Source organism: Dromaius novaehollandiae, chromosome 4 (assembly GCF_036370855.1).
Source record: "Dromaius novaehollandiae isolate bDroNov1 chromosome 4, bDroNov1.hap1, whole genome shotgun sequence".
In the NCBI taxonomy this organism is placed as follows: Eukaryota; Metazoa; Chordata; class Aves; order Casuariiformes; family Dromaiidae; genus Dromaius; species Dromaius novaehollandiae.
The window spans coordinates 6638952-6768234 of record NC_088101.1 but is presented as its reverse complement, the minus strand read 5'-3'; the positions used below and the strand labels follow the sequence as shown (position 1 = coordinate 6768234).

General features: G+C 63.9%; 11 protein-coding genes and 5 long non-coding RNA genes across 16 annotated transcripts in view; 15 read left to right on the top strand and 1 right to left on the bottom strand.

Moving 5' to 3' along the window:
• Positions 1-6007, bottom strand: part of LOC135328248 (maestro heat-like repeat-containing protein family member 2B) — a 6920-nt gene extending 913 nt beyond the window's left edge. The window contains 15 exon segments of the mRNA XM_064511038.1: positions 152-271; positions 431-538; positions 814-866; positions 1460-1601; positions 1892-1932; positions 2072-2231; positions 2421-2528; positions 3133-3229; positions 3500-3581; positions 4033-4146; positions 4239-4308; positions 4585-4677; positions 5012-5155; positions 5354-5505; positions 5959-6007. Coding sequence (XP_064367108.1) covers positions 152-271; positions 431-538; positions 814-866; positions 1460-1601; positions 1892-1932; positions 2072-2231; positions 2421-2528; positions 3133-3229; positions 3500-3581; positions 4033-4146; positions 4239-4308; positions 4585-4677; positions 5012-5155; positions 5354-5505; positions 5959-6007 — 1533 coding nt within the window.
• A 48543-nt stretch (positions 6008-54550) lies between these two features.
• LOC135328361 (uncharacterized) lies at positions 54551-55524 on the top strand. The gene is made up of 3 exons (XR_010389194.1): positions 54551-54629; positions 54991-55113; positions 55365-55524. It is a non-coding gene; the product is annotated as an uncharacterized LOC135328361 (long non-coding RNA).
• A 3191-nt stretch (positions 55525-58715) lies between these two features.
• On the top strand, positions 58716-59347 carry LOC135328360 (uncharacterized). Its single transcript, XR_010389193.1, has 3 exons — positions 58716-58772; positions 59007-59126; positions 59324-59347. It is a non-coding gene; the product is annotated as an uncharacterized LOC135328360 (long non-coding RNA).
• Positions 59348-59354: 7 nt separating this feature from the next.
• Positions 59355-65376, top strand: LOC135328242 (maestro heat-like repeat-containing protein family member 2B). The gene is made up of 16 exons (XM_064510996.1): positions 59355-59431; positions 59736-59895; positions 60229-60269; positions 60548-60692; positions 60911-60963; positions 61417-61524; positions 61853-61972; positions 62160-62255; positions 62420-62569; positions 63425-63495; positions 63680-63815; positions 63945-64040; positions 64520-64624; positions 64811-64934; positions 65170-65302; positions 65370-65376. Exons 2-16 carry the CDS (start codon positions 59787-59789, stop codon positions 65374-65376), a joined length of 1494 nt encoding a protein of 497 aa, XP_064367066.1. The 5' UTR covers positions 59355-59431; positions 59736-59786.
• Positions 65377-65436: 60 nt separating this feature from the next.
• Positions 65437-67184, top strand: LOC135328359 (maestro heat-like repeat-containing protein family member 7). The gene is made up of 5 exons (XM_064511760.1): positions 65437-65588; positions 65706-65860; positions 66110-66272; positions 66568-66734; positions 67033-67184. Exons 1-5 carry the CDS (start codon positions 65475-65477, stop codon positions 67172-67174), a joined length of 741 nt encoding a protein of 246 aa, XP_064367830.1. The 5' UTR covers positions 65437-65474; the 3' UTR covers positions 67175-67184.
• A 6620-nt stretch (positions 67185-73804) lies between these two features.
• On the top strand, positions 73805-74778 carry LOC135328097 (uncharacterized). The gene is made up of 3 exons (XR_010388820.1): positions 73805-73883; positions 74245-74367; positions 74619-74778. It is a non-coding gene; the product is annotated as an uncharacterized LOC135328097 (long non-coding RNA).
• Positions 74779-76599: 1821 nt separating this feature from the next.
• LOC135328096 (uncharacterized) lies at positions 76600-77754 on the top strand. The gene is made up of 4 exons (XR_010388819.1): positions 76600-76637; positions 77169-77261; positions 77465-77534; positions 77647-77754. It is a non-coding gene; the product is annotated as an uncharacterized LOC135328096 (long non-coding RNA).
• Positions 77755-79074: 1320 nt separating this feature from the next.
• LOC135328098 (uncharacterized) lies at positions 79075-79819 on the top strand. Its single transcript, XR_010388821.1, has 3 exons — positions 79075-79132; positions 79466-79506; positions 79785-79819. It is a non-coding gene; the product is annotated as an uncharacterized LOC135328098 (long non-coding RNA).
• Positions 79820-82184: 2365 nt separating this feature from the next.
• LOC135328238 (maestro heat-like repeat-containing protein family member 2A) lies at positions 82185-84612 on the top strand. Its single transcript, XM_064510983.1, has 8 exons — positions 82185-82301; positions 82661-82731; positions 82916-83051; positions 83181-83276; positions 83756-83860; positions 84047-84170; positions 84406-84538; positions 84606-84612. Exons 2-8 carry the CDS (start codon positions 82718-82720, stop codon positions 84610-84612), a joined length of 615 nt encoding a protein of 204 aa, XP_064367053.1. The 5' UTR covers positions 82185-82301; positions 82661-82717.
• Positions 84613-84672: 60 nt separating this feature from the next.
• LOC135328094 (maestro heat-like repeat-containing protein family member 7) lies at positions 84673-86418 on the top strand. The gene is made up of 5 exons (XM_064510301.1): positions 84673-84824; positions 84942-85096; positions 85346-85508; positions 85804-85970; positions 86267-86418. Exons 1-5 carry the CDS (start codon positions 84711-84713, stop codon positions 86406-86408), a joined length of 741 nt encoding a protein of 246 aa, XP_064366371.1. The 5' UTR covers positions 84673-84710; the 3' UTR covers positions 86409-86418.
• On the top strand, positions 86418-87828 carry LOC135328233 (protein maestro-like). The gene is made up of 6 exons (XM_064510973.1): positions 86418-86508; positions 86595-86689; positions 86788-86934; positions 87223-87405; positions 87552-87704; positions 87757-87828. The coding sequence occupies exons 1-6, from the start codon at positions 86418-86420 to the stop codon at positions 87826-87828; spliced, it is 741 nt and encodes a 246-aa protein (XP_064367043.1).
• Positions 87829-93011: 5183 nt separating this feature from the next.
• On the top strand, positions 93012-95906 carry LOC135328232 (maestro heat-like repeat-containing protein family member 2A). Its single transcript, XM_064510965.1, has 5 exons — positions 93012-93455; positions 93817-93939; positions 94191-94356; positions 94744-94842; positions 95572-95906. The coding sequence occupies exons 1-5, from the start codon at positions 93012-93014 to the stop codon at positions 95904-95906; spliced, it is 1167 nt and encodes a 388-aa protein (XP_064367035.1).
• Positions 95907-96036: 130 nt separating this feature from the next.
• On the top strand, positions 96037-100808 carry LOC135328230 (maestro heat-like repeat-containing protein family member 2B; the record flags this gene model as incomplete). Its single annotated transcript, XM_064510963.1, has 13 exons — positions 96037-96228; positions 96759-96851; positions 97055-97124; positions 97237-97350; positions 97526-97599; positions 97834-97953; positions 98151-98258; positions 98563-98722; positions 99062-99102; positions 99381-99525; positions 99744-99796; positions 100250-100357; positions 100686-100808. Coding segments are annotated over exons 1-13 (1329 nt in total), but the record flags the coding sequence as incomplete, so codon positions are not given.
• A 552-nt stretch (positions 100809-101360) lies between these two features.
• Positions 101361-104194, top strand: LOC135328227 (maestro heat-like repeat-containing protein family member 2A). The gene is made up of 8 exons (XM_064510944.1): positions 101361-101402; positions 102249-102319; positions 102504-102639; positions 102769-102864; positions 103344-103448; positions 103635-103758; positions 103994-104126; positions 104188-104194. Exons 1-8 carry the CDS (start codon positions 101361-101363, stop codon positions 104192-104194), a joined length of 714 nt encoding a protein of 237 aa, XP_064367014.1.
• A 60-nt stretch (positions 104195-104254) lies between these two features.
• On the top strand, positions 104255-106002 carry LOC135328095 (maestro heat-like repeat-containing protein family member 7). The gene is made up of 5 exons (XM_064510302.1): positions 104255-104406; positions 104524-104678; positions 104928-105090; positions 105386-105552; positions 105851-106002. The coding sequence occupies exons 1-5, from the start codon at positions 104293-104295 to the stop codon at positions 105990-105992; spliced, it is 741 nt and encodes a 246-aa protein (XP_064366372.1). The 5' UTR covers positions 104255-104292; the 3' UTR covers positions 105993-106002.
• A 6267-nt stretch (positions 106003-112269) lies between these two features.
• LOC135328225 (maestro heat-like repeat-containing protein family member 2B) lies at positions 112270-123603 on the top strand. Its single transcript, XM_064510937.1, has 28 exons — positions 112270-112339; positions 112574-112713; positions 113075-113197; positions 113449-113614; positions 114003-114101; positions 114831-114982; positions 115322-115465; positions 115998-116090; positions 116294-116363; positions 116476-116589; positions 116765-116838; positions 117073-117192; positions 117390-117497; positions 117802-117975; positions 118614-118758; positions 118977-119029; positions 119483-119590; positions 119919-120038; positions 120226-120321; positions 120487-120636; positions 121011-121133; positions 121493-121563; positions 121748-121883; positions 122013-122108; positions 122588-122692; positions 122879-123002; positions 123238-123347; positions 123580-123603. Exons 1-28 carry the CDS (start codon positions 112270-112272, stop codon positions 123601-123603), a joined length of 3108 nt encoding a protein of 1035 aa, XP_064367007.1.
• Positions 123604-129283: the final 5680 nt, after the last annotated feature.

Below are 129283 nucleotides of genomic sequence, written 5' to 3'. Positions count from 1 at the left end.
AAGCTCCGAGCGACACTCGCGATATCGTCCGACAGAAACAGCAGCGACAAGGAAATGAGAAGAGCCTGGAGCGCTCTGCTCGGAGAGATCACCGCTCCCCTGGAAATACCGAGGGGCTCCGGGGAAAGCAAGGGGAGAAGAGGAAACTCACCTCTCTCTCAGACGCTTCCAAGTAATTTGTCCTTGAGAGATGCTTCTTCATTTCCCCGCGGACATAGGGGACATGCTGACACGCTGCCAGGGACACCCCGACAGCTTTATACAGGAAGGCCTGAAAGACAAGCGGCCACCCCAGACGTGGTCACGCACAGCCTGGCGGCACAGAGCCGGGCCGCGACGCACCAGCCCACACCAGGCACGACTGAGCTGGCCGCGGCGCCTGGCCGTCCAGCTCGGCTCCTGCAGAAACGAGGCCTCGGCAGGGACCCACCTGCTTCCGGGACAGCCAGGGGTAGCTGCCCGTCTGCTGGCTGAGCTCCACGCTCAGGCCCATGGTCCAGGCCTGGCTCTCGATCGTCTCCAGCGATGTCCTCAGGAACTAGGAGAAACACAAGTTGAAGCAAAGCCCCCGCAGAGCGGGTCACAACGTGCAACGATGGGACATGGCACAACACGACACGACCCTCTGTGATCCACAGCTCTTTGCAAAACAAAATCCTCAGGGCCTTTGCAGGGGGTCTTTCCTGTGTTTCCTGTTTTCTGAACAAAACTGGCATTTCCCTGCTCAGGGCTCCCCTGCTCCTGGTTACCTTTCCACCCACACCTTCCCCCACTTTCCCACCGGTAGCTGCTGCCCTCGCAGCAGTGCTGTACCTTAAGCAGGAGCTGCTCCCACTCGGCAGAGTCCAGGCAGCTCTCGCTTTGCCCTACAAATCCGGAGCAAGAAAACCCTCCGTGTTACTTGGTGCCACAGAAGAGCCCGGGGGCTCCTTGGCACTCAAACACCCTCCGGCTCCCACACCAGAAGGGGCCCAAGCCGCGAGGCTCAAGCCCTCATGCCAAACTCTTGGCCAGGCCCAGGACACCTGACAGACCCTGGGGACGGGGGACAGGGGCACAGACTCAGCTCAGCCACACACCCGCCGCTCCCAGTCCCCATTGCTCGACTGCAGCTCCAGAGCAAGCCAGGCCCTCACACGAGGGCTCGGACCACGCACACACATTTGCACCAGGACACGTTTCACCCACCCCCAGGAGCACCAAGTCCAGCCCTCCCAAACACCCACCCAGCGAGGACGCCGGGGTGCTGCAACACCTGCTCGTGGCAGTGATGGGCAAGAAAGGCCCCATCCCCCAGATAAACTGCTCCTGGGCGTCAGCGCTGCTCCCTGGAAGGGCAACGGCTGCAGAGCCAGCGCTGAGAAACCCAGGGCCAATTCCCCTCCCTCACGCCTGGACACTGCCTTTTCCTGCCTCCCCTTCGGCCTCTCCAGCCTCCTCTTCCCCAACGGCACGTTACCTTCCAGGCACTGCAGCAGGAAGGGGATCTTCACAGCTCACACCATCCCCACGGCGCTGTGGATCTCTGTGGACAGGGCCTGCAGCAGCTGCAGGGCAGCGACGCCGCAGCCGCTGCCGGCGTGAGGAGACGCCGCAACCACCTGGGAGAGGGCAGGCGAGACCTGGGCTCGGGGCGGCCGGAGGAGCCGCAGCTTCTCCCCGCAGGGAGGGCGGCTGCCTGGCCCCGGCCCAGCTGGGAGCTTCTCCCTGGCGCCGCCGGCTTCTCCCCCGCGCAGCAGCAGGGTCCCGCGAGGCCAGGGAGGCTCCGACTCACTCTCGCACGCCTCTTCCTCCCTGTGGGCTGCTGGCCCCGGCCTGCGACACAGCTCTGCCCCGACCTCTCCCGTCACCTCCAGCCCCCAAAAGCGCTTTCCCCGGGGCCCCTACTCACCAGCAGGCGAGCCAGCAGGGCCTGCGGCCTCGGCAGCTTGGCTGTGAGGAGACAGAAAGGCCGGTGAGAGCGGCGCGACCCGCCATATCCTGCCCCTGCCCAGGCTGGGCAGCCCCCACGTGGCCCACGGGCCGCCGGCACAGCCTGACACGGCTCACGGCGAGAGTTTCGGCTTCCTACCTCGCTCCCGGGAGGCCACGACATCGGGCTCCTCCTCTCCGTCCTCGCCCCCTGCTCTCCCCCGGCTCTCGGCCAGCTCTCGCAGGCACCGGCAGAGCGGCACCAACGTGCCGGTGTACTGGGCTGGCACCACGTACTGCAGGAGCCGCGGCCACAGGAGCTGCAGGGAAGAACGAGGCCATTCAGCACGTTGCGGCTCCCACCTCCGTGCCAGCTCGAGCTCGTTTCAGCTCTGAGATGGAAACGACGCTCTGCATTTCCACTCACCTTGTGCGCCTAAGGGGCTGCTCGGGGAGCACTTTGGGGAGAGTGGGGCAGGGAGGCAGCAGCAGGGCGCAGGACGACTTACTTTGGTCATCCCCCGGACGGAGACATCCAGAGAGCGCAGGATGTCCAAGCACAGGGCTTGAAGATCTGCTGCTTCCTGCGCTTCTGCTTGAGACAGCTTTCTCTGCGCCTGCAAGACACAGTTGGGACAACACCAGCATCAGCCCCTGTCCCTGAGATGGGAGGTGAAGCATGAACCACCCAGCGCTATTGTGATGCTCCCCTGGGAGCCCCCATCTCCAGAGGCAGGAGAGAGCAGAAAGTCCCACAGGAGAGGCCAGATCCCAGGGGAAGGAAGCACTAAACAGGCTGCGACCAGGGAGACTCGCTGCTCCTTGGGGCGGTCGCCAGCATCGTTAGTCGGGGTGTCAGGATTACGAGCTCCTCCAGGGCCCAAGTGATGCCGCAGTGGCACCAAGCCGATGCAAGGAGGTTGCCCTGCGGCAGGGCTGTACTCAGTGACAGCGCTGAAATGGCAGCACGCACGGCCCAGCGGAGTCACGGCCCAGGCAGCACCGCAGTCGGATTTGTTGTGTGCTGGTGGGAGGCCAAAGCACTCCCCCAGCCTCCTCCGAGATCTCCCCGGGAACGGCGGTGGGGACGCCGCTCAGCCCTCTGCACCGGGGACTGCAGCCCTGCTGGGGGGGGGGGCTCCCCATTGCCAGGGCGCCCGCAGGGGCTCCCAGGACACCCCAGGCACACAGCAAAGCCGAAGCGTCACGCTCTGCCCTCACCAGTCTGCCGGAGGCCTGGCTGAACGTGGCGAAGACGTGGGCCACCAGATCCCAGGCCGAGCAGCTCCTTGGTGAAGCGCAGAACTGCCCTCGCCACCTGCCATGGAGCACATTGCAGTTACCCTCCTCTGCTCAAAAGCCCAGGGGCAGACACCTTCACACCCATCCAGCCCCTGTGCCCCGCGGGGAGACCATGGGGGTGCAGGAGGCCCCGCTGCTCCCACAGCCACTGCCACGCAGCAACATTTCCACGGGGAAACGCTCCTCTAGGCTCGACCCCCAGCAGCAGCCCTGCCAGGGGCTGGCCAGGCTCTGCCCCCAGCAAAAGCTTTCTCTGCTGCCCACCGCGGTGCCGCCCCGCGCCAACCAGCTCACCTTCCTGCTGGAGTCTCCCAGCGCACAGCGCACCGCCTGCACGAGCAGGGGCAGGCTCTGGCCTCTCTCTGCTGCTGGAAAAGACGGGGAGAGGCGGGCGCTCAGGCAGAGCCCTCATTTCAGCAGGGAGCTGCCAAAGCTCCCAGCTCGCTCACACACGAGCGGCACAGAAAACCCAGGACAAGACTGTGACGGCCGAGGAAGCAGCAGAGTCCCCCAGTGACTCTGTTTACAGACACAACTGGGTGACGGGACCGACTGTTTTAACAACACAGAGTGCTGCAGAAATGCGATGGGTACAAGTAGCTCATGTCCCGGCCCCATCACCGAGCGTCGAGTGCTGTCACCGGTGCGTCGCCATTTACAGCTGCCTCATCTCATCCCTGTCCCTGCAGCTGCGTGGCAGCTCGGCTGGGGAACACGCACTTTGCAGCTCGTTTCGGGCGTTTGTGCATCACTTGCAGTCATGTCTGCCCCCAGCCCGGCAGCCCAAACCCCTGGCTGGCCTCGCTGCGCCCCGCTGACCTGTGGGGCGCACCAGGGCTCTGAGCAGATCCAAGGACACCACGTGAGTGGCCTCGCTCCCACTCCCCAGCTGTGAGCGCAGAAAGGCCACCGTGTCCTCAGGGCAAACTCGGGCTGTGAGGGAAAAGTCGTGCTCTGCGTTAGCCAGAGAGTAGGGAGAGAGCAGCGAGGGCACAGCGGTGTCCCGCGGAGTCTCCTCCCCTCACCCAGCAGCAGGACGCAGGAGGACAGCTCCGACCAGTGCTCCCCGCTGTGCTGCTTGCTCCCATCACTGAGCTGTGGGAACAAGGGGCGCTTTAGAGAGAAGAGCATCAGCTCCGAGGGGACTGGAAAGAAACTGCTGCCTCCGCTCTTGTCTCCCCGGGGGCTTTGGCTACAGCAGCCTCTAGACCCCAGCATAGGAGGCAACTCCCAAATATCTGCATAGACCTGGCCTTAAGGTAGGTCCCGCCGCAAGGACACTCTGCCCGGCCGCCCAGCAGGACCTTCCTGTCCCCGTGGGTCAGGTCTGCTGCACCCAGCGCAAGCGGTACGGGGTCAGGCTGCCCTTACCTGGTGGTGCACAGCGGTGCCAATGGCCTGGACCTCGTCCTGGGGGATGGGGATCTGCACTTCCCCCAAAATCTCCAGAAAATAACTCAGAGCCTGCAAGGGAACGGGGGTGGGAAGAAGAGTGGGGCTGTCACCTAAAGCAACGTCTTAAGAAAGGAAACCCAGCGTTTCTGTGATGAAATTCCAGCCCCCTGGAAAAAAACCCTCCCTTCCCAAGGAGGTCAGCCCCGGGGATGCTCAGCTCCCTCTCGGCCCCACCTGGGCTGCTCTGGCGCTGCCCGAGAAGCCCAGCAGGCCTCAAGCCTCCCCTGCTCTCCCCCTTTCTTCTCAAGGGCTCCCAGCTCCTTCAGACACCCCACAGACCCCCAACACCTCGCGGCACACGCACAGACCCCACAGCCTTACCGTGCCCCACATAACGCCTCACCTTGGTCACCCGGAAAGTGTCCTGGACCTGCTGGTACTGCCCCAGGAGCCAGGGGAGCTGCTCCCACATGCACTCGTGGTGCTCTTCCTCGCGCACAAGGAGGCCCATCATGGCAGCCATCGCCCCCAGGACAGCCTGCTTGGCCTGCAGGGAGGGCAGCAAGATGCTCTTCAGCGGGGCCCAACGTCCTTCCACCCCGACACGGTCTGCCCTCCCCACGGAGAGGCAGTGCCCTGCTCCCCTGGAGGAGAAGGCCTTGCTCCAGAGGAGAGGGCACGTCCCCACCCCGGCCCCGCCCAAAGGCCCCCGGAGTCGCGGGGCCGGCACGGCAGCCGCTCTCACCTCCTCCTCCTCGCAGCCCAGCCAGCTCCCCACCACATGGTGGAAGAGCGGGGAAACGCTGCTGCAGAACTGGGCCTGCCCCATGCGCGGGAAGCTGCATTGCTCCCAGGCGCCCAGGTAGGTGTTCACGGCCTTCGACCACTGCTCCAGGACTGCGGCGAGAGAAGGGCAGAAGGATCAGGGCAGAGCCTGTGGCGGGGACGAGACCTTGCTCTGCTGCCCCAGCCTGCCCTCAGCCGCAGCCCCCCGCTCGCCGCGGCTCCATCCGAGACCGGGTCCGGCCCCAGGCACAAGCCGCGCGGTGCTCGGAGATGCCCTGATGGAAACGCTGCGCTGTTGCTCTCCTCCTCCCCATCACACCTCCTCCTCCTCCTCCTCCCAGCCGTGTTCCCTTCCTGCGCTTCCCCCTGCGTCCCTGCCCCAGCCGTCCCAAACACTCGCCCTCTCCCCCAAAACCCCCCAAAACCAGCCCGCCCTGCACGCAGCAGGCGGGAGGGAGCCGGGGCAGAGCTCAGAGCCCGGCAGGTCGCACCGGGAGCAAAGCGCAGCAGCAGAGGCGCCGAGGCTGCCCCGGCCCTGCCCCTGCCCGCGGGGCCGACACTCACCGCTGCAGACGGCGCGCAGGGTCCGGCTGCTCCCCACCTGGCTCAGCATCATACGCAGGGCGAAGAGCGTCATGCCCACGAAGGGGACGCACCGCAGGGCTGCAGAGAGGGCAGGGCAGAGGCGCAGAGAGCGGCCGTCATCACTGGGAGCCGGGACAGCGCGCGGGGGAGCCCCGGGGCAGCACGGCGGGGGGAGCCCCCAGGCTGCTGGGCCCCTGGCGATGCGCCGGGGGGCCAGGGGGGCACCAGAGCTGCCCCAGGGGCTGGGGCAGGCCCCGGCATGGGGACGGCTTGGCGGGACTCGATGGGGTGCTGGTGCCTGCCCCAAGTGGGGTGCGGGGCAGCCCTTCAGGGGGCCTGGGAGGGCGGCGGGGGCAGAGCCAGCCCCGGCAGCCAGCGAGCGGCACCGAAACCTTGCAGCCTCCGGTTCAGCATGGAACATTTTGGGGAGATCGGGGAAGATCCCTTCTCCCGGGTACCGCAGACCACAGCCCCGAGCCAGAGGCTGACGGGCCCTACCGTAGCTGCTGGCCAGCTTGCCCAAGGTGACGAACACGAGGTCCTCGGAGATCTCTCCCAGGGCCCTCAGGTGGCACTGCAGCTCGTACATGACGCTATCAAAGTGGGAGTGGGCCAGAGCCACCAGGACGTCACTGGCGGCCATCCGCACCTCCTCCGTCACACCCTGGCGAGAGCGGGAGAAAGGCTGAAGGCGCCGGCAGCAATCGCCTGCCTCCAGCTCTCGGTTCCTGCCTTGGCCACCTCCCCGCACAGCTCCAGGTATCACCCCCCAAATCCACTGCAGCGATGAGTCCCCAAGGCCTCTGCCTCCAGGAAACACTTGCTGGTGCAGAAATCGTGGCCCTGCACGTCCCAGCTCCGCCACCAGCCCTGGGCGCAGGCGCCGCTGGCACAGGCAGCTGCTCTGCTCTGCGCTCCCTCTGCAGCAGGGCTGGATACGGCCTTTGCTATCGCGGAGCCGCATCCGCGGGGAAGGAGCTGTCACAGGGGGTCTGGGAGCCTCTGACAGGGCTTAGTGCTAGACACAGGTCCTCAGAGCCCTCCTACATTTTACCAAACCGGGCTCTAGCCAGGCGCCTCTGGCTGCCTTCAGAGAGGAGCAGCTCACCTGCGCCTCTCTCATGTCCCTCGAGGCCGCTGCGATCACTCTGGCCAGGACAGCGCTCTGCACGCGGCCGTCATCGCCCTGCAGGACTCTCTCCAGCTCTCGGTAGATCTCCGCTCTGTCGCCCTGGGGACGCAGCCCAGAAAGGAACAGGTTGGCCTTGCTTTTCCTTATTGCCAGGGAGTCCCAGAGCTGCAGACATGGGCCCTGTAGTGCCTGCAAAATGGTGTCTCCGCATCACCTCCCTTCTCAGTATCTAGGCAGAGAAACCAGTCGGGGCAGCAACTTCCCTGGAAAGTGTTTCTGAGATGCAGGATAAACCCCGCGTGGCACAAGGCATCACCCAGGCAATGGGGAATGTACCTGGCAGGGAGAAGGGGATGCCCTTAGCTGAGGCACAGGAAAATTGTAAAAGACTGATGGTACAGTTGGCTTGTCAAAAAGGCACACAGTTACATTATGGCAGGAAGAGTGGCCCTTCGCAACAGATGGTAATCCAGCACAACAGTGGCCAGCAGAAGGGACTTCTGATGAGGAAACAGTAGCTTTCCTGCAACATCATCTAGAAGAGAGGTTTCCAGCTCAAACAGATTACTGGTCCATTTGGGATAACTGGGCATGGGCACAGGAGCATTCAAGCCAGAAAGCAGGGAGGAAGGGAACCCCACCAAAGGTGACACTCTCACTAGCAGATCCTAGTACCCCAGACCATGCTCCAAGAGTTTGCAGCCAACAAAGTAGCCAACCCTTATTTGCTTTTACAGGGAAAGGGCAACAATTAACATGGACACACCTCCCACCAAGTTTCACAGGGTCTCCCACCCCTTTTTTCCACAAATACTGGAGAAGGATGTAAAGGATATCAAATTACTGGGGGTAATCCACATTAGCTCTAGTGTAGTATGTAGATGACTTGCTGATAGCAAGTAGAGATGAAGATACCTGTCTAATAGACTCTGTACATCTCTGCACTGCTTTGGCAGAAAACTGTCACCAGGCATCTCCATCTAGTCTCCAGCTGTGTCAAAAGGAAGTAGAATACCTGGGGCTCATTCTGAAATAAGGGCAACAACTACTAGACCCAGAAAGAGGAGATGCTGTAATAAATCTCCCACCTCCAGGAACAAAGAAACAGTTGCAAGGATTCCTTGCAGCTGGGGGATTTTGCACACCATGGATTCCTGGGTTGGGAGAATTAACAAAACCCCTGGCAGAGGCAACCCAGAATGAAGAAGCAGAACCCATTGCACAGGGCCCCAAAAGAGAGCAAGCTTTCAGCACTATGAAAGGAGCTTTGGCATCTGCACCTGCTGTCCAGCTCCCAGATTAGACAAAGCCCTTCGATTTGTACATATATGGACCTAAGGGGATTGCCAGCAGAGTAATAATGCAAGAATTAGGACCCCACCAGAGACCAGTAGCATGTTATTCTGCTCAACTAGATTAGGCTGCAGCAGGGGCACCAGCCTGCACCAAATCTGTGGCAGCAGCACTAGTGGAGAGCAGCCACCCTCCCATTCTGGGACACCCTGTAACTGTTTGTCCCACACAAAGGGGAGATACTGCTAAAACAACATGCAACCCAAGCACTGTTGCCACAACAGGCACACAGATATGAATTGATCCTCCTCATGGCAGATCATGTAGTCTTGAAAAGAGGCAATGCCTTGAATGCAGCAGCCCTAATACCTCTGCCTGATGATGGAGAGAAACATGTCCAACATGAGCAGGTAATGCACACTTCGAGTAAGCCAATAACCCCTTTAACTGATGTTCCTTTGCAAAACTCAGATCTAGTTCTATTTGTAGATGGGCTCATCCTACTAGCTGCACAGACAGCGACAAACTGGGTATGCTGTAGTCAGCCAGGAACAAGTGATAGAGGCTGAACCGCTTCTCACACAAATGAGTGTGCAAGGAGCAGAACTAGTAGCCTTGACACAGGCAGCGCACCTGGGAAAAGGAAAGCAAGTCATCATCTACACCAGCTCTCAATATGCCTTTGGGGTATGTCATGCAACTGGGATGTTTTGGAAAGAACGAGGACTTTTCACATAGTCAGGAAAGAAAGTGGCTAATGGAGAAGAAACCACGCGATTTGCTAGAGTCAGTCCAGCTGCCTGAAGAAATTGCTGTGATGCACTGCCCAGTCCGTACTAAGGACACTACAGAAATTAGGAAAGGAAATGCTTTAGCCAACACCACTGCAAAGGCTGCAGCCCAACAACCTTTGAGAGACTGTGTGGTTGCAGCTCCAATCAGGAACCAGAGTGAATGGCTGAATTTAATACACCCCAAAACCATGCACGAAAAGGACTGCTCAGGAGCAGAGAAGAAACAATGGGAAAAAACAAAATGACAATAGAATATGGACACTTGGGGGAAAACATTCTACCCACCCCAACAAAGTAATTACTGTAGCTAGGTGGTTTAATGATAAAGCTCATGGGGGAGCCCAGGCAGTAGCTAACCAGACACAGAAAGCATGGGCCAAACCAGGAATTTATGCAGCTGCAGAAAGAATAACTGATAGCTGCCCAACCTGCCAAAAGGTCTCCAGCAGCAAACCAACCTCAGAGTTAGGGGGACAACCGTGGGCCTCCTTCCCTTTTCAAAGGCTACAACTAGACCTCGCGGATATGCCATCCACCAATGGGTACAAACACTTGTCAGTGATAGGAGATCAGTCATCAGACTGGGGAGAGGACTTCCCAACAAGAAAGGCTGAGGCAGGAGGGGTGGTAAAAACCTAACTAAAAGAAATCCTACCCAGATATGGGGTTCCAGAAGCAATGGAGTCACACAGGGCTACCCATTTCACAGCAAACATAATCAAGCAACTATACACATCCCTAGGGAGAGAGAGAAACCTGCATATCCCTTATCACCCACAGTTTGCAGGACAAGTAGAAAGAATGAACAGAACATTAAAAGAAAAAATAGCAAGAATATGCACACACACACACACACACACACACACACACACAGAGCTCTAAAATGGCCAGAGGCATTGAACTTAGCTCTATGGGATGTTTGAAATGCCCCATGACAACCCAGAGGGGCAACACCAGCAGAAATTCCCTTTGGGAGACATTGAGCCATACCAGGGCCTTACACCCCTGCTAAGACCAGCCTGTTAGAGATGAACAAGTGACACAACATGTACTAGCTTTACAGGAGCAGCTTAAGGCTTCACAAAATCAGGCTCCCTGGTTTCAGCCAGTACCATCTGACATTCAGGCACATGACAGACAGCCTGGGGATGAAGCTTTAGGTAAAGTATTTCTACAAAAATCCAAGTCAGAACCTAAGTGGGACAGGCCACATACTGCCATGCTGTGTTCTTACTTGGCTGTTCAAGTTGAACTGTACTTGCATACACTGGAAAGAGACGGGCATGTATGAGAACCCTTGGCAGTCTTATATTCATAGACACCACTGCTGCAAATACAAGTAGTGACTCAAATATTTGTGTTCATAACTGGACCAAAATTATGGGATGCAACTTCAATCATTCAGCTCCTGTTAGATCTTAACAGTTGTTACCATCTAATTATACATTGACTCAGAATTTACTACCTACCCCCACTGGAATACATCTTACACTGGTGAAAAAGCTACTACAACATGATGACCTGCATCAACTGCTAGAAGGCATCCAAAACAATGGACAAGAACTCTCACCACTCATGATACAGAAGAGATACCATGTCTTAGAAAGGATAAGGAAGGATGGAGACCATCATGGGTGGGAAACACTCCTAGGATGGTCACCAAGCACAACAGGGATTTATAATCACCTGCTGCACCCAGTAGTAAAGTTCAGCTGTGTCATGCCTATCACTTACAACCATATTATACATGAAATTATGGAAAGTGACAGTCTGCCTCAGAAGACTGAGGACTGTTTCAAGTGTTAGCAGGGATGCTTAATAAAAACAAAGGGAGGACTGCTAAAGAACATTGAACTGAAACTGTCTAGAGGTAGCTGCCCAGCACAACTTCTATAAACACTTGGCATGAGTAGTTCAATTTGCTGAAGCCTTAGGCCACACTCAGAGAACAGGAGGGACTTGCATCCAGCTCAGGAAAAGAGGCCCCAGGGCCAGCTCCAGCTGGAAAGACAAGGACATCACAAGCAGTCTGTATCCCTGTGTCTCACACTCCAGAAGGGAGGATGTCACAACTCTGTTTCTCAAGGTCCTGATGGCCAGCACAGGCCTTATTTCAAAGCCTCCTCTCCCTGCTGGGGCAGGGAGAGTTGTGGTCTGCAACCACCTCCTCCTCCTCAGGACCTTGAGAGACAGAGGGACCCAACAAGGAACAAAGGCACATCCCTCAGCAGAAACCACACCAGTAAAGATGAGGAAAGAAACAGCCTGCCCAGGGACAACAATGAGACCCAATAAGGAACAGGAGACCCCAGAGCTGAATATCACTGTTGGTCCCAACTACCACATGAGGGGTGGAGACCTTGGATTCAAAGGCTACAATTGCCCAGGGATTCCTTTCCTTAGGGTCCCCTTCCAGAGGCACCCAGCTCCAGCTGCAATTACTGCACACATGCCATTAAAATTCATTTCATTCACTTGGATTTGGCTCCACACTTCCCAGCAGGAACCTAGGGTCAGACCCTGCTGTGGTGGGCAGCAAACCTAACCTTCCCTAACACTGTTGGAGCAATACCAACTGCTGGTCTGAGCCTCTTTGGGAAGCCCCATGCTCAAGGGTTAGTGTCATGCCTGACAATTTCTCTGCTTATTACCCGAGGGCTTTACCTTGTACATGATTTTAAGACACAGTTCAGCAGTACTAAAGGATTTAAATAGGGCCTTGCCTGCCAATACTCCCCCCTCCCAAGAGGGCTACTCATTCTCAGCAGCTCTGGAAATAATTCATCCCTTCTCAAACCACCCAAACTGCCCTTGCTCTCCTTTTGAGCCTCTGTTCCAGCTGTCACCAGAAGGGCAACACTCTTAACTCCCTGCTCCTCCCACAAGTCCCTCCTGGCCCCACTACATTCAGGAGAGATTTGGACTGTGCTCACAAGAGCTCACAAAGCAGTCATGTTGAAACACACTGTCCTAAGCTCAGGAGTCTCCTGGGGGGCTGGTAAGGGCTAGTTTTACACACCACTCAGTTTCTGCACACACCCTATAGTAGAAGGCAGTTGGGGAATCTCCTTGACAGATAAAATAGTTTTAGGCAGTCTCTGAAGCAGTCCTATTTGACTTCTATCATGTCTAAAAAGTCAAAGCAACACGAGGCAGACAACATACCAGGTACATTTTTCAGCTTTTGATGGCAGCCTTCGGATCCCAGTTATGTCTGCCTTGGGAGCAGACCCCATCTTGCCATGTTCATGAGACACAGCACTCTTCTAAGACCTGCAGGGGAAAAGCAGAGTCAACCCAATTGTACCCCGTGATTAGCTACAGGACTTGGCATGCCACATACTGAAACACAGGGGCAATCACTACACTGTTGTACCTCCAAGCAAAGCTTGCTCAGAGGGGCTTATTTAAGCCCATTGGGGTGATCAACACCCATGTCAATGGACTAGGCAGAGACTGGAAACTCAAAGCATGCAGCAACTCACCTCACTGGATGGCTCCTCTGACAAGCCACTAACATCTCAGGCCCATCAAGCTTCACAACCTCTCATGAGAAAGACTAAAAAGGGCTCTCCAAAGAGCACGGGGCCCAGGAAAAAGCCCCCAACAAGCAATGCCTGTGCCATGACAGCATGTCTGGCAGGAAGACAGGGGACTGCTGCCTGCTGAAAGGAGCCCCCAGGCACTGTCACCTGCTGCTCCCCCTCAGCACATCACACATCCAAATGCAAAAGCTGCACGAGCCCCTTCCAGAGCCAGCTGCTTTCCCAACTGTCCTACCAGGGCTTGTTGCCCCATTCAGCTACTGGGCACAGGGCCCTGCCCAGACCCTCGGGTCAGCAGGCACAAGCAGCCCTGCTGCAGCTGCCGGGAGGCAGGAGCTCACAGCCTCCCCAGCTCAGGCCTCTCACCAGCCTTGTCCCCAGCTGTCCCTCCTGCCCTGCCCCCGGGCTCAGGCACTGACCTCAGCAGAGCTCTGCAAAGGGGCTGGTGTCCCCACCTCCTCCTCCCCAGCCACCCACTGCCTCCAGCACAGCAGGGCTCCCACGGCCCGGGGCAGTCACCCCCTGCAAGAGGCACCCAGCCCCCCCGCAGCCTGGGGGAAGCCCCCCCCACTCCCTGAGGCAGCTCCTGTCACTCCCCCCTCCCCCACAACAGCCCTCACACCAGCTCACACCAGCCCCACCCCTCCACCAATCAGCTGCAGCCCCGCCCCACAGGCAGCCCCAGAAGCTTCCAGAAGCTCCTGGAAGGAGAAAGGCAGCCTGAGGCAAAGGGCCCCTAGGGCAAAAGAGGGAGTAACACCAAGAGGTGCCCAGGGAGGGGACAGTGCTGAGAAGCTCCAAGCACCCACTTAGAGACACTGGAAAACAGCTTCTGGGAAGGAGCCCCCTGTCTCAAGAAGCACTGTCCCCAAAACAGGGAAGAAAAAGCATCAAAACCAGCTGTCAAAAACCAGGAAGGGGAGAAAATCCACACCCTGGCAGAGCACAAACAGCAGTCCCTCCTCCATTATCATGGGAAGGGGTGTTGGGGGGGAGGTCACACTCATTTCCTTCCCTCCTTCAGTTAGGGAAATTCAGGCAGTTTTAATTGGTTAATCAGCACCAGATCAGACCTGCTGCTTTGGGGCAGTCAAGAAGCACCAGGTCCCACTGGGACAACTCTGAGGGCTCATGCCAAGGGCTCCCCTCCTTGCCTTCCTGCCCACCCCAGCCCCTCCATGGCAGGAGAATTGGAGGCAGCATCTGCTTGTGCTACAGCTGTGAGGAGCTCCCAGGAGCAGACCCAGGGCACCCTGACTCCCAAGGCCTTCCTCACCACCTGCCTTGACTTGGAGCCAAGACCTGGGTTCCCATCACATTGGGTTTCCACTCCAGGGCCTGAATCAATTCAGTTTGCTGACCAAAAAACCCAGGAAACACCTTGTGCATGGGAGAAGAGCTCTTCACTGCCTGAGGCTTTTCCTGCTTTGTTGTTAGTTGACACTTGTTGGCTGAGAAGCATTTGCTTAGACTTGCTCTCTTTTAAATCAACATAAGGCTAAAAGAGATAGCACATCCTAATGCAACTACCCCCAACTACTGCTCATTCGGGAAGAGCCTGGATGGTCTCTTCCAGGCCACTGTTTACTCCTCTCCTTCAGTGCCTGCATTCCAGTTGGGACAACAACTGGAACTTCAAAGGATTGTTTTCTCTTACAGAGCAAGAAGGCCATGTGCCAGTTCCAGCTCCCACTTGCTGCTCTGACACAGTCCCTGCTCCATTTCCCCTCTCACTCCGAGGGACTCAGAAGCAATTCCCAACAAGGACACAACTGTGTTGTGGGCACCAGCAGCACGGGGCATTAAATGAAGCCTTGCTTTAAGAGAGTTTAACACACACCAAGCATCTCTTCCCAAATAATCCTGAAGGGAGTCAGAAGCCACAGCACTAGAAGGCTCTGACATGCATTCCCATGCCTCACACTCTGAAAGGGAGGATGTCAGGACTTTGAAATAAGGCCTGTGCTGGCCATCAGGACCTTGAGAAACAAAGCCTCCTGTCCCTGCTGGGGCAGGGGTAGTTCCTGTGGTCTGGAATTACCACCTCTTCCTCCTCGGGACCTTGGGAGACAAGGGCAGGACCCAACAAGGAACAAAGGCACGTCCCTCAGCACAAGTCACAGCAGCAAAGAGAAGGGAAGAGACAGCCTGCCTAGGGACACCAATGGGACCCAAGGAGGAACAGGAAGACCCCACACCTGAGTATTGCTGGTGGTCCCAACTACCACACAAGGGGTGGAGAACTTAGACTGAAGAGTTACAATTGCCCAGGGATTTCTTTGTTCAGGGTCCCTCTTCAGCAGCACCCAGCTCCAGCTGGTGCTGGAGTTTTAGGTAGTTTGCTGAGGAAACACCAAAAGATTCTGCAAGAGAGGAAAATGACTGGGGAATGTTTTCTGCTTCTTGCGTTGTAGGGACTAAAAAAAGCCCCTAAGCAGTGCTAGCAAGGGCCAGGCCCAAAGCATGCAAGAGATGTTTCTTCACATAATGCATAAATAGGCGCTGGAATTTCTGGCTGGATGTGAACAGTTCACATGGGCTCCAAAAAAGCCTGGACAAACTCTCAGGAAAGAAAAATCTGTGAGGGATGTGAAATGCAGAGGCACCACCTCTGGTGCTGGGAATGCTTGAGCCACAGATAGCAAGATACATGACACCTGCAGGAGAAGGATTCCTGTATGCTCGCGCTGCACATCTAGGCAGGTACAGCTTCTTGGAAGTGTTGGGAAGGTTCTCAACATCAAACGCTAGCAGGTATTCAAAGAAGGCTTTCACTACCATCGTATCAAAGGCCTTTGGGGGCAGGTGACATGTATATATGTGGGTATGATATACCCACCTAACAAAATTGTCATGGTTAAGCTTTGCTTCCATGTGAGGTGTTCCAAGGGACTGTCACTTTTCACATGGAAGAGCTTTCTTGCTATGGCACTAGGGCCCTTGGTGCAGCAGGAGGCCTTAATTGCCCTGACCAGGCTCAGCTGTGGCTTCCCTGACCAGAATCAGCTGGGGCTTCCACCCACCTGTCCTCTACCCATTGGCCAGAGGGCTGCATTTAAGCTTGGTGAGGGGGTGCTTGTTCCTGCTGGGTGCCCTGGGAGAGTGAGTGAGTGAGTGTGTGTGAGTGAGTGAGTGAGTGAGTGAGTGAGTGTGTGTGTGTGTGTGTGTGTGTTTGTTTTTGTTTTTGTTTTGCAGGGTGAGTGTGTTTTGGGGGCTGGGTCTCTAGGGTGGTGCTTGTGCATGGTCTGTTTAGTTGTTTGTCTCTGTTTTATGCTGTGTGGAGCTCTGTGTGAGGTGACTCTTAAAGTTGCTGTGGTGCCCTGGCATTGTAGGGCTGTAGGTGTGCAAAGGCTGACTGTGTGTCTGTGTGTGTTTGGATCACCCAGGCTTGTAAGCTTGTGTTTGTTCCTGGAGTCCTGCTGTGTTTCCTGTTCCTTAGGAGGTAAGTATGTAACTAGGGTTGAGTGCTCCTTGCTAGGAGTTACTCTGTGATTTGAGGGGCTAATACTTCTGATCTCCTGAGGAGTCCCTGTTGAAAAGCTGTGCCCTTCAGCTTCTGGTAGGATGCTTCTTGGGCTGCTCTCTTTAAATGGGAAGAGTGCCCCACCAGGAGAAGCTTGAAAACTCCCAGTCTCATTTCTTGGAAAGCAAAAAGTGTGAAATCAAAGGAGCTGGTCAGATGTAGAATCCCTGCAGCTGAAAGGGCTTGAATTCCTCTTTCATGCAGCTTGTTTATTGCCTCTCCTTATCTTGCAGGAAAGGCTATTTTATGCTGGGGGGAGGGGGGAAGAAGGTGGGGAGGCTGTGAAAGATGCTTAGATGACCAGCTCAGGAGGGAGTTCTTCAAAAGCATTGTTTTCTGACCACAAAACCCAGTTCCTATGACAGAGTTGGGTCAGAGTCATTCCTTGACTATGCCTGTGCCTTCTGAGATGGAGGTGAGAGTGTTTTTCCAAATGTCCCAGTACTTAAGGCAGGTCTTCTCAAGAAATCTTCATGCTTCAAGCTTAAATTAAGCAGTGTTGTTGTAATCAAGCCTAGCAGAGAAGAATGAGAGACAAAACACAAAGTGTTCAAAGACCTCCCAAGTTTGGTCAGATAGCTTCACAGCCATGTTTGGCAGATGCTTGGCAGTGCTATGTTTTGAGGAGAAATGAGTGTCTCCTCTCTTTCCAGCTCCCTTTGTTGTCTGAAAAGCGGATTTGTTGCCCGGTGTGCAATAAGCCAATAATTACACACTCAGGAGAGACATTTGTTTATTTCAGAGTTGCGCGAGCCTGGGTGCTCAGTGGTTTCCCACAAATCAAGCACACCCCCCCAACTTTTCAAGTAGCATTTATACACACAAATTGCCAGATTTGCGACTTTCCCTTTTACAGTGATTGGTTAGTGATTTCTTCATTCCCTGGGTCCCACCCCTGCTTCTCAAGGTCCTGATCAGTTAACACTGCCCCAGCTAGGTCAATAGGTGTTATCTCCCAAGGTCCTGAGGAAGAGGACATAATCCAGACCCCTTAATCAGCACTGTTTTCAACAGTGAGAGGAGGCTTTGCTTCCCAAGGTCCTGGCACCCAAACAGGCCTTATTTCTCAGCCTTGACATCCTCCCTTTCGGAGAGTGGGGCACAGGAATGCAGGCTGCTTGTAACTCCCTCATCTTTCCAGCCTGCACCAGCTCTGAGGCCCTTTCTTACCGAACTAGGAGCGCGGCCTAAGGCTTCAGCAAATTTAGCTACTCATGCTAAGCAACTTCTAGCTAAGATAGAAGTTATCCAAATGTACCTACTTCAGACATTCTTTCTGAGCTTCTCAGGGTTGTCTTGTAACACCTTTGGATGCTCTTGTTTCTCTCTGGAGCTCTCCAAAGGCATGTGGAGTGCTGCAGCTGAGAAGAGAGAAGCAGCTGCAGGAGAGCTCTGCTGCAGTCTCTGGGCTTCAAAAGCCTGAGCTGCTGCTGCCCTAGCTAAAGACATGGCTTATGCCCCCAGGACACAGAAGGGGGCCAGCTACCACATCAAGGGTAAAATGATAGGACACCCTGTGCTGCCCAGTGTGCAGAGTCTTGCTTCTCTGGAAGTAGCTGAAAGTGCAAAGCATGGCTCTTGGCAGGCTTGCCTTTTGGAGGGGTCAGCACTGTTCAACTCCAGGCTCATTGAGTTCCTGTCTTGCTGAACTACAAGATGCTTGACTAGTTGATAGTCAGGATTTCCTTGTGGATTCTGTCTGATGACACAGAGGGTTTTCTTGTGGTGAGCTCAAAGCTTGTGTTGGGATTAGTGTAGTCACATGGAAATGCTTTACAAGCAGTAACTAGCAGTGGGCATGCCACCCACTCAGTGTCCCAGCTGTGAAGGGGTCTGGGGAGGGGGGTGGTGAGGTGGTTACCCTCACCTGGCATGTCCCAGTGAGGTGCACCTGTAAGAGCTGGGGGATACAGTGAGGTGTGCTGGGGAGGAGTTCTAGCAGTGACTGGGAGGTCTTAGTGTTGTGTGACAGGGTCTTCAGACACTGCTTCTCTTCAGATGCTTGCCCTGAAGAGACCAATATAAAAAACCACAAATGGCTTTGAAAGTGTCTCAGGGGGGTGAAGGTTTTTCTTTTTAAGAAAAAGCTAGACTCCACTGTGGGAGGGTTTGACCTATAAAGTGGCTGCACTCTCAGGCTAATCTCTGGGTGTGAAAGTTAAATGTGCCAAGGGTGTTAAGCTGCTAAATAGTTCAGTGTATCCAGTGTTAAGCTGAAATAGCTGAAACCCAACTGTTGCAGGTTGTAGAGGCTTGATAGTCTGGAGCTTGGTTAGAGGGAAGTGTACTTGAGGGTTAATGGTGTGGAATATATGGTTTCCTGTCTCACTGCTGTCCTCACAAAGGGAGGCCTGCTTTAATTTTGCAGCAGGGCAGCACTGGAGCTGTGAGCTGGTGGGTGGATGTGTGCAGGCTGTGTCCTTGCTGATGAGGGAATCCTGGCCTCTGTCCTCCCCTTCCATTTAATGTGACATGTGGATGTATGGAGTTACGCAGCCACAAAGGGGGTGGGGAGGGGGACAGAAACCAGTTACCTGTGTGGACAAGCAAGGGAGCACTGGGGTTGCTGTAGCAGGGAAGCTAAGGGCTGCAGCTCAGAGCAGGGCTAGTGTTATGTACAGGCCTAGTGAAGTTAACCATCCACGAGTCCTGCTTGGCGTAGGGACAGACCTAACATAAGCATGAGACCTAATGCTCCCAGCTACTCTGTCTTGTCTCCAGCTCTGGCCTTGCTCTGGAGGACAGAATTGAGTTCTTGCTTTTACTGCTCCCTGGCTTCCTAAGCTGAGGCAGAGGGACTGCTCCCATTCTGGTCCTCTTTCTGGTGTTGAAATGCTCCCTTCCTAGAGGGCCCTGGCTTGGGAAAGGACTGTTAGCTTGTCTTTTTCTGTTGAGGATTATCCTGTCTCTTTCTGTAGTACCTTTAGGTGTGTAACTGCTTTAAAAACAACTTGAAGCCGTGGTGACTTCATGCTGTTGTCCAGGGGAAGAAGCATCTGTTGGAATTAGACTATGGTGAGAAGGGAAAGTGGTGTCAGTGGGGGTGTCCTAGATCTGAATGCTGTCCTGTGTGTCATAGTAACTCTGTAGTAGAGGCACTCTTGGTGGGATTGGGTTATTGCTATTCCATACTCAAAAACTTAGCTGAAAATCAGGGGTGCTGTTTGGGCCTTGTTGAATTGGTGAGAGACTTGCCCTGGCTTGAGGCCAAGCACTCAACTGGAAGTGCCCAGGTAGAAGAAAAGGTGGGGGGAGAGGGGGAGGGAATGAGGGAGTGAGAGGGCCTGCCCGCCCTTCCTTCCTTCCGCCCGCCCTGGCGGTGGCCCGCCTGCCCTTCCTTCCTTCCACCCGCCCGCCCTGGTGGTGGCCCGCCCATCCTTCCACCTGCCCTGGTGGTGGCCTGCCTGCCCTTCCTTCGGCCTGCCCGCCCGCCCTGGCCGTGGCCCGCCCTTCCTTCTGCCCGCCCGCCCTGGCCGTGGCCCGCCCTTCCTTCCTTCTGCCCGCCTGCCCGCCCGCGCCGTGGCCCTTCCTTCCGCCCGCCCGCCCTGGCCGTGGCCCTTCCTTCCTTCCGTCCGCCCGCCCTGGCCGTGGCCCTTCCTTCCTTCCGCCCGCCCGCCCTGGCCGTGACCCTTCCTTCCGCCCGCCCGCCCGCCCTGGCCGTGGCCCTTCCTTCCGCCCGCCTGCCCGCCCTGGCCGTGGCCCTTCCTTCCTTCCTTCCGCCCACCCACCCGCCCGCCCTGGCCGTGGCCCTTCCTTCCTTCCGCCCGCCCGCCCTGGCCCTTCCTTCCTTCCGCCCGCCCTGGCCGTGGACCTTCCTTCCTTCCTTCCGCCCGCCCTGGCTGTAGCCCGCCTGCCCTTCCTTCCTTCCTTCCTTCTGCCCGCCCACCCTGGCCGTGGCCCTTCCTTCGGCCCGCCAGCTGGCCATGGCCATGGCTCTTTTTTCCACCGCTTCACCGTGGCCGTGGCCCTTCCAGGGCGGATGAGGCGGCAGGGTGGAAGGGGCAGAGGGGGGGAAGAGGCGGAAGGCTGGAGGGGCGGAAGGGCGGAAAGGGTGGAATGGGTGGGGGGGCAGGAGGGCGGAGGGGCGGAGCGTGGAAGGGCAGAAGGGAAGAAGGGTGGAGGGCGGAACGTTGGAGGGTGAAAGGGCGGAGGTGCGGGGGGCAGAGGTGCGGGGGGCAGAGGGCCGAGGGCGGAAGGGCGGAGGGCGCAGGGTGGAGTGGCACAGGGGCGGAGTGCGGAGGGGTGGTGTGGCAGAGTGCCGGAGGGCGGAGTGGCGGAGGGGCGCAGGGGCGGAGTGGCGGAGGGCGGAGGGGCAGGGGGGCGGAGGGGCAGGGGGCCCGGGGGGCGGAGGGGCAGGGGGCCCGGGGGGCGGAGGGGCTGATGGGGCCGTGGGGCGGAAGGGGCTTAGGGGCCGGAGGGGTGCAGGGGCCAAAGGCCCAATACAGCCCCCTGAACCTGCTCTCCAGCACCCAAACCCAGGACCTAGCCCCCTTTCTGAGCTCTGAGACCAGTCCCAGAAGCCTGGGCTTGAGCCCCAGACTTGCAGGATGAGCCTCCATTTTGGAGCCCCCAAACGAGCCCCTGGGGCCTGTCTGGGAGCACCAGAAATGCAGGACTTAGCCTCCATCCCCAAGCATGATGGGGGGAATATGCACACACACACACAGAGCTCTAAAATGGCCAGAGGCATTGAACTTAGCTCTATGGGATGTTTGAAATGCCCCATGACAACCCAGAGGGGCAACACCAGCAGAAATTCCCTTTGGGAGACATTGAGCCATACCAGGGCCTTACACCCCTGCTAAGACCAGCCTGTTAGAGATGAACAAGTGACACAACATGTACTAGCTTTACAGGAGCAGCTTAAGGCTTCACAAAATCAGGCTCCCTGGTTTCAGCCAGTACCATCTGACATTCAGGCACATGACAGACACCCTGGGGATGAAGCTTTAGGTAAAACATTTCTACAAAAATCCAAGTCAGAACCTAAGTGGGACAGGCCACATACTGCCATGCTGTGTTCTTACTTGGCTGTTCAAGTTGAACTGTACTTGCATACACTGGAAAGATACGGGCATGTATGAGAACCCTTGGCAGTCTTATATTCATAGACACCACTGCTGCAAACACAAGTAGTGACTCAAATATTTGTGTTCATAACTGGACCAAAATTATGGGATGCAACTTCAATCATTCAGCTCCTGTTAGATCTTAACAGTTGTTACCATCTAATTATACATTGACTCAGAATTTACTACCTACCCCCACTGGAATACATCTTACACTGGTGAAAAAGCTACTACAACATGATGACCTGCATCAACTGCTAGAAGGCATCCAAAACAATGGACAAGAACTCCCACCACTCATGATACAGAAGAGATACCATGTCTTAGAAAGGATAAGGAAGGATGGAGACCATCATGGGTGGGAAACACTCCTAGGATGGTCACCAAGCACAACAGGGATTTATAATCACCTGCTGCACCCAGTAGTAGTTAAGTTCAGCTGTGTCATGCCTATCACTTACAACCATATTATACATGAAATTATGGAAAGTGACAGTCTGCCTCAGAAGACTGAGGACTGTTTCAAGTGTTAGCAGGGATGCTTAATAAAAACAAAGGGAGGACTGCTAAAGAACATTGAACTGAAACTGTCTAGAGGTAGCTGCCCAGCACAACTTCTATAAACACTTGGCATGAGTAGTTCAATTTGCTGAAGCCTTAGGCCACACTCAGAGAACAGGAGGGACTTGCATCCAGCTCAGGAAAAGAGGCCCCAGGGCCAGCTCCAGCTGGAAGGACAAGGACATCACAAGCAGTCTGTATCCCTGTGTCTCACACTCCAGAAGGGAGGATGTCACAACTCTGAAATAAGGCCTGTGCTGGCCATCAGGACCTCGAGAAACAAAGCCTCCTCTCCCTGCTGGGGCAGGGAGAGTTGTGGTCTGCAACCACCTCCTCCTCCTCAGGACCTTGAGAGACAGAGGGACCCAACAAGGAACAAAGGCACATCCCTCAGCAGAAACCACACCAGTAAAGATGAGGAAAGAAACAGCCTGCCCAGGGACAACAATGAGACCCAATAAGGAACAGGAGACCCCAGAGCTGAATATCACTGTTGGTCCCAACTACCACATGAGGGGTGGAGTCCTTGGATTCAAAGGCTACAGTTGCCCAGGGATTCCTTTCCTTAGGGTCCCCTTCCAGAGGCACCCAGCTCCAGCTGCAATCACTGCACACATGCCATTAAAATTCATTTCATTCACTTGGATTTGGCTCCACACTTCCCAGCAGGAACCTAGGGTCAGACCCTGCTGTGGTGGGCAGCAAACCTAACCTTCCCTAACACTGTTGGAGCAATACCAACTGCTGGTCTGAGCCTCTTTGGGAAGCCCCATGCTCAAGGGTTAGTGTCATGCCTGACAATTTCTCTGCTTATTACCCGAGGGCTTTACCTTGTACACGATTTTAAGACACAGTTCAGCAGTACTAAAGGATTTAAATAGGGCCTTGCCTGCCAATACTCCCCCCTCCCAAGAGGGCTACTCATTCTCAGCAGCTCTGGAAATAATTCATCCCCTCTCAAACCACCCAAACTGCCCTTGCTCTCCTTTTGAGCCTCTGTTCCAGCTGTCACCAGAAGGGCAACACTCTTAACCCCCTGCTCCTCCCACAAGTCCCTCCTGGCCCCACTACATTCAGGAGAGATTTGGACTGTGCTCACAAGAGCTCACAAAGCAGTCATGTTGAAACACACTGTCCTAAGCTCAGGAGTCTCCTGGGGGGCTGGTAAGGGCTAGTTTTACACACCACTCAGTTTCTGCACACACCCTATAGTAGAAGGCAGTTGGGGAATCTCCTTGACAGATAAAATAGTTTTAGGCAGTCTCTGAAGCAGTCCTATTTGACTTCTATCATGTCTAAAAAGTCAAAGCAACACGAGGCAGACAACATACCAGGTACATTTTTCAGCTTTTGATGGCAGCCTTCGGATGCCAGTTATGTCTGCCTTGGGAGCAGACCCCATCTTGCCATGTTCATGAGACACAGCACTCTTCTAAGACCTGCAGGGGAAAAGCAGAGTCAACCCAATTGTACCCCGTGATTAGCTACAGGACTTGGCATGCCACATACTGAAACACAGGGGCAATCACTACACTGTTGTACCTCCAAGCAAAGCTTATTCAAGCCCATTGGGGTGATCAACACCCATGTCAATGGACTAGGCAGAGACTGGAAACTCAAAGCATGCAGCAACTCACCTCACTGGATGGCTCCTCTGACAAGCCACTAACATCTCAGGCCCATCAAGCTTCACAACCTCTCATGAGAAAGACTAAAAAGGGCTCTCCAAAGAGCACAGGGCCTAGGAAAAAAAGCCCCCAACAAGCAATGCCTGTGCCATGACAGCATGTCTGGCAGGAAGACAGGGGACTGCTGCCTGCTGAAAGGAGCCCCCAGGCACTGTCACCTGCTGCTCCCCCTCAGCACATCACACATCCAAATGCAAAAGCTGCATGAGCCCCTTCCAGAGCCAGCTGCTTTCCCAACTGTCCTACCAGGGCTTGTTGCCCCATTCAGCTACTGGGCACAGGGCCCTGCCCAGACCCTCGGGTCAGCAGGCACAAGCAGCCCTGCTGCAGCTGCCGGGAGGCAGGAGCTCACAGCCTCCCCAGCTCAGGCCTCTCACCAGCCTTGTCCCCAGCTGTCCCTCCTGCCCTGCCCCCGGGCTCAGGCACTGACCTCAGCAGAGCTCTGCAAAGGGGTTGGTGTCCCCACCTCCTCCTCCCCAGCCACCCACTGCCTCCAGCACAGCAGGGCTCCCACGGCCCGGGGCAGCCACCCCCTGCAAGAGGCACCCAGCCCCCCCACAGCCTGGGGGAAGCCCCCCCCACTCCCTGAGGCAGCTCCTGTCACTCCCCCCTCCCCCACAACAGCCCCCCCACCAGCTCACACCAGCCCCACCCCTCCACCAATCAGCTGCAGCCCCGCCCCACAGGCAGCCCCAGAAGCTTCCAGAAGCTCCTGGAAGGACAAAGGCAGCCTTGAGGCAAAGGGCCCCTAGGGCAAAAGAGGGAGTAACACCAACAGGTGCCCAGGGAGGGGACAGTGCTGAGAAGCTCCAAGCACCCACTTAGAGACACTGGAAAGCAGCAACCTCACCAGCAGCTTCTGGGAAGGAGCCACCTGCCTCAAGAAGCACTGTCCCCAAAACAGGGAAGAAAAAGCATCAAAACCAGCTGTCAAAAACCAGGAAGGGGAGAAAATCCACACCCTGGCAGAGCACAAACAGCAGTCCCTCCTCCATTATCATGGGAAGGGGTGTTGGGGGGGAGGTCACACTCATTTCCTTCCCTCCTTCAGTTAGGGAAATTCAGGCAGTTTTAATTAGTTAATCAGCACCAGATCAGACCTGCTGCTTTGGGGCAGTCAAGAAGCACCAGGTCCCACTGGGACAACTCTGAGGGCTCATGCCAAGGGCTCCCCTCCTTGCCTTCCTGCCCACCCCAGCCCCTCCATGGCAGGAGAATTGGAGGCAGCATCTGCTTGTGCTACAGCTGTGAGGAGCTCCCAGGAGCAGACCCAGGGCACCCTGACTCCCAAGGCCTTCCTCACCACCTGCCTTGACTTGGAGCCAAGACCTGGGTTCCCACCACATTGGGTTTCCACTCCAGGGCCTGAATCAATTCAGTTTGCTGACCAAAAAACCCAGGAAACACCTTGTGCATGGGAGAAGAGCTCTTCACTGCCTGAGGCTTTTCCTGCTTTGTTGTTAGTTGACACTTGTTGGCTGACAAGCATTTGCTTAGACTTGCTCTCTTAATTTTAACATAAAGTTAAGAGAGATGGCACATCCTAATGCAACTACCCCCAACTACTGCTCATTCAGGAAGAGCCTGGATGGTCTCTTCCAGGCCACTGTTTACTCCTCTCCTTCAGTGCCTGCATTCCAGTTGGGACAACAACTGGAACTTCAAAGGACTGTTTTCTCTTACAGAGCAAGAAGGCCATGTGCCAGTTCCAGCTCCCACTTGCTGCTCTGACACAGTCCCTGCCCCATTTCCCCTCCCACTCCAAGGGACTCAGAAGCAATTCCCAACAAGGACACAACAGTGTTGTGGGCACCAGCAGCACTGGGCATCAAATGAAGTCTTAAAGAGTTTAAAATAAACCAAGCATCTCTTCCCAAATAACCCTATTCAATAAGTGATCAGCTCTGCCAGGGACACCTCAGACAACAAGCAGCTCCATTTGTTCTCTCTGGGGAAACCCTACACTGCAGTTTCAAAACAGCACTTCACTCTACACACCCATAAAGCTAGTCTAAGCAGCAAACACATGCAACACCTTCTTAGTTTTACTTGGACACTTGCTCTTTTTCCACAGAAACAACAAATAAAGACTTCTTTTCTTCTCAGGGCTCTTCTTGAGACATGCAAGAAAAACCCTGAAGGGAGTCAGAAGCCACAGACCTGGAAGGCTCTGACATGCCCTGTTTGCAACAGGCCCAGATTCCCTGCTTGGAAGCATCACTCTTTAGCTCTTAAGAGCATGCATCAAGGGAAAGTGACAAACTGTTGCACAAACAGAAAAAGCAGAGCATGGAAAGACTGTTTGCTTTGTCCTCAGTGGTCAAGTGGCACAACCCACTCTCTGACACCTCAACACCTGGAGTATTTCCTGTTAAAGAGCACTGGACTGGGGCTGTCCAGGGGTAGCTGCTTAGAACAACTGCTAAGAGACTTGCTTAGCAGGAGCAGCTAGATTTGCTGAAGCCTTAAGCCACACTCAGGTGACTCATCATGTTAGCTGAAAGAGGGCCCCAGAGCTGGTTCAGGCTGGAAAGAGGAGGAAGTCACAAGCAGTCTGCATTCCTGTGCCTCACACTCTGAAAGGGAGGATGTCAGGACTTTGAAATAAGGCCTGTGCCCCTGGGCATCAGGACCTTGAGAAACAAAGCCTCCTCTCCCTGCTGGGGCAGGGTCCATTGGGGTGGCCTGGAATTACCACCTCCTCCTCCTCAGGACCTTGGGAGACAAGGGCAGGACCCAGCAAGGAACAAAGGCACATCCCTCAGCACAAGTCACAGCAGTAGAGAAGAGGAAAGAGACAGCCTGCCTAGGGACAGCAATAGGACCCAAGGAGGAACAGGAAGACCCCACACCTGAGTATTGCTGGTAGTCCCAACTACCACACAAGGGGTGGAGAACTTAGACTGAAGAGTTACAATTGCCCAGGGATTTCTTTGTTCAGGGTCCCTCTTCAGCAGCACCCAGCTCCAGCTGGAAATGCTGCACATGTGATATTAAACATGCTCATTTTCACTCTGACTTGGCTTTGAACTTCTCAGCAGAACCCTAGGGTCAGACCCTGCTACAGTGGCTAAGCACACACAGTTTTTACATAACATTTATTTCAGTTCAACCAAGGCTTTCATGCTGTTTTAGGCACACAAGTGAACAGTAGCTTACCAACCATTCCTGGAAGGTGGTATATCAGCACCCAAGCTCTTAGCTAGGGCATTTCCCCAAGGCCTCCAAACTCCTGCAGGGAAATGAAGTAACACAGTAATGGGTAAGTCAAGTTTAAGAACAGGAACACTCCTGACCTCCCTTAGGATACTCCCAAGAAGTCAAGAGAAGAAGCCCTCACAACTCAGTTAGCAGCTCCATCTTCCACCACACCTGACCAAAGACCTGCATGACTGAGCTACAAAATAGATCAGATGCTGCAGGAAAAAGTAGCAAATACCTCAAGATATCTTTCATGCTACGAAAATACTGTAACACACACAGCCACCCAAGCTCTGAAAAACATAGGGTAGCACATCCAAACTGAAAGTCTAGATGAAGAGACAAACAAACATTGGTGGGAGAAAATGGAGGAAGAAGCAAAACTTAAACAGAAGTATAAGAGACAACCAAAAACAGGAAAGACACCACAAGGCAGCTCCAAGAACCACCCAGAAACCAGAAAAAAAAACACAGCTTTAAGACTCACCTAAAAAACAACACCAAAAACAAAACACACAACTCACAACACAAACAACACCTCACAAACAACACCCAGGAGACACACAACCCCAACACCAGCCAAACAAAGCCCCCACCCCCAAGGCTCAGCTTAAATACAGCCCTCAGGCCAAGGGGCAGAGGGGGCGTGGCTGGAGCTTCCAGGTGAGGCTGGTCAAGGCAATTTGGACCTGTGTGTGTGGTCAGGGTCTTGACAGCACAGGCAAGAATGGCAAGGTGAAGCCTTTAAAGGTCAACAAAACAAGTAGAGAGGTTTAGAGTTTGCTGAGGAAACACCAGGAGATTCTGCAAGAGAAGAAAATAGCTGGAGAATGTTTGTTTTCTGCTTCTTGTGTTGTAGGAACTAAAAAAAGCCCCTAAGCAGTGCTAGCAAGGGCCAGGCCCAAAGCATGCAAGAGATGTTTCTTCACATGATGCATAAATAGGCGCTGGAATTTCTGGCTGGATGTGAACAGTTCACATGGGCTTCAAAAACACCTGGACAAACTCTCAGGAAAGAAAAATCTGTGAGGGATGTGAAATGCAGAAGCACCACCTCTGGTGCTGGGAATGCTTGAGCCACAGATAGCAAGATACGTGACACTGCAGGAGAAGGATTACTGTATGCTCGCACTGCACATCTAGGCAGGTACAGCTTCTTGGAAGTGCTGGGAAGGTTCTCGACATCAAACGCTAGCAGGTATTCAAAGAAGCCTTTCACAACCATCGTATCAAAGGCCTTTGGGGGCAGGTGACACCAGCTCCTTAGAAGATCTACCCACCCAACAAAATTGTCATGGTTAAGCTTTGCTTCCATGTGAGGTGTTCCAAGGGACTGTCACTTTTCACATGGAAGAGCTTTCTTGCTATGGCACTAGGGCCCTTGGTGCAGCAGGAGGCCTTAATTGCCCTGACCAGGCTCAGCTGTGGCTGCCCTGACCAGGCTCAGCTGGGGCTTCCACCCACCCGTCCTCTACCCATTGGCCAGAGGGCTGCATTTAAGCTTGGTGAGGGGGTGCTTGTTCCTGTTGGGTGTCCTGGAGGGAGTGTGGGGTGTTTTGTTTGTGCTGTGTCTGTGTTGTGTAGGATGGGTGTTTTTGGGGGCTGGGGTCTCTAGGGTGGTGCTTGTGCTTTGTCTGTTTAATGCTGTGTGAAGTTCTGTGTGAGGTGACTAATAAGTTTGTTGTGGTGCCTTGTTATTGCAGGTCTATAGGTGTGTAAAGGCTGACTCTGTTTCTGTGTGAGTTTGGGTCATCCAGAGTTCTGATCTCCTCTTCATTTCTGGAGTCCTGCTGTGTTTCCTGTTCCCTGGGAGGTAAGTATGTAACTAGGGTTGAGTGCTCCTTGTTAGGAGTTGTTTTGTTATCTGAGGGGCCAATATTCCTGATCTCCTGAGGAGTCCTTGTTGAAAAGCTGTGCCCTTTGAGTTCTGGTAGCCTCATTCTCAGGCTGCTCTCTTTAAATGGGAAGAGTGTCCCACCAGGAAAAGCTTGAAAACTCCTAGTCTCACTTCTTGGAAAGCAAAGAGTGCTAAGCCAAAACAGCTGGTCAGATGTAGAATCTTTGCAGCTTGGAGGGCTTGAATTCATCTTTCATGCAGTTTGTTTATTGCATCTCCTTATCTTGCAGGAAAGGCTAGTATATGGGGGAGACTGGGGGCAAGAAGGCTGTGACAGATGCTTAAATCATCAGGTCAGAAGGGAGTTCTTCAAAAGCATTGTTTTCTGACCACAAAACCCAGTTCCTATGACAGAATTGGGTCAGAGTCATTCCTTGACTATGCCTGTGCCTTCTGAGATGGAGGTGAGATAGTTTTCTCCAAATGTCCCAGTACTTAAGGCAGGTTTTCTTAAATCTTCATGCTTCAAGCTTAAATTAAGCAGTGTTGTTATTAGTGAGCCTAGTAGAGAAGAATGAGAGACAAAACACAGTGTTTAAAGATCTCCCAAGTTTGGTCAGTAGCTTCACAGCCATGTTTGGCAGATGCTTGGCAGTACTATGTTTTGAGGAGAAATGTGTCTCTTCTTTTTCCAGCTCCCTTTGGATGCTCTTGTTTCTCTCTGGAGCTCTCCAAAGGCATGTGCAGTGCTGCAGCTGAGAAGAGAGAAGCAGCTGTGGGACAGCTCTGCTGCAGTCTCTGGGCTTCAAAAGCCTGAGCTGCTGCTGCCCTAGCTAAAGACATGGCTTATGCCCCCAGGACACAGAAGGGGGCCAGCTACCACATCAAGGGTAAAATGATAGGACACCCTGTGCTGCCCAGTGTGCAGAGTCTTGCTTCTCTGGAAGTAGCTGAAAGTGCAAAGCATGGCTCTTGGCAGGCTTGCCTTTTGGAGGGGTCAGCACTGTTCAACTCCAGGCTCATTGTGAGTTCCTGTCTTGCTGAACTACAAGATGCTTGACTAGTTGATAGTCAGGATTTCCTTGTGGATTCTGTCTGATGACACAGAGGGTTTTCTTGTGGTGAGCTCAAAGCTTGTGTTGGGATTAGTGTAGTCACATGGAAATGCTTTACAAGCAGTAACTAGCAGTGGGCATGCCACCCACTCAGTGTCCCAGCTGTGAGGGGGTCTGGGGGGGGGGGTGTGTGAGGTGGTTACCCTCACCTGGCATGTCCCAGTGAGGTGCACCTGTAAGAGCTGGGGGATACAGTGAGGTGTGCTGGGGAGGAGTTCTAGCAGTGACTGGGAGGTCTTAGTGTTGTGTGACAGGGTCTTCAGACACTGCTTCTCTTCAGATGCTTGCCCTGAAGAGACCAATATAAAAAACCACAAATGGCTTTGAAAGTGTCTCAGGGGGGTGAAGGTTTTTCTTTTTAAGAAAAAGCTAGACTCCACTGTGGGAGGGTTTGACCTATAAAGTGGCTGCACTCTCAGGCTAATCCCTGGGTGTGAATGCAAGTTAAATGTGCCAAGGGTGTTAAGCTGCTAAATAGTTCAGTGTATCCAGTGTTAAGCTGAAATAGCTGAAACCCAACTGTTGCAGGTTGTAGAGGCTTGGTAGTCTGGAGCTTGGTTAGAGGGAAGTGTACTTGAGGGTTAATGGTGTGGAATATATGGTTTCCTGTCTCACTGCTGTCCTCACAAAGGGAGGCCTGCTTTAATTTTGCAGCAGGGCAGCACTGGAGCTGTGAGCTGGTGGGTGGATGTGTGCAGGCTGTGTCCTTGCTGATGAGGGAATCCTGGCCTCTGTCCTCCCCTTCCATTTAATGTGACATGTGGATGTATGGAGTTACGCAGCCACAAAGGGGGTGGGGAGGGGGACAGAAACCAGTTACCTGTGTGGACAAGCAAGGGAGCACTGGGGTTGCTGTAGCAGGGAAGCTAAGGGCTGCAGCTCAGAGCAGGGCTAGTGTTATGTACAGGCCTAGTGAAGTTAACCATCCACGAGTCCTGCTTGGCGTAGGGACAGACCTAACATAAGCATGAGACCTAATGCTCCCAGCTACTCTGTCTTGTCTCCAGCTCTGGCCTTGCTCTGGAGGACAGAATTGAGTTCTTGCTTTTACTGCTCCCTGGCTTCCTAAGCTGAGGCAGAGGGACTGCTCCCATTCTGGTCCTCTTTCTGGTGTTGAAATGCTCCCTTCCTAGAGGGCCCTGGCTTGGGAAAGGACTGTTAGCTTGTCTTTTTCTGTTGAGGATTATCCTGTCTCTTTCTGTAGTACCTTTAGGTGTGTAACTGCTTTAAAAACAACTTGAAGCCGTGGTGACTTCATGCTGTTGTCCAGGGGAAGAAGCATCTGTTGGAATTAGACTATGGTGAGAAGGGAAAGTGGTGTCAGTGGGGGTGTCCTAGATCTGAATGCTGTCCTGTGTGTCATAGTAACTCTGTAGTAGAGGCACTCTTGGTGGGATTGGGTTATTGCTATTCCATACTCAAAAACTTAGCTGAAAATCAGGGGTGCTGTTTGGGCCTTGTTGAATTGGTGAAAGACTTGCCCTGGCTTGAGGCCAAGCACTCAACTGGAAGTGCCCAGGTAGAAGAAAAGGTGGGGGGAGAGGGGGAGGGAATGAGTGTATTGCCTGATGCTTTTTCAAGGAGAAGTGGGGAGAGAGAGTGCCTGGAGTCAGAGCTGGCTCCATGGGCCTGAGGCCCCAAGTCACAACATGGGTGAGGGTCACCTCATCAAGAGAGGGTGTTTCTTTGCAGGCTTCCCACTAGCAGGAGCAGCAGAGAGGGCTGGTTAGCCTGCTAAGGGCTCTGACAGCTGCCAGAGCATCAGCCTGGCAAGTCTGTGCCTAGCTGGGGGGACAGGGAGCAGTCCTTGACAAGGAGATGGGGCCCTTGACAAGGGGAGCATCTCTGCAGGCTCTGCACTGGCTGAATGAGAGTGCAGTTGTTGCAGAACCTGCTGTTCCCTGTGTCTTGTCCTCAGGCTGTCAGCTTGTGTCACCTTCCTGTCAGAATGTGGTGTGCCTCGACTTCCCAAGGGCTGAAGCAAGGCTGTGTTGGTGGCAGCAGCAGGGCATCAGTTCTCTGGATAAATAGCATCAAGGCAAGCTGGTTAAAGAAACCTTCTTCCCAGCAAGTGAAGAAACATGAAACACTAAGGAGAACAAGACAAGCTGCATTACAGTGCCATTAAAAGGAATGGTGACTGCTAACCCGGGGGCAGCCTTGGTTTGATAAGGGCTTGTGTCATGCTTGTGAAATAGTTTTATGAGGCTGTGAAATGTATACCTCTTCTATGTATCAGCATAACTTCCAACAAGCTGCAGTGGAGTGGGGGGGAGGGTGATGACAATTATACCAGGACAGTAGGTACTAGAGACAAAAGGGAAAAAACTGGAGGAAGATAAAATGCTGGCTGGACAGTACTTCCTGCTCTAGTTGCTAGCACAGCTGCAGTCTCTGTGCCTTATATTGAAGGCAGTATGTCAGCATGTGCTGTCAGTGTTGGAGGAGGCATGTGTGAGAGGTGAATACTCCTCCAGCACAAATTGAGTGTAGTAAATCACATAAAATTCTGTGTGTGTCATGACAGGTTCTTTGCTGTGACCCTGCCTGGATTGTGTAACTTCCGGCCCTGGCTGTGGCCCTTCCTTCATTCCGCCTGCCTGCCCTGGCTGTGGCCCTTCCTTCTGCCTGCCTGCCCTGGCAGTGGCGGTGGCCCGCCTGCCCTTCCTTCCTTCTGCCCGCCCGCACTGGCCGTGGCCCTTCCTTCCTTCCTTCCACCCGCCCGCCCTGGTCGTGGCCCTTCCTTCCGCCCACCCGCCCTGGCCGTGCCCCTCCCTTCCTTCCGTCCGCCCGCCCGCCGCCCGCCCTGGCCGTGGCCCTTCCTTCCTACCTTCCTTCCGCCTGCCCGCCCTGGCCGTGGCCCTTCCTTCCTTTCTTCCACCCGCTGGTCCTGGCCGTGGCCCTTCCGCCCGCCCGCCCTGGCCGTGGCCCTTCCTTCCATCCTTCCGCCCGCCCGCTGGCCCTGGCCGTGGCCCTTCCTTCTGCCCGCCGGCCCTGGCCGTGGCCATGGCCCTTTTTTCCGCCGCTCCACCCTGGCCGTGGCCCTTCTGGGGCGGAAGGAGAGGCAGGGAGGAAGGGGCGGAAGAGGCGGAAGGCTGGAGGGGCGGAAGGGCGGAAACGGTGGAACGGGCGGAGAGGCAGGAGGGCGGAGGGGCAGAGCGTGGAAGGGCAGAAGGGAAGAAGGGTGGAGGGCGGAAGGTTGGAGGGCGGATGGTTGGAGAGCGGAGGGCGGAAGGGCGGAGGAGTGGAAGGGCATAGGGATGGAGAGGCGGGAGGGCGGAGGGGCCGAAGGGCGGAGGGGTGCAAGGGGCGGAAAGGGCAGAAGGGCCAAATGGCGGAGGAGAGGAAGGGGCGGAGGAGCGGAGGGATGAGGGGCGGAAGGGCGGGGGGGGAAGTGGCGGAGGGGTGGAGGGCGGGAGGGGCGGAGGGCGGAAGGGTGGAAGGGCGAAGAGGCAGAGGGGCGGAGGGCAGAGTGCGGAGGGGCGGAGGGCGGAAGTGCGGAGGGGCGGAAGGCGGAGGGGCGGAGGGGCGGAGTGCGGAAGGGCGGAGGGGCGGAAGGCGAAGGGGCGGAAGGGCGGAGGGTGGAAGGGCGGAAGGGCGGTGGGCAGAGGGGCGGAAGGGCGGAGGGAGGAGGGGCGGAAGTGCGGAGGGCGGAGGGGCGGAAGGCGGAGGGGCGGAAAGCGGAGGGGCGGAAGGGCGGAGGGTGGAGGGGCGGAAGGGCGGGAGGGTGGAAGGGCGGAGGGCGGAAGGGCGGAGGGCGGAGGGGCGGAGTGCGAATGGGCGGGAGGGCGGAGAGCGGAGGGGCGGAGGGCGGAAGGCGGAGGGGCGGAGGGCGGCCGGGCGGAAGGGCAGAAAGGCAGGGGGAGGGGGGTGGATGGCGGAGGGCGGGAGGGCGGAGTGCGGAAGTGCGGAGGGCCTGAGGGCGGAGGGGCGGAAGGCGGAGGGGCGGAGGGGCGGAAGGCGGAAGGGCGGAGGGTGGAGGGCAGAGGGCGGAAGGGTGGAGGGCGGAGGGGCGGAGGGCGGAGGGGCGGAGGGCGGAACGGCAGAGGGGCGGAAGGGCGGAGGGCCTGAGGGCGAATGGCGGAGGGGCGGAAGGGCGGAGGGCGGAGGGGCGGAGGGTGGAAGGGCGGAGGGGGGGAGGGTGGAAGGGCGGAGGGCGGAGGGGCGGAGGGGGGGAGGGCGGAAGGGCGGAGGGCGGAGAGGCGGAGGGCCGGAGGGCGGAGGGGTGGTGGGCGGAGGGGCGGGAGGGCGGAGGGGCGGAGGGCCGGAGGGCGGAGGGGTGGTGGGCGGAGGGGCGGGAGGGCGGAGGGCGGAGGGGCGGAGGGCCGGAGGGCGGAGGGCTGGAGGGCGGAGGGCAGAAAGGCAGGGGGAGAGGGGCGGATAGCGGGAGGGCGGAGGGGCGGAGGGCGGAAGGCGGAGGGGCGGAGGGCGGGAGGGCGGAAGGCGGAAGGGTGGATGGGCAGAGGGGCGGTCGGGCGGAGGGCGGAAGGGCGGAGGGCGGAGGAGCGGTCAGGCGGAGGGCGGTCGGGCGGGGGGCGGAAGGGCGGAGGGACGGAGGGCGGAGAGGCGGAAGGGCGGCGGGCGGAAGGCGGAAGGGTGGAGGGCGGAGGGGCGGAGGGCGGAAGGGCGGAGGGCGGAGGAGTGGTCAGGCGGAGGGCGGAAGGGCGGAGGGGCGGAGGGCGGAAGGGCGGAGGGGCGGAAGGCGGAGGGGCGGAAGGGCGGAAAGCGGAGGGGCGGAGTGCGGAAGTGCGGAGGGCGGAGGGGCGGAAGGGCGGAAAGCGGAGGGGCGGAAGGGCGGAAAGCGGAGGGGCGGAGTGCAGAAGTGCGGAGGGCGGAAGGCGGAGGGGCGGGGGGCGGAGGGCGGAAGGGCGGAGGGCGGAGGGGCGGATGGCGGAGGGGCAGAAGGGCGGAGGGCGGAGGGGCGGAGTGCGGAAGTGCGGAGGGCGGAGGGCGGAGGGGCGGAGGGACGGAGGGCGGGAGGGCGGAAGGGCGGAGGGGCGGATGGCGGAGGGGCGGAAGGGCGGAGGGCGGAAGGGCGGAGGGCGGAAGGGCGGTGGGCGGAAGGGTGGAGGACAGAGTGCGGAGGGCGGAGGGGCGGGAGGGCGGAGTGCGGAAGTGCGGAGGGCGGAGGGCGGAGGGGTGGAAGGCGGAGGGGCGGAAAGCGGAGGGGCGGAGGGCGGAGGGGCGGAGAGGCGGAGGGGGGAGGGCGGAGGGGCGTGGGGCGGAGGGCGGAGGACGGGAGGGCGGAAGGCGGAAGGGCGGAGGGCGGAGGGGCGGAGGGGCGGAGGACGGAGGGGCGGAGGGGCTAAGGGCGGAGGGGCGGAGGGCGGAAGGGCGGAAGGGCGGAGGGTGGAGGGCGGAAGGGCGAAGGGCGGAGGGCGGAGGGGCGGAGTGCGGAGGGGCAGAAGGGCGGTGGGGGGAGGGGCGGAGGGCGGAGGGGGGTGGGGCAGGGCGGAGGGCGGAGGGGCAGAGGGGCGGAAGGGCGGAGGGGCGGAGGGCGGCGGGGCGGAAGGGTGGAGGGCGGCGGGGCGGTCGGGCGGATGGCAGAAGGGCGGAGGGCGGAGGGGCGGGGGCGGAAGGGCGGAGGGGCCGAAGGCGGAAGGCGGAGGGGCAGAGGGCGGATAGCAGAGGGGCGGAGGGCGGGAAGGCGGAGGACGGAGGGGCGGGAGGGCGGAGGGCGGAAGGCGGAAGGGCGGAGGGGCGGAAGGGCGGTGGACGGAGGGCGGAGGGGCGGAGGGGCGGAGGGGCGGAGGGCGGAGGGGCGTGGGGCAGAGGGGCGGAGGGCGGAAGGGCGGAGGGGCGGAGGGCGGAAGGGCGGAGGGCGGAGGGGCGGAGGGCGGAAGGGCGGAGGGGCGGAAGGGCGGAGGCCGGAGGGGCGGAGGGCGGGAGGGCGGAGGGGCGGAGGGCAGAGTGCGGAGGGCGGAAGGGCGGGGGGCGGAGGGGCGGAAGGGCGGATGGCGGAGGGACGGAGGGCGGAAGGGTGGGAGGGCGGAGTGCGGAAGTGCGGAGGGCGGAGGAGCGGAGGGCGGAGGGGCGGAAAGCGGAGGGGCGCAGGGCGGAGGGGCGGAAGGCGGAGGGGCGGAAGGGCGGAGGGGCGGAAGGGCGGAGGGCGGAGGGACGGAGGGCGGAAGGGCGGAGGGCAGAGGGACGGAGGGCGGAAGGGCGGAGGGTGGAGGGGCGGTCGGGTGGAGGGGCGGAGGGTGGAGGGGCGGAGGGGCGGGGGGCGGAGGGGCGGAAGGCGGAGGGCCAGAGGGCGGGAGGGCGGAGGGGGGGAGGACGGGAGGGCATAGAGGCGGATAGCAGAGGGGCGGAGGGCGGGAAGGCGGAGGGGCGGAGGGCGGAAGGCGGAGGGGCGGAAGGCGGAAGGGCGGAGGGGCGGAGGGCGGAAGGGCGGAGGGCCGAAGGGCGGAGGGCGGAGAGGCGGAGGGCGGCGGGGCGGCGGGGCGGAGGGCGAGGGGCGGAGGGCGCGGAAGGGGCCGAAGTGGCGGAAGGGCGGAAGGGGCTTAGGTGCCGGAGGGGTGCAGGGGCCGAAGGCCCAATATAGCTCCCTCAACCTGTTTTTCAGCACCCAAACCCAGGACTAAGCCCCCTTTCTGAGCTCTGAGACTAGTCCCAGCAGCCTGGGCTTCAGCCCCAGACTCGCAGGATGAGCCTCCATTTTGGAGCCCCCAAACGAGCCCCCAGTGCTTGTCTGGGAGCACCAGAAATGCAGGACTTAGCCTCCATCCCCAAGCACTGCGTTTCTGGTGCTCCCAGACAGGCTCCAGGTGCTCATTTGGGGGCTCTGAAGTGGAGACTGAGCCCCCCAAACTGCCCCTTCACCCTCCCCTCCCAGCCCTGCACCACCCCCAATTCCAGCCCCACAGCAGTGCCCTGAGCCCCTTTCGCAGCCCCCAGGCACCAGCCCTCCCCTCCCGGCACCAGGGGGTGTTTGCCAGGCCCCCGGGCCAGGGGGACCCTCCGCTCCCTGCAGGCAGGGCCCAGCCCCGCGGCACTGGGCAGCCCAGGCCGGGCGGGCGCTGGGCTCCGGCCCCTCGGCCTTTACTGCACCACGCCGGCCCCCACCAGCCCCGCAGCCCAAACCTGGCCGAGCGCGGCTGGTCTGCGCCCCCACAGGGCCCGGGCCGCGCCGGCAGCGGCACCAACAGGTAGGCACCAGGCCGGGCCTGCAGCTGCCTCCTGCCCCGCGCCCACCCCAGAGCCGCGTCGCCTGGGTGGGCAGAGCCCCCCGCCCGCCAAACACACGCCCCAGACCCGGCCCGGGCAGACCCCCCGGCCTGGGCAGCCCCGGCCGGGCCGCCCGGCCCCAGGCTCCAGGCTGCGGCAAGCGGGAGCCCCGCACCAGGGAGGGGGCGGCCCGGGGGTCCCGGACACCCAGCGCCACCACCACCCACCACCACTGCCCGCTCGCGGGTCTGGGGGCCAGAGCAGCTGCGCAGGTTCCAGGAAGGGGCCACCTGGGACTGCCCTGCCCATGTCCCCGCCCACAGCTCCACCCCACACTGGATCTGGCCCTGCCCACTGCTCTGGCCCCGCCCCTCCCTTGGCTCCACCCCACCTCCCTCCACCCTGCCCCTGGCACTGGCCCCACCCACCTCACAGTTCTGCTCCGCCCCTGGCCTGGCCCTGCCCCACCTCACCTACAGCCTTGCCCCGCCCCTGGTTCCGGCCCCGCCCTGGCCTTCAGCCACGCCCCACCCCAGCTCTGGCCACGCCCCCTTCAGCCCCAGGACAGCAGCCCTGCCCAGAGCCCCGGGGACCCGGTGGCCAAGGGGGGCGGTGGGGGGCAAAGCGACTCCCAGGCCCCGGCGCAGAAACACCCCCGCTGCTGCGGCAGGTTCCCGGCGAGGTTTATTTCAGCGCCGCCGTGGGGTGGTGCGGCGGTGCTGCGAGGAGGAAGAGGTGAGTGTTGATGCTCTCGCAGCTGTGGGCAGCAGTGGGGTTGTCCGCAGCACTGTGCGAGGGGCCAAAGGGAGCAGGCTGGTCGCGAAAGCGCCCCGAGCCGGGAGTCCGGGGACTGGGGGCTGCCTTCTGGGAAGCGGCCGAATGCCAGGGCCTTTCGACGGGGGAGGCTGGGGGTGCCGGGAGGAAACGCTCTCTGTGCTGGCCAGCGAGCCCTTCTCACCAGGGGCGACAGGGAAGGGGAAGCCCCCGTGCGGGAAGGGCAGGCTGGTGTCTGGGGGAGGCGAGCGCTGGAGAGACCCTCAGCCCTTGACACGGCGTGTCACCGTCCCTCGGCAGGTCAAGCAGGCTGTGCTCAGGGCGATGGGTGCCATGATGGGTGTCCTCCTGCACGTGGAGGAGCACCGTGAGCACGCCTGGGAGCATCTCCTCTGGCTGCTGCACCAGTATCGGGAAGTCTGGGACCCCTCTGGGGTGACCGTGGTGAGGCATTGTGCGGGACATGGCGCGGCCAGGGGCCATGGGGGTGCCGCGAGGTGTCGGGGAGCTGTGGGGTGCTGGAAGGAGCCAGGTCCCTTGGAGCAGGAACGAGGAAATGGGGGCCCGGGGCTTTCTGGGCTCATGCTGGAAGAAACCAGCATGGCGGGAGGGCCAGGAGGGAGTGGTGAGTGGCTGGGGCGAGTGGCTTGGGAGGGGAGGCTGCGCCGCCTCCCGGGGCTGGGAGTGTGTGAGGAGCTCTGCCCTCACGCCCAGGGCCGCGTCCAGCCCCTGTGACGGGGAGAGGTGCAAGGGGGGGCAGTGTGCCAGGAAAGGCCATCCCGGCAGGGCTGCGTGGAGGAGAGACCTCGTGGTGCTGCTCTGTGGGAAGGATGAGCCAGAAGCCCCGTGCGGGGCTGGGGTTTCCCTGCAAGTGGATTCCAGCCGCGGCATCTCCCAGCGATGCTGCTTTCTCGCTTTCTGGGTGGCTCGCAGTGACAGCCGCCCTCTCCCTCCCTCCCACACTCCCTTGCAGAGTCTCGGCTATTTCCTGGGGGCTGTGGCAGACATTCAGACCCGCGTGCCCCGGGCCAGGCATCTGGCCATCGCCACTGCTGTGCACCAGCAGGTAAGGCCTGGTGCCGCGTCGCTGGCCTGGGGCTCCTGGGCAGCCTTGGCTGCTGCACAGCTCTGCGTGTGCCTGGGGCTCGGGGCTCTGGTTGTGGCTCTGTGCCCAGAGCCACCCGCGAGACGAGCGCTGACAGTGCGGTTGCTTTTCTGTCCCTCTCCCCGCCGATCCGGCTTTCTCTGAAACATGCCTTGTTCCCACAGCTCTGCGATGAGATGGAGCCGCCCAGCCCAGAGCACAGAGCAGAGCTGTGCCGCTGCATGGTGCTGCAGGGTAAGCAGAGGCGAGCTGGTGCCGCACTGCCGTGTCCCAGCAGCTCTCTTGCGAACCTGCCCGAGTGGGAAGACACTGCTCACTGATGCCAAGCGTGATTTCTTCCCCACAGCCCGAATTTGCCCGGAGGAGACCATCGAGTTCCTCTACTACAAGCTGAGGAACGGGAACAAGGCCGATCGCGTGGCAGCCGTGGCAGTGCTGCAAGCTCTGGTCCGCTCTGACGGTCAGTAAGGCAGGCTGGAAAAATGGCGTCCCCCTGGGATGCTGCTGCTGCTTCTGACGCGCAGTCTGGCCCTGCTTTTCTGTCCCGCTTGTGTATGGAAAGCCGGGGAGCTGTGACGAATCCCTGCAGGAACGGGGGCTCGGCCTCAGCACCCACCTCTCCTTGTCTCCTGCAGCCCCAGACACGAGGGAGAAGCTGCCCCTGTTTGCGAAGCTGGTGCAGTCCATGTGCCATGACCCCGCGGCCCAGGTGAGCTGGTTTGGGCAGGGCTGGTGCTGCCACCGGGGCACAGCAGCCCTTTTCCCGGGCAGAGCCTGGCGAGGCCATAGCCACAGGCCAAGGCAGGGCCCGGGGCTGGAGGCCGGTGGCGGCCAGGGAGTGAGGGCTGCTGCTGCGCGGCCCAGCCAGAAGGGCTGCAGCACGGCGAAGGCAGCTCCGCTGGGCTTTGGGCCGGGTCATGACTGCAGCCTCCCGTGACTGCAGGTGAGGAGGGCAGTGCTGCATTTCATTGGGGAGCTGCTGCGCTCCAGTGCCCTGGGCTGCTCGGCGTGGGACGTGGTGGGGCACCTCTTCAGCGAGTTCAGCCGGGCCTCGGGCAGACTGGTAAGGGCAGAGTGCGGCACCGGGGCTGCCTCCCATGCCCTGGCCGTGCCGTGTTGCCATGGGTGTCCCTGGCAGCGGGGAGCCCGGCACAGCAGGGCCGCCGGCCACAGTGCCCCGGAGGGAGCGGCCTCCCTGTCGCATGCATCGTGAGGTCTGGGATGGGGCAGTGACGGGTGTTTCCCGCGTCTGTCTTGCAGGCAACAGGAAACCTTAGCATGGTGGAAGCGCGGGAAGAAAGGGCTGTTCAGAGCCTGTGCGCCCACGTGCTGGGCACGCTGGATGTCTCTGCCGGAGCGGTGGCCAAAGTGAGTCATCCTCCACCTGTGCGCTGGGACCCCCCACCTTAGCCACCAGCGCAGCTGAGAAGAGCTGGGGCGAGCTCTGCGGGGCCGGACTTGCTGGTGCTGGGAGGGGGAAAGGGGTGCGAAGCACGGCGGGCGAGAGGGAGAGAAGGTGGAGGAGGAAGGCAGGGCGAGACCGGAGCTGCTGAGTTAGGGAAGGAGCGAGGCCGAGGGGCTGGGCCGGTGCCGGAGATGCGGCAGTGATGGGGGAACTGGACCGGAGGGGTGGAAACGCCAGTATGCCAAATGGCCTGGTTCTTGCCTGCAGCTCCTGTGGCCGAAGCTGCTGTGGTACGTGGTGCCAGCCAAGTACACGGGCATGTTGGTCCCGCTCTGCCGCTGCCTGCGCAGCCTGGCCGAGAGACGGGACAGGGCAGAGCAGGAGCAAGAGGAGGCGGCGCCTGAGGCCCTGGAGTCTGAGGAGCCATGTGGGGAGCAGAAAGTCACGGCGCGCTGTGCCAGGCTGGGTGGGCGCAGGGCAGTGCGTGTGCCTGCGTCCCCTGCCAGCCCCGCGCAGGGGCAGGGGCAGGGGGCAGGGGCAGGGGCAGAGCCACCTGGCGCTGCTGCGCCCAGCTCTTGCCGGGGCCCAGGGGCTGGTTCCTGCCGTGCTGGGGCTGCCTTCAGCGGCGGCTGTTCAGCGCAGGAGCCTGGCAGGGACTGTGCGGAGGCGGCGCGGCCGGGGTCCCCTTCAGCCCCGCGTGAGGGCGTGGGACATGGGGCGGGCAGGGCCCGGTGGGGCTGGGCGTCTCACGCAGCCTTTCTTTCTGCCCACAGCCGCTCTGCCAGCTCCCCAGGCCCTGCTGGCTCGCCTGCTGGTGAGTAGCGGGGCCCCGGGGAAAGAACTTTTGTGGCTGGGGCAAGGGCAGAGGGCAGGAGAGATGGTGCTGAGGCCAGTGCCGGGTGCCCCGGGAGGAGGCAGGAGCATGTCACAGGGTGCCTGTCAGGGGCTCCTGCTCCTCCTGTGGCACGGCAGTCCCTGGGCAAAGCCACTGGCTGCCTGCTGCAAGCCGGGGCAGTGCTGACCTGCCTGCCTGCAGGGTAGCCACAGCTCCTGGGGCAGGAGCGAGCCCATCTCTCTCCTGCCCTGGCCTAGGTGGTGGCGGCAGTGGCTCCACACGCGGGCGGTGGCCGTGGAGCTGCGGCCCTGCAGCTGCTGCAGGCGCTCCCCGGCACGATCCACGGAGCCGTGGGGGCGAAGTGGGCCGCAGACATCCCCCTGCTGCTGCAGCACCTGGCAGGTAAAGTGCTGGCGGGAGGGAGAGGCTGGGGGTGGAGGGGGCAGCAAAATGCCCTCAGCTCCCCAGCCTGGCAGCAGGGAACAGTGCCGGGTTTGCGGGCGCTTGTCAGCCTGGTGGCCTGAGGCTTTGGGGCATCAGACTGCAAAGGAGACACCCGGGCTCTGCCGTGGTGCTCGCTGGGATAACAGCGAGGGCTTTGCTTCCTCGGGCTTTGCAGGAACAACAGCGAGCTCCCTGGACGTGGCCGAGTGGGAGAGCCTTCTGCTGAAGGTACAGCGTCCCTGTGGGGGCCCTTGCTGGATAGGGCAAACGGGGGGCAGGAAAAGTGGTGGGAGCAACCTGGGGGCTCCCTGTTTGGGCACCGAGCGGTGCGGGCACGTCCCGAGCCCCCGGCGCCTGCTCCAGCCGTGGGTGCTGCCCGCTCAGAGGAGCTGCTCTGGGCACATGGGGCACAGCTGAGCACAAATGCAGCCGAAGGCTGGGGCAGAGGCCTCCAGCGTGGCCCCATGCCGTGGCACCGCCTGCTTCTGGCATGTACTGAGCCCAGGGGCCTCGAGTGGCGCATTAGGGGAAGAGCGAGAGGCAGGTTGCAAGAGGGGCGGATGAGGAGACAGGCTGTCGCGAGGGGGAGCTCTGCCCGGCAGTCTCCAGGGCCACTTGGATGAGCAAAAGGCCCCGGCCAAGGGCAGGGGGGCATTTGCTTCATCTCCCACTCTGCCCTAGTTCCTGCAAACCTCTCTGGAGCTCATTGCGAGCGAGGCCTGGACCGTGGGCCTGAGCCAGGAGCTGAGCCGGCAGCTGGGCAGCTCTCCCCGCCTGTCCTGGGAGAAGGTTTGTTCCCTGCGTGGCGTGGCTGTGGCTCGTGCGCCCCGAGGGCTGCGGCGGCAGAGCCCGGGGACACTCAGGCCGGGGCGAGGGCTGGCGGTGGTGCTCTGCCGCGTGGGCTGGTTTCCCTGCTGCCTGCTCTCTTTCCCCACGAAGGGGCTCGCACTCCCCTCTGTGCTGAGCTGGCGGCGGGGCCAGGCTGGCCGCCGGCTGCTGTGGGGCCGGTGCCGCAGGCGCCTCGGCAGATCCTGGCACAGTGTGGCCAGTGTGGCCTGGCCCTCTCTGGCCAGGCCGGGCTGTCACCACAGGCGGGGCTCGGCCTCTTCTCTTGCAGCGGTTCCTGTACAAGGCTCTCGGCACGGCCCTGGCAGCTTGTGGGTGTCTCCACCACGTGCAGGAGCAGACCTTGGAGCACCTGAAAGCAGCCAACTTCCTGGAGCTGTGGCAGGCGCAGGTGAGGTTTCCTCGTGTCGCCCTGCTTTCCCGCGTGTCCCCTGCATGTCCCTGGGACAGAGGGGCTCTGCGTGCCCTGCTGCAGCCCTTGCTGCTGTTCTGTTTGCGGCCGTTTCCCTGGGGAAAGCGGAGTCAGCCAGGGCTGGGCGTTGGGGCTGGAGCGACTCCCCGTTTCTGCTGTGCTGCAGGGCATGGTTTCAGTTGTGTCCCGCTGTGCCGAGAGCCACTTCCAGCTGGCCTTGTCCTTGGTGAAGGAGTTCACGGGGACTTTGAAACGCAAGAAGGTAAAGGGCCCGCGGTGTTGTTGCGGGGAGCTGCCGGGAGGTGTGTGGGGAGCTGAGCCGCTGGTCGGGTGCAGGGCAGTTCCCGCCTCAGGAGCGCACGGGGTCCCGGGCACAGCAGGGCCACGGGCTGACGTCTCGGTGCTTCTCCGTCGACCCCCTGGCAGAGCAAGGCAAGAAGGACCCGCGCTACTCGCGCTGCGCTGCTGGTGATGTACGGCCGGATGGCGCTGCGCGCCCCCAGGGAGCAGCTGCTTGCCCGTGTCGAGAGAGACGTGGTGGCGAATGTCCTGCAGCTCTACCGAGAGGGCTGCCAGGTGGGTGCTCGGGGTGCGAGGCAGAGCCGGCCGGGTGCCGCCAGCTCCGGCCTCTCCTGGGCCTTGCCACGCGCACCTCTCCCGTCACAGCCAGCACCAGTGCTGCTCGCCCTGCTGCCGTGGGCCAGGGTCTGCGGGGTCTTTCCAGCTGGCAGCTGGGCAGCTGCTCCCCTCCCCGTGGGAGGCTCCTTCCCAGGAGGGGAGAGAGGTTTCCTTGGTGGGGCGCAGGTGCTGAGCTGGGTTCCGCGGGGCTCCCGGAGGGCACAGTGTTGTCCCTGTGCTGTGCTTGGAGGCGGATCCCCCCCAGCCCAGCTGCTCTTTCAGCCCTGGGGCCTTGGAAAAGCTCCAAGTGTGTTTTTCTACCCTGGGATCAGGATGCGCAGCTGAAGCTCTCCCTGGTGCAGAGCGTCACTGAGATCAGCCTTGCCATCCAGGCTGCAGGCGCCGGCCCCAGGTTTGAGCTCTGCTGCAAGCGGGAGCTGCTGCAGACCCTGCTGGTGAGTGCCCAGAGCCGGGGACGTTGCGCAGGGGAGCTTTGGGCTCTGCCGTGGGGCAGGTTTGTGCAGAGCCCGATGGTCTCCTGGGGCAGTGCGCGAGCTGCCGAGTGCCCTGAGCCGCATCCCCAGCCGGCGGGGCGCGTGGGTGCTGCTGCTCAGGGCCGTGGCAGGGGAATGTGGTGTGTCCGGGCGCCAGGGAGCTGCCACGTCATCCTGCGGGGCCTTGGTGGGAGCCATGGGGGTGGTGGAGCCGGTGCCTGCGGGGTCTGGCAGCAGAGCCCCTGGCCGGGGTGGGTGGGAAGGCTCTGCGGCACCCCTGCCCGCTGCCCACCTTGCGTGTGCCTGCCTGTGACTTGCAGGAGGTGATTCAGGAAGAGCCCCAGGAGTCCCCGGTGCACCCCCGGGCCCTCGTGGCCATGCAGCAGTTGAGGTAGGGTCTGTCCCTGGGGCTGTGGGAGTCACTGCATGTCCCAGCGCAGCTGGCTGGTCTGGCTGGGGCTGCGGGTGCTGGATTTGGGGCTGTCGATGGGGCCAAGGGCAGTTGTCCTCTGACTCGGCCTGGAGAGTGCTAGTAAGCGGCCTCTCTGTCTTCTGTGCCTTTTTTCTGCTGGCAGCAAGCTGAAGCCCCGTCTGAGCAGGGAGGAAAACCGCCACCTCCTGGCTCAGTGCTGCCAGGGCATCGTGTGCCTTCGTCGCCCGGAGCAGATGGACAGGAGAGGGCAGACGGCGGTGGCTGCTTCATGCCCACCGGTAGGCACTGGCCCTTCTCAGCTGCCCCTCGGTGGGGGCCCAGGTCCAGGCACCCCATGCTCCGGCAGCCGCTGGCTGCGCTGGCGTCTCCGCAGGGTGCCCGGCCTCAGTCCCCCTTTCTGGTGTCAGGGTGTGCAGGCGCCGTCCCTGCGAGCGCTGGGCCAGCTCATGGGAGCCCTTCTCTGGGCAGAGCTGGCCCCCATCCGCTTCGAGGACATGGTGCAGGTGAGTGTCCTCGGCGTGGCAGGGAAAGTGTTGCCGCTGCCGGAGCGGGGCAGAGCCGTGGGGATCGTGCCCGTGGGGCTGGTCCGAGGAGGGGAGCTTCCCTGTAACTAGGTGCAACGCCCACATTGGCGGAGAGTGGAATGGTCCTAGTTCCAGGCCCCCTTGCCCAAAGTTTGGATCCAGGCTTTTGCCATCGGCCGCAGCTTCCTTGCAGGCAGCTTGCAGTGTCCTGCAGAGCCCCTAGATGAGCCGGAGCTTCTCCCCAGCCGCAGCTGTGAGCGAGGGGTGCTGCACAACTCAATGCTGCCCACGGCAGGAGCCCGGAGTGGGGAGGTCCCCACGGGGAAGGGCTCCTCGCCACGGGCCGGGTCGCCCGGAGAGACCGGGGCCGCGGAGGTAGCAGGGTCGGGAAGGGAGGGGGCCAGCGAGGGGTGTCGAGCAGAAGGATGCCCGTGGTGAGACAGGTCTGCCTGTGCCAGGTCCTGCGGCGCTGGCTCACCTCGGCCCACACACGCGAGCGGGAGAGGGCCCTGCAGGTGTGCGTGCAGGTGCTGGGCTCTTATGAAGAGAGATGCGAGCACAGGGTGAGTGGGGACCCCATGCACAGGGAGCTCTGTGTGGGCGGGTGCTGGGTTTTGGGCCTCCTGGGGCTGCAGGGCAGCCCCTCGTTTGCCCCCAGGTCAGCTGCGGCTTGGGGGCAGTGAGGCCGGGAGAGGGAGAGCGGCCACGGGGCTACCGGTGACCTTTTTGCCTGCCTCTTGCTCCCACAGCGAGGCCGTGCCTGCGAGTGGTTCGGCTCCCTGGCAGGACTGCTGGGGCCTCTGACATGCGACACGTCGGCCGCGTCCCGCTGGTGGGCAGTGACCTGCCTCGGCCACCTGCTCCGAACAGGAGGTGAGGAGAGCGGGCAGAGCTGTCCCCGCTGCTGAGGGCAGGACGGTGTCCCCAGTGCCAGGGACCGTCCCTGTCTGCGGCCGGACCCTCGCCTGGCTGTCAAACCCACTGCGCTACGTTGGGGGGCCCTGGCTTGACGTGGCCTTCGCCACCCTCCCTTGGGTCCTCCCTTATCCACCCGCGTGGCCGGAGGTTGGCTCCCCGCGAACATGACTCCTCTTTCTCCTGGCTGCAGCCGAGAACACAGACGTGGCGCCCTGGACCAACGAGATCGGGCGCCTGCGTGAGAGGCTCAGTGCCGTCACCTCTGAGTCTCTGCTGGCCACCTCCACCAACATCGCGAAGGTAACTGGCCCCTGGAGTGCAGAGTGGGGGCCACAATATGTGTGTGTGTGCGTGTGTGTGTGTGTGTGTGTGGGTGCTGCTGTCAGGACGTGAGTTTTGCATCTGAGCAGCCTGTGAGGTGGTCGCTTGTGTTTCTGATTTCTCCCCAGCTCGTTTGCAAATATTTCCCCCGAGGCCAGGCCTCAGGCTTCATGAGCAGCATTGTGGAGAGCCTGCTGTGCACCAGGCCCGTGTGCGTGTGGGCCGCTGAGCGGTGGACGCTCACCTTCCTGGGGGATTGCGGAGAGCAAATATTCCAGGAGGAGGTGAGAGAGGCGTTTTTTGCATTCACCTTTGGCTGCTCTCTGTTGTTGGCTGTTGGCCCCGAAGACAGACGGGGAAAGGACGTGCCGAGCCATTCTTTGTCACCTTCCTCCTTTCAGGTGCCCAAACTCGTGCACCTCCTTTACACCTGCCTGCGGAGCACCCGGCAGAGCGCTCGCAGGTGCTTTGTGCTGCGGGCCGTGTTCCTCCTGGCCCACTCTCACCCACAGCCAGTGCTCGACAGCCTCCTCCAGGCGTGCCTGCCCACAGACAGGTCTGTGCACTCGCCCTTCCCTCTGCCGCCAGACCCAGCCGTGGGGTGTGCCTGCGTGGGGGGTCCCGGTCGGAAGCAGGTGGTTTTTCCCCGGGAAAGGCGAGCGCTGCAGGATCACGGGCTCGTTTCCCTGTCCGGACCTGGGCATCGCCATCCCCGATGCAGACGAGGGGAGCGTTTGGCCTCTCGTGAGGGTGCCGCAGGTACCCGGGGATGCGGGCTTACGGGCAAGCATCTGTTCCCTTGCAGCGACACGGTGGAGGTGTGGAGGAGCCTGGGGAGAAGCGTCCTGGGGTGCCAAATCCTGGTGTGCTTAACTGAAAAGTTAAGGGCAGCGGGAAAGAGCAGCCACAGGAGCGAGTGCTGCACTCGGGAGCTGGGCAGCAGCCAGGCTGCCCTGGAGCCTCGCACGGTACGGTCAGCGGCCCAGGCATTAGTGCCACTCCACGTCTGCTTTCCAGCTCGTGCTTCTGCACAAGGGAGTTTTGTGCCCTTTGCGAGTGCCCGTGGAGCCTCGCGGGGTGCTGTGCTGGGGTGGCAACAGCGTTAGCAGTGTGGGGAGCCGGGACAGTTTGCTGCTGCTGGGCCGCAAGGCTGTCGCTGCAGTGAGAATTGGAGACAGTGAAAGCTCCCTGGCTGGCAGGGGCCGTGGCTGGTGGGAAAAGCCCTTGTTTTACCAGGTGGCTCTTGGTTGGATTTCTCTGCAGATCACCCACGCCCTCTGCGAGGTGGTGTCAGTGCTGCAGAGGAAGACACTGGTCCAGCGCCTGCTTCCCTACCTGCTTCCCGGCCTTCTGAGGCAGGTCAGCGAGACGCTGGGGGAGGAGCTGGCACCGTCCGTTGGGGACCTGGAGAGCGCTGACATGCCGGGCAGGTGAGGAGCGGCAGTGGCAGGAGTAGGGGCAGGGGCAGGGCTGGCCTGTGCCCCAGGTCTTTGGTCGTGCGGTCCATGGCCTTGCAGGAGCACCCAATTGTCCCGCTGGCACTGGGCTGCCTCCGTGAGGTGGTGGGACTGGTCGCTGCAGGGCAGCGCGCCTGGGGATTTGGCCGCAGCACGGTCGTTCCTGCCCATAAACTCTGTGTTGCGGCCGGGGGCCGTTGCGGGGCTCTGCTGAAGAGAAATCTTCCCCCAAACTGCTGTGCCTGGAGCTTTCTTTGGGTTTTTTCACCAGCCTTTTTGTGGCGGCATTGGAGCTGGTGCTGGCGAGGTGCCTGGACAATCGGTGGCTGCGGCTGCTCCGGGAGCAGGGAGCGTGGGCGTCCCTGGCAGAGCCCCGGGCTCACAGCACCGGCGTGTGTCTCCTGGCGAGGTGAGAGCCCGGGATGCGCCCGGGGAAAGGGCTGCTGGGAGCTTCCTGCGCACTTGGGAGCTCTGCTGAGGTGCAGAGCGGTGTCTGCGTGGGAGCGGGAGAAGGTGGGAGTCGCAGCCTGCGGCCGTCCCGCGTGACTGCGTGTCACGAGCCTGCTTGTGCTCTGTGCGCAGCGTGCTGCTCCGTGCAGAGCTCGTCCCACAGCGCCTGCTGCAGAGCCTCTTCCCCTGGCTGGATTCGCCCTCTGCCAACCTGCGGCTCACGGCCACAGCTTTCTTTGCCGAGGTGAGGCAGCAGCAGAGCAGGGGGGGCTCGGAGGGGTTCCTGCGTCTCGCCCGGCGCAAATCGCGGCCGATGCTAGCGGCCACGTGACTTGATTGCAGCTGATGAAGGACAAGCTAGTGGAGGAGAGGAAGCTGCTGAAGCCGCTCCTAGAGGCCTTGGGGGAGAGAGCGCGCGACCCCGTCAGCACCGTGCGGCAGATGGCCGTGAGAGGTCTGGGCAACGCGGCCAGCGGAGCACCCGCGAAGGTGAGGCGGCCTTTCCTGGGCTCTGAGCGCAGCCCGGAGTGGAGAGCTGCCCGGGGGGCTTGAGGAGCCCAGAGAGAGGAGCAGAGGCAGGCGCGGGGCCGTGCTGAGGCCGCGCTCCTCGCTCTGGCATCATCAGGGTGGCAAAGGGGACACGGGGTGCCGGCTGGGGCTCCTGTGGCTGGGGTCTGCTCCGGGCTTGCTCCGGCAAGTGCCGTCCTTGGCGCCGCGGCGGAGAGCAGCGGTGAGAGGTGGGAGCAGTGAGCAGTTCATGCGCCTGTCGCTCTGCAGCTGCGGAGGCACGGGGCGGCCGTGGTGTCGGTGCTGCTCAGAGGCCTGGAGGACGCGGCCAGCACAGAGGTGGCTGCCGAGAGCCTGCTGGTGCTGGCGAAGGTGCTGGGGCTGCTGGAGGCGAGGGCCGTGGGCTCTGCCTTTGAAGAGATCTCCAGGGCCAGCCGGGCGTTCTGGGGGGCGGTGAGTGGAGTCGCTCGTTCTCCTGTTGGCAGGTGGGAGTCGTCGCGGGGCTGCCGTCCCCCGCGGGCAGCACCCCGCTGGGGCCAAGTGGCTCGTGCGCGGCGCCCTCGCTCGCAGCCTCTGCCCAACGGCCTTTCTCATTGCAGGAGGAAGAGGTGCTGCGCCGCTCGGCCTTCGTCCTCTATGGCGCCCTGGCCTCCTCCGCCTCTCGGAGGAGGTCATTTTTCAGCAGAGAGGTGGAGGCGGCATTTCCCAGCCTGGTGCTGCACCTCGGGGACCCGGCCCCGGCCGTCTGCAACGTAAGAGCCCTTGGGCTGCTCTGGCCGGCGCGTGTTGCCGACGTGTCCGCAGGCCTTGGCTGGTGCTGCTGCGGCGGCGAGGTTCCTCGCTCAGCTCCGGGGCTGGCGCACAGCATCCCCATGAGCAGGCCCGGTGCTCTTTTCCAGGCGTGCAAGGTCTCCCTGCACCTGTGTGCCCCGTTTCTGGGGTTGAAGAGGGTGCGGCAGCGCATCGCCGCAAGCATCGGGCTGAGCGCGGCCGAGCTGCAGGATGAGATCTGCAGGCACCTGGTGAGCGAGCGCTGCGCTGGGGTCGTGTCCCTGCGCCGGCCACCCGCCCTGTGGCTCCCGCGCCGGGGGGCCACGTGGGCCTGGGCTGTGGGTGGAGGGAGGATGGAGGGGGGACGGAGGGGCGCTTGGAGCCAGCGACGAGCTCCTGCGCCCCTGTGTTGCCCCAGGCCCAAGACTGCCCCGCGCTGCTGGAGAGGCTCTGGAGCACAGCCCGCAGCTGCTGCATGGGGAGCTGCGTGGCGCCGCAGGCGGCAGCCGTCCACGTCCTGGGTGAGAGGCAGCGCTGGGTTCTGGCACTGCTCGCGGCCGCGTCCCCGGGTCGGGTCGGGGTCAGGGGTCGAGGTTGAGGTCGAGGTGGGGTTGGGGCCATGGCGATGGCCGTGGCCATGTCCTGACAGTGGCATCCTCATGCCAGGCCTCCTCCTGGACACAGTGCCGACCGCGTGGCTGCAGCAGCAGGACCTGGTGTTCCCGTCGGGAGGTAGGTGCTGGTGGCTGCACTGCTGCCCCACGGGCCAAGGCGGCGTCCGGAGGCCCCGCGGATGCCAACAGCTGGGGCGTGCACGGGGCTCGCACGGCCCTGGGGTGCTGCCGGGGAAGCCGCCCTGGCCGGGAGCCACGGGGTGCCGGTGGTATCGCGGCCAGGCGCCCACGGTGCCTCTCCGCGGCGTCGGTGTCGTTGCAGCTTGGTGGAGGTGGCGGTCCATCGAGGCCCCCCGCACGTGGCAGGCAGCAGCCGCAGTGCCCCACGCCGGGGGCCCCCAGCTGCTCGGGGCAGGAGATCAATAAAGCTGCGTCCTCGCAGGGAAAGTGCCAGCCGTATGGGGCTCTGTGGGGGGTCTTGCGCCGGCCCCGGCCCTGCCACCCCCCAGATGTGGCCTTGGTGCAGTGTGGCGCTGCCTGGGGACACAGGGGAGTGGAGAGAGCGGGGTGAGGGGGGCCTGGGGGTGACGGGGGCAGTGGGAGCAGCCTGGGGCACTGGGAGCTCTGGGGTGAGTAGGGCCTATGGGGTGCGACTGGGGATGAGAGGGGCCCCAGGGGGAGTAGAGGGACCGAGGGGCAAGTGGGGACAGTAGGGGGCACTGGGGACACTGGGAGGTGCCTGGGGGCATATGGGACACTGGGGGGCCTGGGGATACTGGGAGGTGCTTGGGGCGATGGGGGCAGGGGGAGCAGCCGGGGGCCCTGGGGGCACTGGGAGGTGCTTGGGGATACTGCGGACACTGGGGGATACCAGGAGGTGCCTGGGGAAATGAGGGGGCACCCAGAGTTGCCCGGGGAGACCAGGGGGAACTGGAGTGAGAGGGCTGATGGGGTGGGACTAGGACTAGGGCTGGGAGGGGCCCCAGGGGGAGCAGAGGGACCGAGGGGCAAGTGGGGGTGCGGGGAGCACTGGGGCTACTGGGGGGCACTGGGAGGTGCCTGGGGACTCCGGGGTCACTGGGGACACTGGGAGGCACTGAGAGGGGCCCCGAGGGGGCAGCGGGCAGGGCTGCTCCCCAGGGGCATGGCAGGACCGCGGGTGCGGGGGGGGGCGCAGCGCTGGGGCCGGGCACGGGCAGCCCGGTCCCGCGGCGGGGGAGCGGGACTCACCGGTCGCCCCGCACTGCCGGCACGTCCCACCGGTCGCCCCGCACTGCCGGCAAGTCCCCTGCAGCGCGCGCGGCCTGGCCGAGGACGGCGGGCTCGTGACACAGGCCGCGGCGGGGCCGTTGCCAGGGCCGGGGCCGCTCTGAGGCCCGGAATGCGGGGGCGGGGCCGGGCCGGGGCCGCTCTCGGGGGTGGGGGCGGAGCCGGGAGCTCGGGGGCGGGGCGGTGCCAGGGCGCATGCGCGGGCCGCCGCGTGCGAGAAGCTCAGTTTGGTCTGTCGCGGCTGCCGTCGTTCTGGCGCCTCCGTCCCACTTCCGTCGCCCCGCGTGGCGCTGGGGGCGGGGAGGGCGGCAGCCCCAGCTGAGGAGTGGGGGGGGCTCGGCCGCGGGGGAGGGGACGTGGGGGAGAGCCAGGGCTGGGGCTGCGAGCGGGCCGGGGCTGCCGGGCAAAAAGAGGCCACATCCTGCGGGTTTGGGGGCTGGAGGCTGTGTGTTCGAGCCAAGACCAGGTGCCCAAGCCCTGCGTCTCTGAGCTCAGAAGCAGGGCTGAAGCCCTGTGGTTTTGCATCAGCAGCAGAGGCTTAGCGCGCCATTTTTGCGGTTGGAAGCAGAGGCTAAAGCCTGCGTTTTGGGGGGCCAGAAACAGGGGCTTTCTGTTAGCTGCTTTTGGTGCGGCAGCGCTGCCAGGGGATGGAGCCCGCGGGCCAAGGCGGCTCTGGCTGACAGGAATTGAAAGGGAAGAAGCAGTTTGTCCAGTGCCCCCCCCCCAAAATCAAAAAGAGCACTCAGGGGATTTTTTAGGAATGGCTGGGTGGTGTTGCCTCTGCATACCTCGTTTTGGATTAACGGCAAAGCCTTTCTGTGAAGCTGTTAAGGGGCCGGGAGACTTGCTGGAGTGGACTCCCGAGCGCCAAAAAGGATTTGATGAACTCAAGATTGCTCTCCTGAGTGCTCCCGCATTAGGACTTCCAAACCTAACAAAGCCATTTGAGCTTTAGGTACCTGAGAGAGGGCACCAGGCTATGGGACTACTCGAAGCAGTTAATAAACCCAAAGAAACAGCAGTAGTGCATTGCAAAGTGCACCAATCTGGACAGACTGACATAGTTCAAGGGAACAAAAGGGCCGATGAGGCTGCAAAAAGGGTAGCATTGTCCGTGTCGGTAGCAGCATCAGTTCCAGAGAGAACGTTAAAAATGGAAATTCCCGTATACACTGAAAAAGAAAATAAATTAGCAGAAATCTTGAAGTGCAGAAAGACTTCTGAAGGATGGTGGGTAACATCTACTGGACAATGTGTGGGAACTTTGCCGGTAATGAAGAAGCTGATGAAGCAAATACACGCTAGTAGCCGCATGGGAGCCGAGGCGTTGGCTGAAACAGCTACAAGGTTTGCTGTGGGAATTAGTATGTTCCTAATTGCAAAGGGTGTTACACTAAAACGTGAACTCTGTCTTAGAAATAATCCCGAGAGTCAGAAGAAGCCCCTCCCTGCCAGGGGAAGTAAAAAGGGCCTTCCCGCCCGGGGATTACTGGCAAATTGATTTTTCTGAATTACCAAGCTGTAGTGGACATAAATATTTGTTGGTAATTGCTGAGACCTTTTCAGGATGGCCTGAGGCTTTGCCGTGCCGTAGCAATAAAGCAAGGGAGGTAGTGAAAATGTTATTAAAAGAAATCATACCAAGATTTGGGGTACGAGAAGGATTTTCTTTGGATAGGGGACCTCATTTTATAGCAGAAATAGCACAGGAAATCTCAAAAATACTGCAAATTAAATGGGATTTACATCCCCCCTGGAGGCCACAATCCAGGGGAAAAGTGGAAAGAACAAATCAAACAATGAAGAGACAGATAGGGAAACTGTGTCAGGAGACTCAGATGAAATGGACTGATGTTTTCCCTCGGGCATTATTAAGACTCAGAATAACCCCAAGGGGTAGGGAGAAAGTTAGTCCCTTTGAGATTCTGTATGCTGAACCTTAGCCTGTAAATTTAACTGGAAATGCAATTCCAATGCACGTTAAGGGGGATCAAATTTTAAGGGATTCTCTCTTGTCTCTGGCAAAGGTTCTTCCTTCTCTCCGCAGGTACATCCAGTTAAGATCTCCCGTGCTTTTAGATTCACCTGTACATTCATTGCAGCCGGGAGATCGAGTGTGTCTTCGAACCTGGAAGGATGAGCCGTTGAGAGAAAAACGGAGAGGACCGTATCTTGTACTGCTGACAACAAATACTGCTGTGAAGCTGCAGGGAATTGATTCCTGGACCCACTACACCTAAGTGAAAGCAGTACCTCGAGAGACGTGGAAAGCTGAACAAGTTCAACCTTTAAAGTTAAAAATATATAAAGATATCTGAGTTGTATTAGAAGTGAATCAGTTCTAAATTTAGATTGTGTAATTAATAATTTCTTAAAGTATGGACTCTTGCAAGAACTGTGGGGCAAAGACCAGCTTTGCTTTGCCTTTGTGCAGCGCTGAGCCCAGGGAGCCCGGGTCTATCAGAAGGCTCGTCGAGGCTGCAGGGACGCAGCTCCTAAATCCGGAGGGAAGGGCGATAACGTTGCCTTCCACCTGGCACCAGCTTTTATTCCACGACCTTGTAATGAATTAGTGCTGCTACATCTAAACAAAACGCTTGTGTTGTGGGCTGGCCGGGGGACTGGAGAGCAGCTTTGCAGCCTGTGTGACCTGGCAGCTTGTGGCCCGATGCCGTCAGGCCCCGGGTGCCAGCGAGGCTTTCTAGGCGACCGAATGACCAGGTGCTTGTGTGAGCAATGGCGCAAACTGGCTCCCAGGGCCTCTCTGCCGGAGCACTTGCCCCTGTGTGACGGCAGGAGACAGTCGCCGCTGGAAAGGGCTGGGGGCCGAGGAGCGACCGCGAGCGCTGGAGCCTGGGACAGTGCCACGTTTGGGGTGTGTGTATGGGGGGTGTGTCCCCGGTGCCTGCCCCCCCCAGCCTCACGTTGCCAGCAGCCCTCTGTGAGGCGTTGGGGCCCCCGCGTGTCACAGTGGCCCTTGTGGGTCTCCCCCCTCCCCGAGGCCGGCGCTGGCCCAGTGGCTCGCGGCTCCCGTGGGAGGAGGTGCTGGTGGAGCAGCACATCTGTATAGGGAGTCCTGCCGCGATGGGGGTGCTGCGAGCGCTCCGAGGTGGGGACCGGCACCGCGCTCAGCACCACGCCTGCCAGCACGCTGGTGGGGGGGACAGGGACCTGCTGGTGCCCATGTTCTTGGCACAGGGAGAGCCAGGGTCACGCGCTTGGGGCCAGCCCCAAGCTGCCCCGGGCTGCTCTTCCCCAGGCTGCACAGAGCCGGCTCCACCGGCCTCTCCTGCGGGCCCATGCTCCGGCTGGGGAGACGTTTGCCCGACTCGGGGCCCGTCCCTGCGGCTGCTGGAGCGATGCAAACCCTCGGTTGCTTTCCTTCCAGGTTTCTTCACTTGTGTAGGTGCCCAGTCGGGACCCGCGCGTGGTGAGGACGGCGGCAAGGCGGCCGGGTCTGTCCCTGTGGCCATCGCTACCTTTGCCACCGTGGTGACTTCTCTGTTGAACCGGCTGCAAGACGCCGAGGTGAGGCGGGGGCGTCCTGCGGGGCTGCGTGGGGTTTGAGGGCTCCCCGCAGCACCCTGGCTTCCCCGAGTGCCGCAGGCTGATCTCGCCCAGCGGCACCTCTGCCCTCCTGCTGCGCCTCATCCCAAAACGCTGATCCTGCCGGTGGTGCTGGGCGGAGGCTCCCGCGTGCCCTCCTTTCCCACAGGAGGTGGCGGTGTCCCCGGGGTTGGGGGCGGGGTCAGGAAATCCCAGTGCTGGGTTTCTCGCCTGCTCCCGACGGCTGTGCTGAGCGGCACCGGCAGCTCGTCCGCGGCGTCAGCGTGGCGGAGCTGCTGCGGGGCGGCATGTCCCATCGCTGCCGTGTGCGGTGTGTCCCCAGGGCAGCAGAGCGGAGACCTACCGCGAGCTGGAGAGCGTCTTGTGGGGCGACGAGAGCCATCTGCAGAGCTCTGAGGTGGACAGAGTGATAGCAGTGGCGTTGGAGGACCTGCGAGCGGCCCAGGTGAGCTTGTTCTCTCTGAGGGTGACACCGGACGCCGGCGCCCGGCCTGGCCGTCCTATGGAGAGCCTTTGGGACTTGTCCTGGCGGGGGGTTGGGGCGGTGGCCCGGGGCTGTGCAGAGAGGTGGCCGCAGGGCTGTTTGTGAGCGAGGGACGGTCGGAGTCAAGTTACGGGTTGTGTGTCCTGCCTGGAGGCCGAGCCGTGGGAGACGGCCGGTCGTGCTCCTGCCACACGCGAGCTGCTGTCTTCCAGGGTGGGACGGCCTCCGTGAGGACGGCGGCTAGTGATGTCCTGGTGGCGCTGGCCCGCTCCCACTTGTGCGACGTGGTGTCGGCGCTGCAGGGCCACCTGAAGGCCCTGGAGGAGACGTCGGAGGAGTTTGTCCTCATCACCCTGCGCAACCTCGCCACACGCTACGGTACGGCCCCCCAGCCTGCTGCTGTGGGTTGCAGCGGGTGCCGGGCGGGAGACGGGACTCCTGCCCCTGCCCAGAACGGTCTGGGCTGGGCTGGAGGGAACCCGCCAGAGACCAAACACGCCAGGCTCTGCCCTGCATTGCCCTCGCTGTGCCCAGGGCTTTCCCACGCACCTCGGGGAAGGCGGCCGGCACACGGGCACCCTGGCAGCAGCCTCCTCGTGCCGGGGCCTCTCCCAGTGCTGCGGCAGCTCTCCCGTCCCCCTGCCCCTGGCACAGCCCCGCGGCCCCGTAGCCTTGGCCCTGGCGCGGCAGCGCTGCCGGGGGATGGAGCCCGCGGGCCAAGGCGGCTCTGGCTGACAGGGTCGCCCACCCCTGCCCTCTCTGCAGCCCTGCAGTGCGTGCCCTTTGCGGCAACGACACTGTCAGCCCTGCGCGGCGTGCTGAGCGAGGTGGGGAGCGGCCGGATGCTGTGTGCCGTCTGCGGCGGTGAGTTTTGGGTCCATGGTTGGGCCACAGGAAGGGGAAGGAGAAGGGGAAGGGGGAGGGGGAGGGGGAGGGATCGGGGTGGCCCTGGGTGCCTCGCCGGGGTCTCGGGGCCGGCATGGCAGGGCTGAGCCTGCGGCGAGCTCCAGCCTCAGCAGCCGCCAAGTGCCCTCAACGTGCGGGAGCAGCGGGTGCCGCCGGGGGTGGGGTCCGTGGGCTGGCCGGGATGGTGCTGGGTGCAGGTGCCCTGAGGAGCTCTTGGGTCCCTGCCTGGTCTCTGCTCCCGCACTTGCCTCCCAGTTTTAGCTACCTTTGGCTGATCTCTGCCCAGTTTTGTCCCCCCCCTTCTCCTCCCTTTCCCTGAGGGCAGCCTGGCTTTGTGTTGGTGGGCTTGAAGGGAGAGCATGGGAAAGAACAGCCAAAACCTCCAAGCGTGTGCTGAGGGGCAGACGTTTGGGAAGGGGGAGGCCGGGGCTGCAGCGGGCAGTGGTGGAAGGGAGCGAGGCTGTGCGGAGGAGAAGGTGTGGTGCTGGGGCGGAAGAGGGGAGAAACAAGGCAGCGTTGCCATCCAGGTGTCTCAGACCATGGCACAACGCGTCCCTGAAGGCAGATCTCCTTGCAACCTGTGCCCTGGCGAGCCTGGCCTGGGCTTAAAGCAGGCCCGCAGGCCAGTGCAAGGTCTTCACCAGTCAGAGACTTTGGTGCGATCCTGTTTCCCTTCTTGTGCTGCAGTTCTGGAGCAGTGGTGCAGCGGCATAAGCATGTACTTCCGCGAGGGGGAGAAAGGTGCCTTCCCTCGCCTGGGGCCTGCCCAGCTCTGTGCCCACGTTTACCCGCTCTTCTGCTACGTGAGCAGAAAGCGGCGGTGCTGCGAGGAGGAAGAGGCGAGTGTTGATGCTCTCACAGCCGTGGGCAGCAGTGGGGATGTCCGCGGGGGCTGGTGGGGTTGTCCGCAGCACTGTGCGAGGGGCCAAAGGGAGCAGGCTGGTCGCGAAAGCGCCCCGAGCCGGGAGTCCGGGGACTGGGGGCTGCCTTCTGGGAAGCGGCCGAATGCCAGGGCCTTTCGACGGGGGAGGCTGGGGGTGCCGGGAGGAAATGCTCTCTGTGCTGGCCAGCGAGCCCTTCTCACCAGGGGCGACAGGGAAGGGGAAGCCCCCGTGCGGGAAGGGCAGGCTGGTGTCTGGGGGAGGCGAGCGCTGGAGAGACCCTCAGCCCTTGATACGGCGTGTCACCGTCCCTCGGCAGGTCAAGCAGGCTGTGCTCAGGGCGATGGGTGCCATGATGGGTGTCCTCCTGCACGTGGAGGAGCACCGTGAGCACGCCTGGGAGCATCTCCTCTGGCTGCTGCACCAGTATCGGGAAGTCTGGGACCCCTCTGGGGTGACCGTGGTGAGGCATTGTGCGGGACATGGCGCGGCCAGGGGCCATGGGGGTGCCGCGAGGTGTCGGGGAGCTGTGGGGTGCTGGAAGGAGCCAGGTCCCTTGGAGCAGGAACGAGGAAATGGGGGCCTGGGGCTTTCTGGGCTCATGCTGGAAGAAACCAGCATGGCGGGAGGGCCAGGAGGGAGTGGTGAGTGGCTGGGGCGAGTGGCTTGGGAGGGGAGGCTGCGCCGCCTCCCGGGGCTGGGAGTGTGTGAGGAGCTCTGCCCTCACGCCCAGGGCCGCGTCCAGCCCCTGTGACGGGGAGAGGTGCAAGGGGGGGCAGTGTGCCAGGAAAGGCCATCCCGGCAGGGCTGCGTGGAGGAGAGACCTCGCGGTGCTGCTCTGTGGGAAGGATGAGCCAGAAGCCCCGCGCGGGGCTGGGGTTTCCCTGCAAGTGGGTTCCAGCCGCGGCATCTCCCAGCGATGCTGCTTTCTCGCTTTCTGGGTGGCTCGCAGTGACAGCCGCCCTCTCCCTCCCTCCCACACTCCCTTGCAGAGTCTCGGCTATTTCCTGGGGGCTGTGGCAGACATTCAGACCCGCGTGCCCCGGGCCAGGCATCTGGCCATCGCCACTGCTGTGCACCAGCAGGTAAGGCCTGGTGCCGCGTCGCTGGCCTGGGGCTCCTGGGCAGCCTTGGCTGCTGCACAGCTCTGCATGTGCCTGGGGCTCGGGGCTCTGGTTGTGGCTCTGTGCCCAGAGCCACCCGCGAGACGAGCGCTGACAGTGCGGTTGCTTTTCTGTCCCTCTCCCCGCCGATCCGGCTTTCTCTGAAACGTGCCTTGTTCCCACAGCTCTGCGATGAGATGGAGCCGCCCAGCCCAGAGCACAGAGCAGAGCTGTGCCGCTGCATGGTGCTGCAGGGTAAGCAGAGGCGAGCTGGTGCCGCACTGCCGTGTCCCAGCAGCTCTCTTGCGAACCTGCCCGAGTGGGAAGACACTGCTCACTGATGCCAAGCGTGATTTCTTCCCCACAGCCCGAATTTGCCCGGAGGAGACCATCGAGTTCCTCTACTACAAGCTGAGGAACGGGAACAAGGCCGATCGCGTGGCAGCCGTGGCAGTGCTGCAAGCTCTGGTCCGCTCTGACGGTCAGTAAGGCAGGCTGGAGAAATGGCGTCCCCCTGGGATGCTGCTGCTGCTTCTGACGCGCAGTCTGGCCCTGCTTTTCTGTCCCGCTTGTGTATGGAAAGCCGGGGAGCTGTGACGAATCCCTGCAGGAACGGGGGCTCGGCCTCAGCACCCACCTCTCCTTGTCTCCTGCAGCCCCAGACACGAGGGAGAAGCTGCCCCTGTTTGCGAAGCTGGTGCAGTCCGTGTGCCATGACCCCGCGGCCCAGGTGAGCTGGTTTGGGCAGGGCTGGTGCTGCCACCGGGGCACAGCAGCCCTTTTCCCGGGCAGAGCCTGGCGAGGCCATAGCCACAGGCCAAGGCAGGGCCCGGGGCTGGAGGCCGGTGGCGGCCAGGGAGTGAGGGCTGCTGCTGCGCGGCCCAGCCAGAAGGGCTGCAGCACGGCGAAGGCAGCTCCGCTGGGCTTTGGGCCGGGTCGTGACTGCAGCCTCCCGTGACTGCAGGTGAGGAGGGCAGTGCTGCATTTCATTGGGGAGCTGCTGCGCTCCAGTGCCCCAGGCTGCTCGGCGTGGGACGTGGTGGGGCACCTCTTCAGCGAGTTCAGCCGGGCCTCGGGCAGACTGGTAAGGGCAGAGTGCGGCACCGGGGCTGCCTCCCATGCCCTGGCTGTGCCGTGTTGCCGTGGGTGTCCCTGGCAGCGGGGAGCCCGGCACAGCAGGGCCGCCGGCCACAGTGCCCCAGAGGGAGCGGCCTCCCTGTCGCATGCACCGCGAGGTCTGGGATGGGGCAGTGACGGGTGTTTCCCGCGTCTGTCTTGCAGGCAATGGGAAACCTTAGCATGGTGAAAGCGCGGGAAGAAAGGGCTGTTCAGAGCCTGTGCGCCCACGTGCTGGGCACGCTGGATGTCTCTGCCGGAGCGGTGGCCAAAGTGAGTCGTCCTCCACCTGTGCGCTGGGACCCCCCACCTTAGCCACCAGCGCAGCTGAGAAGAGCCGGGGCGAGCTCTGCGGGGCCGGACTTGCTGGTGCTGGGAGGGGGAAAGGGGTGCGAAGCACGGCGGGCGAGAGGGAGAGAAGGTGGAGGAGGAAGGCAGGGCGAGACCACAGCTGCTGAGTTAGGGAAGGAGCGAGGCCGAGGGGCTGGGCCGGTGCCGGAGATGCGGCAGCGATGGGGGAACTGGACCGGAGGGGTGGAAACGCCAGTGTGCCAAATGGCCTGGTTCTTGCCTGCAGCTCCTGTGGCCGAAGCTGCTGTGGTACGTGGTGCCAGCCAAGTACACGGGCATGTTGGTCCCGCTCTGCCGCTGCCTGCGCAGCCTGGCCGAGAGACGGGACAGGGCAGAGCAGGAGCAAGAGGAGGCGGCGCCTGAGGCCCTGGAGTCTGAGGAGCCAGGTGGGGAGCAGAAAGTCGCGGAGCGCTGTGCCAGGCTGGGTGGGCGCAGGGCAGCGCGTGTGCCTGCGTCCCCTGCCAGCCCCACGCAGGGGCAGGGGCAGGGGCAGAGCCACCTGGCGCTGCTGCGCCCAGCTCTTGCCGGGGCCCAGGGGCTGGTTCCTGCCGTGCTGGGGCTGCCTTCAGCGGCAGCTGTTCAGCGTGGGAGCCCGTCAGGGACTGTGCGGAGGCGGCGCGGCCGGGGTCCCCTTCAGCCCCGCGTGAGGGCTTGGGACATGGGGCGGGCAGGGCCCGGTGGGGCTGGGCGTCTCACGCAGCCTTTCTTTCTGCCCACAGCCGCTCTGCCAGCTCCCCAGGCCCTGCTGGCTCGCCTGCTGGTGAGTAGCGGGGCCCCGGGGAAAGAACTTTTGTGGCTGGGGCAAGGGCAGAGGGCAGGAGAGACGGTGCTGAGGCCGGTGCCGGGTGCCCCGGGAGGAGGCAGGAGCGTGTCGCAGGGTGCCTGTCAGGGGCTCCTGCTCCTCCTGTGGCACGGCAGTCCCTGGGCAAAGCCACTGGCTGCCTGCTGCAAGCCGGGGCAGTGCTGACCTGCCTGCCTGCAGGGTAGCCACAGCTCCTGGGGCAGGAGCGAGCCCATCTCTCTCCTGCCCTGGCCTAGGTGGTGGCGGCAGTGGCTCCACACGCGGGCGGTGGCCGTGGAGCCGCGGCCCTGCAGCTGCTGCAGGCGCTCCCCAGCACGATCCACGGAGCCGTGGGGGCGAAGTGGGCCGCAGACATCCCCCTGCTGCTGCAGCACCTGGCAGGTAAAGTGCTGGCGGGAGGGAGAGGCTGGGGGGTGGAGGGGGCAGCAAAATGCCCTCAGCTCCCCAGCCTGGCAGCAGGGAACGGTGCCGGGTTTGCGGGCGCTTGTCAGCCTGGTGGCCTGAGGCTTTGGGGCATCAGACTGCAAAGGAGACACCCGGGCTCTGCCGTGGTGCTCGCTGAGATAACAGCGAGGGCTTTGCTTCCTCGGGCTTTGCAGGAACAACAGCGAGCTCCCTGGACGTGGCCGAGTGGGAGAGCCTTCTGCTGAAGGTACAGCGTCCCTGTGGGGGCCCTTGCTGGATAGGGCAAACGGGGGGCAGGAAAAGTGGTGGGAGGAACCTGGGGGCTCCCTGTTTGGGCACCGAGCGGTGCAGGCACGTCCCGAGCCCCCGGCGCCTGCTCCAGCCGTGTGTGCTGCCCGCTCAGAGGAGCTGCTCTCGGCACGTGGGGCACAGCTGAGCACAAATGCAGCCGAAGGCTGGGGCAGAGGCCTCCAGCGTGGCCCCATGCCATGGCACCGCCTGCTTCTGGCGTGTGCCGAGCCCAGGGGCCTCGAGTGGCGCATTAGGGGAAGAGCGAGAGGCAGGTTGCAAGAGGGGCGGGTGAGGAGACAGGCTGTCGCGAGGGGGAGCTCTGCCCGGCAGTCTCCAGGGCCACTTGGATGAGCAAAAGGCCCCGGCCAAGGGCAGGGGGGCGTTTGCTTCATCTCCCACTCTGCCCTAGTTCCTGCAAACCTCTCTGGAGCTCATTGCGAGCGAGGCCTGGACCGTGGGCCTGAGCCAGGAGCTGAGCCGGCAGCTGGGCAGCTCTCCCCGCCTGTCCTGGGAGAAGGTTTGTTCCCTGCGTGGCGTGGCTGTGGCTCGCGCGCCCCGAGGGCTGCGGCGGCAGAGCCCGGGGACACTCAGGCCGGGGCAAGGGCTGGCGCTGGTGCTCTGCCGCGCGGGCTGGTTTCCCTGCTGCCTGCTCTCTTTCCCCACGAAGGGGCTCGCACTCCCCTCTGTGCTGAGCTGGCGGCGGGGCCGGGCTGGCCGCCGGCTGCTGTGGGGCCGGTGCCGCAGGCGCCTCGGCAGGTCCTGGCACAGTGTGGCCAGTGTGGCCTGGCCCTCTCTGGCCAGGCCGGGCTGTCACCACAGGCGGGGCTCGGCCTCTTCTCTTGCAGCGGTTCCTGTACAAGGCTCTCGGCACGGCCCTGGCAGCTTGTGGGTGTCTCCACCACGTGCAGGAGCAGACCTTGGAGCACCTGAAAGCAGCCAACTTCCTGGAGCTGTGGCAGGCGCAGGTGAAGTTTCCTCGTGTCGCCCTGCTTTCCCGCGTGTCCCCTGCATGTCCCTGGGACAGAGGGGCTCTGCGTGCCCTGCTGCAGCCCTTGCTGCTGTTCTGTTTGCGGCCGTTTCCCTGGGGAAAGCAGAGCCGGCCAGGGTTGGGCGTTGGGGCTGGAGCGACTGCCCGTTTCTGCTGTGCTGCAGGGCATGGTTTCAGTTGTGTCCCGCTGTGCCGAGAGCCACTTCCAGCTGGCCTTGTCCTTGGTGAAGGAGTTCACGGGGACTTTGAAACGCAAGAAGGTAAAGGGCCCGGAGTGTTGTTGCGGGGAGCTGCCGGGAGGTGTGTGGGGAGCTGAGCCACCGGTCGGGTGCGGGGCAGCTCCCGCCTCGGGAGCACGCGGGGTCCCGGGCACAGCAGGGCCACGGGCTGACGTCTCGGTGCTTCTCCGTCGACCCCCCGGCAGAGCAAGGCAAGAAGGACCCGCGCTACTCGCGCTGCGCTGCTGGTGATGTACGGCCGGATGGCGCTGCGCGCCCCCAGGGAGCAGCTGCTCGCCCGTGTCGAGAGAGACATGGTGGCGAATGTCCTGCAGCTCTACCGAGAGGGCTGCCAGGTGGGTGCTCGGGGTGCGAGGCAGAGCCGGCCGGGTGCCGCCAGCTCCGGCCTCTCCTGGGCCTTGCCACGCGCACCTCTCCCGTCACAGCCAGCACCAGTGCTGCTCGCCCTGCTGCCGTGGGCCAGGGTCTGCGGGGTCTTTCCAGCTGGCAGCTGGGCAGCTGCTCCCCTCCCCGTGGGAGGCTCCTTCCCAGAAGGGGAGAGGTTTCCTTGGTGGGGCGCAGGTGCTGAGCTGGGTTCCGCGGGGCTCCCGGAGGGCACAGTGTTGTCCCTGTGCTGTGCTTGGAGGCGGATCCCCCCCAGCCCAGCTGCTCTTTCAGCCCTGGGGCCTTGGAAGAGCTCCAAGTGTGTTTTTCTCCCCTGGGATCAGGATGCGCAGCTGAAGCTCTCCCTGGTGCAGAGCGTCACTGAGATCAGCCTTGCCATCCAGGCTGCAGGCGCCGGCCCCAGGTTTGAGCTCTGCTGCAAGCGGGAGCTGCTGCAGACCCTGCTGGTGAGTGCCAAGAGCCGGGGACGTTGCGCAGGGGAGCTTTGGGCTCTGCCGTGGGGCAGGTTTGTGCAGAGCCCGATGGTCTCCTGGGGCAGTGCGCGAGCTCCTGAGGGCCCTGAGCCGCATCCCCAGCCGGCGGGGCGCGTGGGTGCTGCTGCTCGAGGCCGTGGCAGGGGAATGTGGTGTGTCCGGGCGCCAGGGAGCTGCCACGTCATCCTGCGGGGCCTTGGTGGGAGCCATGGGGGGTGGTGGAGCCGGTGCCTGCGGGGTCTGGCAGCAGAGCCCCTGGCCGGGGTGGGTGGGAAGGCTCTGCGGCACCCCTGCCCGCTGCCCACCTTGCGTGTGCCTGCCTGTGACTTGCAGGAGGTGATTCAGGAAGAGCCCCAGGAGTCCCCGGTGCACCCCCGGGCCCTCGTGGCCATGCAGCAGTTGAGGTAGGGTCTGTCCCTGGGGCTGTGGGAGTCACTGCATGTCCCAGCGCAGCTGGCTGGTCTGGCTGGGGCTGCGGGTGCTGGATTTGGGGCTGTCGATGGGGCCAAGGGCAGTTGTCCTCTGACTCGGCCTGGAGAGTGCTAGTAAGCGGCCTCTCTGTCTTCTGTGCCTTTTTTCTGCTGGCAGCAAGCTGAAGCCCCGTCTGAGCAGGGAGGAAAACCGCCACCTCCTGGCTCAGTGCTGCCAGGGCATCGTGTGCCTTCGTCGCCCGGAGCAGATGGACAGGAGAGGGCAGACGGCGGTGGCTGCTTCATGCCCACCGGTAGGCACTGGCCCTTCTCAGCTGCCCCTCGGTGGGGGCTCAGGTCCGGGCACCCCATGCTCCGGCAGCCGCTGGCTGCGCTGGCGTCTCCGCAGGGTGCCCGGCCTCAGTCCCCCTTTCTGGTGTCAGGGTGTGCAGGCGTGGTCCCTGCGAGCGCTGGGCCAGCTCATGGGAGCCCTTCTCTGGGCAGAGCTGGCCCCCATCCGCTTCGAGGACATGGTGCAGGTGAGTGTCCTCGGCGTGGCAGGGAAAGTGTTGCCGCTGCCGGAGCGGGGCAGAGCCGTGGGGATCGTGCCCGTGGGGCTGGTCTGAGGAGGGGAGCTTCCCTGTAACTAGGTGCAACGCCCACATTGGCGGAGAGTGGAATGGTCCTAGTTCCAGGCCCCCTTGCCCAAAGTTTGGATCCAGGCTTTTGCCATCGGCCGCAGCTTCCTTGCAGGCAGCTTGCAGTGTCCTGCAGAGCCCCTAGATGAGCCAGAGCTTCTCCCCAGCCGCAGCTGTGAGCGAGGGGTGCTGCACAACTCAATGCTGCCCACGGCAGGAGCCCGGAGTGGGGAGGTCCCCACGGGGAAGGGCTCCTTGCCACGGGCCGGGTCACCCGGAGAGACCGGGGCCGTGGAGGTAGCAGGGTCGGGAAGGGAGGGGGCCAGCGAGGGGTGTCGAGCAGAAGGCTGCCCGTGGTGAGACAGGTCTGCCTGTGCCAGGTCCTGCGGCGCTGGCTCACCTCGGCCCACGCATGCGAGCGGGAGAGGGCCCTGCAGGTGTGCGTGCAGGTGCTGGGCTCTTATGAAGAGAGATGCGAGCACAGGGTGAGCGGGGACCCCATGCACAGGGAGCTCTGTGTGGGCAGGCGCTGGGTTTTGGGCCTCCTGGGGCTGCAGGGCAGCCCCTCGTTTGCCCCCAGGTCAGCTGCGGCTTGGGGGCAGTGAGGCCGGGAGAAGGAGAGCGGCCACGGGGCTACCGGTGACCTTTTTGCCTGCCTCTTGCTCCCACAGCGAGGCCGTGCCTGCGAGTGGTTCGGCTCCCTGGCGGGACTGCTGGGGCCTCTGACGTGCGACACGTCGGCCGCGTCCCGCTGGTGGGCAGTGACCTGCCTCGGCCACCTGCTCCGAACAGGAGGTGAGGAGAGCGGGCAGAGCTGTCCCCGCTGCTGAGGGCAGGACGGTGTCCCCAGTGCCAGGGACCGTCCCTGTCTGCGGCCGGACCCTCGCCTGGCTGGCAAACCCACTGCGCTACGTTGGGGGGCCCTGGCTTGACGTGGCCTTCGCCACCCTCCCTTGGGTCCTCCCTTATCCACCCGCGTGGCCGGAGGTTGGTTCCCCGCGAACATGACTCCTCTTTCTCCTGGCTGCAGCCGAGAACACAGACGTGGCGCCCTGGACCAACGAGATCGGGCGCCTGCGTGAGAGGCTCAGTGCCATCACCTCTGAGTCTCTGCTGGCCACCTCCACCAACATTGCGAAGGTAACTGGCCCCTGGAGTGCAGAGTGGGGGCCACAATATGTATGTGTGTGCGTGTGCGTGTGCGTGTGTGTGTGTGGGTGCTGCTGTCAGGACGTGAGTTTTGCATCTGAGCAGCCTGTGAGGTGGTCGCTTGTGTTTCTGATTTCTCCCCAGCTCGTTTGCAAATATTTCCCCCGAGGCCAGGCCTCAGGCTTCATGAGCAGCATTGTGGAGAGCCTGCTGTGCACCAGGCCCGTGTGCGCGTGGGCCGCTGAGCGGTGGACGCTCACCTTCCTGGGGGATTGCGGAGAGCAAATATTCCAGGAGGAGGTGAGAGAGGCATTTTTTGCATTCACCTTTGGCTGCTCTCTGTTGTTGGCTGTTGGCCCCGAAGACAGACGGGGAAAGGACGTGCCGAGCCGTTCTTTGTCGCCTTCCTCCTTTCAGGTGCCCAGACTCGTGCACCTCCTTTACACCTGCCTGCGGAGCACCCGGCAGAGCGCTCGCAGGTGCTTTGTGCTGCGGGCCGTGTTCCTCCTGGCCCACTCTCACCCACAGCCGGTGCTCGACAGCCTCCTCCAGGCGTGCCTGCCCACAGACAGGTCTGTGCACTCGCCCTTCCCTCTGCCGCCAGACCCAGCCGTGGGGTGTGCCTGCGTGGGGGGTCCCGGTCGGAAGCAGGTGGTTTTTCCCCAGGAAAGGCGAGCACTGCAGGATCACGGGCTCGTTTCCCTGTCCGGACCTGGGCATCGCCATCCCCGATGCAGACGAGGGGAGCGTTTGGCCTCTCGTGAGGGTGCCGCAGGTACCCGGGGATGCGGGCTTACGGGCAAGCATCTGTTCCCTTGCAGCGACATGGTGGAGGTGTGGAGGAGCCTGGGGAGAAGCGTCCTGGGGTGCCAAATCCTGGTGTGCTTAACTGAAAAGTTAAGGGCAGCGGGAAAGAGCAGCCACAGGAGCGAGTGCTGCACTCGGGAGCTGGGCAGCAGCCAGGCTGCCCTGGAGCCTCGCACGGTACGGTCAGCGGCCCAGGCATTAGTGCCACTCCACGTCTGCTTTCCAGCTCGTGCTTCTGCACAAGGGAGTTTTGTGCCCTTTGCGAGTGCCCGTGGAGCCTCGCGGGGTGCTGTGCCGGGGTGGCGACAGCGTTAGCAGTGTGGGGAGCCGGGACAGTTTGCTGCTGCTGGGCCGCAAGGCTGTCGCTGCAGTGAGAATTGGAGACAGTGAAAGCTCCCTGGCTGGCAGGGGCCGTGGCTGGTGGGAAAAGCCCTTGTTTTACCAGGTGGCTCTTGGTTGGATTTCTCTGCAGATCACCCACGCCCTCTGCGAGGTGGTGTCAGTGCTGCAGAGGAAGACACTGGTCCAGCGCCTGCTTCCCTACCTGCTTCCCGGCCTTCTGAGGCAGGTCAGCGAGACGCTGGGGGAGGAGCTGGCACCGTCCGTTGGGGACCTGGAGAGCGCTGACATGCCGGGCAGGTGAGGAGCGGCAGTGGCAGGAGTAGGGGCAGGGGCAGGGCTGGCCTGTGCCCCAGGTCTTTGGTCGTGCGGTCCATGGCCTTGCAGGAGCACCCAATTGTCCCGCTGGCACTGGGCTGCCTCCGTGAGGTGGTGGGACTGGTCGCTGCAGGGCAGCGCGCCTGGGGATTTGGCCGCAGCACGGTCGTTCCTGCCCATAAACTCTGTGTTGCGGCCGGGGGCCGTTGCGGGGCTCTGCTGAAGAGAAATCTTCCCCCAAACTGCTGTGCCTGGAGCTTTCTTTGGGTTTTTTCACCAGCCTTTTTGTGGCGGCATTGGAGCTGGTGCTGGCGAGGTGCCTGGACAATCGGTGGCTGCGGCTGCTCCGGGAGCAGGGAGCGTGGGCGTCCCTGGCAGAGCCCCGGGCTCACAGCACCGGCGTGTGTCTCCTGGCGAGGTGAGAGCCCGGGATGCGCCCGGGGAAAGGGCTGCTGGGAGCTTCCTGCGCACTTGGGAGCTCTGCTGAGGTGCAGAGCGGTGTCTGCGTGGGAGCGGGAGAAGGTGGGAGTCGCAGCCTGCGGCCGTCCCGCGTGACTGCGTGTCACGAGCCTGCTTGTGCTCTGTGCGCAGCGTGCTGCTCCGTGCAGAGCTCGTCCCACAGCGCCTGCTGCAGAGCCTCTTCCCCTGGCTGGATTCGCCCTCTGCCAACCTGCGGCTCACGGCCACAGCTTTCTTTGCCGAGGTGAGGCAGCAGCAGAGCAGGGGGGGCTCGGAGGGGTTCCTGCGTCTCGCCCGGCGCAAATCGCGGCCGATGCTAGCGGCCACGTGACTTGATTGCAGCTGATGAAGGACAAGCTAGTGGAGGAGAGGAAGCTGCTGAAGCCGCTCCTAGAGGCCTTGGGGGAGAGAGCGCGCGACCCCGTCAGCACCGTGCGGCAGATGGCCGTGAGAGGTCTGGGCAACGCGGCCAGCGGAGCACCCGCGAAGGTGAGGCGGCCTTTCCTGGGCTCTGAGCGCAGCCCGGAGTGGAGAGCTGCCCGGGGGGCTTGAGGAGCCCGGAGAGAGGAGCAGAGGCAGGCGCGGGGCCGTGCTGAGGCCGCGCTCCTCGCTCTGGCATCATCAGGGTGGCAAAGGGGACACGGGGTGCCGGCTGGGGCTCCTGTGGCTGGGGTCTGCTCCGGGCTTGCTCCGGCAAGTGCCGTCCTTGGCGCCGCGGCGGAGAGCAGCGGTGAGAGGTGGGAGCAGTGAGCAGTTCATGCGCCTGTCGCTCTGCAGCTGCGGAGGCACGGGGCGGCCGTGGTGTCGGTGCTGCTCAGAGGCCTGGAGGACGCGGCCAGCACAGAGGTGGCTGCCGAGAGCCTGCTGGTGCTGGCGAAGGTGCTGGGGCTGCTGGAGGCGAGGGCCGTGGGCTCTGCCTTTGAAGAGATCTCCAGGGCCAGCCGGGCGTTCTGGGGGGTGGTGAGTGGAGTCGCTCGTTCTCCTGTTGGCAGGTGGGAGTCGTCGCGGGGCTGCCGTCCCCCGCGGGCAGCACCCCGCTGGGGCCAAGTGGCTCGTGCGCGGCGCCCTCGCTCGCAGCCTCTGCCCAACGGCCTTTCTCATTGCAGGAGGAAGAGGTGCTGCGCCGCTCGGCCTTCGTCCTCTATGGCGCCCTGGCCTCCTCCGCCTCTCGGAGGAGGTCATTTTTCAGCAGAGAGGTGGAGGCGGCATTTCCCAGCCTGGTGCTGCACCTCGGGGACCCGGCCCCGGCCGTCTGCAACGTAAGAGCCCTTGGGCTGCTCTGGCCGGCGCGTGTTGCCGACGTGTCCGCAGGCCTTGGCTGGTGCTGCTGCGGCGGCGAGGTTCCTCGCTCAGCTCCGGGGCTGGCGCACAGCATCCCCATGAGCAGGCCCGGTGCTCTTTTCCAGGCGTGCAAGGTCTCCCTGCACCTGTGTGCCCCGTTTCTGGGGTTGAAGAGGGTGCGGCAGCGCATCGCCGCAAGCATCGGGCTGAGCGCGGCCGAGCTGCAGGATGAGATCTGCAGGCACCTGGTGAGCGAGCGCTGCGCTGGGGTCGTGTCCCTGCGCCGGCCACCCGCCCTGTGGCTCCCGCGCCGGGGGGCCACGTGGGCCTGGGCTGTGGGTGGAGGGAGGATGGAGGGGGGACGGAGGGGCGCTTGGAGCCAGCGACGAGCTCCTGCGCCCCTGTGTTGCCCCAGGCCCAAGACTGCCCCGCGCTGCTGGAGAGGCTCTGGAGCACAGCCCGCAGCTGCTGCATGGGGAGCTGCGTGGCGCCGCAGGCGGCAGCCGTCCACGTCCTGGGTGAGAGGCAGCGCTGGGTTCTGGCACTGCTCGCGGCCGCGTCCCCGGGTCGGGTCGGGGTCAGGGGTCGAGGTTGAGGTCGAGGTGGGGTTGGGGCCATGGCGATGGCCGTGGCCATGTCCTGACAGTGGCATCCTCATGCCAGGCCTCCTCCTGGACACAGTGCCGACCGCGTGGCTGCAGCAGCAGGACCTGGTGTTCCCGTCGGGAGGTAGGTGCTGGTGGCTGCACTGCTGCCCCACGGGCCAAGGCGGCGTCCGGAGGCCCCGCGGATGCCAACAGCTGGGGCGTGCACGGGGCTCGCACGGCCCTGGGGTGCTGCCGGGGAAGCCGCCCTGGCCGGGAGCCACGGGGTGCCGGTGGTATCGCGGCCAGGCGCCCACGGTGCCTCTCCGCGGCGTCGGTGTTGTTGCAGCTTGGTGGAGGTGGCGGTCCATCGAGGCCCCCCGCACGTGGCAGGCAGCAGCCGCAGTGCCCCACGCCGGGGGCCCCCAGCTGCTCGGGGCAGGAGATCAATAAAGCTGCGTCCTCGCAGGGAAAGTGCCAGCCGTATGGGGCTCTGTGGGGGGTCTTGCGCCGGCCCCGGCCCTGCCACCCCCCAGATGTGGCCTTGGTGCAGTGTGGCGCTGCCTGGGGACACAGGGGAGTGGAGAGAGCGGGGTGAGGGGGGCCTGGGGGTGACGGGGGCAGTGGGAGCAGCCTGGGGCACTGGGAGCTCTGGGGTGAGTAGGGCCTATGGGGTGGGACTGGGGATGAGAGGGGCCCCAGGGGGAGTAGAGGGACCGAGGGGCAAGTGGGGACAGTAGGGGGCACTGGGGACACTGGGAGGTGCCTGGGGGCATATGGGACACTGGGGGGCCTGGGGATACTGGGAGGTGCTTGGGGCGATGGGGGCAGGGGGAGCAGCCGGGGGCCCTGGGGGCACTGGGAGGTGCTTGGGGATACTGCGGACACTGGGGGATACCAGGAGGTGCCTGGGGAAATGAGGGGGCACCCAGAGTTGCCCGGGGAGACCAGGGGGAACTGGAGTGAGAGGGCTGATGGGGTGGGACTAGGACTAGGGCTGGGAGGGGCCCCAGGGGGAGCAGAGGGACCGAGGGGCAAGTGGGGGTGCGGGGAGCACTGGGGCTACTGGGGGGCACTGGGAGGTGCCTGGGGACTCCGGGGTCACTGGGGACACTGGGAGGCACTGAGAGGGGCCCCGAGGGGGCAGCGGGCAGGGCTGCTCCCCAGGGGCATGGCAGGACCGCGGGTGCGGGGGGGGGCGCAGCGCTGGGGCCGGGCACGGGCAGCCCGGTCCCGCGGCGGGGGAGCGGGACTCACCGGTCGCCCCGCACTGCCGGCACGTCCCACCGGTCGCCCCGCACTGCCGGCAAGTCCCCTGCAGCGCGCGCGGCCTGGCCGAGGACGGCGGGCTCGTGACACAGGCCGCGGCGGGGCCGTTGCCAGGGCCGGGGCCGCTCTGAGGCCCGGAGTGCGGGGGCGGGGCCGGGCCGGGGCCGCTCTCGGGGGTGGGGGCGGAGCCGGGAGCTCGGGGGCGGGGCGGTGCCAGGGCGCATGCGCGGGCCGCCGCGTGCGAGAAGCTCAGTTTGGTCTGTCGCGGCTGCCGTCGTTCTGGCGCCTCCGTCCCACTTCCGTCGCCCCGCGTGGCGCTGGGGGCGGGGAGGGCGGCAGCCCCAGCTGAGGAGTGGGGGGGGCTCGGCCGCGGGGGAGGGGACGTGGGGGAGAGCCAGGGCTGGGGCTGCGAGCGGGCCGGGGCTGCCGGGCAAAAAGAGGCCACATCCTGCGGGTTTGGGGGCTGGAGGCTGTGTGTTCGAGCCAAGACCAGGTGCCCAAGCCCTGCGTCTCTGAGCTCAGAAGCAGGGCTGAAGCCCTGTGGTTTTGCATCAGCAGCAGAGGCTTAGCGCGCCATTTTTGCGGTTGGAAGCAGAGGCTAAAGCCTGCGTTTTGGGGGGCCAGAAACAGGGGCTTTCTGTTAGCTGCTTTTGGTGCGGCAGCGCTGCCAGGGGATGGAGCCCGCGGGCCAAGGCGGCTCTGGCTGACAGGAATTGAAAGGGAAGAAGCAGTTTGTCCAGTGCCCCCCCCCCAAAATCAAAAAGAGCACTCAGGGGATTTTTTAGGAATGGCTGGGTGGTGTTGCCTCTGCATACCTCGTTTTGGATTAACGGCAAAGCCTTTCTGTGAAGCTGTTAAGGGGCCGGGAGACTTGCTGGAGTGGACTCCCGAGCGCCAAAAAGGATTTGATGAACTCAAGATTGCTCTCCTGAGTGCTCCCGCATTAGGACTTCCAAACCTAACAAAGCCATTTGAGCTTTAGGTACCTGAGAGAGGGCACCAGGCTATGGGACTACTCGAAGCAGTTAATAAACCCAAAGAAACAGCAGTAGTGCATTGCAAAGTGCACCAATCTGGACAGACTGACATAGTTCAAGGGAACAAAAGGGCCGATGAGGCTGCAAAAAGGGTAGCATTGTCCGTGTCGGTAGCAGCATCAGTTCCAGAGAGAACGTTAAAAATGGAAATTCCCGTATACACTGAAAAAGAAAATAAATTAGCAGAAATCTTGAAGTGCAGAAAGACTTCTGAAGGATGGTGGGTAACATCTACTGGACAATGTGTGGGAACTTTGCCGGTAATGAAGAAGCTGATGAAGCAAATACACGCTAGTAGCCGCATGGGAGCCGAGGCGTTGGCTGAAACAGCTACAAGGTTTGCTGTGGGAATTAGTATGTTCCTAATTGCAAAGGGTATTACACAAAAACGTGAACTCTGTCTTAGAAATAATCCCGAGAGTCAGAAGAAACCGCTCCCTGCCAGGGGAAGTAAAAAGGGCCTTCCCGCCCGGGGATTACTGGCAAATTGGTTTTTCTGAATTACCAAGCTGTAGTGGACATAAATATTTGTTGGTAATTGCTGAGACCTTTTCAGGATGGCCTGAGGCTTTGCCGTGCCGTAGCAATAAAGCAACGGAGGTAGTGAAAATGTTGTTAAAAGAAATCATACCAAGATTTGGGGTACGAGAAGGATTTTCTTTGGATAGGGGACCTCATTTTATAGCAGAAATAGCACAGGAAATCTCAAAAATACTGCAAATTAAATGGGATTTACATCCCCCCTGGAGGCCACAATCCAGGGGAAAAGTGGAAAGAACGAATCAAACAATGAAGAGACAGATAGGGAAACTGTGTCAGGAGACTCAGATGAAATGGACTGATGTCTTCCCTCGGGCATTATTAAGACTCGGAATAACCCCAAGGGGTAGGGAGAAAGTTAGTCCCTTTGAGATTCTGTATGCTGAACCTTAGCCTGTAAATTTAACTGGAAATGCAATTCCAATGCACATTAAGGGGGATCAAATTTTAAGGGATTCTCTCTTGTCTCTGGCAAAGGTTCTTCCTTCTCTCCGCAGGTACATCCAGTTAAGATCTCCCGTGCTTTTAGATTCACCTGTACATTCATTGCAGCCGGGAGATCGAGTGTGTCTTTGAACCTGGAAGGATGAGCCGTTGAGAGAAAAATGGAGAGGACCGTATCTTGTACTGCTAACAACAAATGCTGCTGTGAAGCTGCAGGGAATTGATTCCTGGACCCACTACACCTAAGTGAAAGCAGTACCTCGAGAGACGTGGAAAGCTGAACAAGTTCAACCTTTAAAGTTAAAAATATATAAAGATATCTGAGTTGTATTAGAAGTGAATCAGTTCTAAATTTAGACTGTGTAATTAATAATTTCTTAAAGTATGGACTCTTGCAAAGACCAGCTTTGCTTTGCCTTTGTGCAGCGCTGAGCCCAGGGAGCCCGGGTCTATCAGAAGGCTCGTCGAGGCTGCAGGGACGCAGCTCCTAAATCCGGAGGGAAGGGCGATAACGTTGCCTTCCACCTGGCACCAGCTTTTATTCCACGACCTTGTAATGAATTAGTGCTGCTACATCTAAACAAAACGCTTGTGTTGTGGGCTGGCCGGGGGACTGGAGAGCAGCTTTGCAGCCTGTGTGACCTGGCAGCTTGTGGCTCGATGCCGTCAGGCCCCGGGTGCCAGCGAGGCTTTCTAGGCGACCGAATGACCAGGTGCTTGTGTGAGCAATGGCGCGAACTGGCTCCCAGGGCCTCTCTGCCGGAGCACTTGCCCCTGTGTGACGGCAGGAGACAGTCGCCGCTGGAAAGGGCTGGGGGCCGAGGAGCGACCGCGAGCGCTGGAGCCTGGGACAGTGCCACGTTTGGGGGGTGTGTGGGGGTGTGTCCCCGGTGCCTGCCCCCCCCAGCCTCACGTTGCCAGCAGCCCTCTGTGAGGCGTTGGGGCCCCCGCGTGTCACAGTGGCCCTTGTGGGTCTCTCCCCTCCCCGAGGCCGGTGCTGGCCCAGTGGCTCGCGGCTCCCGTGGGAGGAGGTGCTGGTGGAGCAGCACATCTGTATAGGGAGTCCTGCCGCGATGGGGGTGCTGCGAGCGCTCCGAGGTGGGGACCGGCACCGCGCTCAGCACCACGCCTGCCAGCACGCTGGTGGGGGGGACGGGGACCTGCTGGTGCCCACGTTCTTGGCACAGGGAGAGCCAGGGTCACGCGCTTGGGGCCAGCCCCAAGCTGCCCCGGGCTGCTCTTCCCCAGGCTGCACAGAGCCGGCTCCACCGGCCTCTCCTGCGGGCCCATGCTCCAGCTGGGGAGACGTTTGCCCGACTCGGGGCCCGTCCCTGCGGCTGCTGGAGCGATGCAAACCCTCGGTTGCTTTCCTTCCAGGTTTCTTCACTTGTGTAGGTGCCCAGTCGGGACCCGCGCGTGGTGAGGACGGCGGCAAGGCGGCCGGGTCTGTCCCTGTGGCCATCGCTACCTTTGCCACCGTGGTGACTTCTCTGTTGAACCGGCTGCAAGACGCCGAGGTGAGGCGGGGGCGTCCTGCGGGGCTGCGTGGGGTTTGAGGGCTCCCCGCAGCACCCTGGCTTCCCCGAGTGCCGCAGGCTGATCTCGCCCAGCGGCACCTCTGCCCTCCTGCTGCGCCTCATCCCAAAACGCTGATCCTGCCGGTGGTGCTGGGCGGAGGCTCCCGCGTGCCCTCCTTTCCCACAGGAGGTGGCGGTGTCCCCGGGGTTGGGGGCGGGGTCAGGAAATCCCAGTGCTGGGTTTCTCGCCTGCTCCCGACGGCTGTGCTGAGCGGCACCGGCAGCTCGTCCGCGGCGTCAGCGTGGCGGAGCTGCTGCGGGGCGGCATGTCCCATCGCTGCCGTGTGCGGTGTGTCCCCAGGGCAGCAGAGCGGAGACCTACCGCGAGCTGGAGAGCGTCTTGTGGGGCGACGAGAGCCATCTGCAGAGCTCTGAGGTGGACAGAGTGATAGCAGTGGCGTTGGAGGACCTGCGAGCGGCCCAGGTGAGCTTGTTCTCTCTGAGGGTGACACCGGACGCCGGCGCCCGGCCTGGCCGTCCTATGGAGAGCCTTTGGGACTTGTCCTGGCGGGGGGTTGGGGCGGTGGCCCGGGGCTGTGCAGAGAGGTGGCCGCGGGGCTGTTTGTGAGCGAGGGACGGTCGGAGTCAAGTTACGGGTTGTGTGTCCTGCCTGGAGGCGGAGCCGTGGGAGACGGCCGGTCGTGCTCCTGCCACACGCGAGCTGCTGTCTTCCAGGGTGGGACGGCCTCCGTGAGGACGGCGGCTAGTGATGTCCTGGTGGCGCTGGCCCGCTCCCACTTGTGCGACGTGGTGTCGGCGCTGCAGGGCCACCTGAAGGCCCTGGAGGAGACGTCGGAGGAGTTTGTCCTCATCACCCTGCGCAACCTCGCCACACGCTACGGTACGGCCCCCCCAGCCTGCTGCTGCGGGTTGCAGCGGGTGCCGGGCGGGAGACGGGACTCCTGCCCCTGCCCAGAACGGTCTGGGCTGGGCTGGAGGGAACCCGCCAGAGACCAAACACGCCAGGCTCTGCCCTGCATCACCCTCGCTGTGCCCAGGGCTTTCCCACGCACCTCGGGGAAGGCGGCCGGCACACGGGCACCCTGGCAGGAGCCTCCTCGTGCCGGGGCCTCTCCCAGTGCTGCGGCAGCTCTCCCGTCCCCCTGCCCCTGGCACAGCCCCGCGGCCCCGTAGCCCTGGCCCTGGTGCGGCAGCGCTGCCGGGGGATGGAGCCCGCGGGCCAAGGCGGCTCTGGCTGACAGGGTCGCCCACCCCTGCCCTCTCTGCAGCCCTGCAGTGCGTGCCCTTTGCGGCAACGACCCTGTCAGCCCTGCGCGGCGTGCTGAGCGAGGTGGGGAGCGGCCGGATGCTGTGCGCCGTCTGCGGCGGTGAGTTTTGGGTCCATGGTTGGGCCACAGGAAGGGGAAGGAGAAGGGGAAGGGGGAGGGGGAGGGGGAGGGATCGGGGTGGCCCTGGGTGCCTCGCCGGGGTCTCGGGGCCGGCACGGCAGGGCTGAGCCTGCAGCGAGCTCCAGCCTCAGCAGCCACCAAGTGCCCTCAACGTGCGGGAGCAGCGGGTGCCGCCGGGGGTGGGGTCCGTGGGCTGGCCGGGATGGTGCTGGGTGCAGGTGCCCTGAGGAGCTCTTGGGTCCCTGCCTGCTCTCTCTGCTCCCGCACTTGCCTCCCAGTTTTAGCTACCTTTGGCCGAGCTCTGCCCAGTTTTGTTCCCCCCCTTCTCCTCCCTTTCCCTGAGGGCAGCCTGGCTTTGTGTTGGTGGCCTTGAAGGGAGAGCATGGGAAAGAACAGCCAAAACCTCCAAGCGTGTGCTGAGGGGCAGACGTTTGGGAAGGGGGAGGCTGGGGCTGCAGCGGGCAGTGGTGGAAGGGAGCGAGGCTGTGCGGAGGAGAAGGTGTGGTGCTGGGGTGGAAGAGGGGAGAAACAAGGCAGCGTTGCCATCCAGGTGTCTCAGACCATGGCATAACGCGTCCCTGAAGGCAGATCTCCTTGCAACCTGTGCCCTGGCGAGCCTGGCCTGGGCTTAAAGCAGGCCCGCGGGCCAGTGCAAGGTCTTCACCAGTCAGAGACTTTGGTGCGATCCTGTTTCCCTTCTTGTGCTGCAGTTCTGGAGCAGTGGTGCAGCAGCATAAGCATGTACTTCCGCGAGGGGGAGAAAGGTGCCTTCCCTCGCCTGGGGCCTGCCCAGCTCTGTGCCCACGTTTACCCGCTCTTCTGCTACGTGAGCAGAAAGCGGCGGTGCTGCGAGGAGGAAGAGGTGAGTGTTGATGCTCTCGCAGCTGTGGGCAGCAGTGGGGTTGTCCGCAGCACTGTGCGAGGGGCCAAAGGGAGCAGGCTGGTCGCGAAAGCGCCCCGAGCCGGGAGTCCGGGGACTGGGGGCTGCCTTCTGGGAAGCGGCCGAATGCCAGGGCCTTTTGACGGGGGAGGCTGGGGGTGCCGGGAGGAAATGCTCTCTGTGCTGGCCAGCGAGCCCTTCTCACCAGGGGCGACAGGGAAGGGGAAGCCCCCGTGCGGGAAGGGCAGGCTGGTGTCTGGGGGAGGCGAGCGCTGGAGAGACCCTCAGCCCTTGATACGGCGTGTCACCGTCCCTCGGCAGGTCAAGCAGGCTGTGCTCAGGGCGATGGGTGCCATGATGGGTGTCCTCCTGCACGTGGAGGAGCACCGTGAGCACGCCTGGGAGCATCTCCTCTGGCTGCTGCAGCAGTATCGGGAAGTCTGGGACCCCTCTGGGGTGACCGTGGTGAGGCATTGTGCGGGACATGGCGCGGCCAGGGGCCATGGGGGTGCCGCGAGGTGTCGGGGAGCTGTGGGGTGCTGGAAGGAGCCAGGTCCCTTGGAGCAGGAACGAGGAAATGGGGGCCCGGGGCTTTCTGGGCTCATGCTGGAAGAAACCAGCATGGCGGGAGGGCCAGGAGGGAGTGGTGAGTGGCTGGGGCGAGTGGCTTGGGAGGGGAGGCTGCGCCGCCTCCCGGGGCTGGGAGTGTGTGAGGAGCTCTGCCCTCACGCCCAGGGCCGCGTCCAGCCCCTGTGACGGGGAGAGGTGCAAGGGGGGGCAGTGTGCCAGGAAAGGCCATCCCGGCAGGGCTGCGTGGAGGAGAGAGACCTCGCGGTGCTGCTCTGTGGGAAGGATGAGCCAGAAGCCCCGTGCGGGGCTGGGGTTTCCCTGCAAGTGGGTTCCAGCCGCGGCATCTCCCAGCGATGCTGCTTTCTCGCTTTCTGGGTGGCTCGCAGTGACAGCCGCCCTCTCCCTCCCTCCCACACTCCCTTGCAGAGTCTCGGCTATTTCCTGGGGGCTGTGGCAGACATTCAGACCCGCGTGCCCCGGGCCAGGCATCTGGCCATCGCCACTGCTGTGCACCAGCAGGTAAGGCCTGGTGCCGCGTCGCTGGCCTGGGGCTCCTGGGCAGCCTTGGCTGCTGCACAGCTCTGCGTGTGCCTGGGGCTCGGGGCTTTGGTTGTGGCTCTGTGCCCAGAGCCACCCGCGAGACGAGCGCTGACAGTGCGGTTGCTTTTCTGTCCCTCTCCCCGCCGATCCGGCTTTCTCTGAAACGTGCCTTGTTCCCACAGCTCTGCGATGAGATGGAGCCGCCCAGCCCAGAGCACAGAGCAGAGCTGTGCCGCTGCATGGTGCTGCAGGGTAAGCAGAGGCGAGCTGGTGCCGCACTGCCGTGTCCCAGCAGCTCTCTTGCGAACCTGCCCGAGTGGGAAGACACTGCTCACTGATGCCAAGCGTGATTTCTTCCCCACAGCCCGAATTTGCCCGGAGGAGACCATCGAGTTCCTCTACTACAAGCTGAGGAACGGGAGCAAGGCCGATCGCGTGGCAGCCGTGGCAGTGCTGCAAGCTCTGGTCCGCTCTGACGGTCAGTAAGGCAGGCCAGAGAAATGGCGTCCCCCTGGGATGCTGCTGCTTCTTCTGACGCGCAGTCTGGCCCTGCTTTTCTGTCCCGCCTGTTTATGGAAAGCCGGGGAGCTGTGACGAATCCCTGCAGGAACGGGGGCTCGGCCTCAGCACCCACCTCTCCTTGTCTCCTGCAGCCCCAGACACGAGGGAGAAGCTGCCCCTGTTTGCGAAGCTGGTGCAGTCCGTGTGCCATGACCCCGCGGCCCAGGTGAGCTGGTTTGGGCAGGGCTGGTGCTGCCACCGGGGCACAGCAGCCCTTTTCCCGGGCAGAGCCTGGCGAGGCCATAGCCACAGGCCAAGGCAGGGCCCGGGGCTGGAGGCCGGTGGCGGCCAGGGAGTGAGGGCTGCTGCTGCGCGGCCCAGCCAGAAGGGCTGCAGCACGGCGAAGGCAGCTCCGCTGGGCTTTGGGCCGGGTCGTGACTGCAGCCTCCCGTGACTGCAGGTGAGGAGGGCAGTGCTGCATTTCATTGGGGAGCTGCTGCGCTCCAGTGCCCCAGGCTGCTCGGCGTGGGACGTGGTGGGGCACCTCTTCAGCGAGTTCAGCCGGGCCTCGGGCAGACTGGTAAGGGCAGAGTGCGGCACCGGGGCTGCCTCCCATGCCCTGGCCGTGCCATGTTGCCGTGGGTGTCCCTGGCAGCGGGGAGCCCGGCACAGCAGGGCCGCCGGCCACAGTGCCCCGGAGGGAGCGGCCTCCCTGTCGCATGCATCGCGAGGTCTGGGATGGGGCAGTGACGGGTGTTTCCCACGTCTGTCTTGCAGGCAACGGGAAACCTTAGCATGGTGGAAGCGCGGGAAGAAAGGGCTGTTCAGAGCCTGTGCGCCCACGTGCTGGGCACGCTGGATGTCTCTGCCGGAGCGGTGGCCAAAGTGAGTCGTCCTCCACCTGTGCGCTGGGACCCCCCACCTTAGCCACCAGCGCAGCTGAGAAGAGCTGGGGCGAGCTCTGCGGGGCCGGACTTGCTGGTGCTGGGAGGTGGAAAGGGGTGCGAAGCACGGCGGGCGAGAGGGAGAGAAGGTGGAGGAGGAAGGCAGGGCGAGACCGGAGCTGCTGAGTTAGGGAAGGAGCGAGGCCGAGGGGCTGGGCCGGTGCCAGAGATGCGGCAGTGATGGGGGAACTGGACTGGAGAGGTGGAAACGCCAGTGTGCCAAATGGCCTGGTTCTTGCCTGCAGCTCCTGTGGCCAAAGCTGCTGTGGTACGTGGTGCCAGCCAAGTACACGGGCATGATGGTCCCGCTCTGCCGCTGCCTGCGCAGCCTGACCGAGAGACAGGACAGGGCAGAGCAGGAGCAAGAGGAGGCGGCGCCTGAGGCCCTGGAGTCTGAGGAGCCAGGTGGGGAGCAGAAAGTCATGGCGCGCTCTGCCAGGCTGGGTGGGCGCAGGGCAGCGCGTGTGCCTGCGTCCCCTGCCAGCCCCGCGCAGGGGCAGGGGCAGGGGCAGAGCCACCTGGCGCTGCTGCGCCCAGCTCTTGCCGGGGCCCAGGGGCTGGTTCCTGCCGTGCTGGGGCTGCCTTCAGCGGCAGCTGTTCAGCGTGGGAGCCCGTCAGGGACTGTGCGGAGGCGGCGCAGCCGGGGTCCCCTTCAGCCCCGCGTGAGGGCTTGGGACATGGGGCGGGCAGGGCCCGGTGGGGCTGGGCGTCTCACGCAGCCTTTCTTTCTGCCCACAGCCGCTCTGCCAGCTCCCCAGGCCCTGCTGGCTCGCCTGCTGGTGAGTAGCGGGGCCCCGGGGAAAGAACTTTTGTGGCTGGGGCAAGGGCAGAGGGCAGGAGAGACGGTGCTGAGGCCGGTGCCGGGTGCCCCGGGAGGAGGCAGGAGCGTGTCGCAGGGTGCCTGTCAGGGGCTCCTGCTCCTCCTGTGGCACGGCAGTCCCTGGGCAAAGCCACTGGCTGCCTGCTGCAAGCCGGGGCAGTGCTGACCTGCCTGCCTGCAGGGTAGCCACAGCTCCTGGGGCAGGAGCGAGCCCATCTCTCTCCTGCCCTGGCCTAGGTGGTGGCGGCAGTGGCTCCACACGCGGGCGGTGGCTGTGGAGCCGCGGCCCTGCAGCTGCTGCAGGCGCTCCCCAGCACGATCCACGGAGCCGTGGGGGCAAAGTGGGCCGCAGACATCCCCCTGCTGCTGCAGCACCTGGCAGGTAAAGTGCTGGCGGGAGGGAGAGGCTGGGGGGTGGAGGGGGCAGCAAAATGCCCTCAGCTCCCCAGCCTGGCAGCAGGGAACGGTGCCGGGTTTGTGGGCGCTTGTCAGCCTGGTGGCCTGAGGCTTTGGGGCATCAGACTGCAAAGGAGACACCCGGGCTCTGCCGTGGTGCTCGCTGAGATAACAGCGAGGGCTTTGCTTCCTCGGGCCTTGCAGGAACAACAGCGAGCTCCCTGGACGTGGCCGAGTGGGAGAGCCTTCTGCTGAAGGTACAGCGTCCCTGTGGGGGCCCTTGCTGGATAGGGCAAACGGGGGGCAGGAAAAGTGGTGGGAGGAACCTGGGGGCTCCCTGTTTGGGCACCGAGCGGTGCAGGCATGTCCCGAGCCCCCGGCGCCTGCTCCAGCCGTGTGTGCTGCCCGCTCAGAGGAGCTGCTCTCGGCACGTGGGGCACAGCTGAGCACAAATGCAGCCGAAGGCTGGGGCAGAGGCCTCCAGCGTGGCCCCATGCCGTGGCACCGCCTGCTTCTGGCGTGTGCCGAGCCCAGGGGCCTCGAGTGGCGCATTAGGGGAAGAGCGAGAGGCAGGTTGCAAGAGGGGCGGGTGAGGAGACAGGCTGTCGCGAGGGGGAGCTCTGCCCGGCAGTCTCCAGGGCCACTTGGATGAGCAAAAGGCCCCGGCCAAGGGCAGGGGGGCGTTTGCTTCATCTCCCACTCTGCCCTAGTTCCTGCAAACCTCTCTGGAGCTCATTGCGAGTGAGGCCTGGACCGTGGGCCTGAGCCAGGAGCTGAGCCGGCAGCTGGGCAGCTCTCCCCGCCTGTCCTGGGAGAAGGTTTGTTCCCTGCGTGGCGTGGCTGTGGCTCGCGCGCCCCGAGGGCTGCGGCGGCAGAGCCCGGGGACACTCAGGCCGGGGCGAGGGCTGGCGCTGGTGCTCTGCCGCGCGGGCTGGTTTCCCTGCTGCCTGCTCTCTTTCCCCACGAAGGGGCTCGCACTCCCCTCTGTGCTGAGCTGGCGGCGGGGCCGGGCTGGCCGCCGGCTGCTGTGGGGCCGGTGCCGCAGGCGCCTCGGCAGGTCCTGGCACAGTGTGGCCAGTGTGGCCTGGCCCTCTCTGGCCAGGCCGGGCTGTCACCACAGGCGGGGCTCGGCCTCTTCTCTTGCAGCGGTTCCTGTACAAGGCTCTCGGCACGGCCCTGGCAGCTTGTGGGTGTCTCCACCACGTGCAGGAGCAGACCTTGGAGCACCTGAAAGCAGCCAACTTCCTGGAGCTGTGGCAGGCGCAGGTGAAGTTTCCTCGTGTCGCCCTGCTTTCCCGCGTGTCCCCTGCATGTCCCTGGGACAGAGGGGCTCTGCGTGCCCTGCTGCAGCCCTTGCTGCTGTTCTGTTTGCGGCCGTTTCCCTGGGGAAAGCAGAGCCGGCCAGGGTTGGGCGTTGGGGCTGGAGCGACTGCCCGTTTCTGCTGTGCTGCAGGGCATGGTTTCAGTTGTGTCCCGCTGTGCCGAGAGCCACTTCCAGCTGGCCTTGTCCTTGGTGAAGGAGTTCACGGGGACTTTGAAACGCAAGAAGGTAAAGGGCCCGGAGTGTTGTTGCGGGGAGCTGCCGGGAGGTGCGTGGGGAGCTGAGCCACCGGTCGGGTGCGGGGCAGCTCCCGCCTCGGGAGCGCGCGGGGTCCCGGGCACAGCAGGGCCACGGGCTGACGTCTCGGTGCTTCTCCGTCGACCCCCCGGCAGAGCAAGGCAAGAAGGACCCGCGCTACTCGCGCTGCGCTGCTGGTGATGTACGGCCGGATGGCGCTGCGCGCCCCCAGGGAGCAGCTGCTCGCCCGTGTCGAGAGAGACATGGTGGCGAATGTCCTGCAGCTCTACCGAGAGGGCTGCCAGGTGGGTGCTCGGGGTGCGAGGCAGAGCCGGCCGGGTGCCGCCAGCTCCGGCCTCTCCTGGGCCTTGCCACGCGCACCTCTCCCGTCACAGCCAGCACCAGTGCTGCTCGCCCTGCTGCCGTGGGCCAGGGTCTGCGGGGTCTTTCCAGCTGGCAGCTGGGCAGCTGCTCCCCTCCCCGTGGGAGGCTCCTTCCCAGAAGGGGAGAGGTTTCCTTGGTGGGGCGCAGGTGCTGAGCTGGGTTCCGCGGGGCTCCCGGAGGGCACAGTGTTGTCCCTGTGCTGTGCTTGGAGGCGGATCCCCCCCAGCCCAGCTGCTCTTTCAGCCCTGGGGCCTTGGAAGAGCTCCAAGTGTGTTTTTCTCCCCTGGGATCAGGATGCGCAGCTGAAGCTCTCCCTGGTGCAGAGCATCACTGAGATCAGCCTTGCCATCCAGGCTGCAGGCGCCGGCCCCAGGTTTGAGCTCTGCTGCAAGCGGGAGCTGCTGCAGACCCTGCTGGTGAGTGCCAAGAGCCGGGGACGTTGCGCAGGGGAGCTTTGGGCTCTGCCGTGGGGCAGGTTTGTGCAGAGCCCGATGGTCTCCTGGGGCAGTGCGCGAGCTCCTGAGGGCCCTGAGCCGCATCCCCAGCCGGCGGGGCGCGTGGGTGCTGCTGCTCGAGGCCGTGGCAGGGGAATGTGGTGTGTCCGGGCGCCAGGGAGCTGCCACGTCATCCTGCGGGGCCTTGGTGGGAGCCATGGGGGTGGTGGAGCCGGTGCCTGCGGGGTCTGGCAGCAGAGCCCCTGGCCGGGGTGGGTGGGAAGGCTCTGCGGCACCCCTGCCCGCTGCCCACCTTGCGTGTGCCTGCCTGTGACTTGCAGGAGGTGATTCAGGAAGAGCCCCAGGAGTCCCCGGTGCACCCCCGGGCCCTCGTGGCCATGCAGCAGTTGAGGTAGGGTCTGTCCCTGGGGCTGTGGGAGTCACTGCATGTCCCAGCGCAGCTGGCTGGTCTGGCTGGGGCTGCGGGTGCTGGATTTGGGGCTGTCGATGGGGCCAAGGGCAGTTGTCCTCTGACTCGGCCTGGAGAGTGCTAGTAAGCGGCCTCTCTGTCTTCTGTGCCTTTTTTCTGCTGGCAGCAAGCTGAAGCCCCGTCTGAGCAGGGAGGAAAACCGCCACCTCCTGGCTCAGTGCTGCCAGGGCATCGTGTGCCTTCGTCGCCCGGAGCAGATGGACAGGAGAGGGCAGACGGCGGTGGCTGCTTCATGCCCACCGGTAGGCACTGGCCCTTCTCAGCTGCCCCTCGGTGGGGGCTCAGGTCCGGGCACCCCATGCTCCGGCAGCCGCTGGCTGCGCTGGCGTCTCCGCAGGGTGCCCGGCCTCAGTCCCCCTTTCTGGTGTCAGGGTGTGCAGGCGCCGTCCCTGCGAGCGCTGGGCCAGCTCATGGGAGCCCTTCTCTGGGCAGAGCTGGCCCCCATCCGCTTCGAGGACATGGTGCAGGTGAGTGTCCTCGGCGTGGCAGGGAAAGTGTTGCCGCTGCCGGAGCGGGGCAGAGCCGTGGGGATCGTGCCCGTGGGGCTGGTCTGAGGAGGGGAGCTTCCCTGTAACTAGGTGCAACGCCCACATTGGCGGAGAGTGGAATGGTCCTAGTTCCAGGCCCCCTTGCCCAAAGTTTGGATCCAGGCTTTTGCCATCGGCCGCAGCTTCCTTGCAGGCAGCTTGCAGTGTCCTGCAGAGCCCCTAGATGAGCCAGAGCTTCTCCCCAGCCGCAGCTGTGAGCGAGGGGTGCTGCACAACTCAATGCTGCCCACGGCAGGAGCCCGGAGTGGGGAGGTCCCCACGGGGAAGGGCTCCTTGCCACGGGCCGGGTCACCCGGAGAGACCGGGGCCGCGGAGGTAGCAGGGTCGGGAAGGGAGGGGGCCAGCGAGGGGTGTCGAGCAGAAGGATGCCCGTGGTGAGACAGGTCTGCCTGTGCCAGGTCCTGCGGCGCTGGCTCACCTCGGCCCACGCATGCGAGCGGGAGAGGGCCCTGCAGGTGTGCGTGCAGGTGCTGGGCTCTTATGAAGAGAGATGCGAGCACAGGGTGAGCGGGGACCCCATGCACAGGGAGCTCTGTGTGGGCAGGCGCTGGGTTTTGGGCCTCCTGGGGCTGCAGGGCAGCCCCTCGTTTGCCCCCAGGTCAGCTGCGGCTTGGGGGCAGTGAGGCCGGGAGAAGGAGAGCGGCCACGGGGCTACCGGTGACCTTTTTGCCTGCCTCTTGCTCCCACAGCGAGGCCGTGCCTGCGAGTGGTTCGGCTCCCTGGCGGGACTGCTGGGGCCTCTGACGTGCGACACGTCGGCCGCGTCCCGCTGGTGGGCAGTGACCTGCCTCGGCCACCTGCTCCGAACAGGAGGTGAGGAGAGCGGGCAGAGCTGTCCCCGCTGCTGAGGGCAGGACGGTGTCCCCAGTGCCAGGGACCGTCCCTGTCTGCGGCCGGACCCTCGCCTGGCTGGCAAACCCACTGCGCTACGTTGGGGGGCCCTGGCTTGACGTGGCCTTCGCCACCCTCCCTTGGGTCCTCCCTTATCCACCCGCGTGGCCGGAGGTTGGTTCCCCGCGAACATGACTCCTCTTTCTCCTGGCTGCAGCCGAGAACACAGACGTGGCGCCCTGGACCAACGAGATCGGGCGCCTGCGTGAGAGGCTCAGTGCCATCACCTCTGAGTCTCTGCTGGCCACCTCCACCAACATTGCGAAGGTAACTGGCCCCTGGAGTGCAGAGTGGGGGCCACAATATGTATGTGTGTGCGTGTGCGTGTGCGTGTGTGTGTGTGGGTGCTGCTGTCAGGACGTGAGTTTTGCATCTGAGCAGCCTGTGAGGTGGTCGCTTGTGTTTCTGATTTCTCCCCAGCTCGTTTGCAAATATTTCCCCCGAGGCCAGGCCTCAGGCTTCATGAGCAGCATTGTGGAGAGCCTGCTGTGCACCAGGCCCGTGTGCGCGTGGGCCGCTGAGCGGTGGACGCTCACCTTCCTGGGGGATTGCGGAGAGCAAATATTCCAGGAGGAGGTGAGAGAGGCATTTTTTGCATTCACCTTTGGCTGCTCTCTGTTGTTGGCTGTTGGCCCCGAAGACAGACGGGGAAAGGACGTGCCGAGCCGTTCTTTGTCGCCTTCCTCCTTTCAGGTGCCCAGACTCGTGCACCTCCTTTACACCTGCCTGCGGAGCACCCGGCAGAGCGCTCGCAGGTGCTTTGTGCTGCGGGCCGTGTTCCTCCTGGCCCACTCTCACCCACAGCCGGTGCTCGACAGCCTCCTCCAGGCGTGCCTGCCCACAGACAGGTCTGTGCACTCGCCCTTCCCTCTGCCGCCAGACCCAGCCGTGGGGTGTGCCTGCGTGGGGGGTCCCGGTCGGAAGCAGGTGGTTTTTCCCCAGGAAAGGCGAGCACTGCAGGATCACGGGCTCGTTTCCCTGTCCGGACCTGGGCATCGCCATCCCCGATGCAGACGAGGGGAGCGTTTGGCCTCTCGTGAGGGTGCCGCAGGTACCCGGGGATGCGGGCTTACGGGCAAGCATCTGTTCCCTTGCAGCGACATGGTGGAGGTGTGGAGGAGCCTGGGGAGAAGCGTCCTGGGGTGCCAAATCCTGGTGTGCTTAACTGAAAAGTTAAGGGCAGCGGGAAAGAGCAGCCACAGGAGCGAGTGCTGCACTCGGGAGCTGGGCAGCAGCCAGGCTGCCCTGGAGCCTCGCACGGTACGGTCAGCGGCCCAGGCATTAGTGCCACTCCACGTCTGCTTTCCAGCTCGTGCTTCTGCACAAGGGAGTTTTGTGCCCTTTGCGAGTGCCCGTGGAGCCTCGCGGGGTGCTGTGCCGGGGTGGCGACAGCGTTAGCAGTGTGGGGAGCCAGGACAGTTTGCTGCTGCTGGGCCGCAAGGCTGTCGCTGCAGTGAGAATTGGAGACAGTGAAAGCTCCCTGGCTGGCAGGGGCCGTGGCTGGTGGGAAAAGCCCTTGTTTTACCAGGTGGCTCTTGGTTGGATTTCTGTGCAGATCACCCACGCCCTCTGCGAGGTGGTGTCAGTGCTGCAGAGGAAGACACTGGTCCAGCGCCTGCTTCCCTACCTGCTTCCCGGCCTTCTGAGGCAGGTCAGCGAGACGCTGGGGGAGGAGCTGGCACCGTCCGTTGGGGACCTGGAGAGCGCTGACATGCCGGGCAGGTGAGGAGCGGCAGTGGCAGGAGTAGGGGCAGGGGCAGGGCTGGCCTGTGCCCCAGGTCTTTGGTCGTGCGGTCCATGGCCTTGCAGGAGCACCCAATTGTCCCGCTGGCACTGGGCTGCCTCCGTGAGGTGGTGGGACTGGTCGCTGCAGGGCAGCGCGCCTGGGGATTTGGCCGCAGCACGGTCGTTCCTGCCCATAAACTGTGTTGCGGCCAGGGGCCGTTGCGGGGCTCTGCTGAAGAGAAATCTTCCCCCAAACTGCTGTGCCTGGAGCTTTCTTTGGGTTTTTTCACCAGCCTTTTTGTGGCGGCATTGGAGCTGGTGCTGGCGAGGTGCCTGGACAATCGGTGGCTGCGGCTGCTCCGGGAGCAGGGAGCGTGGGCGTCCCTGGCAGAGCCCCGGGCTCACAGCACCGGCGTGTGTCTCCTGGCGAGGTGAGAGCCCGGGATGCGCCCGGGGAAAGGGCTGCTGGGAGCTTCCTGCGCACTTGGGAGCTCTGCTGAGGTGCAGAGCGGTGTCTGCGTGGGAGCGGGAGAAGGTGGGAGTCGCAGCCTGCGGCCGTCCCGCGTGACTGCGTGTCACGAGCCTGCTTGTGCTCTGTGCGCAGCGTGCTGCTCCGTGCAGAGCTCGTCCCACAGCGCCTGCTGCAGAGCCTCTTCCCCTGGCTGGATTCGCCCTCTGCCAACCTGCGGCTCACGGCCACAGCTTTCTTTGCCGAGGTGAGGCAGCAGCAGAGCAGGGGGGGCTCGGAGGGGTTCCTGCGTCTCGCCCGGCGCGAATCGCGGCCGATGCTAGCGGCCACGTGACTTGATTGCAGCTGATGAAGGACAAGCTAGTGGAGGAGAGGAAGCTGCTGAAGCCGCTCCTAGAGGCCTTGGGGGAGAGAGCGCGCGACCCCGTCAGCACCGTGCGGCAGATGGCCGTGAGAGGTCTGGGCAACGCGGCCAGCGGAGCACCCGCGAAGGTGAGGCGGCCTTTCCTGGGCTCTGAGCGCAGCCCGGAGTGGAGAGCTGCCCGGGGGGCTTGAGGAGCCCGGAGAGAGGAGCAGAGGCAGGCGCGGGGCCGTGCTGAGGCCGCGCTCCTCGCTCTGGCATCATCAGGGTGGCAAAGGGGACACGGGGTGCCGGCTGGGGCTCCTGTGGCTGGGGTCTGCTCCGGGCTTGCTCCGGCAAGTGCCGTCCTTGGCGCCGCGGCGGAGAGCAGCGGTGAGAGGTGGGAGCAGTGAGCAGTTCATGCGCCTGTCGCTCTGCAGCTGCGGAGGCACGGGGCGGCCGTGGTGTCGGTGCTGCTCAGAGGCCTGGAGGACGCGGCCAGCACAGAGGTGGCTGCCGAGAGCCTGCTGGTGCTGGCGAAGGTGCTGGGGCTGCTGGAGGCGAGGGCCGTGGGCTCTGCCTTTGAAGAGATCTCCAGGGCCAGCCGGGCGTTCTGGGGGGCGGTGAGTGGAGTCGCTCGTTCTCCTGTTGGCAGGTGGGAGTCGTCGCGGGGCTGCCGTCCCCCGCGGGCAGCACCCCGCTGGGGCCAAGTGGCTCGTGCGCGGCGCCCTCGCTCGCAGCCTCTGCCCAACGGCCTTTCTCATTGCAGGAGGAAGAGGTGCTGCGCCGCTCGGCCTTCGTCCTCTATGGCGCCCTGGCCTCCTCCGCCTCTCGGAGGAGGTCATTTTTCAGCAGAGAGGTGGAGGTGGCATTTCCCAGCCTGGTGCTGCACCTCGGGGACCCGGCCCCGGCCGTCTGCAACGTAAGAGCCCTTGGGCTGCTCTGGCCGGCGCGTGTTGCTGATGTGTCTGCAGGCCTTGGCTGGTGCTGCCGCGACAGCAAGGTTCCTCGCTCAGCTCTGGGGCAGGCGCGCAGCATCCCCGTGACCAGGCCCGGTGCTCTTTTGCAGGCGTGCAAGGTCTCCCTGCACCTGTGTGCCCCGTTTCTGGGGTCGAAGAGGGTGCGGCAGCGCATCGCCGCAAGCATCGGGCTGAGCGTGGCCGAGCTGCAGGATGAGATCTGCAGGCACCTGGTGAGCGAGCGCTGCGCTGGGGCCGTGTCCCTGCGCCGGCCGCCCGCCCTGTGTCTCCCGCGCCGGGGGGCCACGTGGGCCTGGGCCGTGGGTGGAGGGAGGATGGAGGGGGGACAGAGGGGTGCTTGGAGCCAGCGACGAGCTCCTGCGCCCCTGTGTTGCCCCAGGCCCAAGACTGCCCCGTGCTGCTGGAGAGGCTCTGGAGCACAGCCCGGAGCTGCTGCATGGGGAGCTGCGTGGCGCCGCAGGCGGCAGCCGTCCACGTCCTGGGTGAGAGGCAGCGCTGGGTTCTGGCACTGCTCACGGCCACGTCCCCGGATCGGGTCGAGGTGGAGGTCGAGGTCGAGGTGGGGTTGGGGCCATGGCGATGGCTGTGGCCCTGTCCTGACAGTGGCATCCTCATGCCAGGCCTCCTCCTGGACACAGTGCCGACCGCGTGGCTGCAGCAGCAGGACCTGGCGTTCCTGTCGGGAGGTAGGTGCTGGCAGCCGCGCTGCTGCCCCGCGGGCCAAGGAGGCGTCCGGAGGCCCCGCGGATGCCAACAGCTGGGGGTGCGTGGGGCTCGCATGGCCCTGGGGTGCTGCCGGGGAAGCCGCCCTGGCCGGGAGCCACGGGGTGCCGGTGGCATCGCGGCCAGGCGCCCACGGTGCCTCTCCGCGGCGTCGGTGTCGTTGCAGCTTGGTGGAGGTGGCGGTCCATCGAGGCCCCCCGCGCGTGGCGGGCAGCAGCCGCAGTGCCCCACGCCGGGGGCCCCCAGCTGCTCGGGGCAGGAGATCAATAAAGCTGCGTCCTCGCAGGGAAAGTGCCAGCCGTGTGGGGCTCTGTGGGGGGTCTTGCGCCGGCCCCGGCCCTGCCACCCCCCAGATGTGGCCTTGGTGCAGTGTGGCGCTGCCTGGGGACACAGGGGAGTGGAGAGAGCGGGGTGAGGGGGGGCCTGGGGGTGACGGGGGCAGTGGGAGCAGCCTGGGGCACTGGGAGCTCTGGGGTGAGTAGGGCCTATGGGGTGGGACTGGGGATGAGAGGGGCCCCAGGGGGAGTAGAGGGACCGAGGGGCAAGTGGGGACAGTGGGGCCACTTGGGACCCTGAGGGGCACTGGGAGGTGCCTGGGGGCATATGGGACACTGGGGGGCCTGGGGATACTGGGAGGTGCTTGGGGCGATGGGGGCAGGGGGAGCAGCCTGGGGCCCTGGGGGCACTGGGAGGTGCTTGGGGATACTGCGGACACTGGGGGATACCAGGAGGTGCCTGGGGAAATGAGGGGGCACCCAGAGTTGCCCGGGGAGACCAGGGGGAACTGGAGTGAGAGGGCTGATGGGGTGGGACTAGGACTAGGGCTGGGAGGGGCCCCAGGGGGAGCAGAGGGACCCAGGGGCAAGTGGGGGTGCGGGGAGCACTGGGGCTACTGGGGGGCACTGGGAGGTGCCTGGGGACTCCGGGGTCACTGGGAGGCACTGAGAGGGGCCCCGAGGGGGCAGCGGGCAGGGCTGCTCCCCAGGGGCATGGCAGGACCGCGGGTGCGGGGGGGGCGCAGCGCTGGGGCCGGGCACGGGCAGCCCGGTCCCGCGGCGGGGGAGCGGGACTCACCGGTCGCCCCGCACTGCCGGCACGTCCCACCGGTCGCCCCGCACTGCCGGCAAGTCCCCTGCAGCGCGCGCGGCCTGGCCGAGGACGGCGGGCTCGTGACACAGGCCGCGGCGGGGCCGTTGCCAGGGCCGGGGCCGCTCTGAGGCCCGGAGTGCGGGGGCGGGGCCGGGCCGGGGCCGCTCTCGGGGGTGGGGGCGGAGCCGGGAGCTCGGGGGCGGGGCGGTGCCAGGGCGCATGCGCGGGCCGCCGCGTGCGAGAAGCTCAGTTTGGTCTGTCGCGGCTGCCGTCGTTCTGGTGCCTCCGTCCCACTTCCGTCGCCCCGCGTGGCGCTGGGGGCGGGGAGGGCGGCAGCCCCAGCTGAGGAGTGGGGGGGGCTCGGCCGCGGGGGAGGGGACGTGGGGGAGAGCCAGGGCTGGGGCTGCGAGCGGGCCGGGGCTGCCGGGCTGCGGCGGGCGGGCGGGGCCGGGCAGGGCCTGGGCCCGGGCGCTGCTCCCCCCGCGGGGCCGCCCCGGCCGAGCTGCCGAGTGCCGCCCGGAACTGCCCGGGCTGGGGCTGCTGTCGCTGCCGCTGCCCCGACCCGCACACGGGGCCGGGGGGGGTGAGACGGGGCCGAGCCCGGGGCTCCGGGGCCAGACCTGGGGCAGGCGGGGGAACCCGGCTGCTCCTGGTGCTGGGAGCCCGGGCTGAGTCCCGTGGGCTTGGGCTCGGGACCAGTGGCCGCGACATGCTTTTGGGGACTTGGAAACAGAGGGGAGGTCGTCTGTTTTGGGGTGTGCAAAAAGAGGCCACATCCTGCGGGTTTGGGGGCTGGAGGCTGTGTGTTCGAGCCAAGACCAGGTGCCCAAGCCCTGCGTCTCTGAGCTCAGAAGCAGGGCTGAAGCCCTGTGGTTTTGCATCAGCAGCAGAGGCTTAGCGCGCCATTTTTGCGGTTGGAAGCAGAGGCTAAAGCCTGCGTTTTGGGGGCCAGAAACAGGGGCTTTCAGTTAGCTGCTTTTGGTGCGGCAGCGCTGCCAGGGGATGGAGCCCGCGGGCCAAGGCGGCTCTGGCTGACAGGAATTGAAAGGGAAGAAGCGGTTTGTCCAATGGCCCCCCCAAATTCAAAAAGAGCACTCAGGGGATTTTTTAGGAATGGCTGGGTGGTGTTGCCTCTGCATACCTCGTTTTGGATTAACGGCAAAGCCTTTCTGTGAAGCTGTTAAGGGGCCGGGAGACTTGCTGGAGTGGACTCCCGAGCGCCAAAAAGGATTTGATGAACTCAAGATTGCTCTCCTGAGTGCTCCCGCATTAGGACTTCCAAACCTAACAAAGCCATTTGAGCTTTAGGTACCTGAGAGAGGGCACCAGGCTATGGGACTACTCGAAGCAGTTAATAAACCCAAAGAAACAGCAGTAGTGCATTGCAAAGTGCACCAATCTGGACAGACTGACATAGTTCAAGGGAACAAAAGGGCCGATGAGGCTGCAAAAAGGGTAGCATTGTCCGTGTCGGTAGCAGCATCAGTTCCAGAGAGAACATTAAAAATGGAAATTCCCGTATACACTGAAAAAGAAAATAAATTAGCAGAAATCTTGAAGTGCAGAAAGACTTCCGAAGGATGGTGGGTAACATCTACTGGACAATGTGTGGGAACTTTGCCGGTAACGAAGAAGCTGATGAAGCAAATACACGCTAGTAGCCGCATGGGAGCCGAGGCGTTGGCTGAAACAGCTACAAGGTTTGCTGTGGGAATTAGTATGTTCCTAATTGCAAAGGGTGTTACACTAAAACGTGAACTCTGTCTTAGAAATAATCCCGAGAGTCAGAAGAAGCCCCTCCCTGCCAGGGGAAGTAAAAAGGGCCTTCCCGCCCGGGGATTACTGGCAAATTGATTTTTCTGAATTACCAAGCTGTAGTGGACATAAATATTTGTTGGTAATTGCTGAGACCTTTTCAGGATGGCCTGAGGCTTTGCCGTGCCGTAGCAATAAAGCAAGGGAGGTAGTGAAAATGTTATTAAAAGAAATCATACCAAGATTTGGGGTACGAGAAGGATTTTCTTTGGATAGGGGACCTCATTTTATAGCAGAAATAGCACAGGAAATCTCAAAAATACTGCAAATTAAATGGGATTTACATCCCCCCTGGAGGCCACAATCCAGGGGAAAAGTGGAAAGAACGAATCAAACAATGAAGAGACAGATAGGGAAACTGTGTCAGGAGACTCAGATGAAATGGACTGATGTTTTCCCTCGGGCATTATTAAGACTCAGAATAACCCCAAGGGGTAGGGAGAAAGTTAGTCCCTTTGAGATTCTGTATGCTGAACCTTAGCCTGTAAATTTAACTGGAAATGCAATTCCAATGCACATTAAGGGGGATCAAATTTTAAGGGATTCTCTCTTGTCTCTGGCAAAGGTTCTTCCTTCTCTCCGCAGGTACATCCAGTTAAGATCTCCCGTGCTTTTAGATTCACCTGTACATTCATTGCAGCCGGGAGATCGAGTGTGTCTTCGAACCTGGAAGGATGAGCCGTTGAGAGAAAAACGGAGAGGACCGTATCTTGTACTGCTGACAACAAATACTGCTGTGAAGCTGCAGGGAATTGATTCCTGGACCCACTACACCTAAGTGAAAGCAGTACCTCGAGAGACGTGGAAAGCTGAACAAGTTCAACCTTTAAAGTTAAAAATATATAAAGATATCTGAGTTGTATTAGAAGTGAATCAGTTCTAAATTTAGATTGTGTAATTAATAATTTCTTAAAGTATGGACTCTTGCAAGAACTGTGGGGCAAAGACCAGCTTTGCTTTGCCTTTGTGCAGCGCTGAGCCCAGGGAGCCCGGGTCTATCAGAAGGCTCGTCGAGGCTGCAGGGACGCAGCTCCTAAATCCGGAGGGAAGGGCGATAACGTTGCCTTCCACCTGGCACCAGCTTTTATTCCACGACCTTGTAATGAATTAGTGCTGCTACATCTAAACAAAACGCTTGTGTTGTGGGCTGGCCGGGGGACTGGAGAGCAGCTTTGCAGCCTGTGTGACCTGGCAGCTTGTGGCCCGATGCCGTCAGGCCCCGGGTGCCAGCGAGGCTTTCTAGGCGACCGAATGACCAGGTGCTTGTGTGAGCAATGGCGCAAACTGGCTCCCAGGGCCTCTCTGCCGGAGCACTTGCCCCTGTGTGACGGCAGGAGACAGTCGCCGCTGGAAAGGGCTGGGGGCCGAGGAGCGACCGCGAGCGCTGGAGCCTGGGACAGTGCCACGTTTGGGGTGTGTGTATGGGGGGTGTGTCCCCGGTGCCTGCCCCCCCCAGCCTCACGTTGCCAGCAGCCCTCTGTGAGGCGTTGGGGCCCCCGCGTGTCACAGTGGCCCTTGTGGGTCCCCCCCCTCCCCGAGGCCGGCGCTGGCCCAGTGGCTCGCGGCTCCCGTGGGAGGAGGTGCTGGTGGAGCAGCACATCTGTATAGGGAGTCCTGCCGCGATGGGGGTGCTGCGAGCGCTCCGAGGTGGGGACCGGCACCACGCTCAGCACCACGCCTGCCAGCACGCTGGTGGGGGGGACAGGGACCTGCTGGTGCCCATGTTCTTGGCACAGGGAGAGCCAGGGTCACGCGCTTGGGGCCAGCCCCAAGCTGCCCCGGGCTGCTCTTCCCCAGGCTGCACAGAGCCGGCTCCACCGGCCTCTCCTGCGGGCCCATGCTCCGGCTGGGGAGACGTTTGCCCGACTCGGGGCCCGTCCCTGCGGCTGCTGGAGCGATGCAAACCCTCGGTTGCTTTCCTTCCAGGTTTCTTCACTTGTGTAGGTGCCCAGTCGGGACCTGCGCGTGGTGAGGACGGTGGCAAGGCGGCCGGGTCTGTCCCTGTGGCCATCGCTACCTTTGCCACCGTGGTGACTTCTCTGTTGAACCGGCTGCAAGACGCCGAGGTGAGGCGGGGGCGTCCTGCGGGGCTGCGTGGGGTTTGAGGGCTCCCCGCAGCACCCTGGCTTCCCCGAGTGCCGCAGGCTGATCTCGCCCAGCGGCACCTCTGCCCTCCTGATGCGCCTCATCCCAAAACGCTGATCCTGCCGGTGGTGCTGGGCGGAGGCTCCCGCGTGCCCTCCTTTCCCACAGGAGGTGGCGGTGTCCCCGGGGTTGGGGGCGGGGTCAGGAAATCCCAGTGCTGGGTTTCTCGCCTGCTCCCGACGGCTGTGCTGAGCGGCACCGGCAGCTCGTCCGCGGCGTCAGCGTGGCGGAGCTGCTGCGGGGCGGCATGTCCCATCGCTGCCGTGTGCGGTGTGTCCCCAGGGCAGCAGAGCGGAGACCTACCGCGAGCTGGAGAGCGTCTTGTGGGGCGACGAGAGCCATCTGCAGAGCTCTGAGGTGGACAGAGTGATAGCAGTGGCGTTGGAGGACCTGCGAGCGGCCCAGGTGAGCTTGTTCTCTCTGAGGGTGACCCCGGACGCCGGCGCCCGGCCTGGCCGTCCTATGGAGAGCCTTTGGGACTTGTCCTGGCGGGGGGTTGGGGCGGTGGCCCGGGGCTGTGCAGAGAGGTGGCCGCAGGGCTGTTTGTGAGCGAGGGACGGTCGGAGTCAAGTTACGGGTTGTGTGTCCTGCCTGGAGGCCGAGCCGTGGGAGACGGCCGGTCGTGCTCCTGCCACACGCGAGCTGCTGTCTTCCAGGGTGGGACGGCCTCCGTGAGGACGGCGGCTAGTGATGTCCTGGTGGCGCTGGCCCGCTCCCACTTGTGCGACGTGGTGTCGGCGCTGCAGGGCCACCTGAAGGCCCTGGAGGAGACGTCGGAGGAGTTTGTCCTCATCACCCTGCGCAACCTCGCCACACGCTACGGTACGGCCCCCCAGCCTGCTGCTGTGGGTTGCAGCGGGTGCCGGGCGGGAGACGGGACTCCTGCCCCTGCCCAGAACGGTCTGGGCTGGGCTGGAGGGAACCCGCCAGAGACCAAACACGCCAGGCTCTGCCCTGCATTGCCCTCGCTGTGCCCAGGGCTTTCCCACGCACCTCGGGGAAGGCGGCCGGCACACGGGCACCCTGGCAGCAGCCTCCTCGTGCCGGGGCCTCTCCCAGTGCTGCGGCAGCTCTCCCGTCCCCCTGCCCCTGGCACAGCCCCGCGGCCCCGTAGCCTTGGCCCTGGTGCGGCAGCGCTGCCGGGGGATGGAGCCCGCGGGCCAAGGCGGCTCTGGCTGACAGGGTCGCCCACCCCTGCCCTCTCTGCAGCCCTGCAGTGCGTGCCCTTTGCGGCAACGACACTGTCAGCCCTGCGCGGCGTGCTGAGCGAGGTGGGGAGCGGCCGGATGCTGTGTGCCGTCTGCGGCGGTGAGTTTTGGGTCCATGGTTGGGCCACAGGAAGGGGAAGGAGAAGGGGAAGGGGGAGGGGGAGGGGGAGGGATCGGGGTGGCCCTGGGTGCCTCGCCGGGGTCTCGGGGCCGGCATGGCAGGGCTGAGCCTGCGGCGAGCTCCAGCCTCAGCAGCCGCCAAGTGCCCTCAACGTGCGGGAGCAGCGGGTGCCGCCGGGGGTGGGGTCCGTGGGCTGGCCGGGATGGTGCTGGGTGCAGGTGCCCTGAGGAGCTCTTGGGTCCCTGCCTGGTCTCTGCTCCCGCACTTGCCTCCCAGTTTTAGCTACCTTTGGCTGAGCTCTGCCCAGTTTTGTTCCCCCCCTTCTCCTCCCTTTCCCTGAGGGCAGCCTGGCTTTGTGTTGGTGGGCTTGAAGGGAGAGCATGGGAAAGAACAGCCAAAACCTCCAAGCGTGTGCTGAGGGGCAGACGTTTGGGAAGGGGGAGGCCGGGGCTGCAGCGGGCAGTGGTGGAAGGGAGCGAGGCTGTGCGGAGGAGAAGGTGTGGTGCTGGGGCGGAAGAGGGGAGAAACAAGGCAGCGTTGCCATCCAGGTGTCTCAGACCATGGCACAACGCGTCCCTGAAGGCAGATCTCCTTGCAACCTGTGCCCTGGCGAGCCTGGCCTGGGCTTAAAGCAGGCCCGCAGGCCAGTGCAAGGTCTTCACCAGTCAGAGACTTTGGTGCGATCCTGTTTCCCTTCTTGTGCTGCAGTTCTGGAGCAGTGGTGCAGCGGCATAAGCATGTACTTCCGCGAGGGGGAGAAAGGTGCCTTCCCTCGCCTGGGGCCTGCCCAGCTCTGTGCCCACGTTTACCCGCTCTTCTGCTACGTGAGCAGAAAGCGGCGGTGCTGCGAGGAGGATGAGGCGAGTGTTGCTGCTCTCACAGCCGTGGGCAGCAGTGGGGATGTCCGCGGGGGCTGGTGGGGTTGTCCGCAGCACTGTGCGAGGGGCCAAAGGGAGCAGGCTGGTCGGGAAAGCGCCCCGAGCCGGGAGTCCGGGGACTGGGGGCTGCCTTCTGGGAAGCGGCCGAATGCCAGGGCCTTTTGACGGGGGAGGCTGGGGGTGCCGGGAGGAAATGCTCTCTGTGCTGGCCAGCGAGCCCTTCTCACCAGGGGCGACAGGGAAGGGGAAGCCCCCGTGCGGGAAGGGCAGGCTGGTGTCTGGGGGAGGCGAGCGCTGGAGAGACCCTCAGCCCTTGACACGGCGTGTCACCGTCCCTCGGCAGGTCAAGCAGGCTGTGCTCAGGGCGATGGGTGCCATGATGGGTGTCCTCCTGCACGTGGAGGAGCACCGTGAGCACGCCTGGGAGCATCTCCTCTGGCTGCTGCACCAGTATCGGGAAGTCTGGGACCCCTTTGGGGTGACCGTGGTGAGGCATTGTGCGGGACATGGCGTGGCCAGGGGCCAAGGGGGGGGCCGCGAGGTGTCGGGGAGCTGTGGGGTGCTGGAAGGAGCCAGGTCCCTTGGAGCAGGAACGAGGAAATGGGGGCCCGGGGCTTTCTGGGCTCATGCTGGAAGAAACCAGCATGGCAGGAGGGCCAGGAGGGAGTGGTGAGTGGCTGGGGCGAGTGGCTTGGGAGGGGAGGCTGCGCCGCCTCCCGGGGCTGGGAGTGTGTGAGGAGCTCTGCCCTCACGCCCAGGGCCGCGTCCAGCCCCTGTGACGGGGAGAGGTGCAAGGGGGGGCAGTGTGCCAGGAAAGGCCATCCCGGCAGGGCTGCGTGGAGGAGAGACCTCGTGGTGCTGCTCTGTGGGAAGGATGAGCCAGAAGCCCCGTGCGGGGCTGGGGTTTCCCTGCAAGTGGGTTCCAGCCGCAGCATCTCCCAGCGATGCTGCTTTCTCGCTTTCTGGGTGGCTCGCAGTGACAGCCGCCCTCTCCCTCCCTCCCACACTCCCTTGCAGAGTCTCGGCTATTTCCTGGGGGCTGTGGCAGACATTCAGACCCGCGTGCCCCGGGCCAGGCATCTGGCCATCGCCACTGCTGTGCACCAGCAGGTAAGGCCTGGTGCCGCGTCGCTGGCCTGGGGCTCCTGGGCAGCCTTGGCTGCTGCACAGCTCTGCATGTGCCTGGGGCTCGGGGCTCTGGTTGTGGCTCTGTGCCCAGAGCCACCCGCGAGACGAGCGCTGACAGTGCGGTTGCTTTTCTGTCCCTCTCCCCGCCGATCCAGCTTTCTCTGAAACGTGCCTTGTTCCCACAGCTCTGCGATGAGATGGAGCCGCCCAGCCCAGAGCACAGAGCAGAGCTGTGCCGCTGCATGGTGCTGCAGGGTAAGCAGAGGCGAGCTGGTGCCGCACTGCCGTGTCCCAGCAGCTCTCTTGCGAACCTGCCCGAGTGGGAAGACACTGCTCACTGATGCCAAGCGTGATTTCTTCCCCACAGCCCGAATTTGCCCGGAGGAGACCATCGAGTTCCTCTACTACAAGCTGAGGAACGGGAACAAGGCCGATCGCGTGGCAGCCATGGCAGTGCTGCAAGCTCTGGTCCGCTCTGACGGTCAGTAAGGCAGGCTGGAAAAATGGCGTCCCCCTGGGATGCTGCTGCTGCTTCTGACGCGCAGTCTGGCCCTGCTTTTCTGTCCTGCTTGTGTATGGAAAGCCGGGGAGCTGTGACGAATCCCTGCAGGAACGGGGGCTCGGCCTCAGCACCCACCTCTCCTTGTCTCCTGCAGCCCCAGACACGAGGGAGAAGCTGCCCCTGTTTGCGAAGCTGGTGCAGTCCGTGTGCCATGACCCCGCGGCCCAGGTGAGCTGGTTTGGGCAGGGCTGGTGCTGCCACCGGGGCACAGCAGCCCTTTTCCCGGGCAGAGCCTGGCGAGGCCATAGCCACAGGCCAAGGCAGGGCCCGGGGCTGGAGGCCGGTGGCGGCCAGGGAGTGAGGGCTGCTGCTGCGCGGCCCAGCCAGAAGGGCTGCAGCACGGCGAAGGCAGCTCCGCTGGGCTTTGGGCCGGGTCATGACTGCAGCCTCCCGTGACTGCAGGTGAGGAGGGCAGTGCTGCATTTCATTGGGGAGCTGCTGCGCTCCAGTGCCCTGGGCTGCTCGGCGTGGGACGTGGTGGGGCACCTCTTCAGCGAGTTCAGCCGGGCCTCGGGCAGACTGGTAAGGGCAGAGTGCGGCACCGGGGCTGCCTCCCATGCCCTGGCCGTGCCGTGTTGCCATGGGTGTCCCTGGCAGCGGGGAGCCCGGCACAGCAGGGCCGCCGGCCACAGTGCCCCAGAGGGAGCGGCCTCCCTGTCGCATGCACCGCGAGGTCTGGGATGGGGCAGTGACGGGTGTTTCCCGCGTCTGTCTTGCAGGCAATGGGAAACCTTAGCATGGTGGAAGCGCGGGAAGAAAGGGCTGTTCAGAGCCTGTGCGCCCACGTGCTGGGCACGCTGGATGTCTCTGCCGGAGCGGTGGCCAAAGTGAGTCGTCCTCCACCTGTGCGCTGGGACCCCCAACCTTAGCCACCAGCGCAGCTGAGAAGAGCTGGGGCGAGCTCTGCGGGGCCGGACTTGCTGGTGCTGGGAGGGGGAAAGGGGTGCGAAGCACGGCGGGCGAGAGGGAGAGAAGGTGGAGGAGGAAGGCAGGGCGAGACCACAGCTGCTGAGTTAGGGAAGGAGCGAGGCCGAGGGGCTGGGCCGGTGCCGGAGATGCGGCAGCGATGGGGGAACTGGACTGGAGAGGTGGAAACGCCAGTGTGCCAAATGGCCTGGTTCTTGCCTGCAGCTCCTGTGGCCGAAGCTGCTGTGGTACGTGGTGCCAGCCAAGTACACGGGCATGATGGTCCCGCTCTGCCGCTGCCTGCGCAGCCTGGCCGAGAGACGGGACAGGGCAGAGCAGGAGCAAGAGGAGGCGGCGCCTGAGGCCCTGGAGTCTGAGGAGCCAGGTGGGGAGCAGAAAGTCGCGGAGCGCTGTGCCAGGCTGGGTGGGCGCAGGGCAGCGCGTGTGCCTGCGTCCCCTGCCAGCCCCACGCAGGGGCAGGGGCAGGGGCAGGGGCAGAGCCACCTGGCGCTGCTGCGCCCAGCTCTTGCCGGGGCCCAGGGGCTGGTTCCTGCCGTGCTGGGGCTGCCTTCAGCGGCAGCTGTTCAGCGTGGGAGCCCGTCAGGGACTGTGCGGAGGCGGCGCGGCCGGGGTCCCCTTCAGCCCCGCGTGAGGGCTTGGGACATGGGGCGGGCAGGGCCCGGTGGGGCTGGGCGTCTCACGCAGCCTTTCTTTCTGCCCACAGCCGCTCTGCCAGCTCCCCAGGCCCTGCTGGCTCGCCTGCTGGTGAGTAGCGGGGCCCCGGGGAAAGAACTTTTGTGGCTGGGGCAAGGGCAGAGGGCAGGAGAGACGGTGCTGAGGCCGGTGCCGGGTGCCCCGGGAGGAGGCAGGAGCGTGTCGCAGGGTGCCTGTCAGGGGCTCCTGCTCCTCCTGTGGCACGGCAGTCCCTGGGCAAAGCCACTGGCTGCCTGCTGCAAGCCGGGGCAGTGCTGACCTGCCTGCCTGCAGGGTAGCCACAGCTCCTGGGGCAGGAGCGAGCCCATCTCTCTCCTGCCCTGGCCTAGGTGGTGGCGGCAGTGGCTCCACACGCGGGCGGTGGCCGTGGAGCCGCGGCCCTGCAGCTGCTGCAGGCGCTCCCCAGCACGATCCACGGAGCCGTGGGGGCGAAGTGGGCCGCAGACATCCCCCTGCTGCTGCAGCACCTGGCAGGTAAAGTGCTGGCGGGAGGGAGAGGCTGGGGGGTGGAGGGGGCAGCAAAATGCCCTCAGCTCCCCAGCCTGGCAGCAGGGAACGGTGCCGGGTTTGCGGGCGCTTGTCAGCCTGGTGGCCTGAGGCTTTGGGGCATCAGACTGCAAAGGAGACACCCGGGCTCTGCCGTGGTGCTCGCTGAGATAACAGCGAGGGCTTTGCTTCCTCGGGCTTTGCAGGAACAACAGCGAGCTCCCTGGACGTGGCCGAGTGGGAGAGCCTTCTGCTGAAGGTACAGCGTCCCTGTGGGGGCCCTTGCTGGATAGGGCAAACGGGGGGCAGGAAAAGTGGTGGGAGGAACCTGGGGGCTCCCTGTTTGGGCACCGAGCGGTGCAGGCATGTCCCGAGCCCCCGGCGCCTGCTCCAGCCGTGTGTGCTGCCCGCTCAGAGGAGCTGCTCTCGGCACGTGGGGCACAGCTGAGCACAAATGCAGCCGAAGGCTGGGGCAGAGGCCTCCAGCGTGGCCCCATGCCATGGCACTGCCTGCTTCTGGCGTGTGCCGAGCCCAGGGGCCTCGAGTGGCGCATTAGGGGAAGAGCGAGAGGCAGGTTGCAAGAGGGGCGGGTGAGGAGACAGGCTGTCGCGAGGGGGAGCTCTGCCCGGCAGTCTCCAGGGCCACTTGGATGAGCAAAAGGCCCCGGCCAAGGGCAGGGGGGCGTTTGCTTCATCTCCCACTCTGCCCTAGTTCCTGCAAACCTCTCTGGAGCTCATTGCGAGTGAGGCCTGGACCGTGGGCCTGAGCCAGGAGCTGAGCCGGCAGCTGGGCAGCTCTCCCCGCCTGTCCTGGGAGAAGGTTTGTTCCCTGCGTGGCGTGGCTGTGGCTCGCGCGCCCCGAGGGCTGCGGCGGCAGAGCCCGGGGACACTCAGGCTGGGGCGAGGGCTGGCGCTGGTGCTCTGCCGCGCGGGCTGGTTTCCCTGCTGCCTGCTCTCTTTCCCCACGAAGGGGCTCGCACTCCCCTCTGTGCTGAGCTGGCGGCGGGGCCGGGCTGGCCGCCGGCTGCTGTGGGGCCGGTGCCGCAGGCGCCTCGGCAGGTCCTGGCACAGTGTGGCCAGTGTGGCCTGGCCCTCTCTGGCCAGGCCGGGCTGTCACCACAGGCGGGGCTCGGCCTCTTCTCTTGCAGCGGTTCCTGTACAAGGCTCTCGGCACGGCCCTGGCAGCTTGTGGGTGTCTCCACCACGTGCAGGAGCAGACCTTGGAGCACCTGAAAGCAGCCAACTTCCTGGAGCTGTGGCAGGCACAGGTGAGGTTTCCTCGTGTCGCCCTGCTTTCCCGCGTGTCCCCTGCATGTCCCTGGGACAGAGGGGCTCTGCGTGCCCTGCTGCAGCCCTTGCTGCTGTTCTGTTTGCGGCCGTTTCCCTGGGGAAAGCAGAGCCAGCCAGGGCTGGGCGTTGGGGCTGGAGCGACTCCCCGTTTCTGCTGTGCTGCAGGGCATGGTTTCAGTTGTGTCCCGCTGTGCCGAGAGCCACTTCCAGCTGGCCTTGTCCTTGGTGAAGGAGTTCACGGGGACTTTGAAACGCAAGAAGGTAAAGGGCCCGGAGTGTTGTTGCGGGGAGCTGCCGGGAGGTGCGTGGGGAGCTGAGCCACCGGTCGGGTGCGGGGCAGCTCCCGCCTCGGGAGCGCGCGGGGTCCCGGGCACAGCAGGGCCACGGGCTGACGTCTCGGTGCTTCTCCGTCGACCCCCCGGTAGAGCAAGGCAAGAAGGACCCGCGCTACTCGCGCTGCGCTGCTGGTGATGTACGGCCGGATGGCGCTGCGTGCCCCCAGGGAGCAGCTGCTCGCCCGTGTCGAGAGAGACATGGTGGCGAATGTCCTGCAGCTCTACCGAGAGGGCTGCCAGGTGGGTGCTCGGGGCGCGGGGCAGAGCCGGCCGGGTGCCGCCAGCTCCGGCCTCTCCTGGGCCTTGCCACGCGCACCTCTCCCGTCACAGCCAGCACCAGTGCTGCTCGCCCTGCTGCCGTGGGCCAGGGTCTGCGGGGTCTTTTCAGCTGGCAGCTGGGCAGCTGCTCCCCTCCCCGTGGGAGGCTCCTTCCCAGAAGGGGAGAGGTTTCCTTGGTGGGGCGCAGGTGCTGAGCTGGGTTCCGCGGGGCTCCCGGAGGGCACAGTGTTGTCCCTGTGCTGTGCTTGGAGGCGGATCCCCCCCAGCCCAGCTGCTCTTTCAGCCCTGGGGCCTTGGAAGAGCTCCAAGTGTGTTTTTCTCCCCTGGGATCAGGATGCGCAGCTGAAGCTCTCCCTGGTGCAGAGCATCACTGAGATCAGCCTTGCCATCCAGGCTGCAGGCGCCGGCCCCAGGTTTGAGCTCTGCTGCAAGCGGGAGCTGCTGCAGACCCTGCTGGTGAGTGCCAAGAGCCGGGGACGTTGCGCAGGGGAGCTTTGGGCTCTGCCGTGGGGCAGGTTTGTGCAGAGCCCGATGGTCTCCTGGGGCAGTGCGCGAGCTCCTGAGGGCCCTGAGCCGCATCCCCAGCCGGCGGGGCGCGTGGGTGCTGCTGCTCGAGGCCGTGGCAGGGGAATGTGGTGTGTCCGGGCGCCAGGGAGCTGCCACGTCATCCTGCGGGGCCTTGGTGGGAGCCATGGGGGTGGTGGAGCCGGTGCCTGCGGGGTCTGGCAGCAGAGCCCCTGGCCGGGGTGGGCTCTGCGGCACCCCTGCCCGCTGCCCACCTTGCGTGTGCCTGCCTGTGACTTGCAGGAGGTGATTCAGGAAGAGCCCCAGGAGTCCCCGGTGCACCCCCGGGCCCTCGTGGCCATGCAGCAGTTGAGGTAGGGTCTGTCCCTGGGGCTGTGGGAGTCACTGCATGTCCCAGCGCAGCTGGCTGGTCTGGCTGGGGCTGCGGGTGCTGGATTTGGGGCTGTCGATGGGGCCAAGGGCAGTTGTCCTCTGACTCGGCCTGGAGAGTGCTAGTAAGCGGCCTCTCTGTCTTCTGTGCCTTTTTTCTGCTGGCAGCAAGCTGAAGCCCCGTCTGAGCAGGGAGGAAAACCGCCACCTCCTGGCTCAGTGCTGCCAGGGCATCGTGTGCCTTCGTCGCCCGGAGCAGATGGACAGGAGAGGGCAGACGGCGGTGGCTGCTTCATGCCCACCGGTAGGCACTGGCCCTTCTCAGCTGCCCCTCGGTGGGGGCTCAGGTCCGGGCACCCCATGCTCCGGCAGCCGCTGGCTGCGCTGGCGTCTCCGCAGGGTGCCCGGCCTCAGTCCCCCTTTCTGGTGTCAGGGTGTGCAGGCGCCATCCCTGCGAGCGCTGGGCCAGCTCATGGGAGCCCTTCTCTGGGCAGAGCTGGCCCCCATCCGCTTCGAGGACATGGTGCAGGTGAGTGTCCTCGGCGTGGCAGGGAAAGTGTTGCTGCTGTCGGAGCGGGGCAGAGCCGTGGGGATCGTGCCCGTGGGGCTGGTCTGAGGAGGGGAGCTTCCCTGTAACTAGGTGCAACGCCCACATTGGCGGAGAGTGGAATGGTCCTAGTTCCAGGCCCCCTTGCCCAAAGTTTGGATCCAGGCTTTTGCCATCGGCCGCAGCTTCCTTGCAGGCAGCTTGCAGTGTCCTGCAGAGCCCCTAGATGAGCCAGAGCTTCTCCCCAGCCGCAGCTGTGAGCGAGGGGTGCTGCACAACTCAATGCTGCCCACGGCAGGAGCCCGGAGTGGGGAGGTCCCCACGGGGAAGGGCTCCTTGCCACGGGCCGGGTCACCCGGAGAGACCGGGGCCGCGGAGGTAGCAGGGTCGGGAAGGGAGGGGGCCAGCGAGGGGTGTCGAGCAGAAGGATGCCCGTGGTGAGACAGGTCTGCCTGTGCCAGGTCCTGCGGCGCTGGCTCACCTCGGCCCACGCATGCGAGCGGGAGAGGGCCCTGCAGGTGTGCGTGCAGGTGCTGGGCTCTTATGAAGAGAGATGCGAGCACAGGGTGAGCGGGGACCCCATGCACAGGGAGCTCTGTGTGGGCAGGCGCTGGGTTTTGGGCCTCCTGGGGCTGCAGGGCAGCCCCTCGTTTGCCCCCAGGTCAGCTGCGGCTTGGGGGCAGTGAGGCCGGGAGAAGGAGAGCGGCCACGGGGCTACCGGTGACCTTTTTGCCTGCCTCTTGCTCCCACAGCGAGGCCGTGCCTGCGAGTGGTTCGGCTCCCTGGCGGGACTGCTGGGGCCTCTGACGTGCGACACGTCGGCCGCGTCCCGCTGGTGGGCAGTGACCTGCCTCGGCCACCTGCTCCGAACAGGAGGTGAGGAGAGCGGGCAGAGCTGTCCCCGCTGCTGAGGGCAGGACGGTGTCCCCAGTGCCAGGGACCGTCCCTGTCTGCGGCCGGACCCTTGCCTGGCTGGCAAACCCACTGCGCTACGTTGGGGGGCCCTGGCTTGACGTGGCCTTCGCCACCCTCCCTTGGGTCCTCCCTTATCCACCCGCGTGGCCGGAGGTTGGTTCCCCGCGAACATGACTCCTCTTTCTCCTGGCTGCAGCCGAGAACACAGACGTGGCGCCCTGGACCAACGAGATCGGGCGCCTGCGTGAGAGGCTCAGTGCCATCACCTCTGAGTCTCTGCTGGCCACCTCCACCAACATTGCGAAGGTAACTGGCCCCTGGAGTGCAGAGTGGGGGCCACAATATGTATGTGTGTGCGTGTGCGTGTGTGTGTGTGGGTGCTGCTGTCAGGACGTGAGTTTTGCATCTGAGCAGCCTGTGAGGTGGTCGCTTGTGTTTCTGATTTCTCCCCAGCTCGTTTGCAAATATTTCCCCCGAGGCCAGGCCTCAGGCTTCATGAGCAGCATTGTGGAGAGCCTGCTGTGCACCAGGCCCGTGTGCGCGTGGGCCACTGAGCGGTGGACGCTCACCTTCCTGGGGGATTGCGGAGAGCAAATATTCCAGGAGGAGGTGAGAGAGGCATTTTTTGCATTCACCTTTGGCTGCTCTCTGTTGTTGGCTGTTGGCCCCGAAGACAGACGGGGAAAGGACGTGCCGAGCCGTTCTTTGTCGCCTTCCTCCTTTCAGGTGCCCAGACTCGTGCACCTCCTTTACACCTGCCTGCGGAGCACCCGGCAGAGCGCTCGCAGGTGCTTTGTGCTGCGGGCCGTGTTCCTCCTGGCCCACTCTCACCCACAGCCGGTGCTCGACAGCCTCCTCCAGGCGTGCCTGCCCACAGACAGGTCTGTGCACTCGCCCTTCCCTCTGCCGCCAGACCCAGCCGTGGGGTGTGCCTGCGTGGGGGGTCCCGGTCGGAAGCAGGTGGTTTTTCCCCAGGAAAGGCGAGCACTGCAGGATCACGGGCTCGTTTCCCTGTCCGGACCTGGGCATCGCCATCCCCGATGCAGACGAGGGGAGCGTTTGGCCTCTCGTGAGGGTGCCGCAGGTACCCGGGGATGCGGGCTTACGGGCAAGCATCTGTTCCCTTGCAGCGACATGGTGGAGGTGTGGAGGAGCCTGGGGAGAAGCGTCCTGGGGTGCCAAATCCTGGTGTGCTTAACTGAAAAGTTAAGGGCAGCGGGAAAGAGCAGCCACAGGAGCGAGTGCTGCACTCGGGAGCTGGGCAGCAGCCAGGCTGCCCTGGAGCCTCGCACGGTACGGTCAGCGGCCCAGGCATTAGTGCCACTCCACGTCTGCTTTCCAGCTCGTGCTTCTGCACAAGGGAGTTTTGTGCCCTTTGCGAGTGCCCGTGGAGCCTCGCGGGGTGCTGTGCCGGGGTGGCGACAGCGTTAGCAGTGTGGGGAGCCGGGACAGTTTGCTGCTGCTGGGCCGCAAGGCTGTCGCTGCAGTGAGAATTGGAGACAGTGAAAGCTCCCTGGCTGGCAGGGGCCGTGGCTGGTGGGAAAAGCCCTTGTTTTACCAGGTGGCTCTTGGTTGGATTTCTCTGCAGATCACCCACGCCCTCTGCGAGGTGGTGTCAGTGCTGCAGAGGAAGACACTGGTCCAGCGCCTGCTTCCCTACCTGCTTCCCGGCCTTCTGAGGCAGGTCAGCGAGACGCTGGGGGAGGAGCTGGCACCGTCCGTTGGGGACCTGGAGAGCGCTGACATGCCGGGCAGGTGAGGAGCGGCAGTGGCAGGAGTAGGGGCAGGGGCAGGGCTGGCCTGTGCCCCAGGTCTTTGGTCGTGCGGTCCATGGCCTTGCAGGAGCACCCAATTGTCCCGCTGGCACTGGGCTGCCTCCGTGAGGTGGTGGGACTGGTCGCTGCAGGGCAGCGCGCCTGGGGATTTGGCCGCAGCACGGTCGTTCCTGCCCATAAACTCTGTGTTGCGGCCGGGGGCCGTTGCGGGGCTCTGCTGAAGAGAAATCTTCCCCCAAACTGCTGTGCCTGGAGCTTTCTTTGGGTTTTTTCACCAGCCTTTTTGTGGCGGCATTGGAGCTGGTGCTGGCGAGGTGCCTGGACAATCGGTGGCTGCGGCTGCTCCGGGAGCAGGGAGCGTGGGCGTCCCTGGCAGAGCCCCGGGCTCACAGCACCGGCGTGTGTCTCCTGGCGAGGTGAGAGCCCGGGATGCGCCCGGGGAAAGGGCTGCTGGGAGCTTCCTGCGCACTTGGGAGCTCTGCTGAGGTGCAGAGCGGTGTCTGCGTGGGAGCGGGAGAAGGTGGGAGTCGCAGCCTGCGGCCGTCCCGCGTGACTGCGTGTCACGAGCCTGCTTGTGCTCTGTGCGCAGCGTGCTGCTCCGTGCAGAGCTCGTCCCACAGCGCCTGCTGCAGAGCCTCTTCCCCTGGCTGGATTCGCCCTCTGCCAACCTGCGGCTCACGGCCACAGCTTTCTTTGCCGAGGTGAGGCAGCAGCAGAGCAGGGGGGGCTCGGAGGGGTTCCTGCGTCTCGCCCGGCGCGAATCGCGGCCGATGCTAGCGGCCACGTGACTTGATTGCAGCTGATGAAGGACAAGCTAGTGGAGGAGAGGAAGCTGCTGAAGCCGCTCCTAGAGGCCTTGGGGGAGAGAGCGCGCGACCCCGTCAGCACCGTGCGGCAGATGGCCGTGAGAGGTCTGGGCAACGCGGCCAGCGGAGCACCCGCGAAGGTGAGGCGGCCTTTCCTGGGCTCTGAGCGCAGCCCGGAGTGGAGAGCTGCCCGGGGGGCTTGAGGAGCCCGGAGAGAGGAGCAGAGGCAGGCGCGGGGCCGTGCTGAGGCCGCGCTCCTCGCTCTGGCATCATCAGGGTGGCAAAGGGGACACGGGGTGCCGGCTGGGGCTCCTGTGGCTGGGGTCTGCTCCGGGCTTGCTCCGGCAAGTGCCGTCCTTGGCGCCGCGGCGGAGAGCAGCGGTGAGAGGTGGGAGCAGTGAGCAGTTCATGCGCCTGTCGCTCTGCAGCTGCGGAGGCACGGGGCGGCCGTGGTGTCGGTGCTGCTCAGAGGCCTGGAGGACGCGGCCAGCACAGAGGTGGCTGCCGAGAGCCTGCTGGTGCTGGCGAAGGTGCTGGGGCTGCTGGAGGCGAGGGCCGTGGGCTCTGCCTTTGAAGAGATCTCCAGGGCCAGCCGGGCGTTCTGGGGGGCGGTGAGTGGAGTCGCTCGTTCTCCTGTTGGCAGGTGGGAGTCGTCGCGGGGCTGCCGTCCCCCGCGGGCAGCACCCCGCTGGGGCCAAGTGGCTCGTGCGCAGCGCCCTCGCTCGCAGCCTCTGCCCAACGGCCTTTCTCATTGCAGGAGGAAGAGGTGCTGCGCCGCTCGGCCTTCGTCCTCTATGGCGCCCTGGCCTCCTCCGCCTCTCGGAGGAGGTCATTTTTCAGCAGAGAGGTGGAGGCGGCATTTCCCAGCCTGGTGCTGCACCTCGGGGACCCGGCCCCGGCCGTCTGCAACGTAAGAGCCCTTGGGCTGCTCTGGCCGGCGCGTGTTGCCGACGTGTCCGCAGGCCTTGGCTGGTGCTGCTGCGGCGGCGAGGTTCCTCGCTCAGCTCCGGGGCTGGCGCGCAGCATCCCCATGAGCAGGCCCGGTGCTCTTTTCCAGGCGTGCAAGGTCTCCCTGCACCTGTGTGCCCCGTTTCTGGGGTTGAAGAGGGTGCGGCAGCGCATCGCCGCAAGCATCGGGCTGAGCGCGGCCGAGCTGCAGGATGAGATCTGCAGGCACCTGGTGAGCGAGCGCTGCGCTGGGGTCGTGTCCCTGCGCCGGCCACCCGCCCTGTGGCTCCCGCGCCGGGGGGCCACGTGGGCCTGGGCTGTGGGTGGAGGGAGGATGGAGGGGGGACGGAGGGGCGCTTGGAGCCAGCGACGAGCTCCTGCGCCCCTGTGTTGCCCCAGGCCCAAGACTGCCCCGCGCTGCTGGAGAGGCTCTGGAGCACAGCCCGCAGCTGCTGCATGGGGAGCTGCGTGGCGCCGCAGGCGGCAGCCGTCCACGTCCTGGGTGAGAGGCAGCGCTGGGTTCTGGCACTGCTCGCGGCCGCGTCCCCGGGTCGGGTCGGGGTCAGGGGTCGAGGTTGAGGTCGAGGTGGGGTTGGGGCCATGGCGATGGCCGTGGCCATGTCCTGACAGTGGCATCCTCATGCCAGGCCTCCTCCTGGACACAGTGCCGACCGCGTGGCTGCAGCAGCAGGACCTGGTGTTCCCGTCGGGAGGTAGGTGCTGGTGGCTGCACTGCTGCCCCACGGGCCAAGGCGGCGTCCGGAGGCCGCGCGGATGCCAACAGCTGGGGCATGCACGGGGCTCGCACGGCCCTGGGGTGCTGCCGGGGAAGCCGCCCTGGCCGGGAGCCACGGGGTGCCGGTGGTATCGCGGCCAGGCGCCCACGGTGCCTCTCCGCGGCGTCGGTGTCGTTGCAGCTTGGTGGAGGTGGCGGTCCATCGAGGCCCCCCGCACGTGGCAGGCAGCAGCCGCAGTGCCCCACGCCGGGGGCCCCCAGCTGCTCGGGGCAGGAGATCAATAAAGCTGCGTCCTCGCAGGGAAAGTGCCAGCCGTGTGGGGCTCTGTGGGGGGTCTTGCGCCGGCCCCGGCCCTGCCACCCCCCAGATGTGGCCTTGGTGCAGTGTGGCGCTGCCTGGGGACACAGGGGAGTGGAGAGAGCGGGGTGAGGGGGGCCTGGGGGTGATGGGGGCAGTGGGAGCAGCCTGGGGCACTGGGAGCTCTGGGGTGAGTAGGGCCTATGGGGTGGGACTGGGGATGAGAGGGGCCCCAGGGGGAGTAGAGGGACCGAGGGGCAAGTGGGGACAGTAGGGGGCACTGGGGACACTGGGAGGTGCCTGGGGGCATATGGGACACTGGGGGGCCTGGGGATACTGGGAGGTGCTTGGGGCGATGGGGGCAGGGGGAGCAGCCGGGGGCCCTGGGGGCACTGGGAGGTGCTTGGGGATACTGCGGACACTGGGGGATACCAGGAGGTGCCTGGGGAAATGAGGGGGCACCCAGAGTTGCCCGGGGAGACCAGGGGGAACTGGAGTGAGAGGGCTGATGGGGTGGGACTAGGACTAGGGCTGGGAGGGGCCCCAGGGGGAGCAGAGGGACCGAGGGGCAAGTGGGGGTGCGGGGAGCACTGGGGCTACTGGGGGGCACTGGGAGGTGCCTGGGGACTCCGGGGTCACTGGGGACACTGGGAGGCACTGAGAGGGGCCCCGAGGGGGCAGCGGGCAGGGCTGCTCCCCAGGGGCATGGCAGGACCGCGGGTGCGGGGGGGGCGCAGCGCTGGGGCCGGGCACGGGCAGCCCGGTCCCGCGGCGGGGGAGCGGGACTCACCGGTCGCCCCGCACTGCCGGCACGTCCCACCGGTCGCCCCGCACTGCCGGCAAGTCCCCTGCAGCGCGCGCGGCCTGGCCGAGGACGGCGGGCTCGTGACACAGGCCGCGGCGGGGCCGTTGCCAGGGCCGGGGCCGCTCTGAGGCCCGGAGTGCGGGGGCGGGGCCGGGCCGGGGCCGCTCTCGGGGGTGGGGGCGGAGCCGAGAGCTCGGGGGCGGGGCGGTGCCAGGGCGCATGCGCGGGCTGCCGCGTGCGAGAAGCTCAGTTTGGTCTGTCGCGGCTGCCGTCGTTCTGGCGCCTCCGTCCCACTTCCGTCGCCCCGCGTGGCGCTGGGGGCGGGGAGGGCGGCGGCCCCAGCTGAGGAGTGGGGGGGGCTCGGCCGCGGGGGAGGGGACGTGGGGGAGAGCCAGGGCTGGGGCTGCGAGCGGGCCGGGGCTGCCGGGCAAAAAGAGGCCACATCCTGCGGGTTTGGGGGCTGGAGGCTGTGTGTTCGAGCCAAGACCAGGTGCCCAAGCCCTGCGTCTCTGAGCTCAGAAGCAGGGCTGAAGCCCTGTGGTTTTGCATCAACAGCAGAGGCTTAGCGCGCCATTTTTGCGGTTGGAAGCAGAGGCTAAAGCCTGCGTTTTGGGGGGCCAGAAACAGGGGCTTTCTGTTAGCTGCTTTTGGTGCGGCAGCGCTGCCAGGGGATGGAGCCCGCGGGCCAAGGCGGCTCTGGCTGACAGGAATTGAAAGGGAAGAAGCAGTTTGTCCAGTGCCCCCCCCCCAAAATCAAAAAGAGCACTCAGGGGATTTTTTAGGAATGGCTGGGTGGTGTTGCCTCTGCATACCTCGTTTTGGATTAACGGCAAAGCCTTTCTGTGAAGCTGTTAAGGGGCCGGGAGACTTGCTGGAGTGGACTCCCGAGCGCCAAAAAGGATTTGATGAACTCAAGATTGCTCTCCTGAGTGCTCCCGCATTAGGACTTCCAAACCTAACAAAGCCATTTGAGCTTTAGGTACCTGAGAGAGGGCACCAGGCTATGGGACTACTCGAAGCAGTTAATAAACCCAAAGAAACAGCAGTAGTGCATTGCAAAGTGCACCAATCTGGACAGACTGACATAGTTCAAGGGAACAAAAGGGCCGATGAGGCTGCAAAAAGGGTAGCATTGTCCGTGTCGGTAGCAGCATCAGTTCCAGAGAGAACGTTAAAAATGGAAATTCCCGTATACACTGAAAAAGAAAATAAATTAGCAGAAATCTTGAAGTGCAGAAAGACTTCCGAAGGATGGTGGGTAACATCTACTGGACAATGTGTGGGAACTTTGCCGGTAATGAAGAAGCTGATGAAGCAAATACACGCTAGTAGCTGCATGGGAGCCGAGGCGTTGGCTGAAACAGCTACAAGGTTTGCTGTGGGAATTAGTATGTTCCTAATTGCAAAGGGTATTACACAAAAACGTGAACTCTGTCTTAGAAATAATCCCGAGAGTCAGAAGAAACCGCTCCCTGCCAGGGGAAGTAAAAAGGGCCTTCACGCCCGGGGATTACTGGCAAATTGGTTTTTCTGAATTACCAAGCTGTAGTGGACATAAATATTTGTTGGTAATTGCTGAGACCTTTTCAGGATGGCCTGAGGCTTTGCCGTGCCGTAGCAATAAAGCAAGGGAGGTAGTGAAAATGTTGTTAAAAGAAATCATACCAAGATTTGGGGTACGAGAAGGATTTTCTTTGGATAGGGGACCTCATTTTATAGCAGAAATAGCACAGGAAATCTCAAAAATACTGCAAATTAAATGGGATTTACATCCCCCCTGGAGGCCACAATCCAGGGGAAAAGTGGAAAGAACGAATCAAACAATGAAGAGACAGATAGGGAAACTGTGTCAGGAGACTCAGATGAAATGGACTGATGTCTTCCCTCGGGCATTATTAAGACTCGGAATAACCCCAAGGGGTAGGGAGAAAGTTAGTCCCTTTGAGATTCTGTATGCTGAACCTTAGCCTGTAAATTTAACTGGAAATGCAATTCCAATGCACATTAAGGGGGATCAAATTTTAAGGGATTCTCTCTTGTCTCTGGCAAAGGTTCTTCCTTCTCTCCGCAGGTACATCCAGTTAAGATCTCCCGTGCTTTTAGATTCACCTGTACATTCATTGCAGCCGGGAGATCGAGTGCGTCTTCGAACCTGGAAGGATGAGCCGTTGAGAGAAAAATGGAGAGGACCGTATCTTGTACTGCTAACAACAAATGCTGCTGTGAAGCTGCAGGGAATTGATTCCTGGACCCACTACACCTAAGTGAAAGCAGTACCTCGAGAGACGTGGAAAGCTGAACAAGTTCAACCTTTAAAGTTAAAAATATATAAAGATATCTGAGTTGTATTAGAAGTGAATCAGTTCTAAATTTAGATTGTGTAATTAATAATTTCTTAAAGTATGGACTCTTGCAAGAACTGTGGGGCAAAGACCAGCTTTGCTTTGCCTTTGTGCAGCGCTGAGCCCAGGGAGCCCGGGTCTATCAGAAGGCTCGTCGAGGCTGCAGGGACGCAGCTCCTAAATCCGGAGGGAAGGGCGATAACGTTGCCTTCCACCTGGCACCAGCTTTTATTCCACGACCTTGTAATGAGTTAGTGCTGCTACATCTAAACAAAACGCTTGTGGGCTGGCCGGGGGACTGAAGAGCAGCTTTGCAGCCTGTGTGACCTGGCAGCTTGTGGCCCGATGCCGTCAGGCCCCGGGTGCCAGCGAGGCTTTCTAGGCGACCAAATGACCAGGTGCTTGTGTGAGCAATGGCGCGAACTGGCTCCCAGGGCCTCTCTGCCGGAGCACTTGCCCCTGTGTGACGGCAGGAGACAGTCGCCGCTGGAAAGGGCTGGGGGCCGAGGAGCGACCGCGAGCGCTGGAGCCTGGGGCAGTGCCACGTTTGGGGGGTGTGTGTGGGGGGGTGTCCCCGGTGCCTGCCCCCCCCCCAGCCTCACGTTGCCAGCAGCCCTCTGTGAGGCGTTGGGGCCTCCGCGTGTCACAGTGGCCCTTGTGGGTCCCCCCCCTCCCCGAGGCCGGCGCTGGCCCAGTGGCTCGCAGCTCCCGTGGGAGGAGGTGCTGGTGGAGCAGCACATCTGTATAGGGAGTCCTGCCGCCATGGGGGTGCTGCGAGCGCTCCGAGGTGGGGACCGGCACCGCGCTCAGCACCACGCCTGCCAGCACGCTGGTGGGGGGGACGGGGACCTGCTGGTGCCCACGTTCTTGGCACAGGGAGAGCCAGGGTCACGCGCTTGGGGCCAGCCCCAAGCTGCCCCGGGCTGCTCTTCCCCAGGCTGCACAGAGCCGGCTCCACCGGCCTCTCCTGCCGGCCCATGCTCCGGCTGGGGAGACGTTTGCCCGACTCGGGGCCCGTCCCTGCGGCTGCTGGAGCGATGCAAACCCTCGGTTGCTTTCCTTCCAGGTTTCTTCACTTGTGTAGGTGCCCAGTCGGGACCTGCGCGTGGTGAGGACGGTGGCAAGGCGGCCGGGTCTGTCCCTGTGGCCATCGCTACCTTTGCCACCGTGGTGACTTCTCTGTTGAACCGGCTGCAAGACGCCGAGGTGAGGCGGGGGCGTCCTGCGGGGCTGCGTGGGGTTTGAGGGCTCCCCGCAGCACCCTGGCTTCCCCGAGTGCCGCAGGCTGATCTCGCCCAGCGGCACCTCTGCCCTCCTGCTGCGCCTCATCCCAAAACGCTGATCCTGCCGGTGGTGCTGGGCGGAGGCTCCCGCGTGCCCTCCTTTCCCACAGGAGGTGGCGGTGTCCCCGGGGTTGGGGGCGGGGTCAGGAAATCCCAGTGCTGGGTTTCTCGCCTGCTCCCGACGGCTGTGCTGAGCGGCACCGGCAGCTCGTCCGCGGCGTCAGCGTGGCGGAGCTGCTGCGGGGCGGCATGTCCCATCGCTGCCGTGTGCGGTGTGTCCCCAGGGCAGCAGAGCGGAGACCTACCGCGAGCTGGAGAGCGTCTTGTGGGGCGACGAGAGCCATCTGCAGAGCTCTGAGGTGGACAGAGTGATAGCAGTGGCGTTGGAGGACCTGCGAGCGGCCCAGGTGAGCTTGTTCTCTCTGAGGGTGACCCCGGACGCCGGCGCCCGGCCTGGCCGTCCTATGGAGAGCCTTTGGGACTTGTCCTGGCGGGGGGTTGGGGCGGTGGCCCGGGGCTGTGCAGAGAGGTGGCCGCGGGGCTGTTTGTGAGCGAGGGACGGTCGGAGTCAAGTTACGGGTTGTGTGTCCTGCCTGGAGGCCGAGCCGTGGGAGACGGCCGGTCGTGCTCCTGCCACACGCGAGCTGCTGTCTTCCAGGGTGGGACGGCCTCCGTGAGGACGGCGGCTAGTGATGTCCTGGTGGCGCTGGCCCGCTCCCACTTGTGCGACGTGGTGTCGGCGCTGCAGGGCCACCTGAAGGCCCTGGAGGAGACGTCGGAGGAGTTTGTCCTCATCACCCTGCGCAACCTCGCCACACGCTACGGTACGGCCCCCCCAGCCTGCTGCTGTGGGTTGCAGCGGGTGCCGGGCGGGAGACGGGACTCCTGCCCCTGCCCAGAACGGTCTGGGCTGGGCTGGAGGGAACCCGCCAGAGACCAAACACGCCAGGCTCTGCCCTGCATCGCCCTCGCTGTGCCCAGGGCTTTCCCACGCACCTCGGGGAAGGCCGTCGGCACATGGGCACCCTGGCAGCAGCCTCCTCGTGCCGGGGCCTCTCCCAGTGCTGCGGCAGCTCTCCCATTCCCCTGCCCCTGGCACAGCCCCGCGGCCCCGTAGCCCTGGCCCTGGTGCGGCAGTGCTGCCGGGGGATGGAGCCCGCGGGCCAAGGCGGCTCTGGCTGACAGGGTCGCCCACCCCTGCCCTCTCTGCAGCCCTGCAGTGCGTGCCCTTCGCGGCAACGACACTGTCAGCCCTGCGCGGCGTGCTGAGCGAGGTGGGGAGCGGCCGGATGCTGTGTGCCGTCTGCGGCGGTGAGTTTTGGGTCCATGGTTGGGCCACAGGAAGGGGAAGGAGAAGGGGAAGGGGAAGGGGGAGGGGGAGGGATCGGGGTGGCCCTGGGTGCCTCGCCGGGGTCTCGGGGCCGGCACGGCAGGGCTGAGCCTGCGGCGAGCTCCAGCCTCAGCAGCCGCCAAGTGCCCTCAACGTGCAGGAGCAGCGGGTGCCGCCGGGGGTGGGGTCCGTGGGCTGGCCGGGATGGTGCTGGGTGCAGGTGCCCTGAGGAGCTCTTGGGTCCCTGCCTGGTCTCTGCTCCCGCACTTGCCTCCCAGTTTTAGCTACCTTTGGCCGAGCTCTGCCCAGTTTTGTTCCCCCCCTTCTCCTCCCTTTCCCTGAGGGCAGCCTGGCTTTGTGTTGGTGGGCTTGAAGGGAGAGCATGGGAAAGAACAGCCAAAACCTCCAAGCGTGTGCTGAGGGGCAGACGTTTGGGAAGGGGGAGGCCGGGGCTGCAGCGGGCAGTGGTGGAAGGGAGCGAGGCTGTGCGGAGGAGAAGGTGTGGTGCTGGGGCGGAAGAGGGGAGAAACAAGGCAGCGTTGCCATCCAGGTGTCTCAGACCATGGCACAACGCGTCCCTGAAGGCAGATCTCCTTGCAACCTGTGCCCTGGCGAGCCTGGCCTGGGCTTAAAGCAGGCCCGGGGGCCAGTGCAAGGTCTTCACCAGTCAGAGACTTTGGTGCGATCCTGTTTCCCTTCTTGTGCTGCAGTTCTGGAGCAGTGGTGCAGCGGCATAAGCATGTACTTCCGCGAGGGGGAGAAAGGTGCCTTCCCTCGCCTGGGGCCTGCCCAGCTCTGTGCCCACATTTACCCGCTCTTCTGCTACGTGAGCAGAAAGCGGCGGTGCTGCGAGGAGGAAGAGGTGAGTGTTGATGCTCTCGCAGCTGTGGGCAGCAGTGGGGTTGTCCGCAGCACTGTGCGAGGGGCCAAAGGGAGCAGGCTGGTCGCGAAAGCGCCCCGAGCCGGGAGTCCGGGGACTGAGGGCTGCCTTCTGGGAAGCGGCCGAATGCCAGGGCCTTTCGACGGGGGAGGCTGGGGGTGCCGGGAGGAAACGCTCTCTGTGCTGGCCAGCGAGCCCTTCTCACCAGGGGCGACAGGGAAGGGGAAGCCCCCGTGCGGGAAGGGCAGGCTGGTGTCTGGGGGAGGCGAGCGCTGGAGAGACCCTCAGCCCTTGACACGGCGTGTCACCGTCCCTCGGCAGGTCAAGCAGGCTGTGCTCAGGGCGATGGGTGCCATGATGGGTGTCCTCCTGCACGTGGAGGAGCACCGTGAGCACGCCTGGGAGCATCTCCTCTGGCTGCTGCACCAGTATCGGGAAGTCTGGGACCCCTTTGGGGTGACCGTGGTGAGGCATTGTGCGGGACATGGCGTGGCCAGGGGCCAAGGGGGGGGCCGCGAGGTGTCGGGGAGCTGTGGGGTGCTGGAAGGAGCCAGGTCCCTTGGAGCAGGAACGAGGAAATGGGGGCCCGGGGCTTTCTGGGCTCATGCTGGAAGAAACCAGCATGGCAGGAGGGCCAGGAGGGAGTGGTGAGTGGCTGGGGCGAGTGGCTTGGGAGGGGAGGCTGCGCCGCCTCCCGGGGCTGGGAGTGTGTGAGGAGCTCTGCCCTCACGCCCAGGGCCGCGTCCAGCCCCTGTGACGGGGAGAGGTGCAAGGGGGGGCAGTGTGCCAGGAAAGGCCATCCCGGCAGGGCTGCGTGGAGGAGAGAGACCTCGCGGTGCTGCTCTGCAGGAAGGATGAGCCAGAAGCCCCGTGCGGGGCTGGGGTTTCCCTGCAAGTGGGTTCCAGCCACGGCATCTCCCAGCGATGCTGCTTTCTCGCTTTCTGGGTGGCTCGCAGTGACAGCCGCCCTCTCCCTCCCTCCCACACTCCCTTGCAGAGTCTCGGCTATTTCCTGGGGGCTGTGGCAGACATTCAGACCCGCGTGCCCCGGGCCAGGCATCTGGCCATCGCCACTGCTGTGCACCAGCAGGTAAGGCCTGGTGCCGTGTTGCTGGCCTGGGGCTCCTGGGCAGCCTTGGCTGCTGCACAGCTCTGCGTGTGCCTGGGGCTCGGGGCTCTGGTTGTGGCTCTGTGCCCAGAGCCACCCGCGAGACGAGCGCTGACAGTGCGGTTGCTTTTCTGTCCCTCTCCCCGCCGATCCGGCTTTCTCTGAAACGTGCCTTGTTCCCACAGCTCTGCGATGAGATGGAGCCGCCCAGCCCAGAGCACAGAGCAGAGCTGTGCCGCTGCATGGTGCTGCAGGGTAAGCAGAGGCGAGCTGGTGCCGCACTGCCGTGTCCCAGCAGCTCTCTTGCGAACCTGCCCGAGTGGGAAGACACTGCTCACTGATGCCAAGCGTGATTTCTTCCCCACAGCCCGAATTTGCCCGGAGGAGACCATCGAGTTCCTCTACTACAAGCTGAGGAACGGGAGCAAGGCCGATCGCGTGGCAGCCGTGGCAGTGCTGCAAGCTCTGGTCCGCTCTGACGGTCAGTAAGGCAGGCTGGAAAAATGGCGTCCCCCTGGGATGCTGCTGCTGCTTCTGACGCGCAGTCTGGCCCTGCTTTTCTGTCCTGCTTGTGTATGGAAAGCCGGGGAGCTGTGACGAATCCCTGCAGGAACGGGGGCTCGGCCTCAGCACCCACCTCTCCTTGTCTCCTGCAGCCCCAGACACGAGGGAGAAGCTGCCCCTGTTTGCGAAGCTGGTGCAGTCCGTGTGCCATGACCCCGCGGCCCAGGTGAGCTGGTTTGGGCAGGGCTGGTGCTGCCACCGGGGCACAGCAGCCCTTTTCCCGGGCAGAGCCTGGCGAGGCCATAGCCACAGGCCAAGGCAGGGCCCGGGGCTGGAGGCCGGTGGCGGCCAGGGAGTGAGGGCTGCTGCTGCGCGGCCCAGCCAGAAGGGCTGCAGCACGGTGAAGGCAGCTCCGCTGGGCTTTGGACCGGGTCGTGACTGCAGCCTCCCGTGACTGCAGGTGAGGAGGGCAGTGCTGCATTTCATTGGGGAGCTGCTGCGCTCCAGTGCCCTGGGCTGCTCGGCGTGGGACGTGGTGGGGCACCTCTTCAGCGAGTTCAGCCGGGCCTCGGGCAGACTGGTAAGGGCAGAGTGCGGCACCGGGGCTGCCTCCCATGCCCTGGCCGTGCCGTGTTGCCGTGGGTGTCCCTGGCAGCGGGGAGCCCGGCACAGCAGGGCCGCCGGCCACAGTGCCCCAGAGGGAGCGGCCTCCCTGTCGCGTGCACTGCAAGGTCTGGGATGGGGCAGTGACGGGTGTTTCCCGCGTCTGTCTTGCAGGCAATGGGAAACCTTAGCATGGTGAAAGCGCGGGAAGAAAGGGCTGTTCAGAGCCTGTGCGCCCACGTGCTGGGCACACTGGATGTCTCTGCCGGAGCGGTGGCCAAAGTGAGTCGTCCTCCACCTGTGCGCTGGGACCCCCCACCTTAGCCACCAGCGCAGCTGAGAAGAGCCGGGGCGAGCTCTGCGGGGCCGGACTTGCTGGTGCTGGGAGGGGGAAAGGGGTGCGAAGCACGGCGGGCGAGAGGGAGAGAAGGTGGAGGAGGAAGGCAGGGCGAGACCGGAGCTGCTGAGTTAGGGAAGGAGCGAGGCCGAGGGGCTGGGCCGGTGCCGGAGATGCGGCAGCGATGGGGGAACTGGACCGGAGGGGTGGAAACGCCAGTATGCCAAATGGCCTGGTTCTTGCCTGCAGCTCCTGTGGCCGAAGCTGCTGTGGTACGTGGTGCCAGCCAAGTACACGGGCATGTTGGTCCCGCTCTGCCGCTGCCTGCGCAGCCTGGCCGAGAGACGGGACAGGGCAGAGCAGGAGCAAGAGGAGGCGGCGCCTGAGGCCCTGGAGTCTGAGGAGCCAGGTGGGGAGCAGAAAGTCGCGGAGCGCTGTGCCAGGCTGGGTGGGCGCAGGGCAGCGCGTGTGCCTGCGTCCCCTGCCAGCCCCGCGCAGGGGCAGGGGCAGGGGCAGAGCCACCTGGCGCTGCTGCGCCCAGCTCTTGCCGGGGCCCAGGGGCTGGTTCCTGCCGTGCTGGGGCTGCCTTCAGCGGCGGCTGTTCAGCGCGGGAGCCCGGCAGGGACTGTGCGGAGGTGGCGCGGCCGGGGTCCCCTTCAGCCCCGCGTGAGGGCTTGGGACATGGGGCGGGCAGGGCCCGGTGGGGCTGGGCGTCTCACGCAGCCTTTCTTTCTGCCCACAGTCGCTCTGCCAGCTCCCCAGGCCCTGCTGGCTCGCCTGCTGGTGAGTAGCGGGGCCCCGGGGAAAGAACTTTTGTGGCTGGGGCAAGGGCAGAGGGCAGGAGAGACGGTGCTGAGGCCGGTGCCGGGTGCCCCGGGAGGAGGCAGGAGCGTGTCGCAGGGTGCCTGTCAGGGGCTCCTGCTCCTCCTGTGGCACGGCAGTCCCTGGGCAAAGCCACTGGCTGCCTGCTGCAAGCCGGGGCAGTGCTGACCTGCCTGCCTGCAGGGTAGCCACAGCTCCTGGGGCAGGAGCGAGCCCATCTCTCTCCTGCCCTGGCCTAGGTGGTGGCGGCAGTGGCTCCACACGCGGGCGGTGGCCGTGGAGCCGCGGCCCTGCAGCTGCTGCAGGCGCTCCCCAGCACGATCCACGGAGCCGTGGGGGCGAAGTGGGCCGCAGACATCCCCCTGCTGCTGCAGCACCTGGCAGGTAAAGTGCTGGCGGGAGGGAGAGGCTGGGGGGTGGAGGGGGCAGCAAAATGCCCTCAGCTCCCCAGCCTGGCAGCAGGGAACGGTGCCGGGTTTGCGGGCGCTTGTCAGCCTGGTGGCCTGAGGCTTTGGGGCATCAGACTGCAAAGGAGACACCCGGGCTCTGCCGTGGTGCTCGCTGAGATAACAGCGAGGGCTTTGCTTCCTCGGGCTTTGCAGGAACAACAGCGAGCTCCCTGGACGTGGCCGAGTGGGAGAGCCTTCTGCTGAAGGTACAGCGTCCCTGTGGGGGCCCTTGCTGGAGAGGGCAAACGGGGGGCAGGAAAAGTGGTGGGAGGAACCTGGGGGCTCCCTGTTTGGGCACCGAGCGGTGCAGGCACGTCCCGAGCCCCCGGCGCCTGCTCCAGCCGTGGGTGCTGCCCGCTCAGAGGAGCTGCTCTGGGCACGTGGGGCACAGCTGAGCACAAATGCAGCCGAAGGCTGGGGCAGAGGCCTCCAGCGTGGCCCCATGCCGTGGCACCACCTGCTTCTGGCGTGTACCGAGCCCAGGGGCCTCGAGTGGCGCATTAGGGGAAGAGCGAGAGGCAGGTTGCAAGAGGGGCGGGTGAGGAGACAGGCTGTCGCGAGGGGGAGCTCTGCCCGGCAGTCTCCGGGGCCACTTGGATGAGCAAAAGGCCCCGGCCAAGGGCAGGGGGGCATTTGCTTCATCTCCCTCTCTGCCCTAGTTCCTGCAAACCTCTCTGGAGCTCATTGCGAGCGAGGCCTGGACCGTGGGCCTGAGCCAGGAGCTGAGCCGGCAGCTGGGCAGCTCTCCCCGCCTGTCCTGGGAGAAGGTTTGTTCCCTGCGTGGCGTGGCTGTGGCTCGTGCGCCCCGAGGGCTGCGGCGGCAGAGCCCGGGGACACTCAGGCCGGGGCGAGGGCTGGCGGTGGTGCTCTGCCGCGCGGGCTGGTTTCCCTGCTGCCTGCTCTCTTTCCCCAGGAAGGGGCTCGCACTCCCCTCTGTGCTGAGCTGGCGGCGGGGCTGGGCTGGCCGCTGGCTGCTGTGGGGCCGGTGCCATGGGCACCTCGGCAGGTCCTGGCACAGTGGGGCCAGTGTGGCCTGGCCCTCTCTGGCCAGGCCGGGCTGTCACCACAGGCGGGGCTCGGCCTCTTCTCTTGCAGCGGTTCCTGTACAAGGCTCTCGGCACGGCCCTGGCAGCTTGTGGGTGTCTCCACCACGTGCAGGAGCAGACCTTGGAGCACCTGAAAGCAGCCAACTTCCTGGAGCTGTGGCAGGCGCAGGTGAGGTTTCCTCGTGTCGCCCTGCTTTCCCGCGTGTCCCCTGCATGTCCCTGGGACAGAGGGGCTCTGCGTGCCCTGCTGCAGCCCTTGCTGCTGTTCTGTTTGCGGCCATTTCCCTGGGGAAAGCGGAGTCAGCCAGGGCTGGGCGTTGGGGCTGGAGCGACTCCCCGTTTCTGCTGTGCTGCAGGGCATGGTTTCAGTTGTGTCCCGCTGTGCCGAGAGCCACTTCCAGCTGGCCTTGTCCTTGGTGAAGGAGTTCACGGGGACTTTGAAACGCAAGAAGGTAAAGGGCCCGGGGTGTTGTTGCGGGGAGCTGCCGGGAGGTGCGTGGGGAGCTGAGCCGCCGGTCGGGTGCAGGGCAGCTCCCGCCTCGGGAGCGCGCGGGGTCCCGGGCACAGCAGGGCCACGGGCTGACGTCTCGGTGCTTCTCCGTCGACCCCCCCGGCAGAGCAAGGCAAGAAGGACCCGCGCTACTCGCGCTGCGCTGCTGGTGATGTACGGCCGGATGGCGCTGCGCGCCCCCAGGGAGCAGCTGCTCGCCCGTGTCGAGAGAGACGTGGTGGCGAATGTCCTGCAGCTCTACCGAGAGGGCTGCCAGGTGGGTGCTCGGGGCGCGGGGCAGAGCCAGCCGGGTGCCGCCAGCTCCGGCCTCTCCTGGGCCTTGCCACGCGCACCTCTCCCGTCACAGCCAGCACCAGTGCTGCTCGCCCTGCTGCCGTGGGCCAGGGTCTGCGGGGTCTTTCCAGCTGGCAGCTGGGCAGCTGCTCCCCTCCCCGTGGGAGGCTCCTTCCCAGGAGGGGAGAGAGGTTTCCTTGGTGGGGCGCAGGTGCTGAGCTGGGTTCCGTGGGGCTCCCGGAGGGCACAGTGTTGTCCCTGTGCTGTGCTTGGAGGCGGATCCCCCCCAGCCCAGCTGCTCTTTCAGCCCTGGGGCCTTGGAAGAGCTCCAAGTGTGTTTTTCTCCCCTGGGATCAGGATGCGCAGCTGAAGCTCTCCCTGGTGCAGAGCGTCACTGAGATCAGCCTTGCCATCCAGGCTGCAGGCGCCGGCCCCAGGTTTGAGCTCTGCTGCAAGCGGGAGCTGCTGCAGACCCTGCTGGTGAGTGCCCAGAGCCGGGGACGTTGCGCAGGGGAGCTTTGGGCTCTGCCGTGGGGCAGGTTTGTGCAGAGCCCGATGGTCTCCTGGGGCAGTGCGCGAGCTCCCGAGGGCCCTGAGCCGCATCCCCAGCCGGCGGGGCGCGTGGGTGCTGCTGCTCAGGGCCGTGGCAGGGGAATGTGGTGTGTCCGGGCGCCAGGGAGCTGCCACGTCATTCTGTGGGGCCTTGATGGGAGCCATGGGGGTGGTGGAGCCGGTGCCTGCGGGGTCTGGCAGCAGAGCCCCTGGCCGGGGTGGGTGGGAAGGCTCTGCGGCACCCCTGCCCGCTGCCCACCTTGCGTGTGCCTGCCTGTGACTTGCAGGAGGTGATTCAGGAAGAGCCCCAGGAGTCCCCGGTGCACCCCCGGGCCCTCATGGCCATGCAGCAGTTGAGGTAGGGTCTGTCCCTGGGGCTGTGGGAGTCACTGCATGTCCCAGCGCAGCTGGCTGGTCTGGCTGGGGCTGCGGGTGCTGGATTTGGGGCTGTCGATGGGGCCAAGGGCAGTTGTCCTCTGACTCGGCCTGGAGAGTGCTGGTAAGCGGCCTCTCTGTCTTCTGTGCCTTTTTTCTGCTGGCAGCAAGCTGAAGCCCCGTCTGAGCAGGGAGGAAAACTGCCACCTCCTGGCTCAGTGCTGCCAGGGCATCGTGTGCCTTCGTCGCCCGGAGCAGATGGACAGGAGAGGGCAGACGGCGGTTGCTGCTTCATGCCCACCGGTAGGCACTGGCCCTTCTCAGCTGCCCCTCGGTGGGGGCCCAGGTCCGGGCACCCCATGCTCCGGCAGCCGCTGGCTGCGCTGGCGTCTCCGCAGGGTGCCCGGCCTCAGTCCCCCTTTCTGGTGTCAGGGTGTGCAGGCGCCGTCCCTGCGAGCGCTGGGCCAGCTCATGGGAGCCCTTCTCTGGGCAGAGCTGGCCCCCATCCGCTTCGAGGACATGGTGCAGGTGAGCGTCCTCGGCGTGGCAGGGAAAGTGTTGCTGCTGTCGGAGCGGGGCAGAGCCGTGGGGATCGTGCCCGTGGGGCTGGTCCGAGGAGGGGAGCTTCCCTGTAACTAGGTGCAACGCCCACATTGGCGGAGAGTGGAATGGTCCTAGTTCCAGGCCCCCTTGCCCAAAGTTTGGATCCAGGCTTTTGCCATCGGCCGCAGCTTCCTTGCAGGCAGCTTGCAGTGTCCTGCAGAGCCCCTAGATGAGCCAGAGCTTCTCCCCAGCCGCAGCTGTGAGCGAGGGGTGCTGCACAACTCAATGCTGCCCACGGCAGGAGCCCGGAGTGGGGAGGTCCCCACGGGGAAGGGCTCCTCGCCACGGGCCGGGTCGCACAGAGAGACCGGGGCCGTGGAGGTAGCAGGGTCGGGAAGGGAGGGGGCCAGCGAGGGGTGTCGAGCAGAAGGATGCCCGTGGTGAGACAGGTCTGCCTGTGCCAGGTCCTGCGGCGCTGGCTCACCTCGGCCCACGCATGCGAGCGGGAGAGGGCCCTGCAGGTGTGCGTGCAGGTGCTGGGCTCTTATGAAGAGAGATGCGAGCACAGGGTGAGCGGGGACCCCATGCACAGGGAGCTCTGTGTGGGCAGGCGCTGGGTTTTGGGCCTCCTGGGGCTGCAGGGCAGCCCCTCGTTTGCCCCCAGGTCAGCTGCGGCTTGGGGGCAGTGAGGCCGGGAGAAGGAGAGCGGCCATGGGGCTACCGGTGACCTTTTTGCCTGCCTCTTGCTCCCACAGCGAGGCCGTGCCTGCGAGTGGTTCGGCTCCCTGGCGGGACTGCTGGGGCCTCTGACGTGTGACACGTCGGCCGCGTCCCGCTGGTGGGCAGTGACCTGCCTCGGCCACCTGCTCCGAACAGGAGGTGAGGAGAGCGGGCAGAGCTGTCCCCGCTGCTGAGGGCAGGACGGTGTCCCCAGTGCCAGGGACCGTCCCTGTCTGCGGCCGGACCCTCGCCTGGCTGGCAAACCCACTGCGCTACGTTGGGGGGCCCTGGCTTGACGTGGCCTTCGCCACCCTCCCTTGGGTCCTCCCTTATCCACCCGCGTGGCCGGAGGTTGGCTCCCCGCGAATGTGACTCCTCTTTCTCCTGGCTGCAGCCGAGAACACAGACGTGGCGCCCTGGACCAACGAGATCGGGCGCCTGCGTGAGAGGCTCAGTGCCGTCACCTCTGAGTCTCTGCTGGCCACCTCCACCAACATCGCGAAGGTAACTGGCCCCTGGAGTGCAGAGTGGGGGCCACAATATGTATGTATGTGTGTGCATGTGCGTGTGTGTGTGTGGGGGGGTGCTGCTGTCAGGACGTGAGTTTTGCATCTGAGCAGCCTGTGAGGTGGTCGCTTGTGTTTCTGATTTCTCCCCAGCTCGTTTGCAAATATTTCCCCCGAGGCCAGGCCTCAGGCTTCATGAGCAGCATTGTGGAGAGCCTGCTGTGCACCAGGCCCGTGTGCGCGTGGGCCGCTGAGCGGTGGACGCTCACCTTCCTGGGGGATTGCAGAGAGCAAATATTCCAGGAGGAGGTGAGAGAGGCATTTTTTGCATTCACCTTTGGCTGCTCTCTGTTGTTGGCTGTTGGCCCCGAAGACAGACGGGGAAAGGACGTGCCGAGCCATTCTTTGTCGCCTTCCTCCTTTCAGGTGCCCAAACTCGTGCACCTCCTTTACACCTGCCTGCGGAGCACCCGGCAGAGCGCTCGCAGGTGCTTTGTGCTGCGGGCCGTGTTCCTCCTGGCCCACTCTCACCCACAGCCGGTGCTCGACAGCCTCCTCCAGGCGTGCCCGCCCGCAGACAGGTTTGTGCACTCGCCCTTCCCTCTGCTGCCAGACCCAGCCGTGGGGTGTGCCTGCGTGGGGGGTCCCGGTCGGAAGCAGGTGGTTTTTCCCCGGGAAAGGCGAGCGCTGCAGGATCATGGGCTCGTTTCCCTGTCCGGACCTGGGCATCGCCATCCCCGATGCAGACGAGGGGAGCGTTTGGCCTCTCGTGAGGGTGCCGCAGGTACCCGGGGATGCAGGCTTACGGGCAAGCATCTGTTCCCTTGCAGCGACATGGTGGAGGTGTGGAGGAGCCTGGGGAGAAGCGTCCTGGGGTGCCAAATCCTGGTGTGCTTAACTGAAAAGTTAAGGGCAGCGGGAAAGAGCAGCCACAGGAGCGAGTGCTGCACTCGGGAGCTGGGCAGCAGCCAGGCTGCCCTGGAGCCTCGCACGGTACGGTCAGCGGCCCAGGCATTAGTGCCACTCCACATCTGCTTTCCAGCTCGTGCTTCTGCACAAGGGAGTTTTGTGCCCTTTGCGAGTGCCCGTGGAGCCTCACGGGGTGCTGTGCCGGGGTGGCGACAGCGTTAGCAGTGTGGGGAGCTGGGACAGTTTGCTGCTGCTGGGCCGCAAGGCTGTCGCTGCAGTGAGAATTGGAGACAGTGAAAGCTCCCTGGCTGGCAGGGGCCGTGGCTGGTGGGAAAAGCCCTTGTTTTACCAGGTGGCTCTTGGTTGGATTTCTGTGCAGATCACCCACGCCCTCTGCGAGGTGGTGTCAGTGCTGCAGAGGAAGACACTGGTCCAGCGCCTGCTTCCCTCCCTGCTTCCCGGCCTTCTGAGGCAGGTCAGCGAGGCGCTGGGGGAGGAGCTGGCACCGTCCGTTGGGGACCTGGAGAGCGCTGACATGCCGGGCAGGTGAGGAGCGGCAGTGGCAGGAGTAGGGGCAGGGGCAGGGCTGGCCTGTGCCCCAGGTCTTTGGTCGTGCGGTCCATGGCCTTGCAGGAGCACCCAATTGTCCCGCTGGCACTGGGCTGCCTCCGTGAGGTGGTGGGACTGGTCGCTGCAGGGCAGCGCGCCTGGGGATTTGGCCGCAGCACGGTCGTTCCTGCCCATAAACTCTGTGTTGCGGCCGGGGGCCGTTGCGGGGCTCTGCTGAAGAGAAATCTTCCCCCAAACTGCTGTGCCTGGAGCTTTCTTTGGGTTTTTTCACCAGCCTTTTTGTGGCGGCATTGGAGCTGGTGCTGGCGAGGTGCCTGGACAATCGGTGGCTGCGGCTGCTCCGGGAGCAGGGAGTGTGGGCGTCCCTGGCAGAGCCCCGGGCTCACAGCACCGGCGTGTGTCTCCTGGCGAGGTGAGAGCCCGGGATGCGCCCTGCCCTGTCGCGGGGGCTGCGCCCGGGGAAAGGGCTGCTGGGAGCTTCCTGCGCGCTTGGGAGCTCTGCTGAGGTGCAGAGCGGTGTCTGCGTGGGAGCGGGAGAAGGTGGGAGTCGCGGCCTGCGGCCGTCCCGCGTGACTGCGTGTCACGAGCCTGCTTGTGCTCTGTGCGCAGCGTGCTGCTCCGTGCAGAGCTCGTCCCACAGCGCCTGCTGCAGAGCCTCTTCCCCTGGCTGGATTCGCCCTCTGCCAACCTGCGGCTCACGGCCACAGCTTTCTTTGCCGAGGTGAGGCAGCAGCAGAGCAGGGGGGGCTCGGAGGGGTTCCTGCGTCTCGCCCGGCGCAAATCGCGACCGATGCTAGCGGCCACGTGACTTGATTGCAGCTGATGAAGGACAAGCTAGTGGAGGAGAGGAAGCTGCTGAAGCCGCTCCTAGAGGCCTTGGGGGAGAGAGCGCGCGACCCCGTCAGCACCGTGCGGCAGATGGCCGTGAGAGGTCTGGGCAACGCGGCCAGCGGAGCACCCGCGAAGGTGAGGCGGCCTTTCCTGGGCTCTGAGCGCAGCCCGGAGTGGAGAGCTGCCCGGGGGGCTTGAGGAGCCCAGAGAGAGGAGCAGAGGCAGGCGCAGGGCCGTGCTGAGGCCGCGCTCCTCGCTCTGGCATCATCAGGGTGGCAAAGGGGACACGGGGTGCCGGCTGGGGCTCCTGGGGCTGGGGTCTGCTCCGGGCTTGCTCCGGCAAGTGCCGTCCTTGGCGCCGCAGCGGAGAGCAGCGGTGAGAGGTGGGAGCAGTGAGCAGTTCATGTGCCTGTCGCTCTGCAGCTGCGGAGGCACGGGGCGGCCGTGGTGTCGGTGCTGCTCAGAGGCCTGGAGGACGCGGCCAGCACAGAGGTGGCTGCCGAGAGCCTGCTGGTGCTGGCGAAGGTGCTGGGGCTGCTGGAGGCGAGGGCCGTGGGCTCTGCCTTTGAAGAGATCTCCAGGGCCAGCCGGGCGTTCTGGGGGGCGGTGAGTGGAGTCGCTCGCTCTCCTGTCGGCAGGTGGGAGTCGTCGCGGGGCTGCCGTCCCCCGCGGGCAGCACCCCGCTGGGGCCAAGTGGCTCGTGCACGGCGCCCTCGCTCGCAGCCTCTGCCCAACGGCCTTTCTCATTGCAGGAGGAAGAGGTGCTGCGCCGCTCGGCCTTCGTCCTCTATGGCGCCCTGGCCTCCTCCGCCTCTCAGAGGAGGTCATTTTTCAGCAGAGAGGTGGAGGCGGCATTTCCCAGCCTGGTGCTGCACCTCGGGGACCTGGCCCCGGCCGTCTGCAACGTAAGAGCCCTTGGGCTGCTCTGGCCGGCGCGTGTTGCCGACGTGTCCGCAGGCCTTGGCTGGTGCTGCTGCGGCGGCGAGGTTCCTCGCTCAGCTCCGGGGCAGGTGCGCAGCATCCCCATGAGCAGGCCCGGTGCTCTTTTCCAGGCGTGCAAGGTCTCCCTGCACCTGTGTGCCCCGTTTCTGGGGTCGAAGAGGGTGCGGCAGCGCATCGCCGCAAGCATCGGGCTGAGCGCGGCCGAGCTGCAGGATGAGATCTGCAGGCACCTGGTGAGCGAGCACTGCGCCGGGGCCGTGTCCCTGCGCCGGCCGCCCGCCCTGTGGCTCTCGCGCCGGGGGGCCACGTGGGCCTGGGCCGTGGGTGGAGGGAGGATGGAGGGGGGACGGAGGGGCGCTTGGAGCCAGCGACGAGCTCCTGCGCCCCTGTGTTGCCCCAGGCCCAAGACTGCCCCGCGCTGCTGGAGAGGCTCTGGAGCACAGCCCGGAGCTGCTGCATGGGGAGCTGCGTGGCGCCGCAGGCGGCAGCCGTCCACGTCCTGGGTGAGAGGCAGCGCTGGGTTCTGGCACTGCTCGTGGCTGCATTGGTTCGGGTCGGGGTCAGGGGTTGAGGTTGAGGTCGAGGTGGGGTTGGGGCCATGGCGATGGCCGTGGCCATGTCCTGACAGTGGCATCCTCATGCCAGGCCTCCTCCTGGACACAGCGCCGACCGCATGGCTGCAGCAGCAGGACCTGGCGTTCCTGTCGGGAGGTAGGTGCTGGTGGCTGCACTGCTGCCCCATGGGCCAAGGAGGCGTCCGGAGGCCCCGCGGATGCCAACAGCTGGGGGTGCGTGGGGCTCGCATGGCCCCGGGGTGCTGCTGGGGAAGCCGCCCTGGCCAGGAGCCATGGGGCGCTGGTGGTATCGCGGCCAGGTGCCCACGGTGCCTCCCCGCGGCGTCGGTGTCGTTGCAGCTTGGTGGAGGTGGCGGTCCATCGAGGCCCCCCGCGCGTGGCGGGCAGCAGCCGCAGTGCCCCACGCCGGGGGCCCCCAGCTGCTCGGGGCAGGAGATCAATAAAGCTGCGTCCTCGCAGGGAAAGTGCCAGCCGTGTGGGGCTCTGTGGGGGGTCTTGCGCCGGCCCCGGCCCTGCCACCCCCCAGATGTGGCCTTGGTGCAGTGTGGCGCTGCCTGGGGACACAGGGGAGTGGAGAGAGCGGGGTGAGGGGGGGCCTGGGGGTGACGGGGGCAGTGGGAGCAGCCTGGGGCACTGGGAGCTCTGGGGTGAGTAGGGCCTATGGGGTGGGACTGGGGATGAGAGGGGCCCCAGGGGGAGTAGAGGGACCGAGGGGCAAGTGGGGACAGTGGGGCCACTTGGGACACTGAGGGGCACTGGGAGGTGCCTGGGGGCATATGGGACACTGGGGGACCTGGGGATACTGGGAGGTGCTTGGGGCGATGGGGGCAGGGGGAGCAGCCTGGGGCCCTGGGGGCCCTGGGAGGTGCTTGGGGATACTGCGGACACTGGGGGATACCAGGAGGTGCCTGGGGAAATGAGGGGGCACCCAGAGTTGCCCGGGGAGACCAGGGGGAACTGGAGTGAGAGGGCTGATGGGGTGGGACTAGGACTAGGGCTGGGAGGGGCCCCAGGGGGAGCAGAGGGACCCAGGGGCAAGTGGGGGTGCGGGGAGCACTGGGGCTACTGGGGGGCACTGGGAGGTGCCTGGGGACTCCGGGGTCACTGGGGACACTGGGAGGCACTGAGAGGGGCCCCGAGGGGGCAGCGGGCAGGGCTGCTCCCCAGGGGCATGGCAGGACCGCGGGTGCGGGGGGGGCGCAGCGCTGGGGCCGGGCACGGGCAGCCCGGTCCCGCGGCGGGGGAGCGGGACTCACCGGTCGCCCCGCACTGCCGGCACGTCCCCTGCAGCGCGTGCGGCCTGGCCGAGGATGGCGGGCTCGTGACACAGGCCGCGGCAGGGCCCGGGGCCGGGGCCGCTCTCGGGGGTGGGGGCGGAGCCGGGAGCTCGGGGGCGGGGCGGTGCCAGGGCACATGCGCGGGCCGCCGCGTGCGAGAAGCTCAGTTTGGTCCGTCGCGGCTGCCGTCGTTCTGGTGCCTCCGTCCCACTTCCGTCGCCCCGCGTGGCGCTGGGGGCGGGGAGGGCGGCAGCCCCAGCTGAGGAGTGGGGGGGGCTCGGCCGCGGGGGAGGGGATGTGGGGGAGAGCCAGGGCTGGGGCTGCGAGCGGGCCGGGGCTGCCGGGCTGCGGCGGGAGGGCGGGCGGGCCCGGGCAGGGCAAAAAGAGGCCACATCCTGCGGGTTTGGGGGCTGGAGGCTGTGTGTTCGAGCCAAGACCAGGTGCCCAAGCCCTGCGTCTCTGAGCTCAGAAGCAGGGCTGAAGCCCTGTGGTTTTGCATCAGCAGCAGAGGCTTAGTGCGCCATTTTTGCGGTTGGAAGCAGAGGCTAAAGCCTGCGTTTTGGGGGGCCAGAAACAGGGGCTTTCTGTTAGCTGCTTGTGTGGTTGCAAACTGTGAAGACTAAGGCCTGCATTTTTGGGGCCTGAAATGGAGGCTTAGTTGGCTGTGTTTTATTCTCAAAGCAGAGACCAAGTGCTATGTTTTTGGGTCCAGAAAAGGCGACTAAGTTGTGCGTTTCTGGGACTTGGAAATGGAGGTGAGGCTGACTGTTTTGGGGTGCTACAACCAGAGGCAGAGTGCTGCATTTCTGGACCCACAAATGGAAGCTTAG

What these genes read in the sequence shown, in the direction of transcription:
- LOC135328242 (XM_064510996.1), top strand. Translation starts at nt 59,787, where the DNA reads ATGTTGGTCCCGCTCTGCCGCTGCCTGCGCAGCCTGGCCGAGAGACGG. An exon ending in CCTGGAGTCTGAGGAGCCAG is followed by an intron (nt 59,896 to 60,228) that starts GTGGGGAGCAGA and finishes TTCTGCCCACAG; the next exon opens with CCGCTCTGCCAGCTCCCCAG. An exon ending in CCCGCCTGTCCTGGGAGAAG is followed by an intron (nt 61,525 to 61,852) that starts GTTTGTTCCCTG and finishes CTTCTCTTGCAG; the next exon opens with CGGTTCCTGTACAAGGCTCT.
- LOC135328359 (XM_064511760.1), top strand. Translation starts at nt 65,475, where the DNA reads ATGAGCAGCATTGTGGAGAGCCTGCTGTGCACCAGGCCCGTGTGCGCG. An exon ending in GCGTGCCTGCCCACAGACAG is followed by an intron (nt 65,861 to 66,109) that starts GTCTGTGCACTC and finishes GTTCCCTTGCAG; the next exon opens with CGACATGGTGGAGGTGTGGA. An exon ending in CTGCCCTGGAGCCTCGCACG is followed by an intron (nt 66,273 to 66,567) that starts GTACGGTCAGCG and finishes ATTTCTCTGCAG; the next exon opens with ATCACCCACGCCCTCTGCGA.
- LOC135328238 (XM_064510983.1), top strand. An exon ending in GCTTCGAGGACATGGTGCAG is followed by an intron (nt 83,277 to 83,755) that starts GTGAGTGTCCTC and finishes TGCCTGTGCCAG; the next exon opens with GTCCTGCGGCGCTGGCTCAC. An exon ending in AAGAGAGATGCGAGCACAGG is followed by an intron (nt 83,861 to 84,046) that starts GTGAGCGGGGAC and finishes TTGCTCCCACAG; the next exon opens with CGAGGCCGTGCCTGCGAGTG.
- LOC135328094 (XM_064510301.1), top strand. Translation starts at nt 84,711, where the DNA reads ATGAGCAGCATTGTGGAGAGCCTGCTGTGCACCAGGCCCGTGTGCGCG. An exon ending in GCGTGCCTGCCCACAGACAG is followed by an intron (nt 85,097 to 85,345) that starts GTCTGTGCACTC and finishes GTTCCCTTGCAG; the next exon opens with CGACATGGTGGAGGTGTGGA. An exon ending in AGCGCTGACATGCCGGGCAG is followed by an intron (nt 85,971 to 86,266) that starts GTGAGGAGCGGC and finishes TTTTTTCACCAG; the next exon opens with CCTTTTTGTGGCGGCATTGG.
- LOC135328233 (XM_064510973.1), top strand. Translation starts at nt 86,418, where the DNA reads ATGCGCCCGGGGAAAGGGCTGCTGGGAGCTTCCTGCGCACTTGGGAGC. An exon ending in GCCGGGCGTTCTGGGGGGCG is followed by an intron (nt 87,406 to 87,551) that starts GTGAGTGGAGTC and finishes TTCTCATTGCAG; the next exon opens with GAGGAAGAGGTGCTGCGCCG. An exon ending in CGGCCCCGGCCGTCTGCAAC is followed by an intron (nt 87,705 to 87,756) that starts GTAAGAGCCCTT and finishes ATGTGTCTGCAG; the next exon opens with GCCTTGGCTGGTGCTGCCGC.
- LOC135328232 (XM_064510965.1), top strand. Translation starts at nt 93,012, where the DNA reads ATGGGGGTGCTGCGAGCGCTCCGAGGTGGGGACCGGCACCACGCTCAG. An exon ending in ACCGGCTGCAAGACGCCGAG is followed by an intron (nt 93,456 to 93,816) that starts GTGAGGCGGGGG and finishes GTGTGTCCCCAG; the next exon opens with GGCAGCAGAGCGGAGACCTA. An exon ending in AGGACCTGCGAGCGGCCCAG is followed by an intron (nt 93,940 to 94,190) that starts GTGAGCTTGTTC and finishes GCTGTCTTCCAG; the next exon opens with GGTGGGACGGCCTCCGTGAG.
- LOC135328227 (XM_064510944.1), top strand. Translation starts at nt 101,361, where the DNA reads ATGGTGGCGAATGTCCTGCAGCTCTACCGAGAGGGCTGCCAG. An exon ending in GTGGCCATGCAGCAGTTGAG is followed by an intron (nt 102,320 to 102,503) that starts GTAGGGTCTGTC and finishes TTCTGCTGGCAG; the next exon opens with CAAGCTGAAGCCCCGTCTGA. An exon ending in AAGAGAGATGCGAGCACAGG is followed by an intron (nt 103,449 to 103,634) that starts GTGAGCGGGGAC and finishes TTGCTCCCACAG; the next exon opens with CGAGGCCGTGCCTGCGAGTG.
- LOC135328095 (XM_064510302.1), top strand. Translation starts at nt 104,293, where the DNA reads ATGAGCAGCATTGTGGAGAGCCTGCTGTGCACCAGGCCCGTGTGCGCG. An exon ending in GCGTGCCTGCCCACAGACAG is followed by an intron (nt 104,679 to 104,927) that starts GTCTGTGCACTC and finishes GTTCCCTTGCAG; the next exon opens with CGACATGGTGGAGGTGTGGA. An exon ending in AGCGCTGACATGCCGGGCAG is followed by an intron (nt 105,553 to 105,850) that starts GTGAGGAGCGGC and finishes TTTTTTCACCAG; the next exon opens with CCTTTTTGTGGCGGCATTGG.
- LOC135328225 (XM_064510937.1), top strand. Translation starts at nt 112,270, where the DNA reads ATGGGGGTGCTGCGAGCGCTCCGAGGTGGGGACCGGCACCGCGCTCAG. An exon ending in GCCATGACCCCGCGGCCCAG is followed by an intron (nt 116,839 to 117,072) that starts GTGAGCTGGTTT and finishes CCGTGACTGCAG; the next exon opens with GTGAGGAGGGCAGTGCTGCA. An exon ending in CCTCCACCAACATCGCGAAG is followed by an intron (nt 123,348 to 123,579) that starts GTAACTGGCCCC and finishes GCTGTGCACCAG; the next exon opens with GCCCGTGTGCGCGTGGGCCG.